Source organism: Pseudochaenichthys georgianus, chromosome 19 (assembly GCF_902827115.2).
Source record: "Pseudochaenichthys georgianus chromosome 19, fPseGeo1.2, whole genome shotgun sequence".
In the NCBI taxonomy this organism is placed as follows: Eukaryota; Metazoa; Chordata; class Actinopteri; order Perciformes; family Channichthyidae; genus Pseudochaenichthys; species Pseudochaenichthys georgianus.
In genome coordinates, this window is record NC_047521.1 from 19,796,610 (window position 1) to 19,924,736 (window position 128,127).

At 40.6% G+C, this 128,127-nt stretch overlaps 9 protein-coding genes across 14 annotated transcripts in view; 3 read left to right on the top strand and 6 right to left on the bottom strand.

Annotated features, from left to right (window-relative positions):
* LOC117464508 (uncharacterized) overlaps positions 1 to 4,773 on the top strand; it is a 4,956-nt gene extending 183 nt beyond the window's left edge. The window contains exons 2-6 of one of the 4 annotated variants that reach the window (XM_034106968.1): positions 636 to 1,208; positions 1,328 to 1,450; positions 2,540 to 2,627; positions 2,900 to 3,158; positions 3,903 to 4,773. In XM_034106968.1, coding sequence (XP_033962859.1) covers positions 636 to 1,208; positions 1,328 to 1,450; positions 2,540 to 2,627; positions 2,900 to 3,158; positions 3,903 to 4,052 — 1,193 coding nt within the window. In that variant the 3' untranslated portion in view covers positions 4,053 to 4,773. The remainder of the gene's footprint in view (positions 1 to 635; positions 1,209 to 1,327; positions 1,451 to 2,539; positions 2,628 to 2,899; positions 3,159 to 3,902) is intronic. The other 3 variants (XM_034106970.1, XM_034106969.1, XM_034106971.1) reach the window with 3 other exon arrangements.
* A 5,364-nt stretch (positions 4,774 to 10,137) lies between these two features.
* On the top strand, positions 10,138 to 56,150 carry lrp2b (low density lipoprotein receptor-related protein 2b). Its single transcript, XM_071206679.1, has 81 exons — positions 10,138 to 10,204; positions 10,919 to 11,029; positions 11,194 to 11,316; positions 11,675 to 11,791; positions 11,945 to 12,055; positions 13,491 to 13,607; positions 13,913 to 14,029; positions 14,365 to 14,508; positions 15,019 to 15,135; positions 15,512 to 15,640; positions 15,835 to 16,004; positions 16,170 to 16,393; positions 16,525 to 16,731; positions 18,137 to 18,339; positions 19,905 to 20,045; positions 20,498 to 20,707; positions 20,806 to 20,998; positions 21,631 to 21,756; positions 21,862 to 21,992; positions 22,450 to 22,587; positions 23,400 to 23,678; positions 24,000 to 24,239; positions 24,367 to 24,489; positions 24,652 to 24,768; positions 25,083 to 25,460; positions 25,899 to 26,147; positions 26,431 to 26,639; positions 26,829 to 27,013; positions 28,369 to 28,597; positions 29,025 to 29,202; positions 29,407 to 29,535; positions 30,254 to 30,420; positions 30,742 to 30,885; positions 31,459 to 31,568; positions 32,102 to 32,279; positions 32,679 to 32,892; positions 33,683 to 33,919; positions 34,013 to 34,204; positions 34,342 to 34,814; positions 35,032 to 35,479; positions 36,082 to 36,247; positions 36,686 to 36,844; positions 36,933 to 37,222; positions 37,603 to 37,806; positions 38,042 to 38,284; positions 38,489 to 38,614; positions 38,749 to 38,868; positions 39,020 to 39,151; positions 39,334 to 39,535; positions 39,619 to 39,914; positions 40,551 to 41,064; positions 41,275 to 41,430; positions 42,008 to 42,178; positions 42,326 to 42,549; positions 42,637 to 42,814; positions 43,194 to 43,390; positions 43,683 to 43,928; positions 44,319 to 44,447; positions 44,929 to 45,048; positions 45,333 to 45,449; positions 45,530 to 45,646; positions 46,272 to 46,409; positions 46,633 to 46,755; positions 47,838 to 47,966; positions 48,781 to 48,912; positions 49,865 to 49,990; positions 50,361 to 50,504; positions 50,598 to 50,763; positions 51,021 to 51,149; positions 51,324 to 51,544; positions 51,631 to 51,813; positions 52,306 to 52,425; positions 52,797 to 52,884; positions 53,232 to 53,296; positions 53,404 to 53,563; positions 53,838 to 53,901; positions 54,337 to 54,456; positions 54,806 to 54,892; positions 55,131 to 55,214; positions 55,441 to 55,497; positions 55,907 to 56,150. Exons 1-81 carry the CDS (start codon positions 10,138 to 10,140, stop codon positions 55,931 to 55,933), a joined length of 13,845 nt encoding a protein of 4,614 aa, XP_071062780.1. The 3' UTR covers positions 55,934 to 56,150.
* A 1,325-nt stretch (positions 56,151 to 57,475) lies between these two features.
* Positions 57,476 to 80,181, top strand: mpp3b (MAGUK p55 scaffold protein 3b). Its single transcript, XM_071206815.1, is given in 20 exon segments — positions 57,476 to 57,644; positions 71,065 to 71,205; positions 71,769 to 71,887; positions 72,188 to 72,265; positions 72,434 to 72,514; positions 72,841 to 72,978; positions 73,461 to 73,520; positions 73,522 to 73,543; positions 73,931 to 74,016; positions 74,090 to 74,164; positions 74,265 to 74,461; positions 74,588 to 74,652; positions 75,172 to 75,189; positions 75,435 to 75,476; positions 76,821 to 76,979; positions 77,344 to 77,424; positions 77,898 to 77,991; positions 78,066 to 78,174; positions 78,586 to 78,704; positions 78,827 to 80,181. Coding segments are annotated over 19 exon segments (1,749 nt in total). The 5' UTR covers positions 57,476 to 57,644; positions 71,065 to 71,180; the 3' UTR covers positions 79,008 to 80,181.
* On the bottom strand, positions 64,758 to 67,281 carry LOC117465128 (uncharacterized). Its single transcript, XM_034108040.2, has 2 exons — positions 66,789 to 67,281; positions 64,758 to 66,306 (listed from the first exon to the last, which is right to left on the bottom strand). Exons 1-2 carry the CDS (start codon positions 67,217 to 67,219, stop codon positions 65,319 to 65,321), a joined length of 1,419 nt encoding a protein of 472 aa, XP_033963931.2. The 5' UTR covers positions 67,220 to 67,281; the 3' UTR covers positions 64,758 to 65,318.
* Positions 80,182 to 80,239: 58 nt separating the features above from the next.
* psmc5 (proteasome 26S subunit, ATPase 5) lies at positions 80,240 to 84,235 on the bottom strand. Its single transcript, XM_034107439.2, has 12 exons — positions 84,131 to 84,235; positions 83,021 to 83,092; positions 82,862 to 82,931; positions 82,677 to 82,774; positions 82,534 to 82,590; positions 82,094 to 82,324; positions 81,856 to 81,982; positions 81,548 to 81,738; positions 81,100 to 81,198; positions 80,905 to 81,015; positions 80,733 to 80,819; positions 80,240 to 80,398 (listed from the first exon to the last, which is right to left on the bottom strand). Exons 1-12 carry the CDS (start codon positions 84,152 to 84,154, stop codon positions 80,345 to 80,347), a joined length of 1,221 nt encoding a protein of 406 aa, XP_033963330.1. The 5' UTR covers positions 84,155 to 84,235; the 3' UTR covers positions 80,240 to 80,344.
* Positions 84,236 to 84,880: 645 nt separating this feature from the next.
* On the bottom strand, positions 84,881 to 94,170 carry smarcd2 (SWI/SNF related BAF chromatin remodeling complex subunit D2). The gene is made up of 13 exons (XM_034107561.1): positions 93,772 to 94,170; positions 92,274 to 92,506; positions 89,927 to 89,969; positions 89,701 to 89,823; positions 89,121 to 89,240; positions 88,346 to 88,441; positions 87,927 to 88,028; positions 87,669 to 87,830; positions 87,081 to 87,178; positions 86,761 to 86,896; positions 86,518 to 86,640; positions 86,177 to 86,278; positions 84,881 to 86,068 (listed from the first exon to the last, which is right to left on the bottom strand). Exons 1-13 carry the CDS (start codon positions 93,922 to 93,924, stop codon positions 86,015 to 86,017), a joined length of 1,545 nt encoding a protein of 514 aa, XP_033963452.1. The 5' UTR covers positions 93,925 to 94,170; the 3' UTR covers positions 84,881 to 86,014.
* A 758-nt stretch (positions 94,171 to 94,928) lies between these two features.
* Positions 94,929 to 99,229, bottom strand: atxn7l3b (ataxin 7 like 3b). 3 transcript variants are annotated; one of them, XM_034107591.2, is made up of 9 exons: positions 99,109 to 99,226; positions 98,534 to 98,580; positions 98,302 to 98,425; positions 98,041 to 98,173; positions 97,424 to 97,595; positions 96,969 to 97,069; positions 96,835 to 96,857; positions 96,656 to 96,701; positions 94,929 to 95,806 (listed from the first exon to the last, which is right to left on the bottom strand). In XM_034107591.2, exons 3-9 carry the CDS (start codon positions 98,350 to 98,352, stop codon positions 95,727 to 95,729), a joined length of 606 nt encoding a protein of 201 aa, XP_033963482.1. In that variant the 5' UTR covers positions 98,353 to 98,425; positions 98,534 to 98,580; positions 99,109 to 99,226; the 3' UTR covers positions 94,929 to 95,726. The 3 variants fall into 3 exon arrangements, with proteins under 3 accessions (XP_033963482.1, XP_033963483.1, XP_033963484.1); XM_034107592.2 differs by having other exon boundaries at positions 99,057 to 99,226; XM_034107593.2 differs by having other exon boundaries at positions 95,740 to 95,826; positions 99,109 to 99,229.
* A 163-nt stretch (positions 99,230 to 99,392) lies between these two features.
* LOC117464866 (nucleolar transcription factor 1-B-like) lies at positions 99,393 to 106,580 on the bottom strand. Its single transcript, XM_034107590.1, has 21 exons — positions 106,249 to 106,580; positions 105,562 to 105,746; positions 105,111 to 105,188; positions 104,804 to 104,959; positions 104,654 to 104,718; positions 104,500 to 104,560; positions 103,469 to 103,527; positions 102,934 to 103,045; positions 102,524 to 102,679; positions 102,374 to 102,438; positions 102,220 to 102,280; positions 101,980 to 102,038; positions 101,404 to 101,539; positions 101,274 to 101,315; positions 101,140 to 101,199; positions 100,929 to 100,990; positions 100,626 to 100,812; positions 100,484 to 100,531; positions 100,339 to 100,395; positions 99,941 to 100,009; positions 99,393 to 99,861 (listed from the first exon to the last, which is right to left on the bottom strand). Exons 1-21 carry the CDS (start codon positions 106,280 to 106,282, stop codon positions 99,808 to 99,810), a joined length of 1,806 nt encoding a protein of 601 aa, XP_033963481.1. The 5' UTR covers positions 106,283 to 106,580; the 3' UTR covers positions 99,393 to 99,807.
* Positions 106,581 to 107,726: 1,146 nt separating this feature from the next.
* On the bottom strand, positions 107,727 to 117,112 carry slc4a1b (solute carrier family 4 member 1b (Diego blood group)). Its single transcript, XM_034107840.1, has 16 exons — positions 116,965 to 117,112; positions 115,723 to 115,858; positions 113,535 to 113,607; positions 113,025 to 113,067; positions 112,725 to 112,909; positions 111,921 to 112,131; positions 111,622 to 111,825; positions 110,804 to 110,952; positions 110,494 to 110,688; positions 110,125 to 110,373; positions 109,929 to 110,018; positions 109,374 to 109,540; positions 109,027 to 109,268; positions 108,417 to 108,586; positions 107,889 to 108,062; positions 107,727 to 107,807 (listed from the first exon to the last, which is right to left on the bottom strand). Exons 1-16 carry the CDS (start codon positions 117,110 to 117,112, stop codon positions 107,727 to 107,729), a joined length of 2,517 nt encoding a protein of 838 aa, XP_033963731.1.
* Between the last annotated feature and the right edge of the window lie 11,015 nt (positions 117,113 to 128,127).

Consider the following 128,127-nt stretch of genomic DNA (forward strand, 5'->3'; position numbering starts at 1 on the left):
AAATGTAATGTATATTTTATAACAGAGGAACATTTAGTTTTTTCTCACAGTCTATTTTTTATGGATATGTAAAAGGTTGTTATCCAGAATAATATAATCATCACAGATCTTGTGTTGAAATGGGTTTTTATAAGAAAGTAGAAGATCCAAAGAAGATATTGCGTGGTTCTAGATCAAGTGATACCCTTTCAGGTAAAATGGAAGTGATGATATAGACTGAGGGCTGAAACAACATTGCTAATGTATGCATCTATTTTCTCAAAAAAAGAATTGATCAGTTTTGTTCAAAATTGAAAAGCCAGGTATACAGCTTGTCAGAAATGAAGGCCCACTTTTCATAATGCCTATAAGATTGGCCTAACAACAATTTGTTTTATGTACGATTGGTTTAAACGCAATTAAATGTAAATATTTAACTACTGTGTTAATTCAGACAATCTGACTTTATCTTATGACCCTTGTTGTCACCTATTTCAATCAAGGAAGTCTATTGGGTTTCCTTATACACCCTCCAGTCTGGTTTTAATAGCTTTGATTGAGCTTTAGACATTGGACCCGTAATTTGTAGGCCTCTTCAATTATGTCTCTTTTTTTGTGTTTTTCTTAAATCTTCCATAAATGTGAAACAACAACAGCAGTGCCTACCACCATAACATCAGTAACTACCACCACAACAACAGCAGTGCCTACCACCACACCAGTAGTACCTGCTACCACAACAACAGCAGTGACTACCACCACACCAGCAGTACCTACTACCACAACAACAGCAGTGCCTACCACCACACCAGTAGTACCTGCTACCACAACAACAGCAGTGACTACCACCACACCAGCAGTACCTACTACCACAACAACAGCAGTGCCTACCACCACACCAGTAGTACCTGCTACCACAACAACAGCAGTGCCTACCACCACACCAGCAGTACCTACTACCACAACAACAGCAGTGCCTACCACCACACCAGTAGTACCTGCTACCACAACAACAGCAGTGCCTACCACCACACCAGCATTACCTACTACCACAACAACAGCAGTGACTACCACCACACCAGCAGTACCTACCACCAGTACCACAGCAGTACCTACCACCAGTACACCAGCAGTACCTACCACCAATACAACAGCAGTGACTACCACCAATACAACAGCAGTGACGACTACCACAACAACAGCAGGACCTACAACGACAATGCTTCCAAGTAATGTCACTTATCAAAAAAACATATTATCTGTTTCCAAGATGTCATTGTTTCAAAAATGATTATCATGTAGGCTAGTGTTCTGTGCATTTTTTTCATCTTCTTTTGACTGGCCTTAGACCCTTGTAATGAAAACTCATGTGGCGCTGGGGCCACCTGTGAACCTCGTGCCAATCAAACCTTTGCATGCTTGTGTTTGACTGGTGATTTCTACAATAATATCAGCAAAACTTGTGACAGTGGTGAGTATTTGTCCTCTATGACGTTGTTCCAGTCCATGCTAAGAATTGGCTAAATGATTTGTAATATTAAAGTGTAGGCCTGTATGTAAGGCCTATCTGTGGAATGAAAAGTATAGTGTTAATCTTTTTTAGTTTTAAGCTAAGATTCATTGAAGTCTAGTAGTATCAGGTTGGTCAACATGATAAGCATCTTTAGGAAAAAAGTGCTACTTACTCATTTCATGAAATACTGAACTTTTACCTGTATATGTTTGCCTGGATACATTACCACCATCTACAGTGAAAGGATATGCATTGGTAAGGGCATTTAGTGTGGTAGAGACATACAGATTGTGTGTGTGTGTGTGTGTGTGTGTGTGTGTGTGTGTGTGTGTGTGTGTGTGTGTGTGTGTGTGTGTGTGTGTGTGTGTGTGTGTGTGTGTGTGTGTGTGTGTGTGTGTGTGTGTGTGTGTGTGTGTGTGTGTGTGTGTGTGTGTGTGTGTGTGTGTGTGTGTGAGACATACTAGCCTTTGTTTAACTAAACGACACTACCTGAACCTTTTCTATCTTTGCAGCATGTCCCAGTGGTCAAACATCTGTTGGATCATCCAATACCTGTGTATTGTAAGGTTGAAATGCCATATCATATTAAAAAAAAAAAATACAACTCATACTAAGGGCTTGGTTTAAAATTAAATTATATATGACTATTTGTTCTTCTCTTTCTGTTGTTCATTTGGTTATTCTGGTTTAAAATGCGGCGATTGTGAGTATACACAATATCTGTTTGACCATTAAGACGAAACGACAGCCACAAAAGAATACATTATCAAAAATATTTATTATGACACAGAAGAAATCAATAACCTATAAAATGTATGCAAAATGGATGACATCTCATTTAATTTTCTTTTTAAAAAGACACATTTATCAGATTTTACAAAAGGCTTTATAACTTTTACATGAGACCTGTGAACAGACCTTGATGTAAAGAAAAGTCGGGGTCCATTATGACTTTGTTGTCCCTTCATTTTAAAACACTTGTATGTCAAAAGTTGTACGAAATGTCAATAGCCTTGTTGTAAATGTCCTTGTCATTGTGTTTGTTAGCATACAAGCTGTCGCTGATAATCGTTGGCTCTGTGCTCGGGGGACTGCTGCTCATCACGCTCATTGTTCTGATTGTAGTGGCAGTCAGGTGAGCCCCACATCTATTCACCTGCCCAGTCATTCATTGTTGACTCTGTCATGTTTTAGCCATGTTTATCTCTCAATCTCCCACCCATCATATTGATTATGAACCTTTTCTATTGTGACAAAGCTGCATTTAACCTGACATTTTCTTAATGCACCACACATTTGGCAACAGATGGAGTTGTAGAATAATCTATCTACTAATACAATGAAGTATATAGTGCAGACAAGACAGATAAAGCTAAAGTTGATTGTAATTGTATGTACTCTTTTTAGATCCACAAAGAAAAAGAGCTGCAAAAAAGCAGACACTGGGAACTCTTATGTTAGCCAACTCCCTGTCAAGGCGCCATTGGGAGCCCACAGCCACGTAGCCCCGGCTAATGGGCTAGGTAACGGCCAGTCAGCCTTTGGCAATGCTGGGGTGCCTAGGATCCCACGGGCCATGACCACCAGCAGCTGGGACAGCAGGACCAACCTGGAGATGACTCAGAGCAACAGCCGGCAGAACCTGATCCCTGCTGGGAGGAACTCGGTGAGCATGACTCTGTGTGATAGACAGAGGACAGAAGTTGGACGGTAGTTTGTAAATAGTTAGGAATATAAAATGGAAACAATGTCCTTAAAGCAAAGAGGTCTGGGAAAGTGTTGAGATCCATTCATTTAAATGATCATGTTTCTTCATAAATAAAAATGTGTTGTTTTTGTTCAGAGGATAAGTTCATATTTTTCATGACAAAATCTTTTTTCTACACTTACTTTACTCAAATAATCAGAATCAGGTTTATTTCCAGGTAGGTTTACACGTACAAGGAATTTGACTTGATGTCCTGGTGCATCCATATAAATGAACATTACAAAATATTAGAAAATAATTCAAAAATATAGTAAAATATTGCAGTACTTATATAGAAATAGAATGGAATAAAATATGGAATAAAATTAGGCGGTAATGAAAAAAAATAAAACAGATCATATGGATGTATAACAGATAATCTGTTAGAACACATGTTTAATATAGTTTCAAAACATGCATTTTTTGTTATTTCAAAAATATTGAGGCTATAGATATAATTGGACATGGGACATATATCCCCCATAGGGTCCCCCATATATTCTATATCTTGTAACATGTCCTTTGTAAAAATAAAAAAAGGAGAACAGACCAACAGAAAAAGAAAAAATGCTGAGCAGAAGAGAAAACATTTATCAGGTTAAGATAAACGTAATATATTGGTTTTTGAAATAATTGAATACAAAAATTCTCTTTCCATTTTAGCAGTTCTACGAGGACAATGAGGACCAGTATGCTCAGTCTCGACAGAGCAGCCTCTACGCTCGCCCGCAGAACACCCCGTATTCCCAGAGTCGACCTCAGAACAACCCGTACGCTCAGAGCCAAGGCCACAGCAGCCCTTACATGCACTAAGACGGTTTGACTAATGAGGAAGCACAAATCCTTCATTGACATTTACCCAGATCAGAAACTGGGTCAGGAACACCTCAACATTCTCCTTTTTTTGTTTTTTCCCCCACAAATAACTTTATTCCTAAACACCACCAGGTCCTGTGCAATAGCTGGAGAAATGTGAAAAAAAGGTGTAAACTCTATTCTTACTAATTATAAGCTGTTATAAATAATGTGTGTATTTCTTTCATCTTTGTCAAAGTTCTGAATATGAGATACAATGGGGGTCTTTTTAAAGGTTTCTCAACATTTTTGTCAATCAATTAGGATATTACTCTTTAACGATTTCACATTTGTAAACCCTCAAACGAGGAGCTGTTCGATATATTATTATAAATAAATGAATATGTTATGTGAGGGTCGTCACATAACATGAATTTACAGGTAATCGTTCTGTATGTGAAATGTGTTGTTTATCATGAGAATTATCATTAACTCAGCTGTTGTGAATGAGACGGGTTTCCTTTGTTCGCATACCATTTAATGAGTTATTCCTAAATTAGGGCATGTCAGATGCCTCCCTATATATTTCAGTATAATTTGGGTAAAATGTTTACTACATTGAAACAGTTTGATGTATTATTTTGTACAGCTGTGAGCATATTTTGTTTTATTTCCAACCAATTTCTTGATACCAAGCTGTATTCAACATGGAAAAATAAAACAACAATACTTATACTTATTCAGTTGTTTTTTTTTCGTCACTCATATTATCCTTAGGAAATGTACCTAATTTCAACAATAAAAAATTGACATTACATTAAACACACACAAAATAATGACATTTACACTACTTATGATATTCACGGTGTATTTAAATAGTTAACGTTAAAGTTAAAGTAAGTTAAAGTAGCTGGGGTCACACGTGGTGGGAAGACGAGTGGGACAGTTCATCTCATCAGAGCCGTCCCCGCAGTCATCCATGCCATCACAGCGCCAACCGGACTGGATACAGTGCTTGTTGTTGCAGGTGAACGCGTTCGCAGAGCAGGTCGCTCCTGGTAATGATTAATCAGAATCAGAAACAGGTTTATTACCAGGTAGGTTGACACGTACGAGGAATTTCACTTAATGTCATGGTGCATACATAACAGTAAAACAAAAATTTAAAAAAACACAGATAGAGAACTATTTTAAGAAAAAACATTAAAAAATATTTGAAAAAGATATATATAAAGTAAAATATAGCAGTATTTACATTGAAATAGAATGGAAAAAAATATGGAATAACAATCGGCAGTAATAAAAAAAGAAAAATGATGGTTTGCACATTATATTATATTATATTACGCAACCTATTATAAGTTTTATAAATATTATTATTATGATGTTTTTTAACGGCTTTTGTGAAATCAAATATGTAGAGGTGGTTGCAGTGTGTATGTGTTTGTACTGCCACTGGAAGGCGCCAAAGTTTAACTAACACAAGCAGTGATGAAGAAGGGGTTAACACTCCATAACAGTCCAAATATATTTTTGACTAATTAAATCACTGAAATGTCCTCAAAGTACACTATTGTGCTTTGCTGATTAACCTTTCCTAGGTTACTATTGTTTGAAACAAATTCACCCTTTAAAAATCCTTGTAGACATACAGTTTTAATGACGTACTGTATGTGCTTGTGTCAGCTTTTGTTATGTTTTGCATGGGGCTTTTGTTGTTTTTGTGTTTAACTTGTTGTATGCTCCTTTTACCCCTCACTACTCTGTCTTTCTGTCTCTGCAGGGCTGGTGTGTGACAGGGGGGCGTGGCTGGTTACTCCTGGCTGCAGATGCAACACATCCTCACTCCCATGTCGGCCTATGTTGACGTTATGTCAAGTCCCCTGCCGGCTTTTTCCAACGCAAGGGGGGGGGCCTTAGCGTCCATTTTCAACGCAAGGGGGGGGCCCTTAGCGTCCATTTTCAGCTTTCCGGGATGTCCATGTGCTTCTATGGACGCTCATGGAAGCATGGCATTCGTTTGTGTCGACTGCCCTTAAAGGCAATGAGAGCGTCCATTCTCATTGGATAGCGGAGAATTGTACACCCGGAAGTAAATATTCCCCTTACTGACGATTGATTTTACAGTGATATCTGCACTACTCATCGACTAAAAAACACCAGATTATCCTTGTTAATTACACAACATTGATTGCTTTAAATTGTGTGCAATGCTTTTGTATTTTTCCCCTTCGATTCGGAGAAACAAATATTTTTTCGGAGTAAAGGATGGCAGAAGACACTACACTACCCAGAATCCCCAGCTATCGTTTGGACTACACCATAAACTCTGTTTGACGTCACGTGATCTTCACATTTCTCCCTGCAGAAAAAGAAAACATGGCCGAACTTCGTTTTATTCTGGGTGTAAAACGCCTATTTTAAAGTTAGTTTGGCCATTAAAATGCGTTTTGATGTCATTTGATGCGAGAAATATGAGTTGTTATTTCAGATGATGTGTGCAGTGGATGTACATGATCTTTAGTTTGCTAGTTATTACGAAGATTACTTCAGGAAATTGCGTCCAACGTTTTCATTGTTACCAAGGTGGTTGCTAGGGACGCTGCTATCGATATTATTTCTGTTATGTTGTGTAACTGTTTAATGGTGTTATCTTTATTGCTACCCCCTTCCCCGTCAATGTATAGTGTTGGTCCACAGCGCAAACATATTAGTTTAACACAATCCGCATCTAAAGATACGTTATTTTCCCCTGTGCAATTCCAGTCTCACATCTCAGAGCACATCGTCATTAACAAATACCGGAAACAGACCGAAAACATTTAAAAAAAATAAAATAATACCTTATTCCGAGTGTGCTTGCTTTTCTCTTTGAAAGTCATCACATAACGGCATTGTAATACACGGTTCGGCTGCATTACATATTACATATCTGCCGTAGTTCTGTATTTATAGCCCTGTTGAGAAGACAAACATGAGGAACTGAAAACGTGACGTGGATCATAAATATATCAGCCATTAAACAACATCTTACATTTCTTTTCACACAATACGTCTCCTTGCCGTATCAACACTAATTCGGCTCACTTTTATATTTGATCCAATTGGTAGATAGGCTGTATTTACACCATAAAGGTGCACAGATGATATAAAGAGACACCTGGTGGTTAAAGCATGTTATTGAATTTCATTATTTTTATTATTAGATATTAATAGGATCCCTATAAAGTATATTCATTACTCGTTATTCTCTACTAATAGTTAATTAAAGACTGTATATAATGACTATTTTGCACATCCCGTTCAAGATTTCAAGATGTTCTAAGGTTTATTGACATATCATATAGGCCTACACAACTGTGGTGTAGTTCTGCACTGAATGAAAAACTTGGGTCGCAGGTTCCTCAACAGTGCATTACAAGACATCTATCAATATGTGTGCATACCTCCAGCAATGTTAACTATGTTGAAGCACTTATTTTAACTGATATTATACATAATGTATTATACTCTTATAAGATGTATGCAGATATTTCATCTCCGGCCTTGTCAGGTATTGAACAATCAATAAATAAAGAACACAGAATTGTTAAATATAAAACACAGAATTTGTGTGATTATACTAAATGATTTACAAATAAACACCACTGCATATTTAACTGTTACACATGCTGATGTAACGCAAATGTTCCAACTTGGGATCAATAAAGTATATCTTATCTTAAGCTGATCGATGGCTACTGCCATATTTGCACAATGTGCCTCTGAACCTTGACAAGTGCATGTTTCAGGCTTATCAATTAATGTAATGTAATGTAATGTTATCAATTAACAACAGGAGGGGTCACAAACATAAGTCCAGCTGTTAAATAAAGCTCTTCTGACCTTAGCTGGCATGTGTGTATATATATTAATGCTGCCCATTATGGGCACGAGCAATTTTCACCCATTTATTAATTATATGTTTTAAATGTGAGTGTTTCCTGTCCCCTAAACCTCCAGGGATGTACACAGTTTAATACTGACAACTTCTTATTATGGGAAATACGAAAACGTCTTTTAAAACTACAACTCCCAGTAGAGACGTGCCATAGAGAACATGTTGCGAAACAGAATAGCCAGCATGTGTAGTTCTGGGGACGGGGTGGGGGAGGGGGGGGACGCGGTGTACCCGTTCAAATCCAGTTTTGAACAGTCTGCCTTGGTTCCATCCCATTTCAAGTGCTGTTCGAGGCTCGGTAACCCTCGGAGCACACTCTCCAATCACAGAGCTTGAGGACTATCACGGGGTTTGTCAAACAGAGCACATGGTGTAGTCCAAACGATAGCTGGGGATTCTGGGTAGTGTAGTGTCTTCATTGCCTTTAAGGGCAGTCGACACAAACGAATGCCGTGCTTCCATGAGCGTCCATAGAAGCACATGGACATCGCGGAAAGCGGAAAATGGACGCTAAGGGCCCCCCCCTTGCGTTGAAAATGGACGCTAAGGCCCCCCCCCCCTTGCGTTGGAAAAAGCCGGCAGGGGACTTGACATAACGTCAACATAGGCCGACCTGGGAGTGAGGATGTGTTGGCAGATGAGGCACACCTGTCCCCACTCACTTGATTACCTGATCTTTAAGAGCCTGGCCCTCACCTCACTTCTCTGCCAGAGTATTTTTCATGCTGTCCCACGGTCCGGAGTGCCTTTCTGCAGCCTGGAGTCTGTTGTAGTTGGTTAAGGAGTTCTTTTTGAGTTTTGGTCGGAAACGTTTTCCCGCAGCTTTGTTTTTGGTTTACTACGGCCAGCCAAGCTCCCTGTCGTCAGTACCTGCCTTGGATTACTTTGTTTATTAAACTTTTTGAAACTTTATTTTTTGTCAGTCTCTGCTTTGGGGTCCCAGTAGTATCTAAACGTCACAGCTTTAAAAGCATTGTAATAAATGTAGTTAAACATGAGGCGAAAAATGTCTACAAGCACAGCAGGTGTATCAATCAGAAAAAACACATGATATCCAATTCACAATGGTACACTTGTTTGTAAGGGATACATCATTCATGTTAACATCTGATCCGTTCATTTGTTGGTATAACACTTCCAGCCAGAACAATATTATTTAGCTCTGAGTGTAGCTTTATTACCGTTTTTGTCTCATACTACTGAAGAGGATAAATGCAACAGGGACAAACAATCCAATTCCACTAGTAGATATTAAACTGTTCTTGTTTCTGTCACAAAGTAATGTTCCTTTCTGCTTCAAACCAATAAAGCACATGTACTGTGACATGGTTACAGTAGAAGCCACGATCATTTCTCGATAATGGGACAATTCTTTTATATTAATGCAACACACGAAATGTTAATGATAATACGTTTTATTGTTTCCCAGCAGGGTGGAATTCAAAGACCTCTGCATAAATTAATGTAAGAAGTAAGAAGTAGTAGTCATTTCATAAGCACTGCTATTGAACACCATGAACCCCTTTCACTGTAGACAATAACTTTGGTTTACCAACAATATGTATTGCAGGAAGGAACGTTGTGGTTGCAATGCCTTAAACATGTGTCACAGATTCAAGATTCAAACGTTTATTGTCATAATACAAAACTACGGTGTAATTATGTAATGCACGAAAAACTTAGATCGCAGGTTCTTCAACAGTGCAATTTTGAAGACGTTAAAAAAAAGATGCACATCATAGCATGCTTTCAACCAAAAAACATACAAAAGCATATCGTGTTCTTAAAGGTCCTTTTTTAGATCTTAAAAAACGGATGAAAGGCACTCGTGATAACTGTACTCAGGAACTATATGGTCTGTATTAACTCTGATTTTATCCCCAGAGATTGTTACTTCCTGCCGCAGTGTTATAGAAAAATGAGTGGTTGCTTTTTCTTGCTGATATAGACAACATAGCAACAGGTAAAAGTTAATCTTAGATGAAGTTTATGTAAAGTAGCGAGCCATAAAAAGCTGTATTACTCCGTGTCACAGTATTGGTCTGCTGGTTGCTCAGGGTCATACATCTCAGTGTCAAAGGCAGTATCTTCACCAGGCTTATAAACAGAGTCAGATGTAGCATGAGTGTACACACTTTATCAAACTAACAGCAATATTAAATCATGGACCTAAAAGGTCTTCATCTTCTGTTTCTCCTACTGCTGTCCCAAGGAATTCATCTTGCTCAAGGTAAGTGTATAATCTTGATTTTTCGAAAAATATGTTTTCTAATAATCACAAATATGTAAAAGATAAGTAATTAGATGGATAGAAAAGCATTGAGTTTGAAGGGATTTCCTCTTGCTTTAATAAAATGAGAGTAGTTTAACACCCTAAGAAATGATTGCATGTATAAAATTGGTGAGAATTATAGCTGCTTAAAATAATTAAAACATACACATGATGATAACATGTCACCCTTCAACCCTAACCCTAAAATAATAAAAGGTAATGTATTCATACGAAGCTTTAGGAGTTCTTTATTTTTCCAATACAAATACAATTTCTTGAGTTTTTGTCACCTTATTCTACATTTCATAAAATACTGAACAGTTGTGAATGCTGAAGTTATACAATGCACACTTCTCTGTGCTAATTCAGACATCATTTATCCATTTACTCCGGGGTCATGTGATCTGCTGTTCATTCATGGTGAAGAATTGACCATCCTTTAATTGTAGAATCACATGTTTTAAGGTTCAAAAGTTGCATACAGAGTGTGGTACAGCTGTCATAAACACGGTAACTCATTTGTCACTGGAACAGTATATAAACTGTATTAAATGTGTAAATGACCTCTTTAACTCGAATCATGAAGGTCAAGCCCACACCATAATCATAAAAAGATGACTGGTGGCTGATGTTTTAACTTCATAGATCTGTCTTTGTATATGTTCTCTGCAGGAAGTTGTGGCAGTGGAGAGTTTCAATGCACTTCTGGACAATGCATCAACAAAGCTTGGAGGTGTGATGGGACTAAAGACTGTGCAGATGACTCAGATGAGCTGAACTGTCGTGAGTTTCAGTGATTTATAATAATCTGTTAACTGGGTAAATAAAGTTTTCCAGAAAAAAAAGAATGAGAAAGAAAAGGAGCTGGACATAAACTTAAAACTATGATTGAAAACAGCCCTATTCTTTAAGTTTAAACTCTTCAATGTTTTTCTTCTTTGTGGCAGCACCTCCATCATGCACCTCGCAGGAGTTTAAGTGTGTAACAAGCGGCGAATGCATCTCTTCGGGATTTGTCTGCGACGGAGAGGAAGATTGTATTGATGGAACAGATGAACAAAGAACTTGTGGTATGCAGAGTGATTGTTGATGTACCGTTATTAAGAATGAGAAACTGACACAATAAAAAAACAAATCACAAAATACAGCATCTAATCATTTATATAATTCAAATGAAGAAAGAGAAACACATTGTCCCAAAATTCCTATTAGTAGTTTGGTAATAAACAAATGTATGTTTCTGATTTCATTTTTCCAATATTTGTGTTCATTGCTCTCCATGTCAGTGACACAGATATTCTGGACAAACAAAAAATACCTTTAATTACATTCTATCCTAAGCATGTTGTCATTCTATAAATTGCGAGTAGTAATTTCCCTGTTACAAAGTATTTAGCAACCAAACCATCTCAAATGCTCTGGGTTCAGGTGGGCGGACCTGCAGCCCGGACCAGTTCACCTGCCAGGAGGGCCAGTGTGTCCCCAGCAAATACAGATGTGACCACGTAAAGGACTGCGTGGACAACTCTGATGAGAACAACTGCAGTAAGACTTTCCACACTGTACATTAATATCATATCAGATATTTGCAGGTACCTTTATATGTTTTTAATACTTTGATAGGAATCATTTTATTTGCAGGATTGAGCGAATTTAAAATCGCTTTTATGAAAATAATAAAACAAGTTTTTTTTGCAGACTATCCCCCTTGTACTGAGAAGACGTGTGCCAATGGGGCCTGTTACAACAACACTCAGCACTGCAATGGGCTGCAGGACTGTAGAGATGGCTCTGATGAATTCAACTGCAGTGAGTAGCTGAGACGTATCGCAAAACCGAACTTTTAAATGATAAGATATATGTTCTGTTTTGTAGGCTTACCACTAAAAAATTTTGTTGGGCATTAAATTACATTTAAAAAGAAAAGGGCTTGTATTTATATCAAAGTATTTGCTTTAGATGATATGTTAAACATTGTGGAGAGATGTTGTAGCCTAATGTTATTGTTTAATAGGATAACAAAAATATGCCTGCTTCAAAATAAATGACCAGCCGGACCATAGAACCTGTGGGAATCAATCATAGTGTTATTAATAGAGTTAAACTGGTTATAATGTGGACCACAGCCAAACACAGATTTTTCACTTGCTCATAAAAAAGATGCTGTTAAAAATTAAAATATTTGTTATGATACTGTATACCTATATTTATCTTATTTTCTACCATAATTAATGTAACAATTGATTCACAATTGTCTTGTGGAGTGTACTGTAGTGTAGGCTACATTACAGGAAGTAGGCAGTAACTTCCGGCCGCCATCTTTGTTTTGATTGAGCTAGCTAATATGTCACAATAAATGAAAGGTTCAAATAGCTCTTAATTATTAAGCAGCAAAGTAATTTAATATCCCAGCTGAATACAAAAGGAATATTAAAAATCCGGGAATACATCTAAGACTGCCGTAAGTGTTGTCAAACGATTTTTTTCAAACATTAGCTCTATGAACTTGCGTTGGAATATGCTATATCTCAATGTAACATTATGTTAAACTGTTCAATGTGAAATGCTTTCATCTAATGCTTATTATTTTTCTAAAATTGAACAATTATGTAGCTATTACTCTCGTCTTCATCTACGTTAACTTACGTTACAGGTGACGTTGCTGACGTTTATTTGCTCTAGTAAAGCTAAACTTGTTCAACCTTTGATTAGCTTTTAGGTTTCCCTTTAGTCAGTTGTGGGAAATGTCACCAAGTACATTTACTCAAGTAATGTACTTAAGTACTATTTTGACATATTTGTACTTCAGTAATTTTATTTTATGCTACCTAGACTTCTACTCCATCACCTCCTGGAGGCAAATATTGTACTATTTTTAACTCCACTACAATCCTTTAACACTCATAGTTACTTGTAACACGTAAAATCATATGATATGTGATACGATACAGTACTGTACTATACATATATTTATTTATTTAATAAGATAAATGGTGAGTGAATTGGCTCCACAATAAACAATATAAAAATGCTCCTATATGTATTGATTACTTAGTTTTAAAAACAACCTAATAGCCTATAGTGTTGTAGAATAACATAATTCTGGAAAAAGAGCAATTATTTATTCTGCATACTTTACATTCTGAGTACTTCTTCCACCTCTGCCTTAAGTTTAGGTAGAGATGTTTGACTTCAATTGCTTGACCACTCACTTCTAAAATCAGTGTATTTGTTTAATTTCCAGCGACACAGCACTGTCCCATCCACCAGTATGAGTGTGCAAACGGCTACTGTATCCCTCGTCCGTTTGTCTGTGACCACTGGGATGACTGCGGGGACAACAGCGATGAGCAAGGCTGTGGTAAGGAAGGAAGTGTCTCCACAGGATTTTAGTGTCACCTTAAATTGTAATACGTTGTAATGGTGTGTAGTTGCTGTTCAAAGACCATCCTTTTCGTTTAACTAAAAAGGGAGGAATTTAACTGAACTAAATTCAGTATTTGCTTACTGGTCTAATGCTAATCAGCATTTTGATATGCATTGTAGAGCTATACAACATATAAGATATAATTGTGAAATTAAAGTATGATAGGCCCCTGTTTTGAGTTGTTTTAGGTATGTAAAGATGAGTTAAAGATCTGTTATTTTTCTCTATGTTTTATTAAGCGTACCAGAGCTGTAGTGGCGGTGAGTTCACATGTTCGAGTGGCCGCTGTATTCCTCAGCGCTGGGTGTGTGACGAGTTCAACGACTGTGGGGACTTCAGTGATGAGAGAGGATGTGGTAAGAACCAATTTCTTTTTTCGTACAGATGGACTAAGAGTATGAACTAGAAATTCAGTTAATAACCATATATAGGTATTGCTGAGGAGTGTCATTCAAAATGAATAAAACACTATCAGAAAGAAAGGACAAATGATTACTTGAACTGAATACTGGAAGATTACATTTAAAAAAACATGTTATGAGAAGACTTAAAACATGACAAGACTAGCCTATTCATGGTAAGTTCAAATGTATCGAATAGAAAATTGCTTTTAACATTAAAAAAAAAGCTTGATAAAGAAGGAAAAACATTTACAGTTCATATTTTAATCACATCTGTTTCTGTTTTTTAGATAGTAACTCTCGATCCTGTTATCCTGGCGAGTGGGGATGCCCGGGCTCGACATTATGTATACCAGTGGGCAAAGTGTGTGACGAAAAACCTGACTGTCCTGGAGGAACCGATGAGACCAACTCCACAGCACAGAAAACCTGCAGTAAGTCATTCATGATTAACATGTGTTTAACATAACAACCTTAACATCCCACAGTAAACCTCAGAAAGCTTGCTTTGTTTGCCTATTTGTACTTGTCTTTATGAGTAACAGTGAAAAAACCCTGACCAAAATTACTCTGAATGACTGTTTAGTCAATGGCAAACATCTAGTCACATGTAAAACATCCAACATTTGCAACACTTTAATACATATTTAAGTTAAGGTGCAAGGGTTTTAGGCTTCATACTCATAAATGATTCTCAGAAGTCAGCTGATAGGATGCTTTAGCCTTCCTTATCGCTGCCTTCACACTCACCTGGTTTAAGATTAACTTTTTTGCAGGTCATTTGGGCCTCCAGACTCAGTTAATGATGGAGGCTATAATGCTCGTCACAAAACTGATAATGATGCTCTTGAAGATAACGCTGCATAGATCAGCATCCCAAATAAAAACTTCATTTGCAACCTAGATTCAACCGTTATGTTGATTTGTATGTATTTTGCTTACAGGCCTGGACCAATGCTCTGCCTTGAGTTGTGAGTACCTGTGCCACCCGTCTCCTCAGGGGGGGGGCTGCTACTGCCCGGATGGTTTCACTGTAGCCAATGACAGCCGTTCCTGTGTAGGTGAGTGCCATATATCATTTTTCTTTTTGTAAAAACAAATGATATATTCATTAAACATATTGTACTGTAGTTAGGCAACAGAAGAAAGCATGAACTGTAACAATAGAGCACTTGAGGTGATTGATGGAGATGGATTTGTTTTGGTTAATTCCTCAGATCTCCTCACATTGTTGCATATCATATTCTGTTATATGTTTTTATTTTAGTTTACGACATATACTACACCTAATTGTAAAATGTCAGCTTGTGTTGATGAACTTAGAACAGAGCTTTCGTAATTTTAACCTTAGAGATGTCTAATTTAACGATACTCAGGTTGCAGATTTCTGGTATATATCTCACCCTAATTCCTAAAATGGTTGTTTTACTACCCCAGACTATAATGACTGTCAAATCTGGGGGATCTGTGACCAGCTGTGTGAAGATCGTCCTGGGACACACCACTGTAGCTGTGCTGATGGATACTTCTTGGAGCAGGGTCACGTGTGCAAAGCCAATGTGTCAGGTACAGAGAGTCAAAGAGTTGCTTCATACGATGTGTGTCTGCTGGAACGTAATCTGTGGGCTGTTTTAAAGATCCATATGACATAGTTGAGGAGACAATACTTAAATGTATATTTTGTAAAATCATATCAAATATCTAAGAGGACTTGATGAAAACGAAATAGCTGCTGAGGTATTCTTTGCATTTTTCTTCAGCTGGATTGCCACAGCTCATTTTCACCAACGGGGGTGATGTGATGATGGCGGATATACATGGACGCTTTGTCAGAACTCTGGTGCCGTCCCAGGGCAAAGGTTATGCTGTAGGTGTGGCATATCACTGGCACAGCGACACAGTCTTCTGGAGTGATACAAACACCAAAAAGGTCTGTCAATCGGGATTATTGTCTGTCAGTGCATTTCCCCCTCAATTTCTTCACACCTTCTTTTGTATGATTGCAAAACAGCTACACTGCAAAGCTCTGGGGGCCCAGAATGATTTTCATGTCAACAAAAGTCCCTCATCCTAAAACCTATCATTCTTTTGCCAGGTGTACTCTGTGAACTACAATGGGGGGAACATTAAGGAGGTTCTGACTGCTGCAGTCCAGAATGTGCAGAACCTCGCTGTGGACTGGATCAACTTCAAACTCTACGTCCTAGAGGCCATGATGGAGCGTATCGACATGTGCGACTTTGATGGAGGGAATCGGGTCACACTGGTGGCTGAAAACCTGCAGACTCCTCACGGCCTGGTCCTGGACCCCACAGTGGGGTGTGTTTAAGGGCTTTAGTATTTAAAAGCTGTTTGAGAACGGCATGCATGGCAAACCATATCAGACATGATTTCATGAGCTGAATGTTGATTTACTTGATTTATATTTCTTTATTCCTTTTTGTTTGCAGCTACATGTTCTTCACAGACATGGGCGTTTCCAGTGAGCAGATGAAGCTCGAACGCGCCTTCATGGACGGCAGCAATCGTATTGAGCTGGTGAAGAAGGGACTGGGCATGCCAACAGGAATCACCTTAGATATCGTGACTCAGAGGGTCTACTGGTCCGACAGCCACTTTGACACGGTGGAGACCGTCACCTACAGCGGTCTGGACAGGTAAAGGTTGCACAGAAAATGTTGTCAGTCACCACCTTGAACTTGGGACATTTCCCAAAATCATAAGTGCATATTGTTCCTGTTTCCCGTAGTGCTTTTTATCAATCTAGATTGCTTAGTGAGTTGCACAGTATTAGAGATGGCTCAGAGAAGAGCACTTCTCCTTTGCCGAGATAATCCATCCCACCTCACAGGTGTGGCATATCAAGATGCTGATTAGACAGCATGATTATTGCACAGGTGTGCCTTAGAATGGCCACAATAAAAGGCCACTCTGAAACGTGCATTTTTGCTTTATTGGGGGGGTCTGGGGGGGTCCGAAAACCAGTCAGTATCTGGTGTGAGGGGTAGGGTTAGGGTTAGGGTAATGTTGTGAATCGAGTGGCCCATGGTGGTGGTGGGGTTATGGTATGGGCAGGCGTATGTTATGGACGACGAACACAGGCCACTCGATTCACAACATTACCCTAACCCTAATCCTACCCCTCACACCAGATACTGACTGGTTTTCGGACCCCCCCAGACCCCCCCAATAAAGCAAAAATGCACGTTTCAGAGTGGACTTTTATTGTGGCTAGCCTAAGGCACACCTGTGCAATAATCATGCTGTCTAATCAGCATCTTGATATGCCACACCTGTGAGGTGGGATGGATTATCTCGGCAAAGGAGAAGTGCTCACTATCACAGATTTTTTTCAGATTTGTGAACAATATTTGAGAGAAATGGTTATTTTGTGTTTATAGAAAATGTTTTAGATCTTTGAGTTCATCTCATGAAAAATGGGAGCAAAAACAAAAGTGTTGCATTTATATTTTTGTTCAGTGTACATTGTACTTTGCTTGTGGTGCTGAATTCACCAAAAAACATTTGAAAAACTCACAGAAATGTCCCTTATTGAGAAATGACGACCCAGTTACTCTAGAGAATCCACAGACCTTGTTGTGCAGTTTCATGTAAGAACTATTTTCTTTCTTCTGAACTATACCCGCCAATGAATAAACATGAGCTTCTCGTCTATAAGTAAAGCTTCCTTCTGCTCTGTTCAATGCTGAGTGGACGTATTTCTGTGAAACGGCTTACAACAAGGTCCGTTGATTATCTTGAGTAACCAAGTCTTGATTACATCCACTTGTAGACGCAGACATATCTTAGGCGAATAGCTCCAACATTCACCCCGAAACAATCTAGATTGAAAAATAGCTCTGCAGGTAAAAGAAAAATATGTATTTTTGATTTTGGGATAAACTGCCCCTGTTTAGTTACAAAATAAAACACTGAGACCATGTTGAGACAGACATTATGTTGTGATGTTTTTTGTTTTGATGGCACCCTTGAAAGGGAGAAGAATTTATTTATCTCATTGTACATAATGACATTCTATCTATTCTTGATGTTGTTTCCCAGGAAAATGGTACTAAATGGTGCAACCCAGGCTCCACATCCATTTGGAATTGCTGTGTTTGAAAACAACGTGTTCTTCACGGACTGGACCAAGATGGGTGTGGTGAGAGCCAACCGGTTCAACGGCAGCAACCCAGCTCTCCTCTATCGCACCGCTAAGCGCCCCGGCCATGTTGTAGTGTCACACCCTGCCCTGCAACCCGTTGGTAATGCACGCAACCTATAACGAGAATTCCTACTTAACAATTCAAACTATTATTTTAAAGGTCCCCTATTACACTGTTTTTCATCAATATATTCTCAGATATATACAAATCATGTCTCTGAAGTGTTTGGCTCCAAATACCAAACAGATCATTGTAGTAGGGCTGTGCAATTAATCGTATTTTAATCGCGATTACGATTATGGCTTGCGACGATTATGAAAACAGCATAATTGACAAAATACGATTATTTTGCTGGGTGCGCTTTCGCCCCTCCCTAAAAGCCCACTCGGCCACGTGGGAGTGACATGTGTTGTGAGTATTCAGTGCGAGCGAAGATGTCAGAACAAGAGCAGCAACTCGTTAAAAAGAAGGGTAAAACTATTTCCACTAAGTACTTTGTCATTACATTTCACATCACTAAAGATATGTGCCCAGTTAGCACTGTTAGCAACCAGGGCTTTAAGCAACTTGTCAACACGTTAGACAAGCGTTACGCGGTGCCGTCTCGGTATTATTTCAGCAGGTCTGCGCTGCCTGCACTATATGACAAATGCCGTGGGGAAGTTGAGAGAGATGGGGCTTCAGCTGACTACTTTGCGACCACAACGGACCTATGGTCTAGCCGAGGGGTGCCCAACCAGTCGATGACGGTTGGCCAGCCTTCAACGTTTAACGGAGTGGAATATGTTGAATATGTTTTACCAACATGTCGGCTATATGTTAAGGAGTTTTCAGTCGGTTGTGACAGTGCACTGCATCATATTTGATTTAATTTATTTTGGTCTAATTTATTTTTATTTATCATATTAATAATGTCTGTTTAGTATGGTTTTGGAAGTGCGCTCCAACATATTTGTTGATCTTGTTTATTGGTAAAATATTATTTGTTTTAAAGTTCAATAAATGGTCAATGAATAATCGTCAAAATAATCGTGATATCAATTATTGACCCAAATAATCGTGATTATGATTTTTGCCATAATCGCACAGCCCTACATTGTAGCATTACACATAATCCCCTCTGTTTCAGCCCTGTTTCCAAAGTGCTGATTCTCTGTCTGTTACTTTAGATGAAAATAAGGAGCCCCTCCCCACGCCCCTCTGAGAGATATTTGGTTAAAAAGAACTCAATGGTGCTCTAGGAGGAGACTCAGGTGATAAGGTGTGGGGGGGGGGGGGGTTACCTTGGTTGGTGATTGGCTAATGGTTACACGAGCCAAAAAAATCGTTATGACATCATAAAGTGGCCAAAATCTGATCAGCTCATTTTCAGACAGGTTTTTATATAAATGGATCAGAACTAATAGAGCGAATATCTTTTCTTGAAACTTTCCGAATCTCTTTACACAGAGGGGACATATGTTTAGGTATATAAGACATGAAAAAGTGGATTTTGCATAATAGGGGACCTTTAAAATAAACCAGAATGTGCAACTCTCTATTTCCTTTTGTTCAACACAAGATTCAATGTTATTTGTTATCTTTATGTATTAATATAATACTACATAATTATAAAAAAACAACAACATTGCTGCTCTCATAAAACTACCACATCTGTCCTTCAGTGATGAACCCCTGCGGCCGACACAACGGAGGCTGTCAGCAGATTTGTGTGTTGAGTCACCGCTCCGACAATGACGGTCTGGGCTTTCGCTGCAAGTGTAGCCATGGTTACGACCTGCATTCAGACCGCCGGACCTGCTATAGTGAGTTAACCTTGATTTCACGGCCAAATGTCTTTATTACAGTCTGTTACTCGATTCATATCATTGCTTATGTTCTGCCTTCGGATGTCATTTATAAGTAATGCACATACAATTGACGAGATCTACACACATTTTATAAATTGAAATATTTTTGTATTATTATTTTTGATTTATTTAGGTAGCAATTTCAAAAGGTTTGCCTATCAAGGTGATGCTCTGCTGACTTTGGCGTACACAATTGATCCATCAATAGGAATTATTATCAAAAATAATCTCAAAAGTGTTGGTTCGAATCAAATTTAAGGCACAATATGGATGATCATTTCACATTTTTCCATGTCAAATATGTTGTATCTAAACGATCTTCTTAAAACAAACAGTTAAAAAAAAGGAAACATGTTTAGAAAGCATTTTTTCCTGCTAGTAATCGCTGCCACCTGCTCTTTAAACAGAAGTGAAGGACTTCCTGTTGTTGGCCACCTCTCTGGGGGTGCGGGGGATCCCACTGAACTTGTCCCTGCAGGAGGACATCACCCTGCCCCTCTCTGGGCTCGGGACGTCTTTCTCTGGCTCAGCTGTGGAGTTTGACGGCAAAGAGGAAGCCATTTTCTACAACGACAGGTCCAGAGGCCTCGTCTATAAATCCAACCTCAATGGCACTGGTGGGTTACTTTTTCAGATGTATTATAATGCTCTGTTACGACAGCACTGTGTGCAATGAGGATTGAGTTTACAATTTATTTTCCTTTTGCATTCTCAGTCCAACAGATCTTAACGGGCTACAGAGTGGGAATAATTGACGCCATGGCTTACGACTGGACCTCTAAGGTCTTGTTTTGGACCACGAGCACTTACAAGTCGGTGGTGGCCTTCAGAGTCGCAGACAAGTCGAGACGAGACGTTGTGACGGGATTAAGGAACCCAAAAGGAATCGCAGTGCATCCCAGTGCTGGGTGAGTGCTTAAACGTATCCGGTGTAAATACTGGAGAGAGATTGGTTGGCTCTGAGGAGAATTTCACGTTGCAGGGATATCAATGGAATAAAGTACAGTATACATAACGGCCCCTTAATATACCCACCATATGCATTTTGTTCACTATGATGAACTGAATTATTCAAGTTCAGAAATTAAAATGGATTGTCTTGCCTCTGAAAAATACAGAAAAATAACTACTTTAGGCAACAAAGTTCAGGTATTATCCATAGTAAGACATCAAAGGTAAGTGATTTCTTAAGCTGAAACCATTTATCGACAAATATATTAGACGTTTGACAAAAACAATAACCAACGTTATTGCGAAATTGGCAAATCATTCTGTTTTCAGACTCTCCAATATGGAAATGTCTAGCTTTCCATATTTGTATTTTATATCAAACTGAATATCTTTGTTTTTTTGGATTGACAAAACAAGACATTTAAGACATCATTTGTTGACCACTAGTATGGTTATTATTTTATGATCCAATTGATTATTCTAGAAAATAGATTATAGGACATTCAGGACTGATTTTATTATGTATTTTCTTTTGATTTACTATAAACTGATTTGTCCTCTGTGTGTCTAATAAAACGTTGATCCACAGCTACTTGTTCTGGTCTGACTGGTACCGTCCCGCGGTCATCATGAAAGGCTTCACAGACGGCAGCAACGCAGTTCCTCTGGTCAACACAACGCTGGGATGGCCGTATGGACTTTCTGTTGACTATGTGTAAGCACAGTAATGACCTTTAGTAAACTATTCTCAGGCATTTTATTTTATTTATCAGTATTCCTCCTATTTGCTGGTTGATTCCTTGTGATTGGGCTTCAACAGGATGGACCGGCTGTACTGGGTGGATTACCAGTTGGAACAGATTGGTCACATTGGCATCGAAGGATACGACAGACAAACATTTACCAATATCGGCCAGATCACACAACCCTACTCTCTAACTATCTATTCAGGTGAGTCTCTCCTCATACCTCCCATTTAATCTAATATTACACATGCACAATATTATTCAAATTAAATATGTAATTATTCAGGTTTATCTTCAGCTTTGATACAATAAAACCAAAGGTCTTATATAATATAAACTTCTAAATATTGCTGAACTGACCTAGACTGTGGTGAACAGAGGGTAACAAAAATTAATTTTCAATACTATAAGAAAAATAAAATGTCTTCATATTTCCATTGTGCCATAAGGGATGTGTGTGTGTAATACCTTTGTTCTTATACTGACTTGGACATTATGTTATTAGAATAGGGTAAATCATGCTTTGGGGAAAATTATAATACCACTTATTTGAGCTCATAAGTCACTCATTATTTGTGTTCTTACATTTCATTTGTTGTGAATGTAAAAACATTTTGAGTACCTTTACTGGTTTCAATTCCTGAACCATATATATGTTGCAGACTATCTGTATGTAGCTGATATAAGGACCAGAGGAGTATTCGAGATGAGGAAGAGGGATGGAGGAGGAAACATCATGATCAGACAAGGAGTCACCGGCATCATGAACGTCAAGGCCTACACAGCTGACCTGCACAGCGGTAAGCTCTCACAGCATTGGAGTCTGGGGATAGTTAGACAGGTCAGGCCTGCACTAACTGAAGCAGGATGGTTAAGAAAATCATATATAAAAAATGAAGACTGGACCTCAGTGGTGCACACACACACACACACACACACACACACACACACACACACACACACACACACACACACACACACACACACACACACACACACACACACACACACACACACACACACACACACACACACACACACACACACACACACACCACACACACACACACACACACACACACACACACACACACACACACACACACACACACACACACACACACACACACACACACACACACACACACACACACACACACACACACACACACACACACACACACACACACACACCATGCTTTCATGCCAGTTAAATTGATTATAGTGGAAGCCTAGTGTTAACAATCTATATGCCAGCCATCTTGATGATGTTATCTTTACATAACCTGCCTTTCAATTGTTGTTTTAAATATTATATTTAACTGGAACTTCTCCTTTTTGTCCGGGACATTGAAATCTTCCAGGACACATTAACCGGCACCAGAACTTCACGGAAACCTTGGTTTATTTAACTGTGTGTATGGACAGGACTAAAAGCTAGTTAGTAAGCAAGAAGGGCAGTGACAAAGCAACAATAGAACATTTGATATATATCACTATCTCAAATCAGAATACTAAGTGCCTGCATGGATAGAGTGATAGCTGTGCCGTGACCAAACCAGATATAATATCCAGAGACCTGCTGACTCTTTCTTCATCCTGCTCCTGACAGCTATCACCAGCCGCTGCAATGTGGCGGCCAACGGGCTCTGCAGCCACTTCTGTTTCCCGACCCCCTCCTACAGCCGAGTGTGTGGCTGTCCATATGGCATGAAACTTCAGGCCAATCAGAGGGACTGCATCAAAGACGATTCTGTCCCCCCACCTGATAACAACTGTGGAGACCTCGCCTTTGAGTGTGATGAAGGACGCTGCAGGCCCAACTCCTACCGCTGTGATGGAATAAGTGATTGTGTTGATAAGTCTGATGAGGCCAACTGCACCGATACAGGTGAATGTATAATATTTAAAAAGTGTGTGTGCAAAATGAATGTGCAAACCATAATTTTTCTTTTTTTATTAATGCCGAATGTTATTCCATATTTTTTTCCATTCTATTTCAATGTAAATACTGCTATATTTTACTATATATATATATTTTTTTTCAAATATTTTTTAATGTTATTATATTTTTCTTAAAATAGTTCTCTATCTGTGTTTTTTAATTTTTGTTTTACTTTTATGTATGCACCATGACATTAAGTCAAATTCCTCGTACGTGTCAACCTACCTGGTAAAAAACCTGTTTCTGATTCTGATGAATCATTACCAGGAGCGACCTGCTCTCCGAACGCGTTCACCTGCAACAACAAGCACTGTATCCAGTCCGGTTGGCGCTGTGATGGCATGGATGACTGCGGGGACGGCTCTGATGAGACGAACTGTCCCACTCGTCTTCCCACCACGTGTGACCCCAGCTACTTTACCTGTGATAACAACAGGTGTATCTCTCAAATGTGGTTGTGTGACGGTGACAACGACTGCGGCGACGGCTCGGATGAACACAACTGCAGTAAGTATTTGGGGACTGTCAGTCACTGTAATGTAACATGATATTACTCCATATGATACTGAGCAAACCAAACACTTGTTGTACATTTCGTGCAACAAAAGTCTAATAAAAGAGCTTTGATTGACAGATTCGACCATCACTACATGCTCTCCAAACTACTTCCTGTGTCCCGACCACCGCTGCATTTTCAACTCCTACGTGTGTGATGGAGACCAGGATTGTCTTGATGGCTCTGATGAGAAAAACTGTGGTATGGATCTTTATAACTTAAATCTTTATTGTTTTGTTATGTTGATAGTAAATGCACCTTAATGAGCCACATGTTGTGAAATACCCATTCATGTTTTTTGCTTTAAAAATTGTTTTAGTTAACTAATATTTAACCTACTATTTTTCTACTTTCCACCATAAGAGTACGCCTGTGCCTCCCATGAGTTTGTCTGTGCCAGTGGGGACCAGTGCGTCAGTTCCAGATATCAGTGTGACGGAGTGTTTGACTGCAGGGACCATTCTGACGAGCGAGACTGTCGTAAGCAAACAAACATAATAATTGTTGTAATAAGCGATGTGATTATGGCTGATTGCAACACTTTTATTCTGTTAGATATATGGTATCATAGAATGCGTGTATTATTGAATCTGTTCCTGGTCGAATGTACTTATTGTAAGTCGCTTTCGATAAAAGCGTCAGCTAAATGCAATGTAGTGTAATGTAATGATAGAAAATAATAATTTACCTGAATACATTAAAATGCTAACCATTACAATTTAAACATCTCGCTCTGTCTTTAAGTTACTCTAAGCGAGAGTACTTTCATTTTTAAAGTAATGTTGCTCCCCCAGCCACCCGAGGTCCAGGCCTCTGCCACGATGAGGAGTTCCAGTGCCAGACGGATGGTTTCTGCATCCCAAAGGAGTGGGAGTGTGACGGCCATCCAGATTGCGAGGACGCGTCTGACGAACACAACTCCTGCGCCCCTATCACCTGCAAGCCCAACTATTTCCAGTGTACCAACAAGATATGCATCCCAGCAAGCTGGTTGTGTGACGGCGACAACGACTGCCGGGACATGAGTGATGAGCAGAACTGCCCCACCCCTCCATTCAGCTGCCCCTCTGGACAGTGGCAGTGCCCCACGGAGCTGCTGTGCATCGACCTGGACAAGGTGTGCAACGGCCAGAGGGACTGCCCCAATGGAGCCGATGAGTCGCCTATTTGCAGTGAGTTATTGAAGTATCTTACATTGTATATGAGGGCTCAACAACTTATTGAAATAATTTGCGATATACAAATGGCAGGAAGAACAACATTTGTAAAGGCTAAATATATGTTAAAGTATTCATTTGAATGTATTGTGGAACTGCAGAGATATCATGACCTACAAATTGTGTTTTACAAACTTAACTAAATATATTTGTTTGGTCCAGATCCACTTACAAATAATACCATGATAATATATAAATATGTATTGAAGATAGATGACAGTAAAAGACTAAAATGATCAATCCCCCCACATATTTGCAATATTAGTCAAAACAATCGCAATTTGTTATTTTTTCCAAATCGTGCAACCCTATTAGATATCACATTTAGCCTCAGGAAAGAGTCACCCTACACAAACAAGATGCATTTGATATTGTGTTTGTCGTTTCATGTAGACCAAGACGACTGTGCGCTGAACAACGGGGGCTGCAGTAACGGCTGTGTCCAAGGACCGTTTGGGTCTCAGTGCACCTGTCCGTCAGGATTTCAGCTTCTCAACGACTCCAAGACCTGCGAAGACATCGACGAGTGTCTGATCCCAGGTTTCTGCAGCCAGCAGTGCTTCAACGAGAGAGGAAGCTTCCGGTGCTACTGCTCAGAGGGTTACATCCTAGAGCCTGATGGGCGCACCTGTAAAGCTGCAGGTAAACAACACACAGTAGCATCACAAATAAATACATGTCTGATATCAAGAATATTTGATATTCTGAGATTCTGGGTGTGTATTAATAGGCCACATCAGTTTGAAATGAAGACAATAAATTAAAAAAGCCCATAATGTATAATTTACAGCCACCTAAAACATAGTAAGATACTAACAAATCAAAACACCACATTTAAACTAAGCAGAAGATTATTCATTGAGTATATTATTGATATTTGAAATCATTCAGATTTGTAGGAAACAAGATATTTGTCTGCCCTTAGACCCAGGAGCAGCTACACTTCTGGTGGCCAAGCGAAGCCAGATCATCGCCAATCGGATCAACATGAGACCCCCCCTGTTGCGTCCAGTTGTCAGCGGTTCAAGCATCGTGACTGTGGACTTTGATCGTGTAACTTCCAGAATATACTGGGCAGATGCCTCGCAGAAGAAGATATGGAGTGCCTTCCAGAACGGCACCGACAGACGGGAAGTAAGAGAAATGATTGTACAGATGTGTTAAAAGAGATTTCAACCGGTGGTCACACATTTTCTCTGAAAGGAAAACATACACGTCAAAATGTAGAATATATGAATAGAATTTGAACATAGCTGCTGAAGGGCAACACAAAGACGGGCTTAAACTAAATCAAACTGTGTTCGATGTGTCCCTGTTGTTTAGGTGTTCTCCAGCGGTCTGATGGTACCAGAGAGTATAGCTGTGGACTGGGTGGGGCGGAACCTTTATTGGACCGACTCTGTGATGGAGAACATTGAGGTCTCAACTCTGGACGGTCACTTTAGGAAAGTCCTTCTTACCAAGAATGTTACCAGCCCCCGGGGACTGGTTTTAGACCCCCGTAACTAGTAAGTAAAGACTGTTAAGCAGAAACTGACATGGGTATTTAGATGGTTTTTAATTTGATGTTACATCACATTTGAGCTACGGCAGCTATGGAAGTAAGAAGAGATAGTGATCCAAATTATGTAAATTGTTTTGTTCTCCTGTGTTTATGACTTAAAGTGCACCTATCATGCTATTTTTAGGCAATAGCATAGGTCTCAGATATATACAAATATATAAAAAACATGTCTATGAAGTGTTTTGCTCAAAATACCAAACAGATCACCCATTCTAGCCATGCCTCATACCCCTCTATTTCACTTCCTGTTTCAAAAGTGCTGATTTTGGGTATAAAGCTTTAAAAAAAAAAGTAAATTGATAATAAGCTGAGCTCATGCGGGAGATTCTACCGGCAGCTACTGTCTAAACTAAATGCTGCCGTGATGAAACGCCATATCATGGATTATCAAGGATTATTTCTGAAACAGTTTGGAGCTCAAAGGCTTTCTCTCTTGCCGGTTATACCACAAGGTGAGTTCCTTTTTATTTCCTGCTTCTTCACACACATGCTCTCCAATACAGGTTAGCTCTGAGTGTTAGCGATGCTAATGTCAACATGCACCGACCATATTACGTCCAAAACAGTCGGGCATTGTTTCGCAACGTTTCTGATAGGGCCGAGGGTGTAAAGCCAGCCTACTATATTACGTCATATCGGACGCACATCTGGATCAGCTCCGTTGTAGCCCCGTTTTTAGAGATTTGGGTACGGAGGAAAAGAGAGAGGGTTTTATTTTCTGACGCTGCGTGATTTCCCTGACACACCGGGGACACATATTTATGTAGAAAAGACATAAAAAAGTGCATTTTGCATGATAGGTTCCTTTTAAATAAAACACATGTTTTTTTTTATAAGGATAATCTTTGTAGGTTCTCTATCTTTTTATATATATGAAACTAGTGGGAATAAAATCCCCTTTAGTGTAGTAGTGGTACACTTCAGCCTCTTGTGGCCGAAATGAGTATTACAACAACAAACACCTGAGATGTTTCTACCTGTAATAACTTAATTCTCTTTTCAAGGCATTTTTTATTATTATCCTGGCACAATCTTTTTTTAAAGTTTTAACACAGAAGAGAACAATATTTAAATCAGACTTGGATCCCTAGAATTTCTTTCTTTCTCACTTCCACTGTTGCACTGTTAGAGCCTGTCACTTAAGTTTGTCATTGCCATATCTACACTGTAATAACTCCTTGTGCACATGATAGTAAAGCCTTGAATCTGGAATCTTCCCTTCAGGGTTACCGTACTTACAGCAAGCGATAACACATTCATATAATAAAAAAACTCATCACACTGTCATTCCTCCTCCAGCACCAACCTGATGTTCTGGTCCGACTGGGGTCAGAACCCCAGGATCGAGCGGGCCGACATGGATGGAGCCATGAGAACTGTCATCGTCAGCACCAAACTCTACTGGCCCAACGGCCTCGCCCTGGACTATACCACCCGCAGGGTCTACTTTGCTGACGCCTACCTCAAATATATTGACTATTGTGACTATGATGGCAATAACCGCTATCAGGTTATGGCGAGTGACATGGTAGGTTCAGTTTCATTCAGTTGTTAGGTGTTAGAAAAAACAAAGGGGACATTTGACTTATGGCACGACAAGACAATAACAAAATCAAGACAGTCATTTACTTTATAGCTTGTTTTTGTTCGTTAATAGAAATCAAAATTGTTTTCCATTTTATAAATTATAATTCATTTGAGGCCATATTGAAATTGCAATACACAAAAAACTATGACTATTTTTATCTTTTGAGAATAAGTGTGATCAATTCTTGCTAATATATTTTTCACTGACATTGACAAACTTAATTAAGTCGTATACAAGAAGGTAGTCTTAACCGTTAACACATCTAACAAATCAGGGAGAGTGTAACACTACCTTACTTTTAGATGTGACTCATGGTAAAATAGAGAGTTCCTTCGATTAATAAACAACATAATTCCCCTTCATCCAGGTTCTCCAGCACCCTCATGGTATGACCATCTTTGAGGACAACATCTACTGGTCGGAGCGCTACACCAGCAAAGTGATGAGGACGAACAAGTTCCACGGTGGCAACATCACCACTCTGATGACCAATGTCTACCAGCCAATGGGCATCGTAATGGACCATCCCATCAAACAGCCCACAGGTAACTTCCAATCAAACTGTAAGGTCTACTTTTTGTTGTGCTGCATCTTCCTAATGTTATGCTAACCACATAACTGCTGCAGTGTTGAAGTAATACAAGTGCACAGCAAATAGCTCTAGTAGCAGCAGAGATAGCTGAAAGTAATAAATGCTGTCAAATGTCATACAAATGTCTAATTGGAGTTGACTCTGTTTTTGTGTGTAGCCATCAACCCATGCAGAGAGCACCTGTGCACTCAGCTGTGTCTGCTGGCAGGCCTCAGACCCCGGTACTACACCTGCCACTGTCAGTCTGGCTGGAAGCTCGATGCCGGCAAACGCACCTGTGTCAAAGGTACGTTTATTTTACAGTATATCGGATAAAACATCTCTGTACACATAAACCATATGACTGATTCATTTGAAGATGAAGCTAGATGTATGTTCTCTCTTAGAGCTTCACACCCCCTTGTTTAGTTTAATTTATTTGTTTATAGTGTCATGGACAGTCCCATCGATCAACTGTCACAAAATACAGTAAATGGGGCAGCTTTAGCAAACATTGCTAATTTCCAGCTGTTGTCCCCGGCCAGATGATAATGGACACCCTTAAATTCACAATACATCAACAGCATTAGTTATACAAAAAGGACGAAAGACAAGTAGATACAGGCCAAAGGATACAAGAGAACAATAAAATGCACACGTTACTACACGCATGTCACATATAGCACATCACAATCACATAACAGAAACGAGGGGCAACATCCATGATCACAACATGTAGCACACACGCCACATCCAACACAGACCAGTGTGTGCAGATGTAGTTCTCAGTGAACCATGTTTTTGAGTGAGCTGTGAAGGTGGTATATGTATGTATGTATGTCTTTGATTTGAGTGGGTAGGGATTTCCAGTTTTGTATTGCTGTGACCGAGAATGATAACTCACCAAAAGTACTCTTCCTGAATGGGACTGATAGGTCGGCACACGTGGAGCTTCTAGTGGTCAGTCTGGTGTTGTTACGTTAGAGAATTATGTTCACCTAATCCATAATTTTATTCTTTTCTAGATGACACTCCCTTCTTGATGGTGGTGAGAGATTCTGTGATTGTTGGCATTCCCCTGGACCCCGCTGACCCTTCCAACAATGCAATGGCCCCAGTGTCCGGCATCAGCCAGGGGCGGGACATCGACTTCGATGACCAGCTGCAGTTAATCTATTGGGTCCAAAGCACGGTGAGTGGAGTTCCTAAACTGAACCATGTAGAAATGTTTTATGATATAGAATGAATTTACTGTGATGCAATGACAGCTTTTGATTACAATTCAAATATATTAAAGACCACTGTTCATTGTCTTATACTTTTGTATTGCTTAAGATGAGAAGATAAATGTTAGACTTTGCAGAATGCCTTGCTTGAGTTGATGATTTTTATGATATAATAGATAGATATTTCCCCCCGTTTTTGGTTATTTTTTGACACATTTAATGATTATATTTTTAGTTTCTCAAATGCTTGTTTTAATGCAGGGTCTTTGATTTTGCTCCTATATCAGGGTTCTATATGGCAAGTGAAGACGAGCGGTACCAACAGGTCTGAGTTTGCTCCAGCTGCTTTCATGGGCTCGCCGTCTGGTCTGGCTTTTGATTGGATAGGCCGGATTATGTATTACACCAATCCCACTGTGAAGACCATAGAGGTAAGAACAATGTGAAATAAAACCAGACATTAGATCAATCAATCAACAACTTTATTAATCCCGCAAGGGGCAATTGGTTATGAACAGCGTATGTCATGCACACAGGCAGGAACATACAGGAAGAAAGCACACACCCGGGAGCCTGGATGTGGATCATTCCAATGTACACGATAAATAGTTCATAACATCACAATAAGTAAATACATAATCAAGTAAAACAGTTCATTAAAAAAACCTATCAAGCATTTAAAAGTTTGAGTTACTTGAAAACAAATGACTAAACATGTAGGAATGATAAGGGAAAAAAAACACATGGGAAAAATGTAATAGATTACTAGGGGATGCTGTAGTGTTAATTTATATAACCTTTTACAATACATGTGTCTTGGATGTCTTCTTGGTCGGATTATTTTGGTTTAATGAATTAATTTACTATACATTATTTTGTTTTCTGTAATCTACAATTCATAGTATTTGCTGTGGATTTGTTGGTGACATATATCAGTGTTTTAACACCTCATTTATGTTTTTACATCATTATTGAGCCAGTACCTATCTTTCCACCTCCCTTAGGTTATCCGTGTGGATGGAGTCCAGCACTACAGGAAGACCCTCATCACCTGCACTGGTAAACCTGAGGGAGCAGGAGAGCCCATTGGAATAGCCCTGGATCCAGCCCGAGGGTAAGGCATCTGTTCAACATATTGTATATCTGCTATATTAATTCAACTCAGTGACATGGGGAAATAACTATGGAAGGAACAAATCATCAAGTGTCAATATCTGAGGGTAAGATGTGTGTTTCTGAAGGCGAGAGCATTACCTATTGATTTGTAAGTACGTGCTTGCTGGCACTAGAGAGACTGAACCAACAGACCAGGACGTGATTAATTGGACAGCATTAAACAAGCAGACAATGGCAGCCTGACAAGGATGAAGCAGTCTTATTTTTTGAAGGGCCATCACATAATTGGAAATGAAGAGGATTTATTTCTCCAGCAACAACCTCTCAATCCGAGTCATGTCCTTTGTAATATAAATAACCCACCCAAAACTAAACAGGCGACACAGTTTTGATATTCTAACATTTTAATACAGTAGTTGTAAATAAGCACGTTCTCCATATATAAATGTTTTAAGAAAAGATGAGGTTCACATAGCTCAATAGAAAAACTTTGATAAACATTATTCTCACATTTACACTTTCCCTTCACAGGAAATTGTTTTGGACAGATAAGGGGTCAGACAATGGAGTTCCCCCAAAGGTTGGCAGTGCTGATATGGACGGGGGGAACCCCAGGAACCTCTACACAGAGAACCTGGCCAACATAGGATATATCGCTGCTGACATCTCCACCAGGAAACTCTACTGGGGTGTTTCGGGCTCAGGGGTGGTATGTTCAGTATACATGTTCGAAATATAGTCCCAGAAAAACCGATAAAATGTTGTCCGTTTCTTAAAATGTCCTTGCAGACTGCACTTTTGAGATGTTGGTGTGAGTTAATTAACCTGAACTGAGTATACTTACCTCTTTAGTTGTTGTTTTATACATATGTTTAACAGACTGTTCTGTATATCCCAACCTAACTGGTTTTGTACTTGTTCTCTTAGAAATGTTGAATTTTACACTATACACCATGTCATTTCCACCCAAATAATTCTATATGTTCAAACAAATCTTATGTTTTTTAATCAGGTTCTCTTATGTTACCTCTTGTGCTAATGTCTTAGTCATCTTCATCCCGGTCCTGATTAAGCTACATTCACTCACCTCTTTGCTCTCCTTGCCCAGATTGAGAGTGGTACCATGGATGGAGTCACCCGGATGGCGGTGGTGAACGGCCTGTCCCACCCATGGGGGCTGACGATCCACCAGAACCATCTCTACTACACCGACCTGGACTACGAGGTCATCGAGAGGGTGGACAAGGACAACGGGGCCAACATGGTGGTGATGAGGAGCGGCATGTCTGGCCTGCGCGCCCTAAAAGTGCACGCCAGAGACAGTAAGTGGATTCACTGGTTTCTAGATTGTATTATGAGTTGTCTGTCCTTGAGCCTTTTTAGTGTTTTCAGTCAGACTGACTGTTATATTATGCAACAATTAATTACTGCGGATGAGAGAGCGAGTAGGAGTTCAGTGTCCTCCTCAAGGACAGCGCAGAGCCGGATTTAGCACCACTTGTGTTTCATCCTTTCAATAGCTTTTGTGTTCATAAGGCCTTTGCCTTCCTTCACCCTCATAGTTAGTGTTGTAATGCCTCTGCATCGACGACTCATGTTTTCAGGTGGTCTGTATATCTATCCGTCCCATGCTTGTAAATGTGATGTTTCTGAAAGGCTTAGACGGAATTTCTATATATTTGGGACAAACATTAAAATGGTCTCCAAGATGAACTGATTACATTTTGGTGGTTTAAAGTCAAGGTCATGGGGACCTCATGTCTATATTATTCTTGAGGTATCGCAGGAGGGGATTTTGTGGAAGCAGGAATTTCCACGTGGCCTCAAGGCAGTACACATTTTTATTTGATGGTTAAAAGCCAATATCACAGTGACCTTGCGAACCCTTTTTACAGCCATAACTCAAGAATTAATTCTTATTTTGACATATATGAAAAATTGGCAAAATGAGGACAGTTTGGACAGACATGGGTATAGACTACAACTTGCATTACATTTATTTTTAATCACTTTCATAACACACCATTTTTGTTAATGCATTTTTGAATGCTCTTAATAACTACTTGGCACTATTGAGCATACTATCAAGTCAAATGTTTTCTTCCCCGTCAGATTCAGCAGGGACCACCAACGCCTGCAGCTCCAACAACGGGGGCTGTCTCCACCTCTGTCTTCCAACACCAGACAATAAGAAGACCTGTGCCTGCACTACAGGATTCAACCCTTCTCCAGACGGCTCCCGCTGTGAACAATATGAGTCGTTTGCAATTGTCTCCACATCGAAGTACATCCGTGGCTTCCACATAAACAGCCCCGACCACTCTGAGGCTATGGTGCCTGTCGGGGGACGTATGTTGGCTTTATATTGTTATGCATTATTGTTGTTGGCTATAAATACAAAAATTATCAGTTGATTCAAGCAGCACGTTTTTCTTTTTCCAGCTTCCTACTCCGTTAAAGGCAAGTTGGACCTCCATATTGAATCTGGCTTTGTGTACTGGAGTGACAACAGCACCTCCACCTCATACAGGGGCATCTTCAGGGCCAAGACAGACGGAGGAAGATACAGCACTGTCCTCAACTCTGGCATTGGAAAAGGAGGCATTCAGGGCTTCGCTGTAGACTGGATTGCAGGTACAAAGCCACTCAACCATTCCTGTATTTATCTATAATCTTACCATTGAGGCTCTAGGATCACCCACACACTGATAATTCATTGTATTATTGCATGCAGATCAAAACCCCTTATGTCTCTCCATTAACTTTCTCAGGTAACCTATACTTCACCAATGCCTTCGAAGGCGAGACATTCCTGGAGGTGCTTGCCATCAACACCACGTACCGGATGATTCTGCTCAAGTCTTCGCAGGACCAGCCTCGTGACGTGGCTGTTAGCCCTAAACTCCGCTACCTCTTCTGGACTGACGGTGGCCAAACACCCAAAATCGAGCGAGCCTCGCTGGACGGCACAAACCGCACTGTGTTGGCTTCAGAAAGCTTAGCGTCCCCTCGTGGCCTGACCATTGATTACACCAATGATTTCCTCTACTGGACAGATGACGTCCTTGATATGATCTCCAGAATGGCCGTAGACGGCACACAGAGACAGATTGTTCGGTACGGGAGCCGGTATCCATCTCCAACAGGGATGGCTATATTTGGAAACTACATGCTGTGGGTGGATAAAAAGCTAGGGAAGCTCCTACAGGCCAGTAAGGACCCGGCCAATACCGACCAGCCAGAGGTGAGAGTCAAATCCAATGTGGTGACGTTTTCTTTTTAATGACCTTTACATGAGAAAACTAAATTCTTTATATAATTTGTGCAATTTGATGGGGATACGCACCATGTGGGCTCAAAGCAACATTTATTATACAGACACTTAAATGTAAATAACTTTGGTTGTGAATGTTCAATGCTCATTCCTGTAAATAACTAATTCTTACCTTCAATGGTACCAGGTTATTTTGGACAATCTTGACGGGCTGATGGATGTCTCTATCTTTGATGCTCATGTCCAGCCGACATCTGCCAACCAGGTGGGCTTCAACCCGTGTCAGGAAGATAACGGACGCTGCCAGCAGCTCTGCTTCGCCCTGCCAGGCCAGGAGGCTCCGAGGTGTGGCTGTGCTCATGGGTCACTCCTTAATAACGGAGTAGCATGCGGTTACGGACAGGATGAGTTTCTAGTTTTCACCACAGACTCCACGCTGAATAGCATGAGGTTAGATCCTGCAGATCACAGCACCCCCTATCCAACCGTGACTTTAGGCTACAACTTGATGGCTTTGGATTATGACTTCAAAGAGAAGAGAATTTTCTTCACCCAGAGTATGGGAATTGGTCGGAGCAGAATTGGCTACGTCACCACAACATCCATCACCACCCCGCCTGTCATTCTGGCTACAAGTGAGTTTGTTTTTACTATGTTACTATAGGGCTGTACCAAATATCATATAATAATATAATAATATATAATAATTCTTCGATTGGGGATTTTGAAAGAAGTGTTGAATTGGTGTTTTCGTATTTTATGACGTCATTACCCGAAAAATACGTTATTATGGTTATTATGGCACCAAGGATTACTGTTGCAGTGAAAATAATGTTTGTATTAGGCTAAATGCCCACAAATATCTATTCAAACCGAATAATAAATTAAATAAAAACATGTTGTGAATTTTGGAAATTATTACATTTATGATTTGTAATACATTTTTAATGAAATCACGCCACGCAGCCTCCAATGAAATGTTATTCCACAAATAGTATAATAATTTTCTCAAATTAAATTAATTTAGCCTGATCTTTTCTGTAGAAGTATATACGCATTATTTTTTTACTACAGAAAATTCTAACTATGTGGCCCATTTGTTTTGTCTCCATCTTGAAAACGTTTTATCTCCCCGTTTTGTTTTTCTCCCACATCACTTTTTCTGTTTCCCTTCATGATCGTATCCTTGTGTTTTTCTCTTTATTTATCATCCTCTGCTCTCTGATACTCTGCTCAGATTTGGATGACCCAGAGGGATTGGCGTATGATTGGGTCAACAAGCGTCTCTACTTCACTGACTACTACAGCCGCACTGTCCAATCTATGGGGGTAGATGGGACGAACCGCTCAATCATTGCCCATGCAAACCGTCCCAGAGGCATCATTGTTGACCCCTGCTACGGGTAAGAGCCACAGTCCATTACTTTACTACTAAAGGTCTACACATTAGACCAGTATTTCTCAAACTTTTTCATACCAAGGACCACTTAACCAATAAAAAAACACTCGCGGACCACCTAACTCCACAAATATCAAAAAATACATCGTTTTTCTAGAACAGATTGCAAATTGCCTGAAAATGGTACAAACAAGTGGCAACATGTGTGATGAAGGTGTTGCGCTGGGCTATATCATGCAACCAAAGGTGAAGCTTAACCTCGCTCCATTGCGGAGATATTCCCGCGAGAGTGCAGAAAACTTAAATGTATTTATTTATTTCAAATGTGAAATGTTACTAAAATACTCACGGACCACTAGGGGGCGCTCACGGACCACCAGTGGTCCGCGGACCACACTTTGAAGCTCCCCTCCTCCCTTCTCACGCTGCTCTTTCTGCCCAGCTACCTGTACTGGACTGACTGGGGCTATCCAGCTAAGATTGAGAGGGCCACACTGGGGGGAAACTTCCAGACCTCTATCATCAACACCAGCCTGTCCACGCCCAACGGCCTGTCTCTGGATTACGAGGAGAGGATGCTCTACTGGGCTGACTCCTCATTGTAAGTCCAGTTTTGTTTACATTTACTGTTGCAGCAGATCCTATACTGCTCATAATGTTTGACAACGCTATACTCCCTTTTGCTACAGAGACAAAATTGAGAGGGCCACTCTGACTGGGGAGAATCGACAAGTGATCGTGCAGGGGGCCCAGTACCCGTACGCCATGACCGTCTTCAAACAGGATATCTTCTGGACCGACTGGACTGAGAGAGCCGTCTTTAGGGCAGGGAAAGACGATGGCTCTGATTTTGCAGTGCTGGCCCAGGACATGCAGTACCGACCAAACGACATCCATGTTTATTCCGCGTCGACGCAGGAGAGCTGCAACAGCTCCTGTCAGCAGTTCAACGGAGGCTGCAGCAATATCTGTGTTTCTGGTAAGAGCAGACTACTAAACAAGGCACCAAAGCCCGTCCAATACTGTAGTTTCATATCCTGCTGGGGACAGTTATTGTATCCATTGGACTCATCGTTTTTTTGCTGCCTGTAATTCAGGCTAACAAAACTGAATACATTTTAACAGTAACATCTTCCAAAAAAACATAGATCTGTTACCATGATTGACACCACTCAGATAAGTGTTTTGTTTTGTTTTTAAAGTGAACTTTAACAATTAAAGCTGAAAGCAAGTAGAGAAAGTTCTGAAAAAACCTCTTTGTACTGACAGTACGTTAATTAAAAAGACAGATTATCTCTGTGTTCCCTTCCTTTCCTCCACATTATCAAATTCCCTCACCTCCCATAATCTCTCCTGCAGGTCCGCTGGGCCCTGAGTGCCAGTGTCCTCATGAGGGGAAGTGGTACCTGGCCAACAACGGCAAAGACTGTATCAAAGACACGGGGAAACGCTGCGAGCCAGAGCAGTTCACCTGTCTCAGCGGTGACTGCATCTCAGCGCGCTGGAAGTGTGACGGCTACAACGACTGCTACGATAACTCAGATGAGCTGGAGAGAGTGTGTGGTGAGAGAAGAGGTTTAATCTGACTGAAAAATATAATGGTTCCAATCCAAACCAAATAAGCATGCAGACTGAAAAACATGTTAGTTAGACACTGATGATTTGTGTCCGTTTAACCCCCTATAAGGTATAAAATGTGCCACACAATGTCAACTTGGGAAAAGGGACACACACATTATGTTGTTGTTATAAAACACACATACATTTGAGACTGTTTTCTGTTGCTCCTCCTGCTCAGCCTTCCACACCTGCTCCGCCATGGACTTCACCTGTGACAATGGCCGCTGCGTGCCCATGAGCTACGCCTGTGACTACACGGACGACTGTGGGGACAACAGTGACGAACGAGGGTGCCCCTTCCCCACGTGTAACCCCTCCACAGAGTTCACCTGCACCAACGGGCGCTGCATCAGTGCAGCCTTTGTCTGTGATGGACACAACGACTGCCGAGACAACACCACCTCCGACGAGATCAACTGCCGTGAGTGATGATTCGGCTCATAATTCATAACGGTGGAAAATAGGACATTCAAAGATTGGAAAATGTTTATGAAATTGTTCTTCTAATGTCATTTGTTCCGCTGCACGAGCAATATTCTCCTTCCAGGTGGGATTCTGTGCTGCTAAAGAAGTAATAATGTGTTTTTGATCCTGTGGTCGATGTTTTGATCTTTTCTCTCTCCAGCTGACAGGACGTGTCCTGCAGGGCAGATCAAGTGTGAACGCAACAACATCTGCATCTACCCTGTGAACCTGTGTGATGGCTACAACAACTGTGGAGACAACAGCGATGAGAATCCTCTCTTCTGCGGTAAGTTCAATTCTGCTGCTGGGTGAGAGGGCGTAAGAAACATGCTGGAAAGAATAGTATCACTCACAGACATGTTTCACCTATGGGAATAAAACTCATGGGTATTTGTCCGAATCTGTGTTCCTGTTCTTCAGCGGGTCGCACATGCTCTCCGGATCAGTTCAGCTGCGATGGAGGGAAGTGTATCCCCGACTTTTGGGTGTGTGATTCCGTCCGAGACTGCAATGACGGGACAGATGAACCTCTTTCCTGCAGTGAGTTCTCTGCATTTACATTTTAAATGTTGGCCTTTAAGACGTTGTAGTTCAAATCATAAAGTTCAGCTTTTTTTGCTGATAACTGGTCTGTAGTTGTAGTCTCCAAATGCATCTTAAAAAGATGTTTTATTTTTCCGATGCAATACAGAGGATCAAATCAAAACATGCGGCCCAAGCCAGTTCACCTGTACAAATGGAAACTGCATCCCCCAGTTATTGGTCTGCGATGGCAACAACGACTGCTGGGACGACAGTGACGAGGCTCCAGAGCTACAGTGCGGTGAGTCATTTATTCATTTCACTGTGTGAGGATTAAAGTGGGAATCTGGGTTAAAAGCTAGAAAATATTTCAGCAAAATAAATGCCTCCTCGACACATTTGTAATGTCTAAATGTGTGACTTTTTTGGTATTACTTAGTTCTTCTTTTCCCTGTTGACCCCTCTCATCCTCACCCACTCCAGGCCAACGCACCTGCAGTTCGGACCAGTTCACCTGTCTGACCTGGTTCCCCGGCTACCCGCGCTGTGTGCCGTTAAGCTTTGTGTGTGATGGGGACAAAGACTGCGCCAACGCGGCCGATGAGCTCCAGAACTGCCCCAACCGCACCTGCCACATGAATGAGTTTGCCTGTTCCAACGGGCTCTGCATCTTCCTCCCCTACCAGTAAGTATGAAGTGTGTGAGTGAATACAAATAGACATTCGTTGACCGGTCCGAAATCTAATTCCCTCCTCATCTCCTCCCCAGCTGCGACCGTGTGAATGACTGCGGGGACGGCAGTGATGAGTTGGGCTGTAGCTATGACACCTGCAGCAGCAGCGAGTTCACCTGCAGTAACGGCGCCTGCACCCCCGCCTCCTTCGCCTGCGACGGGGAGAGCGACTGCATGGACGGCTCGGATGAGGCCGACAGCTTGTGCGTCACGACCCAGCCCACCTGTGCTCCCACGCAGTACATGTGCAAGTCAGGCGAGTGTATCGAAACCAACAAGGTGTGCGACGGACAGAAGGACTGCCAGGACAACAGCGACGAGAAAGGATGCGGTGAGAGAAATGTGGCGTCATGTGACAAAAGGGATGTGAAGTGATGAAAGAGGAAAAACAGCATTTCTCTCCCACAACGAGACGGTGTATTCGGTTTAAAGAAAATCCCTCGCCACCGTAGAGTTGTATAAATGTTTTTATTTCAGTGGAGACAAAAAAAGGTTATGCACAATCCTGAAATCTTTGTAAACATTGCCTCTCTTTTACAGAAATCACCATATTTTACGAAAAGTGTGCTTGAACTAAGTTGAATCAATAGAAGAAATATCCCATTTCCAATATTATATGAATATACACAAGAACTTAAATGGGACATAATGTGCACATTTTCAGGTTAACACCATATACAATTTATAGCACATTGGGTTTCTGCTTGAACACGTTTGTATAGATAAGAGTACATATTCCAGCAAAGATAAAACAGGAAATATTTATTTATGAATAACATAAAAGTTCCACATTTCCACATTTGTATATAATTTTTTGTGAATCCATTCATTGATTTATTGTTATATTCATCTGTGAAAAATCCTTGTTACTCATTTGAAATTACATTGAGGTCTTTGAACTCGAAATCTGTGTTACGTTGTTTTCCTGTCTTTCCTCCAAATCACCCTTATTCCTCGTTCTGTTCAGGAATCAATGAGTGCCGTAGCCCGTCAGTCCACAAGTGTGCGCAGCTGTGCACCGACACCCTCACCGGGTTCTACTGCTCCTGCAACGCCGGCTACCGACTCATGCCCGATGGCAAAGCGTGCGAGGACCTCGATGAGTGTACCAGCACACCCGCCGTCTGCAGCCAGATCTGCGAGAACACTGTCGGGTCGTACCACTGCAAATGTGCCCCGGGGTACCTCCGTGAACCGGACGGACGCACCTGTCGTCAGAACAGTGGCATTGCGCCCTACCTGTTGTACAGCAACCGCTACTACATCCGAAATATAACCACCGATGGGTCACATCTGAGTATCGTCCTCCAGGGGCTCTCCAATGTAGTGGCTTTAGATTTTGACGACCAAGAGAAGAGGCTTTATTGGGTGGACGCGGGGACGGGGAAGATTGAGAGGATGCGTTTCGACGGGACTGACAGGGAGACGGTGAAAGACGACGCAAGAGGAGTTGAAGGCCTGGCACTGGACTGGGTGGGCAGGTGTGTGAAATGGATGGAATATCATTCATTAAGCTGACTTTTTAAATCACTGTTTGGATACTTTATTAAGAAATAACCAATTTGATTTAAAAAAACATCTTCATATCTGCAGGAGCATTTTTGCTCATTTTCTTCTTCTTTTAATATCTAACACTGTTTTTAGTATTGAATCTGTCTGGTTGATCAGTAAAAGCGTTTTGTATGTTGCAGGAAGTTGTACTGGGTGGACGGTTATTACGGATCGGTTCATGTGATGGAGCTGGATGGGCGCTACCAGAAGAGACTGCTGTCCGGAGAATTCACAGAAGGAAATACGACTTATCTCATCAGCCGACCTCGTGCTGTGGCTGTTAACCCGAAATATGGGTACTAACACACACACACACACACACACACACACACACACACACACACACACACACACACACACACACACACACACACACACACACACACACACACACACACACACACACACACACACACACACACACACACACACACACACACACACACACACACACACACACACACACACACACACACACACACACACACACACACACACAAACACACACACACACTCAGTTGATATGTAATATCGCAAAACAAATGGAAAAACCTTGGCGTGTTACACACTATACGATTCCATTCAGTCCGTGTTTTTGTGTATTTATTGTTTAGCTTTTATAGAATAATCACTAAGAACATTAAACAACTGTAACTTTACTTTTTAGACTAACAGTGCCACCATTTAAGACTTTTTAAACCCCTAGAAAGATCTAAAGGCATTTAGTGCACATTGTCTATCTCATCTTATACCGTCAACGATGATAGGAAAGGTAATAAAACGCCTCATCATATTAGATAACACGAGCTGATTGCTTTTTACTGAAGATTTATAATAGCGACATTCCCCCAACAATTTCCCCTTTTTTCCCAGATGGCTGTACTGGACTGACTGGGGTGACACAGCATATATCGGCAGAGTCGGCATGGATGGAAGCAACATCAGTGCCATCATCACAACCAAGCTGGAGTGGCCCAACGCTCTGACCATCGATTACACCACCAACAAGATCTTCTTCGCTGATTCCCACCTGAACTTTCTGGAGTGAGTGTCGAAGTTCAGACACAAGATTATTATGAGTTTCCATCAGATATGCTTAAATGGGGATCTGAAATAGTTCCCGAAGTGTTTCCTGTATAATAGTATCTGCTCTTTCATCGTGTATTAACCCTCCACTGTGTCCACCTTCAGTTTTGCCGACATGGACGGCAAGAACCGCCACCGGGCCATTGCTGGTACACTTCCTCATGTCTTTGCTGCTTCCCTGTTTGAGGACTGGGTCTACTGGACGGACTGGAACACACACACAGTGGAGAAGGCTCACAAGTACACAGGAGAGCAGCGCACCATCATGGGCAACAACACGCATCGGCCCTATGACATCCGCGTCTCCCACCCCTACAGGCAGCCTCGCAGTACGTACATTTGAACAGCAGGTTGTATTCCTATTGTCTCCATAGACTGCCGAAATGACAAATAAGTTTAATCAACCTATTTCCCAGGTGAAAACCCCTGCTCCTCCCATTACCTGACCTGCAGTCACCTGTGTCTGGTTGCCCCCGGCGGGGAGAGAGCTACCTGCCAGTGTCCAGATCACTTCATCGGCCTCGCTGTGGGCTTCAAGATCCAGTGTGTCGCCGACTGCTCAAGCACGCAGTTCAGATGCGGGGACAACGAGAAGTCAGTCAGATAAATAATCAGCTGATACTTCACAGTCATCAGAACGCCATTCATCTAGCCAGTCTTTGAAAAGGGATGAAAGTGATCATTTGCCGAGCTTTAAAGTTTGGAGAATTGTACAAATGATGAATATTGTAGAACATTTTCAATTCAATCCTTTAAAGCGCTGTATTATTTTCATCACTCTCTTGTGTTTATGCAGTATTACTTAAATATATATAGATACATTAAAAAATAAGAGCTGAAAAACTAGAAAACTGTATCATATGAACAAAGCAGATAAGGTACAAAAAAAAGAGTAAAAGGCTGTAGAAGAGATTAGATAATTTTACACTTATATTCTGTGAGGTAACCAGTGTGTGCTCTCTCTGGTCCCTAGGTGTGTTTCTATATGGTGGAAGTGTGACGGCCAGTCAGATTGTGGTGACGGCTCAGATGAACCTCAGACCTGCCCGCCTCGAATCTGCCCCATCGGCCAGTTCCAGTGTCAGGATGGAAACTGCACCTACCCCGGCTTCCTCTGCGACGGCCACTCCGACTGCCCTGACAGCTCAGATGAGGATGCAGCTCTCTGCAGTACGTAAACAATCATAAAAATAGGGATAATAATAATAGCAACTGTAATCAACTGCACCATTGTGGGAAACCATAGTTTAATTTGAAGGTCTTTTACGCTGACATTTTAGGTCAACTTCACTGGATTTAGATAAGGTGACATTTTGGCTCAAATTCTGAAAAACAACATTTACTAGTTAAAGAAATCACTTAAAATAAAACATCGCCACTAAGACTTAGCTAAGGCAATTTGTTCATTTTGGATTTACCTTAACATTTCAAACATGAGTCAAGCTGCTTTCTATCCTCTCAGGTGACCACCGATGCCAGGAAAACCAGTTCCAGTGTAAGAACAAGAAGTGCATCCCAGTCTCCTGGCACTGCGACGGAGTGAATGACTGTGGAGACGGCAGCGACGAAGACGCAGACATGTGCTCCCAGAGGACCTGCACACCGGGACAGTTCCAGTGTGCTAACGGACGCTGTCTGCCGTCCAGCTACGTGTGCGACGCCCAGGACGACTGTGGGGACGGATCTGATGAGCCGTATGAAACCTGCAGTAAGTGGGACATCAGGAGATGGTGGTGTTGGTGAATCAGGGTTCATTTTATCAGCTATTATTATGTTATCTACTTCAAAAGTCATTGTTAGTTTTATTTGATGTAGTCAACCTCCATAGTATAGTTTAAGTCAATTAAACTTGTTTTTTTGTCATCAGATTATATTGAACATTTCAGTGAATCTACTTTGTTTTCTTCTCCCACACCATGTTGTATCATTATTAACTTTCATATAATAAATAAGTTACTCAGAGCTTTCCCTTTTAATCCTTCTTCTCTCGCTGTCTTGCTCACAACTTCTCATCTCTTACGTTCTTGTTACTTACTAATATTTTGTTTAATTACAATTTCTCAATTTCTCATCTCTCTTTTTGTCTTTCTCCCCCCAGTGGGTCCGGACTACAAGTGTGATGCGGACACTGAGTTCTCCTGTAAGACAAACTACCGCTGTGTCCCTCAGTGGGCTCGCTGCGACGGCACCAACGACTGCATCGACAACAGCGACGAGCAGGGCTGCGGTCAGTGTGGCAGCAGAGGGTTTATGTCATGTCGTAGAGCTGTAACGAAGTCCAGTTGAAGAAAATCACATTTTGCAATACAGTACCGTTTATTACTTTATACGTTTTATGTTTACATTTGATGTCTATAGTCCTTATAGAGTTTCTTGAGGATGAACAGAAATGTGGAAAAGCTATTCACTGTGCTGTTAGAAAAAGCAAACAGGAAACAACATAATGTTTCCACAGCTGCATTTAATAAACAAGGTACAAAAAACATTGGATATTGCTTTAGGTTATAGTTAAAGCTAAAGGCAAGAGTCTATTGGAGACGACCACAAGCTGTAGGTGATGGAGGATCTTAACATACCACTTTGCACAGATCAGATTGTACGTGTGTTGCAACAGCATATCTTGAGTTTTAAACATGGGCTCTTTAGTTTTTTCTTATTGACTACATAGAATAATCAGTCGTTCTGTGTCTGACTTTGTTTGCCAACAGAGGAGGTGACCTGTGATCCTCTGGGAGATTTCCGATGTGAAAACCACCGCTGTGTCCCCATCCGCTGGCAGTGTGACGGCAGCGACGACTGTGGGGACGGCTCAGATGAAAGGAACTGCCGTGAGTCGTGTCATACGCTATAGCCAAATCCATCCCAACCAGCAAGAATCCTGTTTCCCTCAGGGGTTTTATTTCCCTCTTTAGCTCAGTCATGTATTTGTGGGGTGTGAAACAATCTGGCAGTTGCAAACTTGTACTGATAAACGTTTCCTTAATGATGACTTAACCTCCCTCCTTAAAAAACTTGCTTCAGTATCAGCCTGTGTAGATTACGCATGAGTAGGACTCTACTCTGATTTCATACTAACAATACGTGTCTCTGTTATTGTGATTCTGGTCCATAGAGCCGAGGCCTTGCTCTGAGAGTGAGCATCGATGTGACGACGGACAGTGCATTCCTGGAAACTGGGTCTGTGACCATGACAACGACTGTGGGGACAACTCGGATGAACGGGACTGTGGTGAGCAGGCGTTGCACGCAAAAGAAATGAAATATTCTCTGTCATAAACAACACTCGTCACCATCCTGGCTCTCCTCCAGAGTTGCAGACGTGTCGCCCAGGATCCTTCCAGTGTGACTCGGGTCACTGTGTCCCCGCCGCTCTGCAGTGTGACGGCCGGCCCGACTGCCAGGACCTGTCGGACGAGACCAGCTGCCGTGAGTGGAAACAAGAAGAGTAGAGTGCCTGGCTCCTGCAGCGTTTGAGTGCATGTGTGTTGTGTTGTTGTTTTGAGTGGGTGTGTATGAGGTATCTGCATACCAATTAACATTTCTAAAATATGCAGAAATATACAGTAGAAAAAACATAACAAACAAATAGGCGACAAGCAGTTTAACAGTTCTATCTAAATTTGAATTTGATAGTGAACAACACCAACAAAGTACATTATAAGCACCCATCAGACTTGGTCTGGGGATGATTTATCGAACATCAATAACAATGTTCCTAAGTTTGGCAAGGAGCCTTTGTCACTCCAATTTCCTTTCTCCATCTTGATTCTTGTCATATTTTTAGTTTCCACAATCTAATAAAGTCAAACAGATTCCCAAAAAAAAGGCGTACATTCACATCTTTCTGTAGAAACTGTGGCTTGGCGCGGAGTGTCACAACCCGGAGTCAAATGTTACCATAACCAAGACTCTGGTTGTACTCCGCAGCTGTTGGGTGTGACTGTTTGAACGAGAGCAATGAGGGGCGTAGCAAAAACAGAAAAAGAGATTACCAATGGTGTCATTTGTAGATTGTTAATCTGTTCATTTATAATTTGTCCCTTCTCCAAAGCTACTCGTTACCCAGGAGGCCGTTGGTGTCCTCAGAGTGAGTTCCAGTGTGCGAACCGTCTGTGTGTGAGCCAGAGCTGGGTGTGTGACGGAGTAGATGACTGCGGGGACCGCTCCGACGAACAGCTCACTTTATGCTGTGAGAAATCTTTCCTTCATTTTATTTATTTATATATATATATATATATATAAGCCCTGTGAAAAAGTATTTTCTCTGTATTTCTTGTTGTTTGATCAACAAAGATATCAAGACAAGACAGCTGCAGAATTCAAAAGTAAACATGATTCCAAATAGTTGTGTGTTTTAATAATATGTTCTGGCAGAGGTTGGTCTTAACTCATACTTGTGTTGTATATGTTAGTGAACGTCACCTGCGAGCTGCCGTTCAGGTTCCGCTGTGCAAACGGCTACTGCCTCTACTCCGGTTTGATGTGCAACCAGAAGGACGACTGTGGGGACGGCAGCGACGAGAAGGAAGAACTCTGTATGACCCACGCACATCACATACAATCACATACAAGCATACAGAGTTCATCAGGGCCGTTTGGAATGGAAACATTGCCATTAACCAATTGTGATTGCTTTTTTGTTGTTTCCACTTTAAATGTGGCAGAACTCAAATGTAATCAAACAAAAGCACTAAAGATGGAGTCTTCAAATGTTGTCATTTCACAAAATTACACACAGTTTCAAGAATGATTATTGTACCTTATTACATTTAAAAAATATCATACATATAATAACATTTGATAAGATAAAACATATCCCTAGGGAACAGGTAGCTATTATATACAGGCAAGAGATGCACAACAAAGTATTCATGTAGACATTTGGTGGTTACTATTACATTTAATGTTCGAAGTTTAAGGCAAAGAGATGTCAAAACACAGTAACAAGCAGAACCTAAAATGTGCACACACACTGAGCACACTGTGCAGGTTTTACAGCTGTCATTGTTATTATTCTTTATTTTTTTAACATAGCCATAACCAGATTTGTAATAAATTCAGGTCGAGCAAGTGCACCAATAATCATGAGTTTCTGGGAGCCCCGCGGATTAGTGAGGACATCACTAATGCCCCCTGAACCTCGCTCCTTTATGCCAATGAAATGGGAAATCCCAAAATGACATCAGTGTGTATGCACGGCACACACAGCCTGAAACATGCGAGGGACAAGGAACAAGTCTGTATTATGGAATTGTTGCACAATCAGCTTAAACATCATCACAGCAAATTATCTTGAGAGGGGATTAAATAGTTGTGCTCGGAGTGCAGGTGGACAACAAGCGAGCTCGTCTAAAGCCATTTGTTGTTTCGCAGTAGGAGCTGTAAACAAGCCTTAAATTGAATAGTGAAAATATAGTATGTGGGAGTCCAATTTTCACACACTTCCATCTTCCATCCTCTTTTGGCTATACAGTATACACAGTTGAAGAGTATAGAAAAAGCTCTGAATTAAATGTAAAACTAGTGGAGGTGGACGTGTTTCTACAGATGGTTTAGTACCCACTCAACCTTCCTGCGTACTTGTGTTGATGACTCATTCTAACTGTGTCCTTCGCAGGCCGCGAGCCCACGCTGCCGCCCTGCACTTTGGAAGAGTTTAAATGCACCAACGGACACTGTGTGGCCCTGCCGTACGTCTGTGACCACAACGACAACTGTGGGGACCGCACCGATGAATTAGGCTGCAGTGAGTAGCACGACAACACACCCACTATAAATATCCTCTTTTTCAATAGCGGTTATTACACGATGCTATCAAGTGGGACCTTGCCGTGATTTCATAATGTTTGCAAGTTACAGATATCTGCATCTAGCATGTTTTATTCAATATTTAAAAACACAAGAATAGCTACATTATGTGCACAGATAATAGCAGATCACATTATATATAGAATTATATACTTACAAGAAAAAGATGACGCACATGTTGTATAAATATGAGATATTTTTCTTGATATTATTCAATGATTTGGACATGCAATCTTTTAAGTTAGCGCATTGAATTCTCCAAGTAAAATGTTGTTTTCTTATAATAATAACTTTATTTTTGGTTTAATGTTGACTAATGCATCAAATAATGAGGAGATAAGATAAGATTCTTGTTATTAAGAACCCTTTCTTATTATTCGAAAAATAAGAAAAATGTTCTTATAATGAAGATGAATGGAAATGGAATGCGTAACTATAGGATAATTGTCTCTTTTCTTTAACCTGTTAGATGTCAGCTTCTTAGAAATAAACATAATTTAAGACAGAAAATCACAGTTAAAGCAAAACTCTGACACTCTGACATGGCAGTCAGACCACCAGAGGACGTAAATATCCTTTGAGATCATTTATTGAAGTATACATGATGGTGCAGGGAATAATTGAGACCTGGAGTCTAGGCAGTAATCTGATTATGTTAACAAAGCCATTGTTGTATTTCATCAAAGTAAGCGTCTCCTACATTAGAGACCACATGTGTCTGAGTTTCTCCGCTCTGTGTTGTTTGGCTGCAGATTTTGGCCACGATCGCAACTGTGATGAGAAGCTGTGCCAGCACGAGTGCACCAACCTGAACGGCACCGGCTTCATCTGCTCCTGCCGGCCCGGATACACCGTGGACCCAGTCAGCACCTACACCTGCATGGGTACACACACACACACACACACACACACACACACACACACACACACACACACACACACACACACACACACACACACACACACACACACACACACACACACACACACACTGCTCCAGAGCCACTATTTCAAGCATACTACGTCATCGAGTGCCGCCGAAGGACTGTTCTGATGTCCATCATACTACCGAGCCCGACGTACTTCGTAGCGAGAAATTTCGAGGCTACACATGTGTAGACTCCGCGTCTTAAAATCCCCACAATGCTTTGCGCACAGACCAATTTCCCAAAATCTGTGGCGGAAAATGTAAGGCGGGGCCTCTCATATGACGCACACTTGCTCGCCTGTTCCACTCTTTGTTTTCCGAATGCCAGGAAGGATTCTTGCAGCGGTCAGACTATATAACCACCATGGCCCCTAGTAGACCCCCCCCCCACACACACACACACACACACACACACACACACACACACACACACACACACACACACATACATACATACATACATACATACATACATACATACATACACAACAACACAGACTATAACACCCCTTGTTGTTAAATACCAACCAACTATGTGCAATACGTGCAATATATATATATGTGCCGTTTATAACTGCAATATATACCTGGCTGCCAAATCCTCAGAACTGTTAAAGGATGTGTATTTTGTAAATTGTGTAACCTTTTTTTTTATTCTAATTTTAATCTTTAATACTTTTGTATGCATGCTTCTTAGGTAACATTAAGCTTAGGCTCTTTTCTGCTGTAACGATGTAAATGTGCCCTCTGTGCGACTACTAATCTGATTCTGACTGCACACAGAGGATTCTGCCGTCATAACTCATACACATATGAATGTTTAATAAAGTTTCATCATTCCAGTTAAAAACCATATGTGCCAAACAGTGAAACACTTGAACTCTCACAATCCCTTCTCTCTGCTGCAGACATCGATGAGTGTGAGGTGTTCGGCACCTGCCCTCAGGTCTGTAAGAACACCAAGGGCGGCTACGACTGTGAGTGTTCCCAAGGCTACCGGAAAGTGGGCAACGGAAACATGTGCGAGGCTGAGGGTGAGCAAGACATTTTTATTTATGTTTCTATTTCTAATTTGTCACAGTACAAAGAAGTGATACATTTGACCAATAACGATGGAATGAAATATACAGACATTAACACAAGTAAGACATAGGAAACGTCTTTAGCCATGCTAGATTTATCAGTGGTTAGTGGGTGTATTGTAAGTGTTTTTATGCATGTGTGTAAGTGTGTTGTGTAAGTGTGTCAAACTGTGACCAGATGGAAATGTGGGAAGAGGTGGATTAGTGGAGAGAAATAAATAGATGGGTAAATATAAAGAAAAATACAAGTTGTTTCTGCTCCCACTTTTTCATAAATTAATTAATGTAATAATGATTAAATGTAAATGTCTGTGTGCCTCAGGAACGACCCCCCTGCTGCTTCTTCCGGAGAACATTCGTATCCGGAGGTTCAACCTGCAGACGGAGGCCTACCACGACTTCCTCCGAGAAGAGGAGCACATCATGGCTCTGGACTACGACTGGGACCACGACGACACCGGACTCAGTGGGTTACACACAGATTAAAACTGCATAAAACGCACAAAAAACATTAATGACAAATCTTAAATTGTTTGATGGTGACCTTTTGTCTCTGCAGGTATGGTGTACTTCACTGTAGCCGGTAAGGACTCTGCAGCGGGGGCCATTAAGAGAGCGTACATCCCCTCAGTGGACGATGGCAGCAACAACATCGGTGCTGCTGTCGACCTCGGCATCAAATACATCACCACACCAGACGGCATCGCTGTGGACTGGGTGGGCAGGTGCGTCTGAATTGATCTGATCACAGTCCTTCAGTCTGATGGCTTGCGCTTGATCATTTCAATTATTTATTTATTTTATTTACACGAATGTGATACATAAAAACCTTCAATCAAATCAACAAATTAAGCTTTTTTAAGTTTAGGTGATGTCAAAAATACTCATACCCAGTGATAGAGGTCCTTGTTTTCATAAAGAAAGACCACTCTTGATAAAAAGACATATGTTGTGAGTAGTTTTGTTATTTTTCTGCCGGTAGGAACCTCTACTGGGCAGACTCCAGGGTGAAGAGGTTAGAGGTGGCCATGTTGGACGGACGCTACAGAAAACAGCTAGTCAAGACTGATCTGGGACATCCGTCTGCTGTGGCCGTCAACCCACGACTGGGGTGGGACTTTAGTTTGCTAAAGGTCACCTGTCCCAGACAAACTGAAATGTCTGGATGGTTCATAATGCAGCAGAAGATCAGAAATGTATTTTGCACTTTTTCCATGAAGGAAGACACACCTTAATGCACCTTAACTCAGAGCGCAGATATCTAACCTCTGCTCTGTTTCTGCAGGATGTTGTACTGGGCAGACCGTGGGGAAGCTGCCAAGATCGAGTGCTCCTGGCTGGATGGGCAGGAGAGGAAAGTCCTGGTGAGCGACGGCCTGGGTTGGCCGACTGGTCTGTCAATCGACTTCACCAACGGCGACAGAGTCTACTGGTCTGACTCCAAGGAGAGCCGCATAGAGTCTGTCCTGCCCTCAGGAGACGGACGCAGAACTGCCGTCTACATCGGTGAGGATGAGGATGAGGAAGGAAGCGGACATGAGAGGTTGTGTGTGAGACTGTAAGGTTTACACATTTTCTTTCTCCTCCTCTAGATGTGAGGAACCCCTTCAGTGTGAGTGTGTTCGAGGATCACGTTTATTGGAGCACTCAGGAGAAAGGCGAGGTGTTTCGGCAGGACAAATTTGGCCGCGGATCAAAAACCAAGCTTCTGACCGCGGGGCCGTGGCTGACCCAGGTCTCTGTGTTCCAGCAGCAGAGATACAACTCTCTGGATAGTAAGCTACACTCACATGTTCACACACAGTAGCACACACCGTGCTGTATTACAGACTATAATGTGCATATGTTGTTTAGTTTGCCGGACATACCTGAAAGGATCATGTTTGTATTTTTGTATCTATAAAACTAATAATTGTTTATTTTTACGTTTGTATTGACTAATATATTATGTTTGTATTCTGTTAGACATTATGATGGGGCTGTACCAAATAGTTTTGAGCTTTATTAATGATTCATATTCATGACGTGTACATTTGTGCATGTTTTTTAAACCTGGTATTTCTACACAGTTCAAGATGAAGATTAGGAAGAAAGTCAACTATGATTAACAGAAAAAAGTGAAGAAATCCTCGCAGTAATGACAACATTCGTGAAGGAAGGAGAAAGCAGAATCCTGCTCACTGCATTGATATCATACCTATCATGTCTTTTTCTGATTACTATTCAAAAACATGTGAGTCAAACCCCCCCCCCCCCTGTCTCTGCAGTGAAGAGTCCGTGTAAGGGAACCTGCAGCCACCTGTGTCTGCTCCGGCCGGGGGGGTACACCTGCGCCTGCCCCCAGGGGACCGGCTTCATCCCCGGCAGCCACACCGAGTGTGATGCAGGTCATTAAAGACTCATGATTACAGTCATGTGTTGAAGTTGCAGGAATGAATCTCATACCTCAATTGCAGTGATATTGAAACAACTTGAATCATTTTCTCTTTGAATTATTTTTCCTGCAACTATAATTTCAATATCAAAAAAATAAGTCAGGAAAGCTAATGAAGGGGGGGGGATTCAATAACGTTTCACATGTCATGTAGGAGTTCATCTAAAGCAATATAACAATAATAAATACTTTGGCAAATCTGTAGCATATTAATCTCAGTCACGTTCCTTACGACATTCAAATGATATATATATGATGTATTTTGTTTCCCCATTGGGGTATTAACAGTGGTTTGATGGTTTTTAATATATATTATTATTTCAGGTTTTGATCCCCCGCCCACCATGCCCCCACAGTGTCAGTGTCAAAATGGAGGCACCTGTTACTTTGATGACAACAAGGCTCTCTGCAAGTAAGGAATGCGTTAGTCTTCAATGTGGACGCCAAAACGGATTGAATGAAAATTATAATGCAAATTTTAAAGGTCAAATCTTTACACTTTCAAATTCTAAGAGTCATTTTATTCCGACTGAAATATTGCTCCAACAAATTGAAATGAAGTTATTTTGCATTTTCAATGTCAAATTTGAGATAACATATGAATATTGTCCACTGTAGAGCAGTTAAAGTGTACAACATATATAAATGTGAAACAGCTATTCCATACTAATGAATTTACAATACTAATAATAAGTCTTGTATATTACCGCAGTGTATTAAAATGTTATAACTCTAATGTTTGTTTTTGTTTTTTCGCAGATGTCCTTCAGAGTGGACGGGAGATTACTGCCAGAAAAACAAATATGACGCGGTCACATCCTCAAGTATATTTGATTTAAAAGCCAGAAATGTAACCTTACAACATTAAAAACTTTAACTTTATTTCAATTTTAATAATCTGCCTTTTGCTCTTTCCTCTGTCTGATCTCAGTTGGCATAGCGATCGGGGTGACAGTATTGATCGTGGTTCTGCTGTTCGCTCTGGTCTATGCTGCCAGGAAGAAGTCCAGCCTGTTGAGCCATCTGCCCTCCATGCCCTCAATGCCCTCAATGCCCTCGATGCCGTCCATGCCCAACCTGCCAAGCTTCAGGTGAGATGAAGCCAGATTGTAAAAGATGCAATAGGTTAATTCTGTCAGAAACCTAATAAATCTAAAATATTTGTTTCCTTACATGTCCACAGTTTTCTTCTAACTCTACTAGTTTAATGATATGCTTTCAATACAGAATGTTTTGAATCTCCTATTTACTCTTAAGTTCTCTTTTACAAGTGTCTCCTTCACTTTCAAGGTGTGTTTGTATGCAATGTACCGCACAGCATTGTTTCAGCTGAATAGACGGTGTGTTTTAAATTCTTTTTTATAGAAATAGTGCGTCTCCAAATGCATCGAGAACAGAGGAGAGTGAAGCGGGGCTGAATTGTGAAGCGGTAAGTAGCGGAGCAGTCAATCATGAAAAAGGGTTGATAAATACATTCTGAACAGGTTTTTTTATGTATTCGTGTTTTAAAGCAGCAACAAAAGCAGCCTGAAGCTATGTCAACTCAGAGTATCTCCCTGGAAAACTGATCTGATACCTAAATACAATAAATGATATTCGAGACATTTAAACACTGCGTGAAACATTTATGAAGGACAAAATCATCCCCTATTCTCTCATTATTCCTCCTGTCCTCTGATATCCTCTCTCTCATGATAATGTGGGTAATAAAGGTCTGCCATCAGAGCCTGAAAGCCCTCTCAATCATTTAAACCTGCTTCCTATTCAGACCCAGGTTTCAGGAGGCAACCAAGGACTATCAACTCTTCATATAAACAAAGTGCTTAGTACTATCGACTTGTTGTGTCTACCTGTTTGTTATCAGGTTCCCTGTATGTCGGTGTCCATGTTGGAAACAGACGGGAAGAGTTTTGAGAACCCGGCATATCAAGTTGAAGAACAACCTCCTTCCACGAGCGCAGTGGCGGCTACCTCTGCAAACGAGGTAGATGAACAGAAATCACTCATTCATTGATTCTGCCAATGCCCCCTCTTGCTTGCTGGCTGCATATCATGCTACATGGCAGTAGTTTGAGAGCATATGCCAAAGGGCTGTAGTATCAAGAACAGACTGTTTCGTTATGATTCTTTCCCACTGCTGCGATGTTATATTTTTAATATTAACTTGCTGTATTTCTTGTATCTGCTGTTTTCATGTTTGCTCTACTGCTCAGAAATTAAAGTGATTTTTACCGAGAAACGTTCAGCATTACTTTGTGCTCCGATGCAGCGAATCACTTCTGGTTTTGGAGTTTAATCATTTGAAATATGATATACTGTGTGTCCGTCCTCAGGAGAACATGATGATCCCTTTGTATGTGGAGGAAGTTAAAGTTGTGGACGAGCCCTCGAAAAGTGCAAACACACCCACTGTCAACATGGTCTGTTTCACATTCATTACTAATTTAATTGCACAACCAATTAGATACATATAATAACACGAGGGTTTCAAGTAAAAATACAACACCAAACAAAGGCAAATCAGAGAGAGAGAGACAGATATATTATACAATACATCTCTAATCCCTTTGACTAGGTTTTAAGTTCCAACTAACTAAATCCCAGAGAGTTTTATTTAGTTGTCCTTTAAACCCTTTTAACTTTCCCTTACTGTTTTAGGAGCCTTTTGAGAACCCGGCATGCGGCTCAGACGTGGAAGATATCGACGTCACTTCTACCCAACAACCTGCTTCCAGCATACAGGTAACCATGGAGACGCATGTTAAACTGTTTCCTAAAACAGCTCAGTTTCTGAAAACATGGATAATTACATGCTTTGAATGTTTTAATGCAGGCAAAAGTGTTAAAATAAATTAGCTATATTACTGTTTTGTCAACTGTAGAAGGGAAGGCAGTGAAATGTTTATATGTGAATGTGTGCTTGTTTATGTTTTGAGTTATTGAAGCTTTTTATTTCTCTTTTCTCCAGCTGTTGGAACCCATTGATGATGAGAGTTTTGGGTCTTTCCAAAACCCCACATACGCTGTGAGTCCAGAATAACAGATGTTAAACAGACGGCATTAAGTGTCTCTAACACTGTTCAACTCTTTAATTGAAAAGCTCCATAGTGACAGTCTTAGTAGCAGTTCACAGTTTACATTTTCCTGTCAAATGATTATGTAACATGACTTTAGTGAGATGATTTCATTTGATATGTGTTGGAAGCCGATTATGACCATTGTAGGTAAAATAAATAATAATTGCTTTGCCATGAGTTTGATCCATCCTCTCAAAGCCATGGGACGCGTTTGCTTGAGAATTGAGCATTTTTTCTCAGAAATGTATGAATTTAATCACTACACTACAATCGCCCTTTTATGACCTTATGAATGCAATGTGTGACATACACCAGGACACAATATATCTAATTGCATTGCATTGCATGTTTAAACAGGAGCAAAGACCAGATTCTGACATTTGACTCGACCTCGTCATCAGGGATTAAACTGGATGGCGTTCAGGACTGAAAACTGGTCATTTCCTTTGGAGGGAGGACGCAGAACAAATCAACCAAAACATTTTGTAAAAAAAAGAAAATTAATGAAATGATTTTATGTGAGATTCATTCAATAAATGAATATAAACTTGTAATGTCTGTATTTATGATTTGTTTTTATTATATCATGTTGTACATTTTGATTTTGAGAAGGTTGAATAAAAAAACTGCTTTTATCATCACTCTGTATCACTTCGTTTTTTTAAACCCTTTAGATATAATCCCTAATTATAACAATATCTCCCTTTTACTCTGTGCGACAGTGAGACTTTCATTAGGACAATGCTGAGCTCTGATCCTGTATCTGACCCACTGAGCTAAGATGAAATGCATTCTCATCATCCCTTTAACCCAGAGAGCCAATATGTGATCGTGTGATCACGGGGAAACTGCAGTGACTCTGCTCATCTCCCACTGTCACAAATGTCTGAACACATCAAGGTCTCTTTGAGCTGCAACAACTAGGCCAACCAGATGAGAGAAGGGTCCAAAGAAAAGTGAAAAATACAAGATAGAGGTACTGAAAGAAAGTGAAAACACAAAAGAGAGATATATAAAGGGAGTTGTGAATTATGCGTTTCTATGTTGAGGTCCATTTTTCATTCAACATCTCTGACCATCAGCCAAAGCATGTACTGTACCACTCACTGGGAGACATGGAGGGAGGGGATGAATAGCAATGGATGGATTTGAAAGAGGCGGACCAAAAAGGCGTGCAGTTTGCAGCATATGTGCACATTGTGTTGCCTTCAGGAACTGCCAGAAAGTACAAAAACTCAGTTCTCCGAATGATCCAACAATGACATTGTCATGATTCCTGAATGGTGAGAACGTGTTTTATTTTGTATCAGTGTGAATACAAGGGTCAGGGCAGAAAGAGTTTTATTTTGTATACAACGAAGGATAGAAGTGCAACCATAGACTGTAATGCAACATGTACAGTAACAAGGCTGAATCCTTACTGTGTATATGTACATTTTCTAATCCATTTCAGCATACCTAAGATTTACGGTGATTGGTTTTCCATCATTTCCTTGTTTTATATGGGAGCCAGGAACATTTGAAAATGCAGTCAAAATTATGACTTTGCATAAAATCTACAACTCCCTATTTTAACATGTGGTTCAGTCCTCAGTTGTAGCGTGTTTTAAAACCAGTAACAAACCTTTTTTATTTTCATAATATCCAACAATTGAAACCAGTATAACCAAAATAATAAGTGGCAAAAAGTAGCCCCTACGTACCTCACATAAATACAATTATTCAAAGATTTACACAGCAATATAAATTATATTGTACGTTAGTGTTTCGGACTTCCTTATCAAACGCACATTTTCTCCTAATTTTCCCCTTCAGCAACAAGCAGTGTTAGTGTATTTCCATCAGGGAACCTTGGGTGTTAGAGATTACGAGGAGCTCCTGAATGCAGCAGACCCACAGCCTGACTGAGGGAGGGAAGGGGCGGCACATTGAGAGACACACTGGATGGAGCCGAGAAAGAAAACCACTCAGCTGAAGGCGCACTAAACAGAAATACACAGAGAAATAAAGAAACTAAAGAAAACACGCTCGGGATATAAACAGAGACGGCGTGGGGTTAAAAACGCACGCGCAATTTGAGAGGAGCCTCAGCAAGGTAAGGATGCTTTTACGTGCAATGATTGAACTTCATGTGTTTCTGACAAAGAGAAATTAACAGCTCCAGAGACAGTCACAGGTAGCACTAATTAGCACAGAAAATGCCAAAACCTCTATTCTGTTATTTCTTCACTAAGGGTTTCTTTTTTTTACATTCCCGAGTAAAACCATGTGGCCTGTCTGTGCTGCTTGTTAATGAGGGCTGAGCATCACCTGTGATTGATTGCAGAGACTCCATATATGGCGTAGAAGAGGCCATTGTGGTCATGACATGCACCAAGACATACTGCAATATCCAAGTAAAGTACATTTAAATGTGACGTTTGAGCTAATTAAATGACAACAAATGACCTTACTAGCCCCTTTTTAATTGATCTCCTGATACATGTATCTGGCCACGCTTTGTTGCTGGATTGTGTTCAATGGTTATGGCTCCTTTTGGTGTGCTGAGGAGCAGAGAAATACAATGAAGGTCAGGGTTTATACACAGGTTTTTTAAACAGTTTAAGTGGATAGTAAGGGAATAGGAACTTATATTTTGTTTATGGTTATTTATTTCCCCATACAGTATGGTGTTTTTAATGCGAGTAAATCGGATTCATTGATTATAACGAGGACTTTTTTGCAGTCATGTGTCACACCCAGTACATTTACACATGTCATTATAGGCTTAGTGGGAGTTAACATCAGCTATCAGTCAAAAAGCCTCTGAAGTCTGGCCCCCGTCCAATCCAGATTGGCATTTTATAAACGAGCATGTCAAGGCCCTCCCCCTCCACCTAAAAACCTATTTGGCTGTTGAAATCTTGAAATGAGACACTGAATTTTCCCTCAGGCTGAGAGCCAAATTCAATCTCTAGAAGGGATTCTTTTTTTTATCCAGCTGTGAGTGGGCGAGTTGAAGGTGTACTGAAGAGATGTGTTTCTTATAAGCTTCTATAAAGCTGCTCTTGACCTCCTCTGCAATATTATATTTTATTTCTAGCACAATTAAAAAGTAAATCTCTCTCTCTGGCTAGCATTAGATAAACTTACTTTTTGTGACCCTACACAGTTACAGCTGTTAACGGACAGACTTTAGGATTAAGCAATTGGTGGATTTCAAGGGAAAATAGGCAACTTATTTGAAACATACCAAATAAGATCCAGGCTTTGCTTTGGGTCTTTTTTAATATATCCTTAAAACTTAATATATTTTAGTTTTTGTTGAACTCAAACAAGAAATGTAAGTAGGATTGTAAGGATAGATTGATTTGTGAAATTCCCATGGCACGTCTCCATAACAACCACAACTTAATCAAATCAAAGTCCTATTGTTGCAGGCTTTGTGATATCAGAAAGTATTGTATTGGGGTCCAAAGAAACATTATGATATGATATTCTGACGATACTTTATTTAACGTTATTTAAACACCCAAGATTGACGATATCACCTTGAGCTCTGAGACGTATTCTCTAACATTTCATATTCGTATAATACTTAAACTGTTCCATTTTTCAAAGAGCACAGGGAACATTATGTTTGTATGGCTGTACCGCTTTTGGGTAGTTGCTATAGATTACAGTAATACACTTATGAGTGTACAGCTTTTCCTAAATGGATATTGGAATGAAATCTGTCATATCCAGATATGTCGAATCAGACATGTGGGTGGCATCAAAGGTGAAGGATGGACACACACACACACACACACACACACACACACACACACACACACACACACACACACACACACACACACACACACACACACACACACACACACACACACACACACACACACACACACACACACACACACACACACACAGAGGGGATGGGCAGATGGCATCAGCAGAGTGCCGATGACCCCGCCCCTCTCTGGCTCCCTCTCGGGACGTCCAACAGAAAACAAGTCTGGCAAACAGGTGGCGTTCATGTTTGTGTGCGAGTAGAGAGAGGACAGTGTCATAAGGTTAAGCTCTGCAAAAACAATGCCTGTTAAATAAAGTACTACGCAGACGTGATTGTAGATTGTGCCAGTGCCTAGTTCAGTTGTAGGATTTGTTTGGATAAAATAACTACGAGGCAGACAGAGAGAAAAAGTTCAAAACTCAGACAGAGCATTAAAGGAACAATCAGTGAGGATTTACTGTCAGTCATAAGAGGAGACATCTGAATATGAAGCGCTGTTATAATCCGGCACCAGCAGGGGAAAACCCAGGAGGAAAAACATGAAATAATATTAAATAACTAAACGAGAACACACAGCTCTACTTTATCACAATGCTGGTGAGGCATTAGGATGTGTAGTGGTACATCAAATCAACATTTATTATAGCCCCAAATCACAAAAAAGGCCTCAAAGGGCTGTACAAAGCGAACAAAAGCAAAGACAAAAACTAAATACAAACGGCATAGCATGAAAATTATAAAAACATTATACAACAACATAAATATTGCCATGTGATGAAAGCATGTGACTGAAGTGATGCTAATAGGTGATGGAAATTAGTTGACAAGGAAAACAGATTTTGGGTTAGCTTTTAACGGAGTCAATCACCTACGGATGGTTTTTTAATGTGATCGTGGGAGCCTGGTAGATATTCGTGGGGTAATTAATGATGATGGCTAGTCCATGTAAGATTTTAAAGGTTAACAATAACATATTGAAGTCTGATCTTATTTGAATCAGGAGCCAATGAAATGAGAACAGGGGTGATATGATGAAATGTTCTGGTTCTGGTTAATATCCTGGCAGCTGTGTTTTGAACCAGTTGTAGTTTGGCGGTTGTTAATTTTGGTAGCCCGGAGAAAAGTGAATTGCAGTAGTCCAACCGAGATGAAACGAAAGCATGGACTAAAGTTTCAGCATCGGCTAGGGAAAGCATGGGACGAATCTTTGAAATGTTCCGAAGGTAAACAAGATCATGAGGTGAGAAAGAAGGAAATGGTTTAGGATGCATCAGGCCGTTTCTCAATCTCGAGGATGCTGGCTTGGTAGTCGCGTACTTCCAAGTAACTTCCTTCAGAAACAAAGCAAGTATGCTTCCAAGCCACGGCTTCGGAAAACGAAGAAGAATGGAACAGGCTAACAAGTGTGCCACTCTCTCTAACCGTTTCAACATAAACTGTACCGAAAAAAAATACCTCACGATGTCTATCTAATTATGAACTTGCTTTACTTTCACGGAACACATTTTTGGTGATAACAAACAAATGTAACATATTTACCAACACATGTTCTACGCCACTACATACTTACATTTAAATGTGTGCTGCGTCGGTTCAGCCATTCTCCGCAAGGGTTTTTGAAATTGGTCCGTGCGCAAAGCATTGTGGGGATTTTAAGGACAATGTGCAGCATCGAAATTTCCCCCTAACCAAGGACGCGGCCTCGGTGGAATTCTAAGTATGCTGGAGATTTGAACAGTACTTCGGCGGCACTCGATGACGTAGCATCCTTGAAATATTGGCTTGGAAGCCAGTGTCCTCGAGATTGAGAAACGGCCACAGCCTGCTTGTTGACGTCTCCTTGAGCAGCTCCCTCTCCCCTACGGACGTTACTGAGATGGTTAAAAAGATCAACTTGACAATTGGAATCAACAAATCATGAATAATTCATTTTGTATACAATCTTTATGCAAATGATGTAAAAGACAGGCTAACAAATAATGAACTAGAAGGACAGGGTGTTTCTCAATGTCGAGGAAGGCTGCTCCAGAGCCACCATTTCAAGCATACTACGTCATCGAGTGCCGCCGAAGGACTGTTCCAATGTCCAGCATACTTGGAATTCTACCGAGGCCGGTGTACTTCGTAGTGAGAAATTTCGAGGCTGCACATGTGTAGACTCCGCGTCTTAAAATCCTGCGTGCTTTGCGCACGGACCAATTTCCCAAAATCTGTGACGGAAAATGTAAGGCGGGGCACGCACACTTGCACACTTGCTAGCCTGATCCACTCTTCGTTTTCCGAATGCCAGGAAGGATTCTTGCCTCGCTTCTGAAGCAAGTGACTCGGAAGACATATGCTACCAAGTAAGCGTACTCGACATTGAGAAACACCCTCTGTGTGCATGACCTCCACCAAAGACGTGCCCATTCTTGTAATGTTAACAAAAGTGAGAAGTTATTTGTCTGTATGCACAAATATGTACTTGTTCCTTTTTTGACAAAGTTGAATAAAAATCAGGCTAATAATTTTCCTTTAACGATTCTTCCAAACAAATCAAAATATTGTACTCCTTTTCAAATCAAGATGAAAGCATGTCTTACAGCAAGGACAACACTGACTTGTCTTTTTATAAATGTTACAGAAGAGTCCTTATTTATAACTGTAACAGAATTGAGCTCAACAAAAAGGAAAACATACATAATGAACAAATGTCTCTAAAAGATAGATTTTCTGTCAATTACCAAATCAATTATTTGAATGATTGCTTCATTTTCATTTGCTGACGAGTTATTCTTGCTATAAAGTACTTTTTTAAATTATTTTCTTTCTGTTTATAAAAGCGAAGGTAAATGCTTTTCAGTCCTTGCTGCTTTTCAGTTTCTCTGCTGATCTTTCTTTCTAATCTGCTTCATTGTGTTCACTGAAATCCTCAGCGATGCACACACCCGCCAGCTTTGCTGTCTTAATTCAAGGAGAGGATAGATAATACCACCATATGGCTGGTGGTAACCTTAAGTATGTTAGACTCAGTGAGTGACATAAAAAAAACAGAGCGATGCCGGCCTTAAGCTCTTCTCAGCCTCTCGTAATTAGAGAGAGAGAGAGAGGCGGATGGAGGGAGGAAAAGGCATGGAGAAAGAAGGTCAGGAACGCTGGCCAAGTGTGTAGAGAGGGAGGCTCACCAGGAGCAGCGAGGGATTTACCAGCTTTGTTGTGAAGACCATTCTCTCAATGGAGAGAGGGAGTTCGAGCAATGGCCGACAAATGGCAAAAAACAGCTTTCCTTTTTAAAGGTCCCAGATATATATATATATATATATATATATACAAAACATGTCTCTGAAGTAGGGATGCACGATATTGGTTTTTTGAAACCGATACCTATAACTTCCTGCTTCTCAAGAACGATACCGATAACCGATAATAAAAAAAAAAATTACGCCACTAATTATTTTAACGCATGTGTATTTTTTTCCCTCGGCCGCCCCGTAGTTTCAGAGCGCATTGAGTTTAAAATACCCTATAGCCCTGTTTCAAAAGTGCTATTTCTCTGTCTGTTACTTCAGATGAAAATAAAGAGCCCCTCCTCCCCACGCCCCTCTGAGAGATAATTGGTTAAAAAGAACTCAATGGTGCTCTAGGAGGAGATTCAGGTGATAAGGTGGGCGGGTGTTACCTTGGTTGGTGATTGGCTAATGGTTACTGTGAAGCTGACAATTGAGCGGCCCAGACCAAGCAAGGAGGCAGAGGCAGCACGTCCCAAATATAACCCGGTGTGGGCATTTATTACAGCATGAACACAATACACACAGCCTCAATCCTGCTGCTGCTGTTCACGTGGGCACAGCCTGCAGCCGCCAGGATCGCACACACACTACCAGCCTCAAAACAGACAGGGCAACAGACCCTAAATACACACACTAATCACTCAGCAATTCGACACAGGTGGGGGGGGGAGGAGACAACACAGGGCACCAGGTGCACACAATCAACAGCCACAGACATGTTGGAAGGGGAACACTTTTAACATGAAACAGAGACGGACAAACTTACATAAATTACATATATTCCCCTGCTTCCTGTGCAATGTTTTTAGTGCTATATTACCCGTAACGGAGGCCGAGATCTATGGGCCCAGAGATCACCGCCGTTACAGTTACACAAGCCAAAACATCGTTATGACATAAAGTGGCTCAAATCTGATCAGCTCACTTTCAGACAGGTTTTTATATAAATGGATCAGGACGAAAAGAGAGTGAATCTTTGTTCCTGAGTCACTTTACGCAGAGGGGAAACATGTTGATGTATAAAAGACATGAACAAGTGTATGTTGCATAATAGGTGACCTTTAAGGCAGGGGAAATAAGTCCAATTCAAACATAATCATAATTTGTTTGAAGTCATGTTGTTGGTGTTTGTCGACACCGCCGAACGAAAGGCAAACATACAATTTATGACCCGTTCATCTTCCAGTAAGTCGTATGGAAGGTAATTTTGATCTCGCATGTCTGCTATGGTGCTATCAATATCAACACGCTGCGGATGGACTGCAGTAACAGTCGATTACAATGTGTAATGGCCTCGAAGCAGCTTACAATTATTATTTTCATAACCACTCATCGATCTAATGCACAATTGAATGATTGTTTTACTTGTCACTGTGTATTGTAATTGCCACTTTGGAAGAATGCCATCCTGCCCCTCAAGCCACTTTTATTTTTCAAATCAGAAAAACGCTTGGCAGCTTTTTCTGTTGTTACCAGCCCATCAGGGGACATTTTGATCATAGAAAATAGCATGTAATTACCGTAAGACAGTTGTGAATCACTTTTTGGATACATTTGGCAAAGATGTTGACACAGGATTACTGAAAATAAGAAAAGTAGTAGTGTTTTTTATTTTTTTTAAACTGCTGTGGTGTATTCATAGACAAACCTCTACAGCAAAAAACAATCACCGTCTGATCTACAATAAGAAACTCACCGGGCTGATATGTTCACTCGTCTGTCTTGAGCAGTAAATACATTTGACAGATTGTTACATTGACAACTTCTGGCCTGTGGTGATTGTAGATGTCAAACCTGAGCCAGAACACGCTGCTGAATTGTTTTCTTATTTCAATCTCAGAGTAAATGTCGCTTTCTGTTTGTTTCACACAGACCACCATGCGGACCGTAGGTGGCAAACAGACTTTATTTTACAAAAGTAATATTCACGTTTTGAAAGAGCGCTGGAAAAAAAGGAAATGTGGAGACATAGATTGTATGTCTGTAGGTGTTACGTCCCCACTAAGGTCTAGGGGACCTGGAGACAATAACGTACAACCAATAATTATGAGAGAGTCAGAGTAAAGGTTGACAAAAGGTTTATTCCTTGTAACCTATCATATAATACAATTAAACAGAAACTCTGTTTGTGAGGAGGAGGAGTCAAAGGATTGTGCCAAACAAAAGAAACAAGCATAACAAAACCAGGCCTATCTCTACAACTATCCTTTGAAACCAAACTCAAACAAAAACCCTCACTAACTACAAAGAATTTGACAAAACAATATACAGGGGTGGCAACAATCCGCTTACCTAGTGTGTCTAAACAATAGTTAGCTCGGTGGTGAGAAATGTACAGGGTACCCCAGACTTACCTAACTCCTCCACCTCTAAACACACACACATTAACAAAGTTCAGATTATTCAAATAGCTTTAGTTGCTAAACACAGCCGTGTTCCTTCCTCAGCAACAGGCCCAGAGTGAGAGAGAGAAGACTTCCTGGGTGCCTCCTTTATGGTCGGCCCTGGTTGCTGATAGGCCAGCTGAGGGTGAGAGGATCCAATCAGCCATCAGACTCAGGTGCACAGGCAGATACTGATCAGCTGCTGATTAGCTGTGCAGAAGACAGGGAGAAGAGAGAAACACAGGAGGGAAGGAAAACCACACATGTACAGCCTGCCTGGCACGTAACACCCCCACACATATAAATCCAAACAGTATGTTTGGCCCTTACAATGAACCTTCCATTTACATAGCACGAGATAGTGCATCGGCAAGAACATTATCGGACCCCTTTTTATGGCTTATGTCAAGGTTGTAGTTCTGGACAATCAACGACCAACGCATAAGGCGTTGATTGTGGTTGTACATCCTTGAAAGAAAAACCAGCGGATTGTGATCAGTGTATACCTTAATAGGTTTTACACTGGCGCCAAGATACACCTCAAAGTGCTGCAAGGCAAACAATAGAGCTAAAGCTTCTTTCTCAATAGTAGAGTACTTCAACTGATGTTTGTTGAACTTTCGGGAGAAGTAGCTCACGGGGTGATCGATAGCCTGTGCATCTTCTTGTAGAAGAACAGCCCCTGTCCCAACTCCACTGGCATCGACCTCGAGCTTGAATGGCTTCGAAAAGTCTGGTGCAGAAAGAACAGGAGTACAACACAGAATACCTTTTAGGCTCTCAAATGACTGCTGACACTCACCGGACCAAACGAAAGACTTTGAGGGACTGGTCAACGTAGTGAGTGGGGCCGCCACCGATGAGAAGTTTCTGCAGAAACGGCGATAGTACCCTGGGATACTGCAAACTGTTTTCGTGGGCATGATCAAATGCTCTTTAAGAACCCTTAAAGGACCTCTGACCTCATGTCCAAACACTAGCTCAGCAGGACTAAAACCTAGAGACTCCTGAACAGCTTCACGGGCAGCAAATAACACTAAAGGAACACCGTCATCCCAATCTTTATGAGACTCATGGCAATGTTTTCTTAACATGCATTTCATAGTCTGGTGAAACCTCTCTAATGCCCCCTGACTTTCAGGATGATATGGGCTGGATGTCACATGCTTGATACCTAAGGTGTCAAGTACCCGGGCAAACACTTTAGACATGAAGTTGGTACCTTGGTCTGTTTGAACTACCTTCGGTAGACCAAACATGGAGAAAAACTTCAGAAGTGCCTTGGTGATGACCGGGGCAGTAATTTTCCGTAGTGGGATGGCTTCTGGGAACCTAGTGGAAGCACACATGACAGTTAAGAGAAACTGGTTTCCAGTTTTAGTTTTAGGTAAGGGTCCCACACAATCCCCCTTTCAAATGGCTCTCCCATTACCGGAATAGGAATGAGAGGAGCAGGGTGAATCACCTGATTCGGTTTACCAACAACTTGGCACACATGACATGTTCGACAATAAAGAACTACATCAGACTTAAGTCCTGGCCAAAAGAAGTGTTTTAAAACTCTTTGATATATTTTTGTTACCCCCATGTGACCTGACCATGGATGATCATGAGCCAAGGACATCACCTGAGAACGATAGGTTGTTGGCACGACAACTTGATAAATTGCTAAGGAGTCTGACTCCTCACAGGCATCACTAATCCAGCGACGCATTAATAGGTGATCTTCCATAATGTAGGCCATCTTCTTTGACTTGGCCTCTTCCTGACTGATAACAGAAGAGAGACATTTAGAAAGTGTTTCATCACTTAACTGGGCTGCCATGAATTCTTCCCGAGTGGCAGGCAGTTGTACAAGCTCTGAGCTGTTACTGGGTGATCCAGCACCAGCAGACCGGGCCTCCTCTGGCAGTCGGTCCGACACTGTCATGTCTTCAAGAAACTGCCCTGTAGCAAGAAAAGAATCAGACAAGTCCTCTCCGTATTTCTTTGACTGTGCCCTTGTAACAACACAAGCAGGAAAGATTTCGGGAGGTACTTCAGCTGATTTCTCTGCATCTAAACTTAGATCAGGAGAATCAATGACCTCAGGTACTGGCTTAACTTTGCCCCCAGCCAAGTCATTACTGAGGATGAAATCAACACCTTTGATGGGCAAGGCAGGGAGGACAGCTACTTTAAAGAATCCTTTGACAAGAGATGAGTGAATATAAACATTGTGCAAAGGAGCCGCAACTAGTGTCATGCCTACCCCTTGAACAACAGCACTTGATCCACATGATGATCTGGAGGTTAAAGGTAAGATGCCTTCCCTAATAATGGACTGAGAACCTCCTGTGTCCCTAAGTACCTGTACTGGCAGCTGGTCTTTAGGATCCCCTGTTAAAGAAACAAAGCCCTTGGAAATAAAGGGTTTGAAACAGGGATCAGGTACATCATCTTCCTGGGACATTTCTATGTCTGATAGGGAAACTCCTTTAATGAGTCCCATGCCTTTTGGCGTTTGAAAGCGTTGCGAAAATTGTTGTTTACGCTTTAAGAAATGACACCCTGAAATAAGGTGTCCTGTTTTATGGCAGTAGTTACACTCACGGGGCCCCCGTGGAGGTGATGGTGGTCCTCTAGACCTTTCAAAAGTTGTTGGGCCAAGATCAGGTCTTCCGGTTTGTGATATTGAAACTCTATCTGGGCGCAAGGGTGAAGAAAACACAGTCTTATGAGTGAGCATAAATTCATCTGCTAAAACAGCTGCCTTAGCCAGTGAAGTAACCTTCTGTTCATTTAAGAATATCACCATCCTTTCAGGCAAAGAATTCTTAAAATCTTCCAAGAGAAGTAACTGACGAAGACTCTCAAAATGATCCTTCACTTCATTAGCCGCACACCATTTATCAAAGAGAATGCCCTTCTCTCGCGCAAACTCAACAAATGTCTGCGTAGCAGACTTTTTATGGTTTCTGAACTTTTGTCTGTAGGCCTCCGGCACAAGCTCATAAGCACGCAATATCGACTCTTTAAGCACTTCGTACTGCAAGCTTTCTTCCAAAGAAAGTGAAGATACCACTTCCTGAGCCTTACCTACTAATTTGCACTGAAGTAGGATTGGCCACATGTCTTTAGGCCAGACCAGTGCGGTAGCAATTCTCTCAAAAGCACAAAAATATGAGTCAACCTCTGACTCTCTAAAAGTTGGCACTAAAGCAATATTTTTACTAACATCAAAACTCTTTGTATGAGAGACTGTATGTGAAGGTCTTGACCTCTCAAATGTCTGCTCTGAAGAGATTCTCAGGGCATCAACTTCAAGCCGCTTTAACGTGATTTCTTTCTCAGCTTCTATCTCTAACTTGCGAATCTGCAGCCTGTGTTCATAGTCCGCTCTACGCTCCTTTTCCTGGCCCTCCATCTGAAGACGGACAAGACGAACTTTTAGTTTGGCATCACTACTTGCACCTAAGCTACCCGGAGAGAAAGCCTCAAACCTAGGAAGCGTTGCAGGAGGAGCTTGAGGACTAAACTTGTCAACTCTAGGTGTAGCTAATACTCTTTCCCTATCATCTTCAATAGACACCTCAGCCCTAGGCTGAGTTGACATGCTTGGGATTTCAAGAATCTTTAACTCCTCTAGTTTTTGCAGGATTTTCTCTCTTATCTCTTTTTTTACTTTATACTTGTCTACTGTAATGTTAAAGTGAGCTGCAATACATAACATGTCATCTTTGCGACAGGAATACAACGTATCAACACTTGGACTTTCAATAAAGTCCTGTAAGTCAAAGCCCATTTTTCAGCCAATGTACAACACCTACAATGACTTCTCAATTATTGGTTGTTTTTATTTCAGGAAAATAGATATCCCGGACGAGCCCCCATTTGTTACGTCCCCACTAAGGTCTAGGGGACCTGGAGACAATAACGTACAACCAATAATTATGAGAGAGTCAGAGTAAAGGTTGACAAAAGGTTTATTCCTTGTAACCTATCATATAATACAATTAAACAGAAACTCTGTTTGTGAGGAGGAGGAGGAGTCAAAGGATTGTGCCAAACAAAAGAAACAAGCATAACAAAACCAGGCCTATCTCTACAACTATCCTTTGAAACCAAACTCAAACAAAAACCCTCACTAACTAACTACAAAGAATTTGACAAAACAATATACAGGGGTGGCAACAATCCGCTTACCTAGTGTGTCTAAACAATAGTTAGCTCGGTGGTGAGAAATGTACAGGGTACCCCAGACTTACCTAACTCCTCCACCTCTAAACACACACACATTAACAAAGTTCAGATTATTCAAATAGCTTTAGTTGCTAAACACAGCCGTGTTCCTTCCTCAGCAACAGGCCCAGAGTGAGAGAGAGAAGACTTCCTGGGTGCCTCCTTTATGGTCGGCCCTGGTTGCTGATAGGCCAGCTGAGGGTGAGAGGATCCAATCAGCCATCAGACTCAGGTGCACAGGCAGATACTGATCAGCTGCTGATTAGCTGTGCAGAAGACAGGGAGAAGAGAGAAACACAGGAGGGAAGGAAAACCACACATGTACAGCCTGCCTGGCACGTAACAGTAGGAATAAGAACTCAACATCACTAGAGCAGAAAGTCAGACACTAGATGGTAAAGACATGATTTATAGTCTTATTACTGCGCCAGAATAAGTTCAAGGGTTGGAGCAGGTGAAGAATAAATTGCCGTTTCACATGATTAACTCCGCGCACTGTTCATTAAAATCTAGATCAGTCTTCACCCTGCCAGCTGCGGTGGAACATGTGCAGCGTTCAAAGAAAGGCAACCTTTTCACTTTAATCTGTCAAATATTAGCTACCTTTTGATTGGTTAATGTCATTACACCTGCAAAAAGCAGCTACCTCTCAGGGGAATTATGCTTTCAAATAAAATGATGTTAAAACTGTTCAAGTAATTGAAATAAAGGACCGTTCCTACAAGACTGATTTAAAAAAAGCTAGCAAAGTCATACTTCTTATACAGTTATATATTTTTTAATTAGAGCACAATTTTCTGGAAGATAACAACTTCACATTATTTGTTTTGTCTGGCAAAATATATTTAATATACAATGATAACCATAAGGGAGGCTGTAGCTCAGTGGATAGAGTGCTGGACTTTGAATCAGGGGATAGCAAGATCGAGTCCCACTGCAGTCAGCATGTGGTTGTGTCCCTGGGCGAGACACTTCACCCCAAATGGCTCCTGTGGGGATTGCCCACAGTACTGAGGTTAGTCGCTTACATGTAATGTTAATGTAATAAGAAAGCTCGTCAAATCTCCAAATGTAAAAGCTAAAATCAGAAGGTACTATGTTTACATAAACATCAAGGTGCCAATATATCTTTACTGAATAATGTTATGTACTTTTGTTAAATTAAATAATAATGTATGCACATGGATTGGAGTTACAGGCCCTTTCCCTTCACAGATCAATATATCTTCTCTTATCTAAAACAACTGATCTCAGAAATCTAAGATCCTAATGGAAATGTTAAATTGATGTCAGATCGAAGCGACATGCTTCACCGCACACAATACCAACCCACTGAAGTGTATAATGGGACCCAATCATTTAATTGATCTATTCAGGGAGGCTATTAAAATGTGAAAACAGTGAGTCATCAGCATTTGGCACTACAGGATTGCCATGGTGATAAACGAGGTGAAGCATCCTATTGGACAAAAGGGTTGAGTGTAATATAACCTCACTTTCTTCAGTTTAAAATGAATGTGCCATGGCTCGGTAATGAAAGCAGCAAATCATTATATTGAAACTTCATTATTGTAATGGACGGCTCACGGCTGGCCGGCTTCCCTTTCAAGATGTGTTTTACATAAGTAAGTCATTCTTAATGAGAAAATATATGCTTTACAAGTGAGCTATATTTGAATAGCCTCATGTGTTCTCCATCGGCATCACCAGAGGTCTGTCTTCAAATATTTGTTTTGACAAAAATACTCAACCTTGTGTAGTTTTAGATTATTATTATTTGAAAAACAAAAAAAGGTCCTAAATGTTGAGAAATCTTAAATGAATCCACTTTTAAAAAATCATTTTCTGTGTCTATTTCTCTATTTCCAGCTGTGATTTTTCACATTAGCCGTACGTGGAGGACAGAGGAGTGGAGAGCGTGCCCCGGCTTTAGTCCCCCCCCCCTGCTCCCTCTCTGCACCCTCCGGCCTCCTCTGGATGAAGCCATGCCCATCATGTCTGCAAACACAGGCACGTTCAGACTCGTGATCAAGTTGTTTTCATTCTTACTAATTTCATTTTATATACAGTTTATGCTTCTAAATAATGCAAGTGCTAAAATATCTAGCTTTTTTTCCAGGGGGGTTAAACAGACAATATATTAAGAATGCTTTTATTAGAAACTTCATCAGCACCAAACAGAAGTTTTAATAAAAAACCTTTCTGTGAGTTTTACACATCTTTTAGATTTACACAATCGACTTCCAACAACATTCCATACATCAAAGTTAGATGTAGTTTCTCTCAAATCTGTGGCTATCGTGTGGGAAATAAGTAAAAAACGAAAGTGTTGGAGAAATAAACAAAAGAGGAAATGTTTTGAATGTCAGGAAGTCTTCGTGTCACGAGGACTTGGATGTGTCTATCCACGCAGCATTTGTTTTTCGGCTGTTAGCAAAAGAAGATTTGAAAATATGAACAATTACTCATTGCTTTTCTAATGATATAAAAGCTTGTCTTTTCAGCAGCTCTTGTCTGAGAATGGGTTTTTGAATGTCGGATTAATAAATAACTTTCCGTTTTGTATGACTCAGGGCTGCATGAGACCCTGGCCCTGCTCACCTCTCAGCTCCACCCTGACGCCAACCACAAAGAGGACCTGGTCTTCCTCAGAAATGTCTTCAGTGAGAAGAGCCTCAGTTACCTCATGAAGGTACAGCAGATATGAGATACTGTGTTGGAAAAAGGGACATCTAGTCAGGTCTAGCATTAAAACCTAAACACCTTTTAAAAAAAATACAAATTCATCTGAATGTGTGTCTAGTATCTTCCAGACTTGACCTGTCACAGATATACTGTATATAGTTTTAGACTATTATACCAGAAGCTACATGCTTACATTCTCCAGCATAGTACTTGTGTCTCTTCACATGTATAATGGTAGAAAATCCAGGCTTTGTTTTAACCTAAAATATGTGTATCTGATTATATCTTCGTGTGTTGCACGTCCCAGATTCATGACAAACTGAAGCAGTATGAGAAACAGAGCCCGACTCCAGTTCTCCACAGCGCCACCTGTCTGGCCGAGGATGTAAGTGCAATCTTTCATCACCAAGTGAAAGTAAACATTCACAATCCATCTCAGCACATGTACATTTCTTAAGTAGATGTGTTTAATGAAAAGATTTGGCACAACACTTATAAATATTATTTATATATTAAATATTTCAAGCAATGTTTTTCTCATTCGTGTCCTCAGCTGGCAGAAGAGCTTCAGAACGGTCCACTCGAGGGCGATGAGAAAGAGTTGCTCCTCCTGCTGAGCACGCCTCACCTCAAGGTACACTCTCACACACGTTAGTTTTCTTCCTCACACTTACACAAAGTACTGTACGCTCGACGCTGTCTCCCTTTTGATATCATCTCAGTGTGCTGGTTGTCTGAGCTTTCAGCCGGAGCTGCTCTGATTTGACTCTAAATTGATCGTCTTTTACATAACAGCAGACTCTGCGCTGCCTAGTTACACGTATCAAATGATTATTTACAAGGTATTGGCTTTATGAGAATAGGAAAGAGATGACCTCTGTGAAACCAGAAGCAATCCAGCTAGTGTAGGATATGTTTCAGGCTCTAAGGTTGTACCTTCTGTGCATTTGTCTTCATAAGGCGGTGCTCTCAGCCCACGACACTGTGGCCCAAAAGAACTTCGACCCGGTGCTGCCGCCACTGCCGGAGGACGTGGACGACGACCTGGAGGAAGAGTCGGTCAAGATCGTGCGTCTGGTGAAGAACAAAGAGCCGCTGGTGAGGGCCTGCTCACACGATCGGAGGATATTTCTAAATAAGAGCCCTTCCTTCGATTGTTGTTGTTGTTGTTGTGCCCTGAAGTGTGGCTCTAACAGCTGAATGTAATGGGGCCGCTTTAAGGCTTTAAAACCCCATGGTGTGGCTCCGTGTAACGCTATACAACATACACCAATCCTCACAGCAATACATTTCGGAAACATCTGCTATTTTCCCTTATTTGGTGGTTTTAAGAATGCAACAGGAACCCTCTTTTGTGAATGCAGCCACAGAAATCAAGCACAGACACGGAGGTGATCTAGATATCTAAAACTTTCAGTGACACTGTTTTGGCATTTAGTCCAACAGGTTATTGATCATTCCTGCCAAAGCCAACAATGTGCACTTGAGGAGTGTCTTCCACCGAGTACCAGAGGATTGTATCGCCTCAGTGAACTGGGGATGCAGCCGAGCCTGATTAATCGTTTCGTCTTTCCCATCAGGGAGCGACCATCCGCAGAGACGAGGCGACAGGAGCTGTGATCGTGGCCAGAATCATGAGGGGGGGGGGCAGCCGACCGCAGTGGTGAGTCAAACGGTGTTAACGTCGTACGTTTTTTATTTCTCTTAAAACTTCTACTCAACAGAACTTCCTTATCTCTGCGGACGCTGACCGAGAAGTGAGAAGATTAAGTGGTGCAACCCCCTATGAGCTGTCGACAGAGAACAAATCCTTGAGATTAGTGCCACGCGATTGCATATTTCCAGATTACAAATGAGGGTTGCTTGGGCTGTAGCCATGGAGATGTTATCAACTTCATGCCAACAGACGACTGTGTGATGTGTGGTTCCTATCTGAGCCTCAAACTCTAAAAGCACTTTTACTCCACATACTGGGATTATGTTTGCTGCATTTTGATTGGCTGGAAGGCTTTTTTTCAGCGGACTTGTTTTTGTGTGTTTGTGTTTCCAGGGCTGGTGCACATCGGGGATGAGCTGCGAGAGGTCAACGGGAACCTGATCACCAACAAACAGCCAGAGGAAATTAGTCAGATTCTGGTAATGGGAAAAGATGTGGGTCACATCATCATACTCTTTACAATTATTCACTGATGTTTTTGTTTTTGCTCAGTCCCAGTCACAAGGCTCCATCACACTGAAAATCATCCCAGCTGTTGCCGAAGAAGACAAGCTGAAGGAGAGCAGGGTGGGGACTCGTTATCTGACACATTCATCCCAAGTCTATATTCCCCATACCATCCAAATGTGTATTTATTAAAGTTACAGAATATTCCCGCTCCCAAAAGGTCTACCTTCGGGCGTTGTTTGACTACACGCCCTATGAGGACAAGGCCACGCCGTGCCAGGAGGCGGGACTTCCTTTCAAGAGGGGGGACGTCCTCCAGGTTGTGAGCCAGGAGGACGCCACCTGGTGGCAGGCCAAGAGGATGGGCGACTGTAACCTGCGCGCTGCTCTCATCCCCTCCAAACAGTTTCAGGAGAAGTAGTCACCTCTGCTGTCAAATGAATAACTGATAAAGACTTTATGTCAAGGATCTGAAATATATCTGACAAGGTGGCGGTTTTTTTTATGAGAAATTGATCTTTTTTTCTGTTTCCTTCCTTCCAGGCGCCTGCGGTACAGGATGAAAATAGGCTCTTTTCCAGCCCCAATGTCCCCCAAAGCTCCGGCATGTAAGCCCGTTTCTCTTCTGCAGATCACACAGAACCTGCAGTGTGACCGTACATGTACAAGAGGCTTAGATCCACAGATACAGTGTATGTTGCTTGTTGAATGTAATTTAGCCAAAGAGATGCAGAAAGAGAGATTAAAAAAAGAGAACCGACGTTAATCTCTAAAAGAAATACATAATCCGCCGTTTCATTTCCTGATCCCGTTTAAAAGTCAATGAATCAAAGTAGTCTGAAAAACAACGGCTGCTTGCAAAATCACTTCTTTCTTGTTTGTTCTCTAAAAATATGTCGTATTGATGTAACGGTGTGATGTGATACTCTTTGAACTGAATGTAACAATATGCAAAGGAAATAGAAGCAGATCGAGAAAGCAGATGTGTTGAGTGTTTCTTAGCTCGGATACAGTTTAGATAAGACACTTACAAGACAAAAGAAGCATCCATTTAGATCACAGTAGAGCACTTGTAATCTTCTGTCACTCTCTATATGCTTTGTTATTCCTTGCATTGCTAACCTCAGATGATCAGACTGAGCGAGGTACGTGGACAAAACTTCATGTTAGAAAATAGCACTCATCCCTGTATGGAACACATCTAAATCAAATGCTATCATCACCCCACCCGAGTCCCCAAAACACACAATGATGCTGCATTTCCCATGTGTTACCTTTACAGTTGCCCCAAAGTATTATTAGCGTGGTCACTTCACTTGAACCTGCTTTGTTTTGAGTGTAAAGCCCCCTCCACATGAACCTCCTCTGACCCCGTCTTCTCGTCCTGCAGAAGACGGTGACAGTGAGGGCACTCTGAATGGAAAGGACGTAGGTGAGGAGCCATGATTTACGAGTGCACACTAATCACTGCTCCATCACATTTCTGCTCAGTCTGTGTGCAAATCCATATCTTTCTTCAGGACGGGGGCTCTCAGGGTTTCATGAGTGCCATTCTTGCTTCCACAATAAATGCCTTGGTTGTCAACCGAATTCGCCAACTGTACTGTCCCAGGAATTTGTGTTAGCATACTCTGAAGTGTTATAGGACATTGCGTTGTCCTACTTAGATTGAGTGGGTAGGACAGATGTAAGCCTTTAGTCTGAATGCTTTGAACTGAACGCCAGATGTAACGTCTCTTGACAGATGTGTGTTCCCCTCACCTTACCTGATCTACTGATGTCTTCAGCGCTCCGTTAGCTTTTCTGTCCGTCTGGGCGTGGCTTAATGTGGGTGCGTTGGGCCTGAAAGCATCGCCACACCTTGGACCTTATTTTCACATCTGAATGATGACTGTAACCACAATCATATACACAGCTTCACTCCAGATTCTTCGAACTGATTACTTATTTGTTTATCAGCTTTGTTGAGCAAGTATATATGTTACTCATTGGTGTAAGCTCAAATCACTATTGTGCCTTAGTATGGCCACACACTGCTGCATTACTTTATTGGTAAAAAATAGGAAGCACACCTTTACAGGGAAACGACTGTGATGATTTTGATTGGACAAAGATGTGAAAACTGTAGATGCAAAGGGAAACATTGCTGGCCTTCTGCTTTAGTCGTCACTGATCTTTCTGCATAAACATGTCGGGATGATGAGTGATGCCTGTGTGTTGTCGGTGTGTCTTCATGCCCTCGCTCAGCAGTTTCTGTGTGGCTTTTTGTGCAGGACCCGACAGCCTCTTCAGTATCTCTAGCATCTCATGCCAGCTCCTATATCGCCGTGCTTCTCAAATGGCTTTCTCATGCTACATGCTAAAGTGCTTTGTTGGTTTCTGGTAGACGCAGCATGCATGGCTTCAAAGCTTCTTCTCTGTTGGTGAGATTTAAGCTGGGTGAATAAATGGTCTAATATGAGCTGTAGTTTCTCCCAAGAGTAAGGCAGCGCCTGCCTTCTGTGGCCATGCTCTCTCATGGGATTTTTACTCAGGTACTCTTCCTGATTCCTAACGGTGTTGTTCTGCGTGTCTGTGGCATTTTTAATCAGTGAGAAATACTTTGTTACAAACTACTGAAATGTGTGTTAAAATGGATGGAATTTACAGTCTGCTGTTTGTTAAACTAGCAACATATGTTTCTTTGTATCAAAATGTTAAAGTAGCTGTGTGGTTTGCAATAACATGTGGTGTATGTATCTCCGTTCAGCTTACATGTGTATTTCTTTGACTGCAGCTAGCCTGCGCAGAAGTTTCCGCCTCAGGAAAGATCGCCAAGCTTCACCAGGAGAACCTCAAACTCCAGACACCAATCGCAAAGAGTTCCTGATCTATGAAGAAGTGACACAGTATCTGCCTCGCCCCGGGGAGAGGCCTCGCCTCATTGTGCTGATCGGTAGGTTCACTGCCAGCTTTGGTGAGACTCTGGTGTGCTGGTCTTTACACCAAGATATATTGTGTTTCACAAATATATATATATATATATAAATGGCAATTAAAACTAATAGGAAAATACGATTCACATTCTTTACAACGAAATACAATAAAACTATATCAGATAAGAGAGAATACAAATAAATGTAGCAACACACAGCAGTTTCAAAATCGCTAAGCAAATTCTCCTGCCCTCCGTCTGATTATGTCAGTCAGTCTCCCCAATACAAGACACCCATGGACCTTGCTCTCAGATGTTTTCTTCAGCACCTTATTGTGTTGAATAATTGTCCATTAATTTATTTGATATGTTAATCTGTTCACAGGTTCCTTGGGAGCTCGGATAACGGAACTCAAACAGAAAGTGATCGCTGGAAATCCTCGACGATTTGGTGTGGCTGTGCCTCGTGAGTCTGATTGCCTTTTTTTTTTTTAATCAAAACTTGATAAAACAAACAACTACACCAATGTGTACATTGCACTTGGGTCACCTGATATTTGTAATCAGATAAGATTAAATGAAATAACTCTAAAAGGACGCAAAAAGTGCAAAAACCGCGTATGTCATATAATGTCAGAAAAAACCCTCGGGGTATAATGTCCAAAAAAAGTTATATTGCAACAATATCCGTAAGAAAGCGTATAATACATCAAAAGCGACATAGTATGTTGTCGTCCTGAACAAAGCAAAAATGAAAAGGTAATTTCTGGAGTTTCATAAGTGTTGACTGACAATCAAAAACACCTTCCTTTGGTCTAAATGCTTCGTGTCAGGTCAAATGTCATCATTGTGATTTATGCATTTTATTAACACGTTTTTTATATTAAGAGAAAATACAAAAGTTCAGTTCTTATCCTGCTTTTGAACATGTGACCAAAGACACCACTCGAGCCAGGAAGTCTCAGGAGAAGGAAGGAGTGGAGTACCACTTCATCCCCAAAGCAGCGTTCGAGGCCGACATTCAGAGTGGCAAGTGAGTATTGGACACTAATATGTTTGAGTGCATGAAGTGTTGATGATGATGATGATGCTGCTGTGTTTCTGCAGATTCATTGAATACGGGGACTATAAAGACAATCTGTACGGCACCAGTTTGGAGTCCATTAACAGAAATCTGGATCAAAACAAGGTCTGTCTGGTGGATGTGCAACCAGAGGTTAGTATAAAGTGTCACGCAGCACCAACATGTTTCTGATATCTGTAATATTAAATGGGCAAGGGCTTTTACAGGCGTACGTGCTCCTGTCCAGATTGTCACAAACGTTTAATTTGTTCACAGAATTGATTGCCTTTATCTGCCTCAATGATGCAGTGTTGGCACGTCTGACAGTCAAAGCATGAATTGGTGCAGTTTGCTGTGAACTAAAGGGTTCTTTCACTCGAGTTTAATTTGATTTTCTGCACCGTTTTTTTTTTCTTTAGTATTTAATGTTATCGAATGGCAGACTCACCTTGGTTTTACAGCGCATTCAGTCTGTTAATTAAGTTCTACCTTATATGCTGACAGTTTGTTTGAATATACCTACATTGCAAACACTGTTTTAAAGTACAATATGATTTGTTTCAGGCACTGAAGACTCTCCGTACTGCTGAGTTCAAACCCTATGTCATCTATGTAACGCCTCGCATCCATCACAGCATCAGGAAAACACACGGCTCCTGTTCCTCACTCAGCTCAGGGATCACGGGGAGTTACATTAAATTCCCTTTTCTTTTGGATACATTATAGGGGAGCTTTGTTCACTGTTTTGAGGAGTGTATAATGATCAAAAGGCTGAATCAACGTGTGCCCTTCCTTATGACAAACAGGAGTGCGACCTACAGGACATGAAACACTCAGCGGAGAGGATGGACGAGAGCTACGGGGCTTGGGTGGACTACGTCCTGGTGAAGGAGGACCCGGTCGGTGCCTTAGCGGAGCTGCAGGTGGTCCTGGAGAGGGTCCAGGTGGAGCGGCAGTGGGTGCCTGTGTCCTGGGTGAGGGGCTAGTCTTCTCAAGCTGACTGTTTGGAGGACAGGTTATACCGCCGGAAGCCTCCTGAGGTCCTCAGATCTGGGTTGCGGTCCAATAGTCCATTTAGCTTAGGAACTTCCTAACCGAGTGAAATGACCCGGAAGTACGTCAGTGGCAGCCATGATAAGTGCTGTTCCAATTCTCTAGATGAAAGGAAAGGAGGTTTCAAACTTCCTCTATAACCTCCTTTAGCTTAGGAACCACTGGACCTGCCCCACAATGCCTTGCAGCCGCAGCATTTGCCATCACGGAAACAACCGATTATGACCGAGAAATGATATCATGAAAGTTACGGTGCTTATTAAGCATGTGGTAAGTTGCCAAAGTGCTTTGTTTTGAACGTTCATCAGTATTATAATCAAAGAGAGAAATATGAACGTTAGTTTTCACTGAAATGATCAAATAAAGTCAACATTTCAGTCTTTACTGAGCTGTGTGAGTTTGTTCAACTTTTAAAAGATGTTTGGTGATATACACAGTGATGTTAAGGACTAACGTTTATAATAAATACATTTTCGAAAAACTCTTGGGTTCTCCACAAGTCACTCAAATCAGCGTTAAAAAAGCGGGAGGCGCCGAAAAGCGACTAATTAGCATCACTGTTTATACATCCATGTTGTAGTCCGCTGTATAGAAAACTGTAGTTTCCCCACAGCAGCACATTTATGATGTCCGCTGGCGCATCATAAACACGTCGGATAGTGAAAGTGCATTTTGATTCTCTAAAGTCCTTTTGAATTCTCCTGTCCACTATCCCTTAACGTTTCACACAGAGGTCAAGGGTTAGATGTTAGGAGCTGATCTTTGGACCGCAACCCAGGAGTCAGCCAGTGTTACTGCCATTTAACTATTCCACACACAGGTCCGCGGTGGCAGTAGAAAACCTCTCAGAAGCATGTAGGAACTAGATCGCCAAACAATGCCAGACTTCTACTGTAATATAAGCTATATTGTGGAGTGCCATATCAAGTTTTACAAAATATATAATTGTAAAAGGAAATTCTAATGTGACCTAACATGGCTTTGACACAAATCTGTATTAAAAGAAACATGTGGCGTTCGGATCAGCGTGTCCCTGAGACACTTCACCCCAAAAATTGCTCCTGTGGGGATTGTCCAGTGTTGAGTATGTAAGTCGCTTTGGATAAAAGTGACATGTAATGTAATATTTGGTGATAATGGAGAAATAAAAACCATGGACCATCTGTTATTTGGGGAAACCATTTACTCTAGAATGACAATTATAAACCAAAGCATAAACAAAAGGAAAATATACATATGTTTGCATTGTGCGCATGAATACACAAGGCCTTTACTTCCACAGCTTCTTGATGGACATGTTCTTCTCGCTGTCTTTCTGCATCACCTGGAGGGGGAGGGGGACAGACTTAGTAGTAGAAACAAGTGTACAGTTCATGTGATTAAGGTTTTCCAGCATGTCCAAAAGAAAAGCCTCCTTGTAACATAGACTTGGATATTAACAGCTTTTGTGATAAACACAAACATGGTAAATGCAGTTGAAGAAATGACATATGTTGGCAACATCAGTAAAAACGTTATTATCCGGCTGCATGTTACCAGGAATTTAGGTGGAATATCACTTTGTGCACGTTAACATGGTCACTAGAGTAAGCAGATACAGGGCAAGTGGTAAGGTGTATGAAAGATCAAGATGCGTGACAACACTTTTTTACACAAACCTTTGCCACGGCCATCTCAAAGTCCTCCTGGTTGACGTGAACTCTCCTCTCTCTCAGAGCGTACATCCCTGCCTCTGTGCACACACCCTAGAAAATAAAGACAAGAACATTCAATTAAAAAAAGGTATTAATTAACCAACCAACTGCTAGCATCTAGTGGGGTTCCTCTCACCTTAACCTCGGCACCAGAGGCTCCAGGCATCAGCTCTGCGATCTTCCTCAGATTAATGCCACGTGTCAGGTTCATCTTCCTGGAGTGGATCTTCAGGATGTCCAGACGGGCCTAACGACGCACAATAAGGAGATGCTGAAAAACAAACCCACAGCAGGTCTACATGTGTGTTCACTGTGTTGTGAAAGTGCCTACCTCCTCATTGGGAGGGGGGAACTCAATCTTCCTGTCGATCCTGCCGGGCCTGAGCAGAGCCGAGTCCAGGATGTCGATACGGTTGGTGGCCATGATGACCTGAGAGAGAGAAACAATTTAAATAAGTATTTGTGTGAAAGACTTTTATAAAAATCAGTATATCAACTTTAATGTAGGTTTAAGCAGATATAAGGTATTCTAAGTGTTAATGGATATATTTGTAAAAAAGTTACATAAAAACAGTACGTAAAAATCCTTATATCTGCTCTAACAAAATGATAATGTACTTTATTTGTATACACCCTTAAATGGTAATACAGGGGAGTTAAAGTTCAATAAAAGGTTTAGTGAAGGGCTAAACTATGGACACTATAAAGCCACATTTACATATTCATAATAACGCTCATATTCATGCAATAAAAAAAACAAAAATAATTGTGTGTGTTACCTTGATGTTTTTGGTGGCCTCAAAGCCGTCCAGCTGGTTGAGGAGCTCCAGCATGGTCCTCTGAACCTCACTGTCTCCCCCCGAGCCGCCCTCCAGACGAGACGAGCCGATGGAGTCGATCTCGTCCATGAAGATGATGGAGGGAGCATGTTCTCTGGCCATGACGAAGAGCTCACGCACCATACGGGCACCTGGCACGAGAGAGGGAGAAATAACGGTCATACAACCAAATAGTTTACAATCAAATAAACAGGGAGGTCTTCAGCCTTAAAATGGTCTGTTAATAAAATGATTAAAAGGAAGCTTACCCTCTCCAATGAACTTCTGGACTAACTCGGAGCCAGACACCCTGATGAAGGTGCAGTCAGTGTGGTGGGCCACAGCTCGGGCCAGCAGGGTCTTCCCTGTACCGGGGGGGCCGTACAGCAGCACTCCCTGCACACATTCAAAGCAAACAGAACCATCTTTACACTGCCAGAGGAAGATAACATCTGAGGAAACGTCCCCTTTAAGAACCCGCACAGAAACATAGAATAAGTCGCTCACCTTAGGCTGTGCAATGCCCAGAGCCTCAAACAGCTCTGGGTGCTTGACAGGCAGCTCAATCACTTCCTTGATCTCTTTGATCTGCTTATCCAGGCCACCAATCATTTCATAGGTGGAGTCCGGCACCTTCTCCACCATCATGAGGGACACCAGCGGGTCCACCTTGTTGGGCAGGATCTTGTGCAGGGTGTAGCTGTCGTTACGCAGAGCCACGCGGCAATTAGGAGTCACCTGATGTGGGAGGGACAGAGGTGTTATTGGATACTGCAGGTTTTATGTTTTCATAAACTTACAGGTGAGCAAATATGACTTGAATTATTTACCATTTAGTTTTATGCTATCAACACAACAAGTGAAAGGCCATAATGTTTGTTTTGCAAAACAGAATGTTAAACTATTCAAATGCCAACCATTGACGGGATTGTGAATTCAAAACTTACATCATTGATGTCAATGTTCTTGTCCACATCAACGACAAACTTTCCTTCTGGGTGTACCTGAAAATAATGGGGACATTTTCATTTCAGCTGTCAACTAGGACTCAAAATGACAGTGTGGTACAAAGCACAATAACACAGCCTACCTTGACCAGCACTTTCTTTTTGTCCATGACCCTCACCACCTCCCCTACGTAGGAGCCCTGCTCCTGTAGTAACTGCAGCTCCTCACGAAGGAGACGCACTGGGAGATAAAACATAAAAGTTCATATGACTTTATGTGATCAAATTAAATGATATGTCAAATACACAGAGGTACAGAACAGTTTACCTTTGGCATTGAGCTCATTTCTCTGTGCCTGCAGACGTCTGAGATTCTGGCTCTTGTCATTTACTGTCAACTTAAGAAGAAAGCAACGTTTAGAAATTGAAGTTCTGCAATCAAAGTCACATTAACGACTAAACATTTGCAGAGATCATGATTTCTTACCTGTAACTCTTCTATCTTGGACAAGTAGTACTGTCGGAGCCCTGAGCCACCTTTGCTGTCCCCCATCTCCATCTGTCAAACAAATATCAAACTTATTTATCTGTTGATCGTTATGTCAGCAAAAAGTCACTCGAAATATTGTCTAAGAACAGCAGAAACTTTACATATATCCGATTTACAATCGTTTACATTTATAAGCTATACCCAATATGTCATACTCTATTTTGCCAAATAAAAGAACATTTGAACAATTATCAATTTATCTTAAATCATAAGATGTTCGACTATTTCTTTATTTGCAGAAAAGCTAAATGTTTCCAAAAAGATAGTAATTGTAATTAACCAGACAAATGTAATACACATCTTTGAGCGATTTCAATCCGTCTCGATTAGCTGTCAAAGTGTTTACTCAATTATACAAAATTAAAGAAAGTTACATTTCGTTATGGTTCGTGAAATAAATAAATCCATAATGTTAGCTATAAGTATCTGTTATATGCCTCTATGTAATGATCGAGTTAGTTTATTCTGCTGACTAGTTCACTGCTCCTAGTACTAGACTCCTGGTACTAGGATGGGTTAAATGCAGAGAACAAATGTCACTGTGTGCTCTGCCGCGTGACCATTAAAGAGGGTTTCATCACTCCCAATTATAATTATTCTAACAAGAAGTTATGCTAGCAGCTAACGTTAGCCAACTCGACTCGGCATAGTGTTTAGGTGAGGTAGCTTAGCCAGCGCTTTGTGATGCTCAAACATTTATTTAACCTAAATTGAATGTACCATCGGTTGTTTATTTGATAGTTTACAACAAAGAAGACCCTAACTGCAAGTAATTCAGATTTTCTTAAAATAGCTATACGTCAACAGACAGTGAGCCTATGCTAGCACGTTAGCACAGTTAGCTACAATGAGACAGCAAACCGGCAGAATACTACACACATTTATTGTTCCCAAAGAAGTGATGTCACTATTTACAGCTGAGTCACACAGCCGGTACTTCTTACAGCCGATGAAGGTTAAACTATTCGACTCAAAGCATAATTATAACGTTCCTTTAGTCATTTATTACCAATAAATCAAACAAAACGGAAGAAAAAATACACCTACATGATCAGGTCCGTCCACCTCCATCTTGGAATTTTCTGTTTCCGCTGGAGGAGAGAGGTATTTCCGGAAGACTTCTTCTTCGTGCTTTTTTAAATAACTCCGCACATCGCCACCTACAGCCTTTCCCGAGTCCGATGCAAAGACACACTGACAGTGAAAGTTAGAAAGAAGAGAGTGTGTGTGTGTGTGTGTGTGTGTGTGTGTGTGTGTGTGTGTGTGTGTGTGTGTGTGTGTGTGTGTGTGTGTGTGTGTGTGTGTGCGCGTGCGTGTTATACATAGCCTTACATATGCTTTCTTTATTATTTATTTCATTAAAGCCTATTTCTTTTGATCTGCTTTTATCACCTTCAGCGATTGCCCTAACAACATTATCTTATTGTTGTTATAGTTTTTTAGTTCAAAGCTGAATTGACTCCCCATTTATTGATAAATGTAATTCTATGCAAACCTTTAGTCAGTTATTTGCTTTGCAAGATGAGACGCAGATCTGCAAAGAGTGCAGGATGTTTTTGGGTTGGCCGTTATTTGAGGAGAGGGAAATCTCTTTAGGCGCTAACATACAGGTAAAACCAGCCAGACCCGTTGAGACTTCTTCAGAGACACCTGAGACCAGCCCTGACATGCACACTCATGGCCTGAGCCTAGCTTGTATCACACAGTTGAGACTGCAGGGTAAAAGATAGGAATATAAGACGATATCATTAATAATATTTAGAATAACGCCATGGTCATTAACACTGTAACACAAAACATTGGTAGGAACATTTATTGTAAAAAATGTATAAAAGATAAAGGTTTTTGATTGATAGAAAACATGCAAAGATTTGACAAAAGAGGCATTACAAACACATATTAGTACACAAAATGTGATTAAGTGTGTTCTTCACAAAACAAATGGCACAGCGATACTGTCAACATGGAATGTTTAAAGAAACCCTCATACAAAACCTTAACAAAATGGCATTTCAATTAAAAGTTACCTCCAGAAACTAGAAACTATACACACAAATCTGATGCATTGTTTAGTTGGCACACTATAACTGCATTCCTATTTTATTAATACCAGCTAACCTTTTGGATCTGACAGAAGAAACACTTCAATCCAAAGAGAAGGCAATTTCCTGGCATTAAAACAATAACCCCAACAACCCCAATAATAAACAAGAACAGCATGTAAACATCCAAAAAGTACAAAAAGAGCTGAGGAATTACAGCTGGACAGAGAGGACTCAAATTAGCTCACATTTCCCCATGTAGAGCTGTCCTCAAAATCATGCTTTTTTTACAAAGCAAATACACGTTTCATTTCAAATTAAATATCCATCGATATAAAGAAAACAGCTCTTCAAATTATTATTATTATTGTTGGCAAAAAAAGTTACTATTCAAGTCATGAAACATCTTAAAAAATACGTAGGATTTTTGAAGGGAAACTATCAATGTTTTCTAAATACATCTTTGAAATATGTACATACATCTCTGGTGAAAAACAGTTCAGTATGGATTATTTTTGCATTGTTCCTCACTTAAGGTTATGGCTTTTAAATGGAAAACAGACACCCTTTCTAAAACACCGACACAGCACCAATGCCAACAGTGTTTCAAGCATAATGTACCATAAACAAAACATTTAGCAAAACAAGGCAAGATTATTTGAACAGGCTCAAAACGACACAAAATACAAAGTAATCATAGAATTAAGGAAATGTTAATCACTTTGGTCCAATATACTTGTTGATTTAAAACTACAATCCTATGTTTCCCATATACCATGTCAGTGAGGATGGCTTTGTTAACATTTAAGCTGCAACATGAGCCTATTTATTTCCAAGCAAATTCCAATTTTGATTAAGTCAAGTATATATTGTATACTGTAATATGTCTTTAGGCGAGACGGATTCCCAACACCTGCTCCAAGTCTTGTCTTCTCTGCTGCACCTGAAAGAAAAAAAGAAATGTCTTTGTGCATGTTGAAACTAGAATAACTTACAGTAAACCATCCGGTGTTCACTGTGAAGCACCACATAAGGCTGTGTGATTCTTTACCTTGGAGTAGACGTATCTGCCCACAGCCTCTGGTACCCAGGGCCCTTCGTAGAACTCAGTCCTCCTCTCCTCCTCTGGGTTTCCTGTCACATCAGTCATCAACTGCCAAAAAAAGAAAACATTGAACATGAGGAACTATCATTTTATGAAAACAGATAAATGTTTCATCTAAAATACCAAAATAAGGTCAACAATTGTCAATTTTGGGAGTCAAGGCATTAAAGTCCCTTCATTTGAGAAAACTAATCTGCAAATGACTGCAACGCAAGGAGAGGTGCTATGTGTAACGACTCTCGTCCTATTAACACATACAGTAATCAGCGTTGTGAGAACGTGTTCACCTTCAGATCTCTGCACTGAGACTTGAGCCAGTCTTGGATGAAGTCCTGAGGTTTATTGCTGAAGCTCAGCATGAAGTCTCTCTCAGTCTTCAGCTGGTTGATGTACTCAATCGTCTCGTGAATCTGCAGTATACAAAAGCAGTGCAGTAATACATAAGTAAACCAAACATATTACAATGTTACTCCAATTATCTGAAAAGCCAGGGAGATGAGGGCCCGTTGTGATTGGCCGACAGGCCTTACCTTAATTTCCAGCGCAGCAATTTCCTGTTGGTTTGTTGTAGAGGACAGGAAACTGTTCATTTGGCCCTTCAGAGGGTCATCCACCTCCACATCAATGTCATAGCACGCCGTCTTCTTCTGATCGTTGGGGTCCACACTGTGCAGAGGAGATGCAAGTCAAGAGTGATGTTAAAATGAACAACATGTCATATGGTGGTTAAAAAGTATGAGCTCAAACTTCTCTAAAGTCTCTGGAAGATTCTGTATAATTAATGAGATCCTGACAATATTAGTGCACATGCACAAATACAGAAAGATGACAATGATCCACACACTCCTACCTAATCATGTGATTGACGATGATGGGGTCAGGGTGCTGCAGCAGGCCTGCCAGTTTCATGGGAATCTCAGAGAACTTCATGCGAGGACAGCCGAAGATCTGAACAGCATTCGGTTAGAAAACAGAGCAAACTTTATATACTTATATATATATATATATATATATAAAAGTAACGTCTCTCCCTATAAGCATTCATATACATGCTATTAGTTGCACAATGTAGTATGTACTTTGGGGGATTTAAGCTAACCTGTTTTTTGTGGATCTTTAAGAAATGAAAGCTACAAGTAAAAAATAATTATAAATGTTACCTTATTAACAATTACATTTGGGTACAAATAAGGTAATTGTATGCATAAATGTATTGTTTAAATGAATACATCATGGCATCAGATAACAAACCATGACACTAATTCTAAATCTGGTATGAATGATGGTAATTGTCTGTATGAAAAAACCTCAACATCTGCTGAGTTCTGCACATTTATCAATACATTACACAACCAATGTGAAAGCATATCAGAGCCACACTTGGCAAAGTTGATGTAGCTTTGTGCTGCTTGGCAAAGCCTCCACATGTTTCCATTACTTGTCTGAAGTAGCGGTTGCAGTTGATGAACTCCTTCTCATGACAGTCCTGCAGCTTGTTGTTCTTGATGTAGAGCCAAAGGGCCTGCATGATGCTGGCTCGCGTCTGTGTGTGAACACCGAGCAGACGAGCCAACCGGGGGTCCAGTTTGTACTGAGGGGGCTGAGAAATGGAAAAGTAGCAGAGAAATTGGTGGTTTGAAAATAGGAGACAAGCCATACCATGCAAACATGTTTTCATTGAGAAAATAGGTGATACCTGGTGGTCGAGCATGAGCAGCAGGGTGCATTTCACATTCACATCACCGGGCCTTTTGACCTGGAAACCATCCGTCTCCTGAGTGGTGGGCATTCTGTGCCACTGGAAAAACAGATGTTCTTTTATTAAAGCTTGAACTTTATTTAGTTACCATAATACTTCGAACAAAACATAAACATGTTGGGATTTAATGTTTCCAGATTCAATAACTCTTATAAAAAGGGACTTAATCTAAAAGTTGACAATTCGTGTTAATAATAATAATAATAAAGCATTTTATTTATGGGCGCCTTTCAAAACTCTCAAGGACACCTTAGAGAGTGTTGGGGCTCGTGAACCAATAATAGCCTCAGAATATGATGGTGTCCCCTGGAGTTTATGACATTGTTGCAGCAAATGCCTGTTAAATGACGCCATACCTCTACTAGGTGGTTGTCGGGTCCATAGAGCTCCTTATCAAGCTCAATCACCAGGCTTTTGAAGAAAGATGAGAACTTCCTCTTCTGCTTGCCAGGCTAGAAAACAAAAAGTGCACAAAGGAAAGAGTGTGAACAGACAGGGCAGCAGGATTGTGATCTATCTCATATTGTGCTGTGTGCAGCTGCATTGTTTAGCTCTGACCACATTGGGGGTGTTGAAGCACAAAGCTGCAGACAACCAGAAAAAGCTGTTTTTCCCCAGGCCTCTCCAAAGTGCTGTTTGCACAACTCCTTCCCTCGCATCCCTTTTCTGTTACTCCATGCTCTACTCCTCCGCATGCCTAAACCAAATGAGCCAGCGGAGAGAAATTAACTGAAAAAACAAGCCTCCTTCATGTGGCCCCAGATGACACAATGTGCTGGAATTGAGGAGGGGAGGCATGTCAGCTCATGGTATGCAACGGCCAGTGGTTTCAATTCCTCGCTTCAAAAGGGGAACATGATTCTGTGTGTGTGTGTGTGTGTGTGTGTGTGTGTGTGTGTGTGTGTGTGTGTGTGTGTGTGTGTGTGTGTGTGTGTGTGTGTGTGTGTGTCGTGGGGTGAAGTGGGGAGAGCTGTAAACACACATCTGGTTGTGTGGTCTGAGCCAAGGACACAGGCCAACCAGAGCTGGGAGACTTTTCAGAAACAGACTGAAGTACTTAGGAGTCAGAACACAGTGGGACGATGGCGAAACAGAGCGAGGAGGTTAAAATGAAGAGACTTTCTCACGTACTTCCTCCAGAAGTTTTCCCTCCACTCTCAGTTCCCAGGAGGACACCTTCTCTGCCTCCTCGCCCTCCGGCTTGCTGGGGGTGTACGTGTTGGAAATGTAGATCCTGAGCTTGCGTTTTTGCTGTGTCACAGAGAAGCAGATGAATCAGAAACTCCAGTAAAAACGGTTGTTCAAACATAAATGAACCATGATGGATGCTTATGGATATAGATTTTAACAACACGTTATTGTTAAAGACAGATCTTTGACAAAACAGGAAGTCATAGATTAGTTAATCAAGACAGTTTAAGGTTATCATTTTTAGATAGATATTCATGAAACTCATACGGTTTAAAGGCCACATTTTTTCCAACAGTCATTTGTTGTATTTATTTTTTCCCTCCGTTATATTTCCACACCTGATTCAGATTGCCTGCTTTCCCGAGAAGAGGGATCCACAGGAAGTGATGCACGTAGTCGAGCTTTTGTTCTTTTTAACGCAAAATGTGTGAATAGGCAGCACTTCGTAAGGCCTCAAAATTATATCAAATATATCCTTCATTTGGTTAAAAGCTAAGAAAGCAGTCTAGTGATGAGGTACCATGATGGGCTTCTTGATGGCTTCCTGGATCTCCATACGCTTTCGAGCGATGGTCTGGTCCAGTTTCCTCTCAAAGGCCAAGAGGTCCATGTAGGCCTGGGACTCTGGGACCAGGTCTCTGATCTGAAGAGCCGACAGCAGGGCGTTAATACTAAGGGAATTCAGCCGACTGTGAATAAACTGAATCCAGTTACATTTGTTTCAGTGGGGGTCCAAACTTTCTTACCCTCTGTGGGAGAACCTTGTCGGCCATCTTTCGTCTCTTTGGCCTAAAGGTCACAAAGAAATTGAAATAAATAAGAGGTTTGGTGTTATTTAGGAATAACCCCCTTGAGATTCAGCATCAAATCATCATTAACAATTATTATAATGATAATAATAATAATATTCATAAGAAGAAAAACAAATACAAGAAGTAGAAGAATAAGAAATATAACAAATAAATATGAAAAAAACAAAAAACGTGATTTATTCCAAGCAGAACTTTCAAATGGATAGTTAATTTAACGACTATAGTAAAGTCATAATTATTCATCAAGTTATTAAACATAACGAGAGACGTTATTAAGATGATTTCCAGAATACTATTATGTGCACAAATGAATTGACCATGATGCTTTCTTGAAACAGTCGAGCATCCTGAGGCTAAACAAGGACATACTGTACTATGTTGCCTATTCTGGATCATCACTTAGCATTTGATCTTTTTAAAGTATGACCTCCATTAACCAATTTACAAGGAACTAACAACACACTGACATACACAAGATGAACAGAAAGACCTCATTGACTTCATTGGATTATCAATTATTTGTGAAAGCTTCATCGTGCACTAACAAAAGGCTCTCTCTTCATCGACTCCCCCTCACCCAGGGCTCTGACTCCTCATCCTCGCTACTGACTTCATAAAAGCACTGTTGTTTTCTTTAATTAAATTACACAGTTCCCTTCATTAGGATGTCATTCCCAGGCTCTTTGATGAGAGTTTAGATTGTTGCTTCTGGCACACCAAGCCCCGCATACTGAGAATTTGGTTAATAGATCAAGCTTTACAGATAGGTAGGTTGTTGTGCTCCCTATCTCTGTTTCTTATGCTATATCTAATAGAACTGCTCGGGTCTTGATAGATTGAGTGGGGAAGTTCATGAGATCTTTCTAGAGGGTTATCAAGAATAACTTTGATCCAATGACCTTTTCCCTCTCTGTCTGTGTATTCTCTTGTTCCGATTAACCCAGCCACATCTTTTTTCTTGTTGTGTATCTATATCTAAGCCGGGATCCGGAGTCGAGGCTGATCCTCTTGCTGTAGTCCTGTGTCCTGGATCCTCTATCCTGAGTTCTGGATTAAGTCGTGGACTTCGGGTCGTGGCTGAACCTGTCTCTGCGGTCCTGCCTTGGGTCTCGTCATGCGGCCTCCCTGATGGCTTCCACAGGATTGTAGCTGACATCCTCGTGGATTCATCTTCTTATTACAGACACATGCATTTCCTAACATTCGGTCTATGCTGTAAAATGTATCATCTCTTCGGTTTACACACGGCATCTATTGCACGTCTGTCCGTCCTGGGAGAGGGATCCCTCCTCTGTTGCTCTCCCTCAGGTTTCTCCCATTTTCCCTTTAAACTGTGGGTTTTCTCTGGAAGTTTTTCCTTGTACGATGTGAGGGTCTAAGGACAGAGGGTGTCGTTTTTCTCATACTGATATTCTGAACAATCTGTGCTGTTGTATTTGCTGTAAAGTGTCTCTACTGTAGGCTATTTTTATTATATGTACAGCACTTTGGCTCCACCAAAAATCGTTTATAAATGTGCTATATAAATAAAACTTGATTTGATTTACAGACAAGAGATTCATTGTGGATGTAAATGCCGCCTCACATCATGGACCACAACGTTTATCAGCGTGGCATCACGGAGCAGTTTCAAGTCAAACATACCGACTTGTGTCTGCGGCTCTCAAAGCAAAGGCCAGTCATGAGATACTCTCCCCTCGTGTCTGTGCTATCTGAGCTGTGTTCGCAGCACAGTAACTTCACAAGCAGAGAAAAACACATCCTGAATGAATAGTGGTGTTGTTATTTTGTTAATGAGCCATGACAGGAAACATCAGCAGTCTTTATGACCACATGGCTTCTATTGTGTAAAGTATGTAATTATAAGACTTTTTGATTTATCATGAACTCTAACTTTAATAACTTCTCCCACTGGGTGTAATAATGTTTCATTCTACTGCAACATCACATTTAAGAACCTCAAAGAAATACATTCTGCAGGAAATGTGGTGTGCAATTTTCATTAAATAATTGTTGAGGCGATTCATTGATTGGGAACAATGTTAATAGCGGATCATTTAAGTGGTTTAATAAGTAGAAATGTTAGGATATTGCTTCTCCAATATGAGGACTTGCTACTTTTTCACGTCAAATCGAATGTATTGATTTTGTACAACGATGAGTTGCACCAGTTTTAAGTCCCAGGCTGTCCAGTCCCTGATTTGGCCCCTGGATGTCTTGATCAATTGGCATTATTATTCTCCCGCTCTCACACAAACACTCTCACTTCTCCGCAGTTTACCCTCGTCTCAGGCCTCCCAGCGCCTCTTGCTGCTGCTGCTGCTGCTGCTGCTGCTGCTGCTGCTGCTGCTGCTGTTGATGCATATGAAGAAAGCGTTTTCTGGAAGCGTCCATGCCTGGAGGCCCCATGCCTTGCCTCATGGACATGTTCCCACTGCCGTAAGAAGGGCCAGGCAGCTGACCCCCCATTGATCCCATTGGGCCCCCAACTCGGTTAGATGGCATCCCTGGGCGCTAAAGATAAAAGGGAAAGCGGAAATTATTATTTGTGGTTCATAAGAATTTTCTATATTCTTTCTCCAGAATATTCTCTTACTCACTAATTTACTTTTAAATACAAGGGTGGCGACTAAAAAAAGCATTTGTGAAGATGATTCAGATGATTATATTTTCTACCTGCAGTACTGGTTTACAAAGAATATGTGTATGCTTTCAATAGGATGCTACTTTTGATTTCACCATTAAAAGCAGAAAAGATTTTCATGCCAGACGTAGTATAAAAATGTGTATTTTCAATACGGTACACAGAACATGCGTTCAACAACGTTTAGTACTAATGAATAAGTAGATACAAAAAAATCTAAAAGAAGAAAATCCTGTGTAAATGAACGAAGCTTAGATAGATAAAAGCAATTTTAGTAAATCCTACAAAAAGCTATGTTTTTAATTCAGATGTTTTATTTGGAATATTATGTAATGTATGTATACTTGCTTTATGGCTTTTCAATTGATGTTCCAATAGTTATTGGATAACATATTGTGTTATGATTCAGTTCTAGTCTGACATAAACCACATTGAATGAATAACCAACAATGGATGAGAATGCTCTCTCAACGCGGCTGCTTATTGTGTTTGGACACTCCCTTTAACAGACAAACACATATCTGAACCCATATGGCTTCAACTAACAAACATGACACAATTGTAATAATGCGTATTAACTAAATACCACATGCAGATGGTGGGAAAACTGGTATACCACCATATGCACGCTCCGCTCTGACAGATGGAGATGATAAAATTACTTTTGTTTCACGCTAACTGTCAGGAGGCTGAGGGCAGCCACGTGATTCTCTCTTTAACAAATGCACAAAAACTGTAATGCTAATTATTTAAAAACATTAAAATACTTTAGAGTAGAAAATAATCAATCACTATAAAACATTTTAAATATGCAACACTCAGTTGTGTTGGTGGCAAGTAATTACATTGATTTTTACAATGCGGAAGTAGTGCGAGTCCACACCATAGGTCCACACCTTGATATTTAAGGATAAAGACATTTAGGGTTATTATATTTAATCTGTGTGATGACTGTCAGAAGATAATTGTTTTGTAATCCAAATGTAGGAGTGTGTACAATCAAATCAGGCATGGTAACATAAACTTTACAAAAACCATAGTGAAATGAACTTTCATTACACTTAACTTAAGCTCAGTAAGTTATCAAGTTTCCCTCTTTTTAAAAAGTAATAATACAAGCAAAGAGAAAACTCACCTGTGGGTACTGGGGAGCGTTGTTCATGCCCCGGGAGTATCCCCCCGGAGGTTGGGGCATACCTGGCATCCTCATGCCCGCAGCATGCCCCACATTCATGGGGCTCAGACCCATCGGGGTGAACCCTCCTCCTCCTCCTCCTCTCGATGCCATCTTCTGGATCCACAAGTGGTTTTAAAAGTGACGAAAACTTTAGCCAAACTTCGGTCAATAAACAAGACTAGCAAGCTGCTAAATACACGTCGCTGGTACAAGTCGGGACGAAGCGTTAGCTGACTGCAGTTTCTTTAAATGAGGTCAAGCTGTGGTTTGACAGCCAGCAAAACAAAAAGCTGGCTAACGTTAGCTCGTTTCTAACGGCATCTACTTCCGGGATCTGCTTCTGCCTGCAACGGCTTGTTTTCTGGACAGCAAGTGGAGGCTGTTGGGTAGTTTGTCAACTCCTCCTCTTGTTCTTAAGACTTAACATGGCTAACTCGAAAAAAAAGTACTAATAAGAGACATACTTTGTAAATTAAGTATGAAAAGTATGTAGGCTACCATGTGAGCACAATGTAAACTAAATACTCAAAGTAGGGATAAAAGAAATGACCATAAAATAAATAATGCTAAAGTTTGAGATATTGAAAATAATTTACATCTTTAGTCTCTGGTTACGTCACACAAAGAGGTTCAAGGATTGGGTGTCGTTTTCAAGTTAATACTTCAAAAAAATAAGTTGTATAAAACTGTATGTATCATCTTAAATGCATGATTTAACCTGTATCCTATGATTTACCGCCCACAATTAGCCTTCATTAACGATCCCCAATGAATCACAACTCATGTCCGAGTTAAGAACTTGAAGGCATCATTCTGGGAACTCAAGGCAATAGGACTACACTGAAGTTCTTACTTTTTCCACTGTGTGAAATCATTATTTACTACATCTCAATTTCCTAAGAATAAGTTGTACAGAAGCACATCACTAAGAAAACATGTTATGTATTTATGGTAGGTGTACAAAAATAACCAAACAAACATCTCTAAACCTCATCATTTGAGCAACAGCATCCCCTGTTGGTAATTTTTGTTTTCAATGTAAGTACTTGAGCAGGGTGACGTTTACACCCCCATTTAGTGCCTGCCAACAATTCCAAGTTAACACCAGACATAAAGACAGGTAACAAATCATTTATTATGCTAGACAGATGAAACAAACTGAGCCATGATAGCAGCAATTCAACTATTGGAATATTTACACTATCACATCAAACCAAAGATATAACCCTTTACAATGTAAACACATGATACAAAGACATTTTTGAATGCTAGAAAACAAGCCGACCTAGCCACAAAATGAAACAAAATAAACTAAATCTGCTTGTGGTTGATTTACTGAACACCAGTTTCCACAGGTGAATGGCAAACCGAGTCACTGTATCGTGATTCAGCTGAAAACAAAAGACAAACTATTAGAAATTATTGTCTTTAACATTATTATTCAAAGAATGAGATTTAAAAAGTTGAGGAAATAGAAGTACACCTAATAATTTCTGTATACGAAAACAAAACAACATACTGTATGTGCACACGATCACTCTTCACACAGCCGCCTCTGCTTGGCCGCTGCATGAACTACACCAGAATCTACCTCTGTGCAGTGAAACCGTATACGGTCAAATTCATTATTTTGGACTCCAGCTAGAACTTCTTAAACAAAAGAAACTAAAACAAAAGAAAAAATGAGTGTTGGTACAATGATTTGTGAAAAACTATGAAAATCTGTCAAGTATACAGTGAGAGGTCTGGACTGCTTGTTCAGAGCAGCAAACGCCATGAGTGTCACCTATAACATGGACGTCCATTGATTCACAACATAAAGAACCAAAGTGTTACTGGTCTTCCCGTACGTGCGTTTATGTGTGTATGTGCACACACTATGGTAAGAGAATGTGTGTTTGTGACTGAGTGTGTTATTGAGGGAATGCCTCGTCTTTCATCAGCATGCGTGGGCTCTCCTGGTTGTCCATTCGACGCCTAGGACCCATCATGCCTATGGGAATAAACAACAGGCTGAATTTCATTAATTCACTCATGCAATATACAGATTACAATGATTTAATTATGAACTTTAACCCTTGAGCATCTCCAGGAGCATGTCTTTGCTATTTTTCTTGGTTTCCTGCACTAAAAAATGCATCAAAATATGTGTCTCGCCCGCTCTCTCTTTTCTGGCAGACCTCCTTCCTGAGAGCAGCTACCCATTTGAGTAATTTGTTTGGCATCGTCTTTGGGTTTGGCATACAACAGTTTGCCCTACATTATGCTCACTCATCCACAGCTACACGACTGATACTGCTGACATACACACTTCATATTGGTAGCTTTCCTTTAGTTTGGTTTATTTTAATAAAACCACTTACTTTACCCGTACCTCGTGTCTTTAAAATCATTATTTTGTCATGGCCAAGAGACAGACCATGACACATTGACATACATACATTTTATAAATGTATTAAAGAACAGTTGTACATTTCCCTGATGCTGACTAATAAAGACATTCTGATGTAAACAGACTTTAAACAAAGGGAACTTTTTCAAAGTGAGACACAAGGGTTAATTCCCTGATACGTCTGATTAATGCAAGTCATCATAGATGCATAGCTAAGAGACAGATATTCAAAACTATTTTGAGAGGTTAGAACTAAGCAATCATCTAAGGAGGAAGCTTTTGGACACAAAGCGGTCAAATAATGAAACTACAATGCTGCACTCGATAGCATTCATAAGAAATATGTTAAAAATAACTAGCCTACAAATGGAGAAGTAATGAGTATTTGGATACACAAGTACACATAGTACAAACAACAGAAGAAGTTTACAGGCATTCATTTTCACTTACTGTTCTTATGCTTGAATGATTTTGATCTTCTGGGTGAGTTTGGATTCTGAGGTGGAAAAAGATAAATGTCAATTATGCGTTGACAAATCAGAAAACCTCTCCATGTGTTTTTATAAATTAAATAGGGATTAGGATGATAAAACAATGTAATACTTATTGTTAGAAGAAAGTAAAAGTACCTTATCAGATTTCCTTTTCTTGGCTGTAAAAGAAACACATTACATTTTAGATAAAAAAAACAGGGTCATTTAATTTGGGAATTATATTGGCAATCAATTTAAAAAGGAAGTCAAACATAACGGCACTACATCACCTTTCTTTTCTGCACCGTAAGACCAGTCGTTATCATTAACATCATCATTGTCTTCTTGGTCGCTCTCTGACTTGTTGTTGGTGTTGTTACCGGTGACTATTCTGTAAAATAGGGAAGAATTAGACACAACACACACAATGACTCAGCATTACTCGCTGCAAATAACAGTTTTATTAGAATAAAAATACATTATAACCTGAAACCAACTTTAATGTTTTCTATCCTTCTATTTAAGGAAATATACTCAAAGGTGGTGCGGCATCTCCAGTATACATAGATTACACGTTTGATAACTCAAATATGGTACATGATGAGCACTATTGAATACCTTGCCTATTATCATTTTCACATAGTAGTAGGGTGGGTTTTGTTTAGCTTAATGGACAAATGTGTACATGTTTCTTTGATTTTAATTTCTCCATTTTACTGTGGTTACCTGTTTATCTCTCTCATACCTGCGGTTGGCTATGCGGCTGCTGTTGCGTCCCATCCCCAGGCATTTCTCCAGATGTGGAGCGAAGCGGGAGGCAGCAATGCTTCGGCTGCAGTTGGGACACACACACTCTTTGTTTTTCCACTGGTTGTACACCTGGCCGAACACATCCAATCCCGGCTGGTCCACAATTTCTGGAATGAGAGATGGCATGAGAGATGTTATTGTCTGAATGCATTGTTATTGACTTTTGTCTTTTTTTTAATGTTATGTTATTTAAGTGTGACCAAGTCATTGATTTGCAACCTGTAAGGACGCTGACGGATTGGTTCAACAAAATGGATTTGGGGAATTAAGTGTCAAATTGATGGAAAGTGGAATGGAAAGTGGTAACCTCACTCGATTCAGGAAATGAAGGCAAATACATTCATTTGTGTTACTCTTTTTAATTATTAGGCTTTTCAAGTCATAAGGCTCAGATCTGAGTAAAGTCATGAGTCATTGGTGTTGAAGTCAGATTTGAATCTTTTTAGATTTTATCATCAAATGTGTGACAGAGAAAAAGCTATACATTTCCTCTGTTGTTCACAAACATTATTTATGTCGCCTTTATTTCACTATAGTAGACTTTGTGCTCACCAAAGTCCCTCATGCTTTCTTGGTCCGTGTCATCCAGGAAGAAATAGCCCTGCTTGACGGCCCGGTGGACCTCGAAGCAAAGACCCAGGCAGGCATCCTCCACCAGGTCAGACAGGATGTCCTGAGCTAGGCCCTGCAGGAAGGGTCGGGAGAAACAGAGGCACAAGTCAGACTGTCTGTTTCCTGCCGTGTTTTCAGATGTAATGGGCATTTCCAAGGCTGATTAAACCACCGTCACACAGTGGCTCTGCTCTACTGTACCTCCAGCTTGCTGTTGTCCAGGCTGGACATTGAAACCTCCTCCATTTTCATTTGCCAGAACTACCAGATGAACCGACACTGCTGTGGTCATGCTGTAGCGCAGCACACATTGGCCAGAACAGGGCTGCAGCAGGAGGGAAACACACAGTTAGCAACACAGCGGCGTTACCCAATGCATGTGAATGAGCGCATGGTCAACATATGATGCCTTAAATGTGATGCAGCTACTTACAACTGCACGTTGAACACTACCAGGGACTCACTTCCCTCGTTTACAACCTGCGAATAACAGAAACCCGAAAATAACTTGGTGTTGTAGCACTGCAATGTCGCAATAAACACACTAATAAATAAATAGCTCAAATTACAAACGCTGCCGGTGCGAGCATTGCTGTCTAACGAAGGTAGCTTAGCCAAAGTCTTGCTGGGGAAAACAAAGAGCGTGGCTATGAATAGGCTGGAGGAATTGAAGCATGCCAAGAGGTTACAAGACGCTGTATCCTCCAGGTAAACGACAGCTACATCTACAAACTAAACACATCAAATGTATCAAACCTGGCTGAGTATTTAGAAACAATATAACACATTTGTAAGTGGTTGAATGGTTTCTGCTGTTGAAGAATTACATTTGACCACAGCGAGGCTTGTCCCCGAACACAACACCGCTACTGCACTGCGGCTGTTCCCCTCTCAACTCCAATAATATGAGACCAAAACGATCCTACGATTGTATCCCATAATACAAAATTACTTACGAGGACAAATAGCAACCACAGCAACGGGAATTTGCTAATTGTGTTTATTTACCCATTTCGGCAGGCATCCATCTTTATATCACAGAGATCAGACAGTAGCAATCGATCGCTACACGTTCCACCGAGGGCTTCCTTTGCAGCAGTGCTTCTTCTCTGCGTCAGCTCTGATGTTTGTTTCATCCAGTGCGACATGTGACTGAGTTACCCCCCCTGACATTTAGGGGTTAAATAAGCCTTTTGTTCGGCTCTGTATTAGTAATTATAAACCTTTTCCCCCCTGCACTGGTCGTTTGTGCATTTTTACTTCAACTTAACAAAGGATAATCGAAAAATGAATCACATTTTATTCAACATGTTTATTGGAAAAATCTTATTTCTGGGATTCACAAACATCTAAAAAGGGTTTGTATTAATAAAAAACAATGCTTGAAAAAGAAGTTTTGTTTTTACAATCAATAAAAATACAATTCCCAACATCAAATGTAAAATGAGGCAATATGAGAACTGATGTAAAATTCCCATGTCGTGTTTTCTCCCTAAACTATTTTTGATGCATGTATGCAGTCATTTAACAGTAAAAACAGCATGTGAACACAACACAGGATTAAATTGCATTGATCCCAAAGCATCTTGTTTGCAAAGGGACCCTATTGTCCTCAATACAGTACAATGTGGCTTTAAAGTCAGTCACTTAATCCAGAATTTGGCTCTGAACTTCACAAGCTCTGTTCTGTTCCCATCCCATCACCATCTAAAACATTTCAAATGTGATGTTTTCGTCATCTTCTTCTTCCTCCTCTTCGTCCTATAAAACAACATTAAATATGAATTAAACATCTATGATACAAAAAGTTCAAATAATGTGTTTTTTAATGTGTTCGAACCTCTTCCAAGTCAAACATCTTCCATTCTTGCTCGCTGTTGCAGTCTTCAAAGATTTCATCTTCTGAATCCTGTGTGACAGAATAATAAATGCGGACTGAATATAGAGCTTGTTTTAAACCAAAATGCAGATAGAATTGAATGAATCCTATGAATTACATCATATAATATAGATATCTAAATTATTATTTCTTCTTAAATGATCCAGTTAACCCAAAGATAAGAATTTCCTAACTGTGTACCATTCATTGTCCACAAACTTATCAGCATACTTCTGGTAAAAGTAAGTGACATTTCAGATAAAGCACATTAAAACTGAGAGACAGTCAGAGGGCTTTGCATTGGTGCGGTAAATAATTAATTATAACGTAACGTCTTTTGTTTCAACACTTAAACTTACCGATGTTCTGTCGGCAAATGGTTCTTTAGTGCAATTTTCAGCAAGGTATTTCAATTTCTGAAAAAGAATCATGTTAACAATCGTGAAGAAATATTGAATAGTGTGTAAAGAAAGAAACTAGTGCTTGAATACGGTAAGTTCTTACGGAGGGGTTACTTTTCCGATAAGACTCCTGCTGTGCTCTTGACAATGTCTAAAGAATGGAAAATGTAACACATTTTAAAGGACGTTCCAGTATAAAGGTTAAATGTCTAAGACTGAAACAATCAGAACAGGATTCTTCATACCTTAAACCACTTCTGCAGCTCCATCGAGTAGCCTTTCATGTTTTCATTTACCTCCTGTATGACGCAATTCTTGTCTTCATAGGAGAGTTTTCTCCACATTTGATTGGCCTTGGCGAATCGCTCCCTTGAGTTTGGAAATGTCTCCTTGAAAAGTACCATCTGCTTTTTGCAGAATATTATATTAGCACTGTGAGTAAGGAAAACATCTCAAATTAGTTTTCCTGCAGGTAGATATTGCAAGTTGTAGAGTTTTAAATATTCTGGGAATCTTATAAGGAACAAATGTATGACGATCGTGCTTACTTAGAAGGTTTTTTGGGCTCGCCAGGAATCTTCTTTGGAACTTTTTTTGTTTTAACATGGCGCTGCACATAAATGACACATTTTAACATTAGTCAACCAAGTGTTCAGACGTTTACTCCTCTAATTAAACAGAATACATGGCACATCTACAGGTACTTGGCCTTTGTTCTAACCACAAGAACTGTTCATGAACCAAAAAATAACTTCTCACCTTTGGAGTTTTAATGCCATTCGCTTTCAGGATCTTCTTCTGCTCCTCCTGGTCAAAAGTCTGAGCAACAGAAACACCATCGTCACACAAAGTCTGACAGCAGTAGATCAACTGTAGTCTAGTAAAGGACTCACATTTAAATATTCATTCAGCTTAACCGCGTACTCCCTCTTCACCTGAAAGAAAAGTATTTATTTCACATTCAAGTGATTTTTAACCAGGATGCTAATGTTTTGTAACACTTTTGTCTGTGTTCCTCCTTACCTGTCTGCAGCGGAATCTGTATTTTTCCCTCTCTCCGTCAGTCAAGTTACTCCAGCGTTGGGCCCACACACTGGTGTAGGCAGTGTTTGGTAAACCCGTCATGGGTTGCTCTTTGCAGAAAATATTATAGCCATTGCTAATGAAACACAAACACACAAACACACATGTGACAGTGAACAAGCTGCTTGTTATCTTGTTTAATTTACCAAAAGATAAGACATATAGCAAAGTTAAATACATTTGCTGGTGCTCCACTGAACTTCTTCAACTATCATCACAGGCAGGAAACATTGAGCATGCTTTTAACAGAACTAAGTGTAGGTAACAAAAGCTTAAGAAGCCCTGGTTTAAATCAAACGGTAAATGTACTGTTTCTGCCAACACTTAAAAAATAACTTAAAGTTAACCACTACATCTTCACTGCCTGCTGCCAATTAGTAACCCTGTGTGTGTGTGTGTGTGTGTGTGTGTGTGTGTGTGTGTGTGTGTGTGTGTGTGTGTGTGTGTGTGTGTGTGTGTGTGTGTGTGTGTGTGTGTGTGTGTGTGTGTGTGTGTGTGTGTGTGTGTGTGGCTTACAATGGAGGTTTGGGAGGTATGCAGATGGCATCTTCAGTCTGCTCTTCTTCCTGCATTTGCTGGATTCAATTAATTTTAAGTCAATTAATTAATAATAACAACCTTTTCAGCAGTGTTATATGTGACCTTCATAATAACTGTTGTCATAGAAACAGTTATTATATGATTATGGTATTCAGTCAGGACACTAACGTTTGTGAACATTAGGTGTGGCTGTTAGGGTTAGTGACCATCACTTACATCTGTGCTGTCGTCTGAGAGCTTTTTCCTCTTCTTATTGGGTCTCGATTCATATTGTTTTCTGAAATATAAAGAATTAGTTTGACACTGTGTTTAAGCAGGCAGCCTATACTTAATGTGATACATGTATTTGGTAAGTGTATTAATGAATTACTTGAACTCCTTCTTCTTTTTCTTGTATTCCACTGCTGCGAGATTAAACTTCTCCTCATATTGAGCCTGGAAAATGTCAGAAATTCATCATTTAAAAGTGAGACCTCAGATAACACAGAATGAAAGGAAATGTTGTTTATGTTGCCTGTACCTTCTCTTCATCAGGGAGCGCTTGGTACTTATTGGCTAGACGCCTGAATAGCTTTCGTTGACTGATATCTGGGTGCTTATTATGATAACTGACCCAGTTCTCCTCGCAAAAGATGGCATTTGGAGGTGTGGGTCTCTTCGGGTGATCTGGGTGAATCTGCAGAAAAAATAATAGCTTACTGTTAACTCGCAGAATGAAACATGTAGGGTTACTGGGCTCGCCAGGAATCTTCTTTGGAACTTTTGTTGTTTTAACATGGCGCTGCACATAAATGACACATTTTAACATTAGTCAACCAAGTGTTCAGACGTTTACTCCTCTAATTAAACAGAATACATGGCACATCTACAGGTACTTGGCCTTTGTTCTAACCACAACAACTGTTCATGAACCAAAAAATAACTTCTCACCTTTGGAGTTTTGATGCCATTCGCTTTCAGGATCTTCTGCCACACACTGGTGTTGACGTTGTTTGGTGAACCCGTCATGGGTTGCTCTTTGCAGAAAATATTATCGCCATTGCTAATGAAACACAAACACACATACACACATGTGACAGTGAACAAGCTGCTTGTTATCTTGTTTAATTTACCAAAAGATAAGACATATAGCAAAGTTAAATACATTTGCTGGTGCTCCACTGAACTTCTTCAACTATCATCACAGGCAGGAAACATTTTTTACAGAACTAAGTGTAGGTAACAAAAGCTTAAGAAGCCCTGGTTTAAATCAAACGGTAAATGTACTGTTTCTGCCAACACTTAAAAAATAACTTAAAGTTAACCACTACATCTTCACTGCCTGCTGCCAATTAGTAACCCTGTGTGTGTGTGTGTGTGTGTGTGTGTGTGTGTGTGTGTGTGTGTGTGTGTGTGTGTGTGTGTGTGTGTGTGTGTGTGTGTGTGTGTGAGTGTGTGTGTGCGTGTGTGTGTGTGTGTGGCTTACAATGGAGGTTTGGGAGGCATGCAGATGGCATCTTCAGTCTGCTCTTCTTCCTGCATTTGCTGGATTCAATTCATTTTAAGTCAATTAATTAATAATAACAACCTTTTCAGCAGTGTTATATGTGACCTTCATAATAACTGTTGTCATAGAAACAGTTATTATATGATTATGGTATTCAGTCAGGACACTAACGTTTGTGAACATTAGGTGTGGCTGTTAGGTTTCCACTGCAGCGGGTAGCTCGCTTTAAGCGTGCCGAGCCGTGCGGGGCCCGTTTTTGGTTGCGTTTCCACTTGTCCTAGTTTTGGCCCGGGGCTACTTTTTCCTGGCCCGACTAAATCGTAGTTCTAGGGCCCGGAACAACCAGGCTGAGTCGGGCTGAGTATGCTTAACTAGAGAGAGAATCGCTGGCAAGGGGGCTACAACTACAACAAGATGAACATATTTGACCGTGATTTCATTGTAATACACGTTTCAAAATGATGCCGAAGTAACAACATACTGATACCGGTTAGTAAAAACCATGAATTAATGCTTTGACAAGTCTGCAGACAGACGGCAGGCGAAAAACCCTTTAAAATGCGTGTTTTCTAAATGGAGCTTGGCTAAGCTAACGTTATATATGCTCCGACCGTCGACACTCACAACAACGGCCTATACAGACATAAATAAAGCAGCGACTGTATTCGCCATGACACAGGCAGTCTGTGGTTTGTACTTGTTTGACTTTTGTCTAGTTTCTGAACAGATATGAGGAGCTGTGAGCTCTGAGTGCTAAGAGCTAACGGCTGTGTTGTTTTTCTGGGGCTCTCATTGAAGATGACGTCACGGCTCCGCCTACACTGCGTTACTATAGTAACTGCCCCAGTTCCTAAACTGTAATGGAAGCGCAGCATTAAAGTGAGCCGGGCATAATAAGGCCTAACCAAACCGAGCGAGGCCTGCAGTGGAAACGCGAGCCGGGCCTAATCAGGCCTAACCAAACCGAGCGAGGCCTGCAGTGGAAACGCGCCATAGTGACCATCACTTACATCTGTGCTGTCGTCTGAGAGCTTTTTCCTCTTCTTATTGGGTCTCGATTCATATTGTTTTCTGAAATATAAAGAATTAGTTTGACACTGTGTTTAAGCAGGCAGCCTATACTTAATGTGATACATGTATTTGGTAAGTGTATTAATGAATTACTTGAACTCCTTCTTCTTTTTCTTGTATTCCACTGCTGCGAGATTAAACTTCTCCTCATATTGAGCCTGGAAAATGTCAGAAATTCATCATTTAAAAGTGAGACCTCAGATAACACAGAATTAAAGGAAATGTTGTTTATGTTGCCTGTACCTTCTCTTCATCAGGGAGCGCTTGGTACTTATTGGCTAGACGCCTGAATAGCGTTGTTCGACCGATATCTGGGTGCTTATTATGATAACTGACCCAGTTCTCCTCGCAAAAGATGGCATTTGGAGGTGTGGGTCTCTTCGGGTGATCTGGGTGAATCTGCAGAAAAAATAATAGCTTACTGTTAACTCAGAGAATGAAACATGTAGGGTTACTGGACTTTTAATGTGTATTTCAGAAATAACACTGAACAAGGAGAGGTGGTATTTACAACCAGAAGCTCTCTAAATTTAGATTGTGCAGGGTTTACCTTTGTGTTTATCAAAGGATTGGAAATGACATCTTCAGCTTCAACAAGGATCTCCGCGAGAGTCCGAAGCTTCTGCAACTGCGCAAGAAAAACAAAGATATTACTAAAAACATTCATAAGAGTGTATTTGTTTTAGTTTGATATTTTGAAACACTAAATAGTCAGTTGTGCAGATGACCAACTCCATATGAGTCCAATAAAAATACAATTGAAAAACAATAGTGTCTTTTTTATATGCACACATTTTAATTCGATATATATATATAAATATATATAATGTGTATAAAACCCCCCTTCAATTAATCTGAACTATCCATTTAAGATTTGAGAGTCAGCTGGGCGACTCCATCGGCTGAAGTACATTGTATAATATAATTAAAAGTCTTGAAACAGCTACTATGTGATGACACTGTTTTGTCAAGTTAAACTTTAGGATTGAACTGCGACTCACCTTCTGCAAAATATCTCCCCATTTCTTTTTGCATTCTTCAGGAGTGAAAGGATCGAAAGACACTTCTTTCCAGTCCACATGTTTCAGTGCTTTTAAATATGTGCCCTTTCGGTATTTCTGTCTTGCTGCAATGGTTTTCATTGCAGCAAGAAGCTTCTGGGTGTCTTCCTGTATCCACTCTGTATCTGTAGCACAGGGACAAAACAAAGTTGAACCATTAGAATTATTAAGATAAGGAAGAATAAGGTGAAGGATAAAGGGAAATAAATCAATGTGCCTACACTTCCGTATCTTACCTAGGTTCCTGTCTCTTGTGATTCATATGTATTTTGTGTAACTCTTCATAGTATATACATATACATTTCGATTATTTACCTTTCTCTCTTTTTTAATATGCTTATTTCTGATATTGTTCCAATCTAAAAATACAATCATATCCATTATATCTGTGAATGTAGGCTACTTTAATTTCACATTATAGTTATTCAATATAAATGGGAATGAGCATTGACAACAATATACTCCATGTAATTATTTATTTGACTCACAATACATATTTGAAATAATAATCTTTAAAAGCTTTGACAAGCAGTTCATCAAGCAAAGTAAACGTCTGTTACTTATTCAGTGCTTAGTGCAATCTAAGTTGAGTCATGTGAAATAAAATATCTATTTAATTATACCCACCAGATTCTTCAGGCACAGTTGTCGTCCCACTCATCTTTCCAATAAAAAGTATTTCCAATTCTTTACGTCACTTGATGCAAAGCCTTAGGTCGGTCCAAGTGACTGTGGGAAACTCTACAACACAGGCTAGTTAGCAAACACAATTCGGTTCGTTAAAAAACCTACAAAGAGGTAGCGTTATTGGCCCTAAATCTATATATATTATTTTGTCGTTGCGTTTTTCAGCAGGAAAAAAACACCTCCCATGGAGCTAAAAAGAAACACATTCACAATTTGTGTTTTTTCAACAAAAGCATGTTTGAAGCGGGCCAAACATCCTCAAAGAACAGCCAATGAGCTTACTAGGTTTCTTCTTCGTTGTGTTTATAACCGGAAGTGTTCAAGCAGCGTTGATTGAACACATCGCCACCTATTGTGTCGAAGGGGGATTGCGTTTTGGTGCAAAATAATAATACAAGAAATATAACGGATATTTGTTTACCAGCTGAACTTTTATCGTTATATCTTGCCTTAACTCCGCTCCCTCTCTTAAAATCTCCATTTTAATTGATCTTCTACCACCAAGGGCAGAACTCTAAATCCTCACCAACTGTGCATATAGGGGCATGCAGGTACATGTATTTATTGCTTGTAGGTAAAGTATAGTATTTCATTGTATTGCAAAGCCATGCATGCCATCAAGTACCCAATTTTTTTTCTGCTGTCAAAGGCATGTTGTTTCTTTGCTATAGCTTCAGGTTTTCAAAGTAATATAGTATCATCAGAGCATTTAATTGGTCTCATGTTAGATCAAGAAAGAAGCCACACCAAATGAAACTAAGTCGATAGGTCTTTTGGGAGGTAGTCTTTATTATTTATAGAGAGATGACAATAAGACAGCAACATGACACACAATATAAACTTAACAAACACAAATTTACCATCTTATCTCTCCCTATACTGTGACACAGTGTGTTACCAGCTTGATCCTTCTGGCTAAAGTATCTACATTTTGCTTGCAATGTTACTTCATAAATCATATATTACTTACTTCAAATTCTGATTTTACAAGTATGAAGAAAGTGAGTATAACAATAAGTGGCACATGTTACAACATTACATGCAATGTGCGACTGCTTGAAGAACATAATTATTGGCTTTTAATACTACAATATTTTTCACTTTGCGTCCAATATGTAAATTGTTGGGTCCCTTTAATATGATTTCAGCTTCAGTAGTATGCAAAGCACAAGCTTATAGAAACAAAACAACATAATGCAAATAAAGTACCTGAGCGACTCTTCAGGAATTTTTTACAAAGAAATGTTTTTATACAATATCAATGTTCATAAAGATAGATTCTATATCTGCATTTTTCATTAGAAAAAACTAGTTTGAGCTCATAAGTAGATGAAATATGTGAGCCACATAAAAAATAAATATATATTTTTGTTAAAATAAAATGATTGCTGGCATGCTATAGCTGTCATGGAAGACATCTACAATGGCATCTGAGATTCACAGTACACATCCCGCCCCGGCACCTCCTCAAAGGTCACTTTGGCGTCTTCAGCATCCAACTAAAAACAACAGAAACGTTAGTGCTTGATTCTGTGTATATCTGCATAAATGTATTCAAATGACAGGAGTTTTCCACTTACACATTTCATCTCCAGTTCAGTGAAGAGGCGGCCGGTCATAAACATGCGCAAAGGGATGGTGAGGATGAGCATGAAGGGAAGTGCGAGGGATACTGGACTGGATTTAACAATCCACAAAAGTGCAAGGCACACGATCTGGATGGCTGTAAAGAAGTGCATTCGTCCTGTGCTCACCTGTAGCCAAAATGTAAAAATATTAATCAGTTAGAAGAGTCTGCATCCACAAATACTTTTTGTCTTCTGGTATAATTCAGCAGCTCTTATAGTGAGTTGATATGACTACATGAGTTCTGCTAATCTGAACACCATTCAACGCGGTGCCAAAAGTAATAATTTAGTTGATGTCCTCTTCTGAAAATATGGCTAATTTTCCTAATATTTGGGACAGAAATTGGTTTAAAAATACGTGTTAGTTGTTAGTCATATGTTTAAATGTAAAATATATTAAAATGGGATATTAACTCTAAATACTAAATGTAAATGTTGAACATAAATCTACATCTAGGCTAATATTTTAGAAAGTATTACTCTGGTGGCGTAGGGTTCGTCAGGGTGATATTTCTTGGGGATGAGTAGAAGCAGCATACGGTCCCACAGCTGGATGCCATTGAGTGATGTGACTCCCATGTAGAGAAAGATCCCGAACAAGGCCGACATGGGAATCATCTTTAGGATCGGCTCCATCAGAATGGACAGACCTAGACAAAAATAGATAAAGGATATTTCACTGTGTTTTTTGATGATTACAATTAAAACATCATTTTGTTAACAGTATTAACTAAGTAAAGTATTAACATTGAATAAGATAAACAAGTAACCAACAAAAAAACAACTACCTAATGGAATGAAACAAAATAAGGAAGAAGTATAAGATAATAAATGAAAGGTTGTGGTTGGTACGATGCCTTTCGAGTCTTACAAAATTAACATTTTACGCCAAGTACATACTGTTACATACTGTATACATGCAGGTTATTTGAAATCTGAATTTCAAAAGGGCATCCAGAGCTTTGCAGTTCATAATGCAACCTCCTCTTTGCATTAAGTTAATTAGATCATTGTGTAACTGTTCTTTTAATGACAGGGGTTGGATTTTAGGAGAATTGAAAAAAAATGACATGGATGATTGGACACCTACCAATAAGCAGCGCCACCAGAATGCCGCTGACCCTCTGCTCATTCACTCTCTCAATAACAGGTTTTGTCCCTTTGCTCATGACCGTGAGGGCGTTGGCGTGGGTGACAGAGCGAACCGTGGCAGCGCTGAGCCACGGCACACCAAAAATTGCAGCGAGTCCTCCCATGCCGACTATAACCAGCAAGTCAAAGTGGAACCCGGAGCCTTTCACCATCTTCCTCTCAGGCTGACTCACAATCAGACTGTCAACAGATGCATTTTGAAGTTTAGTTTAAAACAGGACATGATATGTTTTCTCAGGTTGATAATTCAGTGGGTGATATTTTTGTGGACAAGCGATGACTCACGTTGTGATCTGAGACTCCAAGAAGATCAGAATGAAGACGAGTAAGGCCGGGACGCAGCATGCAAACATCAACCACACGGGGAAGGCCTGGTGCTCTCCGAAGGGGTTGATAAGCCAGCCTCTTTTGGACGGGTTGGACACCATGAGACCTTTGGGAACCACTAGTTTCTGTTAAGAAAAACAGTTTCTGATTAAATCGTCCATGTTTTAAGATATATTTTCACAATTTGTCTATGTTTTGCAAATATAAATGTGCAGTGAAACCTGTTCACCTTAATCAAGACATGGGTTATACTGTATTAGCCTAGATACATTTTTGCTTAGAGAGAGAACGATGGATTTTTTACAACACTTAAATTGACATAACATTATGATTGTATCTTTTGATGCGCAACTATGGACAGGAAGAATGATTACAGCAGCAAAATCAATTTATTTGTGTACCTAACTAATGTTTTAGTGGTTAGTGTGAAGCTATAATATACTACATTTAAGCTGAATGACGCAGGTTTTCAGTACATCAACTGGCTTTGGAAACTTAGACTGATGGACCAACCTTAGTGTAGGTATCATCAATGTTGTAGTCCAGGAGAACCATGAGGAAAATGGCAATGGGCACACCAAAGTCACCAAGCAAACGTCTGACCTGTTTGAAGAGTTAAACAATTTAATTGAATAGCCAATCAAATACACGATTTGTTCATTCAACTGTAAATTAATTAGTAAAATACTAGCCTGTGGACAAGACGTACCTTTCCAGGCAGAAAAGTGCCATTCTTGAACTGGCGTAGGAAGTAAGCGATGAAGAAGCAGCCTAACATGAGGCACATGGAGAGTAGGGCTGTGTTGGGGTAAGACGGCTTAATAATGTTGACAACAATAGTCGTGTTCCCGGTAGCGTTGTCATACATGGCCATCTCCTCCACCTTTGGGTGCCAGGGATTTACTACAGTTGTATTCACATGATCGTAATTCAGAGTGAGGGGATGAGCCTTAAAGGTCTGAAGAGAGGTCAAGAGAGAGCAGATTATAATCTAAAACAAATGTATAATGACAGAAAGGAAATGTATTAAATTCCATTTGGACAGATGAAATGTGTGACATGGATGATAATGGTTTACCCTTCCTAGCTTGGAAAATGTTTCATAGATGAAGATGAGGGATATGAGGATGGAGAAGATTTCCTGGGTGAAGCGGGAGATGAAACACACCAGGAAGCTGCCCTCAAAGGCCACGATGACCACCACGATGATGACCAACCACAGGCCAACCCACACTCTCCCCACAATGTACTCAATGTCCTGAGACTTGCAGAACTGAAAGAAGGGGCAATGGGAACCAGTTGAACTTAAACAAACATCAATCACGGGAAGTGGTATTCAAAAATGTATGTTCAGTGGGATCATCACAAGATTCAGTGGTATAGCTTACAACAAAGAAGGCCTCCTCAAACACTAGCAGAGGACCAGAGAACCCGATGACCAGGACGGGCTGAGCAGCAACGAAGCAGAAGATGATCCCCTGAATGCTGGTGGAGATGAGGAGCTCTGAAACGCCCATCATGTTGTCCACCTTATCAGCTGTAGTCGCAAAGATGACAACATAGTATTAATATAGCTTTAAATGTTAAATACACACAAGGATAAACAGGTAGCACACACACAGTTCTTCAGGGAAAAATACTCAGTATATTTTCACAATGTTTGTCTGGCCTTGTCAAACAAACATGCTAATGTTTTGGCCCACTGGCCTTGATCAGAGCATGAAGGAGAATGGAAGTCATGTATTTTGTATAAAGGAGATGGCAGGTGATTAGTTTAAAGGGTCACATGGTTGTTAACACCCTCAGGTCCCATTTACACCTTTTTTGACAATATAACAATGAATAAAAGCAGGTCAAATGGCAAATATGACATCATTTAAGAAGTCTAACATGAGGGCAATGTTACTTGGCTGTGGTTTCCTTATGACACACAATGCTCTGTTCAAGGAACCCAGACCAAAATGTTGCCATGTTTAGATGACACGAGCATTATAAATTGGTGAAATGGAATTAGTAAATTTTTTCCAGATTATCTGTATGTGTGTGTCTTTTTTACCATTAGATATAAAACATTGGATTTCTATGAACCACACACAATTACTTGAAAGGCGTATCTTATGAAAGAAAAAAAACATATCATATACATCTTGAACCATGCAATAGAAACACGAGGTCTCGTACAAATGCAATTACTATCCACACATACCCAGAAGTCCTCCGAAGGTAATGGCAGGAGACAACGCAGCAAAGTAAATGAAGATGACTGCAGCAAGGACCTGGACGTTAAATGCATCTGTGATGTCACTCTTGTAGTATTGGTAGCGCCTCTTCATGTCTCGTATCATCCCTCCAAATGGGCGACCAGTACGGGACAGTGGGTCTTCAGGTGGGGTACCAGCACAAAAAGAAACTGTAGGGAAAAAATAATGTTGATGTTGTGTACATGTGTTGTATATCTAGATTTTTGCGACTGATATTGGAGTTATGGGTTTGTGTTGAACACACCCTTGCGAGGTTTGGACTCCAGGTCGGTGTTTGGATCAGAGCATTGGAACCTGTCCTGAAGTAGCTTCTTCTGAAAGCTGATAATGGAGCTGAGCATCGCTTCGTTCTGGATCTCTGTGGGCGGGATGACGATGCTGCAGTCCATGAAGTCGGATACGGCGTCTGTCAGTGCACGGGGGCTTTTCGCCTGAAACGCTGCCTGGTTGAAAACCTGGATGTGGAGGAGATAGTCGAGGAGATGTTAAGACTGCCCCAATTTCATACAATCAATACCTTTGGTGCAGAGTGGTAGTACACTTCCTTCATCTAAACATTCCTTTAATCAGCACAATTTGTATTGTTTGGAGTTTATATTCTTCTGGCATTATTAGAACAATCTAAATTAGGATTTAAGTGTATGTTACTACCTACTACTAGCTACTACTACTACTCTGCATTTGTAGCTTAAGATGTCTTTCAACCATCTGTTCTGTTAAAGGAATACTTCACCTCATACAATTTTAAACAACAGAAAAACAGTCACACTAATTGTAGACAAAACCTCATACAGAATTAATTTTAGGGCTCATTTATAAGTCATACATGCCCATTACTTCCCAAACACAGGCACTTTCACTGAATTTTACTATTTAAAACACTTGCTTGGGAAAGAATGCTGCAAATCATTGTGAGTACTGTTGATGTGGAATTAAAGAGGGTGAATGTATATATACAAATGAGCATTTTAGGGGGAAATTATTCCTTAAATGAGTCACTGCTCACACAATTTAGGTCAGAAAGTACAGAAGGTATCAGCTAACTCACCTTGTCCGCCATTAGTGCTGCCATAGTACGGCCAGTCTCGCGGTAGTCCATGTCAGTCTCAGTGGGGCCAACTAGAGCAAAGACGAAGCGTACGGGCACCGGGGCCTCCAGGGCCGGGTCGAGCACGGCGGCTTCCTTCAGACGCACAAACACCACGGTAGGCTTTTCCAGAATGTCCAAAGCTCCTGTTAAGGAAATAAAAAGATAAAAATAGAATTGTATTGTATGCAATCACTACTGAAACAAACATACAAACTGCATATCCTAAATGAAACATGAACAATGCAAACACTGGCTTACCTACTAGCACCATGGAAGCCTCAACGCTGTCAGACTCATCTTTCTGAAGGAACACAGAGTATAGAATTTCTCTCTAGTAAAGCTTGACTTAATAATCTGTGATGTTTGAAAATGAAAGCAGCAGTTTTCAGAGGAGATCCCAATTTAAGAAATGTCTGCTGTGCTCAAATACTTACTTTTAAATAGTAAACATGTCAAGACTTGTTTCGGCCCTTAAAACTGATTAAGATCCACTTAGCACATAAATAAAAATGTAAATGTAATTTAATCAACAACTAAAAACTGAGGTTTTGTGTACCAGAACAAAACAATTATATTGTCCCAAAAAAAAGCAACAGACTCCTCTAAACTCTGACTTCTCTCAAGGACTTTCTAAATGATCTGATGCCAGAAGTCATTTCTCCTTTAAATCCACTGCCACCGTCTCACCATTGTTGATGATGATATCAGTTCAAGTTATCATCAAAGACTTTCATTCATGTAGATAATTTCATCAGGGGAAGATCTTACCCTGTCCTTGACTGAAAACTTCTGTAGATCCACCCCATCAGTCAGGGCTTGTTTCTCCGGGTCATCTGATTGGCTGGAGGAAGGAAACGACACGTGTCATTGGCTGTTTAGGTGTCAGACTGAGGAAAGACAATCAAATGGTTTCTTTAGCATAAGAAAGTAGTCTGCTCTGCGCACACATTCAGGATGGTAAGCAGCCATTCAACAGCATACTTGATAAGGTTTAGTGGGCAGATTTGATCAAAGAGATAGCTGTAATCCCCAGTTTCATTATTTATGCTAAGCTAATCTTACTAGCTGCTGGCTGCTGCTTCATATTTACTGTATACCGTTCTGTATTTATGTACAGCCATGAGATCAAGAAAGCTTATCATATTTTCCAGGAGGTCAAACTATCCCTTTAAAGGTTGATTCTGATATATTTGTGTGTAAATATATTAACATCTAACTGAGTTTAGGAATAAAAACGAAATCATTATTTATAAAATGATTTTTTAATGAATTCCTGTTATATTCTGAACAAAGGATCCCATATCTAACAGCGTAGATCAAATATTTAGACAAGGTTGTCACAATATCAGATTATCTCTAAATGATTATTCTAGAATGTCGGCATATTTATTTCACTCAAAAGACAAGTGAAGGGAGGTGGACAGAGAGTCTCTAACCATAACTGGCCCAGACATTAGGGTTTTTTAAATCAACACTTAAAACTCACTTCTTCTCTCTGGCCTTCTAGCCTTTTCTTATCAAGCTCCACTTTTGTGGAATCAGCTTCCAGTTTGTGTTCAGGCGGCTGACAGCCTATCCGTTTTAAGAGTACGCTTAAGACCTTCCTTTTGATAAAGCTTATAGTGATAAAATAACCTAATGAGTGCTTTGACGCAGATACGCTGTGCCTCTTCACCTACATTTTGGTTCTTGCTCTTTCACTTAAATCCTAAAAACTTGGATCTTATATCTAAAACTAAGATTATTACTACTCATTCTATTTTCTCTTTATCCAAAACCTTTTCCCTCCATGACCTCACAAGGTTTTATTGGAGGGGCCTATTTCCAGCCGGGGAGTGTTATGCCGTAGCCACAGCGTACCTCCTTACCTCTCACCAATTCCAACTGGCGCCAGCGGGGACCTTGCTGCCTGCAGGTGCCTATCTGTGTCTGTGTATTTGCATGTTCCGATTAACCCAGCCTCCCCCAAATGTTCTTTTTCTTTTGTATCTATATCTACGCCGGGATCCGGAGTCGAGGCTGATCCTCTTGCTGTAGTCCTGTGTCTTGGATCCTCTATCCTGAGTTCTGGATTAAGTCGTGGACTTCGGGTCGTGGCTGAACCTGTCTCTGCGGTCCTGCCTGGGTCTCGTCATGCTGCTTCCCTGATGGCTTCCACAGGATTGTAGCTGACATCCTCGTGGATTCATCTTCTTATTACAGACACATGCATTTCCAAACATTCGGTCTACCTACGCTGTAAAATGTATTATCTCTTTGATTTACACACGGCATCTATTGCACGTCTGTCCGTCCTGGGAGAGGGATCCCTCCTCTGTTGCTCTCCCTGAGGTTTCTCCCATGTCCCCTTTAAACTGTGGGTTTTCTCTGGAAGTTTTTCCTTGTACGATGTGAGGGTCTGAGGACAGAGGGTGTCGTATTCTCATACTGATATTCTGCATAAACTGTGCTGTTGTATTTGCTGTATAGTGTCCTTACTGTAAGGTAATTATTATATGTACAGCACTTTGGCTCGACCAAAAATCGTTTTAAAAAGGTGCTATATAAATAAAACTTGATTTAATTTGATAACTGAAGTTGGAAATTATTCAAGAGGCGCTGGACTATATGAATCAAATCATCTTATGTGTACTACAAACATGATGTGAGTATTTTCTTTCCTAAATATTATGGGTATTCAATCAATACCCATATCAATATCGACACACTTTTAGAGTGACCTTTAAAGGTGCGAGGTAACTTCAGTTCACATCGGTCACCTTGAAAAGAGACTTAAGCAGACAGGCACTGTGGTTTGGTTTTCAGAGACATAATTACAGGTTTGATTTCCACAGGAGCTCCGTGTTGTGTTAACTTTCTCTGAGCACGATGCTGGACCTCACATGCAGCTTTGAGAACAGCATCATACACGTGGGTCATTTGTGTTTGAGTCACAGTTAGGTAATTGAAAGGATACCTGTGGTTTTGAAGCAGAGACTTCAGCACTCCCTCCTTGGATTCAGGTTTGATCTCCTTCTTGTTAACCATCTCGTTGACCATCTTCTCCGCGATGCTGGCAAATGTCTGCTCTTCGCAGTCGAAAATGGTCACACCTTGGAAATAGGAACATGTTGGAAAATGATCAGAAGTGACCATGAGACGAGGGCAGTGTTGTGGTTTAAGAACAACAGGTTTAAACAAGGAAGAGTGTAGGATTTGAAGGGGTTAACTTTGGCTCTTCAACGGTGAAACATTAGAGTGCCCCCATTAATACTGATTAATGATATCACTATACATGTCAAAGAAATTAAATGTAGTAGTTTGTCAATGTTTAGACAATCTAGACAGGAGTGTCAAACTTAATTTCAACTCGGGCCATATTAGCATCATGGTTGCACTCAAAGGGCCAGTTTTATATATAAGACTATATAAGAATAAATATATAAATATTTTATATATATAAAATAATGTATTCAATTACATTATTGCCTCTGCATTGGATTATTATCGGATAGGGTAATAACTTCATAATTAACTCTGAAAGCAGAAGTCTAGGGCAAACAATTGCAAGTCTCTTCAGTGCACATGTCACAAAATGATTTAAAAAGAAAAGCCAAATTCCGGAAAAAGTAAAACAAATAAGTGACATTTAAAAAAAAAAATAACATTTTGAAAAAAAAGGCAAATTCCGAGAAAAAAGTCGAATTTGAGATGCATTGTGAGACATGTAGTTTATGGGCAATGTGCTTCTGTAAAGCGGCATGTAACCGTATAATAAACATATTATAACATATATTCTTTGCAAGCTCTTGTGGGGCCACATGAAATGAAGTCGCGGGCCGGATTTGGCCCCCGGGCCTTGAGTTTGAAACCCCTGATCTAGACTCTTTGTCAAAAGATGGGTATTAAAAGCATGGTACCATATCACATCATAAACATATCATGTGTTTGTATGTGTAAAAAGTAGCTCGTAACTATGAGAGTGAAATAAATAAAGTGCAATATTCGGCCCAAAAATGTAAAGTAGTTCTTAAGTACAGTACTCGAGTAAATGTATTTGGTCAAATTCCTCCACAGAGTATAGAGTAGCATAACTTGGAGTTACTCAAATGGAATAACAGTCATTGAGTAAACATACTTTACTTTGCACCACAGAATACAATAGCTTGGTTTATGTTTATGTAGAAACTCTGTATGTTTGCATTGATTTAGCTCTGACCTGTGTTCATGGTGCGTCTGAGCTGGATGAGGCTCTTGAAGGTGAGGTAGGAGATGCTGGACACCCCGGCCTGAGGGTCGAAGCTCTCCTCGCACCCCGCCCATCGGCCCGTCTCCTGCCAGCAGGTCTGCTGCTTCTGGTCCTTCATTGGCTCCTTCAGCTCCATGCACTGCTGAAGGCACGGAGAGAAACACAAACACCCGCTGATGAGGACCTGAACGTGGGACACAAACCATGCTTGTGTCTGTGAGACGGAGAGGGGAAATCTGCACGGTGCAGGTGGATGAAATGAACGTGCACCTCCCACAATTACAGCTTTTCCACATGTGGTTTCACTGACCCCTTCCTGCTGTAAGGTCAGCCTCTATGTAAGCTGAAAATAGACATTTGAGTACAAAAAGCTTTATTATCAGATGTTAATAGATTTTAGGTTAGGTTGACATTACTTCAAGGCCATCTTCAAGCAACAACCACATTCAAATATGAGCCGTAAAAGGATATTTGGTTGCTGCAATTGTACCTCTTATCTTACCAAAGCTGCAGTATGTTTGTAGCAAATAGTTTTAGTCTTTGTCTTGTTGTCCCTCTAATGCAGGATATGATGTTAGGCTACTATTTAGGATAAGATAAGGTAGAACTTTATTATCCCTGAAGGACTTTTGATTTATAAAAAATGACAATAACAAATGTGAGAATGAAAATAAAATACGATAAAGTAGTAAAAATAAAGGAGTAATACCAGTGCTTAATAGAATAACAATAAAGGATAGGTTTATGTAAACTCAATATAAAAGTAACGATGAAACAAAGTGAATTATATTAAAAGACTTAAGTAGATATTATTAAAGCATGAAGTAGGTATTTGCATTTTCATTTCATTTGGTTTCATTCTTATCAGGAGTAACTTGCACTTAGCATAGCACTAGAGAAAGAAAATGCACCTTTCTGTTTGTACTTAACTTTTCCAGACAAACCTTTATTTTCATGAGGATATTGGCTCCAACTAAAGGTTATGTGTGGGGGAAAAGAGCACCAGATATATAATCCTGCATACCCAAAGAGAGAAGCACTCTCTGCAGACCAGGATCAGATAACACCATGTGCATGCTTCACTACATTACAGAAACACGGATGATATTTTGGGTGTTAAGTGTCACAAAAAGACAACATCATTCCCTCTTATAATCCTCTGTTCAGCACCAGTGGGGGATTTGGAGCAGGTTAGTGTCATGTGTGGACTGTCAATACATGTCGTGTGCCTTGTTACAGTGTGTGTGTGTGCGTGTGTGTGTGCGTGCGTGCGTGCGTGTATGTGTCCCTTACCTGACACTATGCACTGGGGTTGGAGTTGGTTTTCCAGGCAGCTGTAAAAGACACAATGAACTTTGTTAAAACCCACTCTTACAATGACACAGTGAATAATATAAAATTAGATTAAGTTCCCTTTATAATCTTTAAATTCACTTTTTTTTACCATTTTTGGGGTTTAAATAAAATGGTGTGTTAGGAGATACTAAAATAAAGTGGGTGAACGAACGAACGAACGAATGTCTACATTTGCAATAATCTGTGTGAGAAATATTGCTTTGGGTTGTTGAGTTTCAGTGTTATGCAGGAGATCATCCACAGTGTCCATATTATCTCAGATTGGACCAAAGCGCTGAAGTTGACTATCACAACAGGACGATTATTTCCAAAACACAGCTGAGCAGAGGGGTGGAAGATTTGGATTAGGCGGACTAGACGCTCTGTGTGTTTGTTTGTTTGTTTGTGTGTGTGTGTGTGTGTGTGTGTGTACAAATTGCCATATTCTTAAGTTTACAGTTCATAAAAATGAACTTTGTTACATGAGTAGGTGTAAATGCTGTGTGAAATGTTCTCAAATGGCATCAGGATGACGGTACAATCATAACTCGGTTCATGTTGCAGGGGAAATATGCATCACACCCAAAAAACACATTTAATGGTTGTTTCAAAATGTAAAACTAATGTCAAATTAAAACATGCATGTTTCTGTTTTTTGTCCTTTTTATTTCAACATGTGTCCACTGCAAAAAATACTACTTTATGTTGATTTGATTTGGTTTGATTTGATTTGTCAATATGCATGTGAGAAGATAATTCATACTTTAAGAAAATGTTACTGCACACCCAACATTCCCCTTTGCATAACTAATCAATTAAGCACAAGCCTTCATTAAAATCAAGTAATTTAAGGCATCAAAGTTGAGCAACACGTACTGTAAATCAAACTGCAGCTGTGAAGATGTTTTGACTCTCAAGATGAACGCCTTATGTTTCACGTAATGACTAAGATTATTGAGGGACTTGGTTGTATTACAAAGCACTTGGTAATGAATGTCAAATGTTCTCCTCAGGTGTGTTACAATATTAAGTATGAATGCCTTCAGCGTCTAACTTTCTTCAGAGTAGTACTTTGCAGTTCAAGAATATTTTAAGAAAAATAAAACTGAAAATGTCTGTACTAATATTTGCAGCTGTCAGTCTTTGCAACCAAAAGACAATAACAGCAACAGTTAAGTTTACAAGTGTTCCTCTAGTTGTTATGCTTTAAAGCTGCAGCTGTACTTCACAAATACCACTCTGGCAGAAAAGGTGACACTTACCTCATGCAGGCACTCAGCAGCACAAAAGACAGCAGGAAATGCACGACTTTATAAACACCACCTCTTTAAAGCCGCCTGTATTTGTTTGTGTTGGTGCACACACAGACACACAGACACAGACACACACACAGACACACACACGGGCGCGCACACACACACACACACACACACACACACGGACGTGGACACTCTAATTATCTCTGAACCACACATCCATCAGAGCGATGTGTTCTTGTCCAACCCATAATATTGATAGTAAATACAGCGACATTATGTGGAAAAAAAACAGTAGCACTGTGTCACTATCCAACCAGCATCTTAACATATTTCATGTCTGTGTTTGTGAGGACAACAAAGGCTTGGATTACACTGCCGGGTCTGCACACTCACCTTCAACATCACCGAGGTGGGGGGTTTGCCTTTCATCTTCTTCCCGTCCTCTCCCTTAAGACTGTCAACGTCTCGGATCTGTCCATCCTTGATAGACTGAAGCCTGAAAGTTAAAACACATTATTAGTCGCCTTTGCACTGTGTTACCAGATTGTACCTGAGATTTCCCCCCCCCCACCACTCACACAAACATGCTGTATATGCATTTATACATGCATGGCTGCACACATGCACAGATATGCAATTTATATGAACCATGTGCATTCTTACAGATATCTGATTAAAACTATGAAACAATCTGGCTTCAGATCAAACAATAACGTTTTTGGATTAACACATATTTGACCAAAACGTTCAATAATCATATATAACATAATAATGCTTCACACAGTAGACATCTTTGATATCATCAAAATTGATATCACATAGAATACAATTACCAGCAAAATACAAACAAACTTAAAATAGTATAATAATAACATATTCAAAATAAATGTAGATCAACAGGTATGACGATAAAACTGTGCATTCAAAGGAGGATAGTGCAAATACAACACAAAATCAGGTGACAGGTGAGAAAGTGCAGCAGAGAGCAGGAGTTAGCTTCCTAAAAGGCTACATTGTACAAATAATGTTTTTTGCTTTTTTCCCAGACTTCCACCGAGCAGGCTTCCCTCATAGGTATTTTGTTCCATAGCTTTGGGGCATAATTAATGAAAGCTGTATCACCAATCTTCTTTTTGTTGATCATGTATCTTTGAGATATATGGACATTGAGTAAATGAAACCTTTGCATTATTAAAAAAACTTAAAAGAAAACTGTGTTTGTGAGCTCTTTAAACGTTTTGTAGAAATCTTAATTTGTAAAGTTACTAAAGCTGTTGGTGCAGTAAAAAAAGTAGAAAGGAGTCATAGTGTGTTTCATAATGAGAATACTCAAATAAGTTCCTCTCATTTGTATCTCTTTATTTAATCTGTGGATACATATTTTAAATGAGTTTTGCCATAACAAAATGTTATTTAACCCATTACAGTGTCAAAGAGGCAAAATTAGAGGTATTTCCGTGCCAATATAAAGCGTGTATTACAACAGATGAAGCAGGCTAATTGCTCTTCACTGTTTAGTATACATGTGAGAGATGGTGCTAACTGTAAATAGAGGGAACCAGCATCGATTTATCAGTTGATGCAACATTATAATCTAGTGTTATATAAGTCATAGATAATAAGTAGTTGCATTATTTTAATGTATAATCATCTTCTTACAGTTTTTCTCGATCGCTAACACACTAACATTCTACATAAAGCACAATTATTTTAACTGACACTCAAAGAGCAAAACATCAGCTCAAATCTCCAAAACTCTAAACACGTTTTCAGCTTTTCACACAATTTGTAAATCAACATGACACTTTTTGCAAACCACTGCACACGTTTCTCCACGTAAGACACAGGAATCTGACATGAAGTCACGTGTGAGCAGGTTTAAAACACTGATGTTCAAAATGCCTCACACATGGACCAATGATCAAGAAACACGTTCCACCTGACCAAACACCTGATAGCATCATTGTTGGCTCATCAATCAGGATGTTGGCACTATGAAAAGACCACAGGTGAGTACTTTCTTACAGCAACAATGGAAGCCAACATGGAAGCAAGAGGAAGAGGAGAGGAGGAAGAGTACTCTCTAATGAAATGAAATGTTATCAACCATGGTTTGACGATGAGAGAGGCTGGACGGAGGGTTCAGCCTAATCTAAGCCGATTTGTGGTATACTTACTTTTATGCAACACAGACACTGACCACCCACTATATCTTTGTTGTTTATCTGAAGGACTGAGAAACAAAGAGGTGGAAGGCTAAGGATTTCCAATGAGGCAGGAAGCAGCAGTTACAAACTGGGTTTTGGCAAACAATGCCATCACACTTAGAGAGATCCGAAGCATTGTAACGATGTGCTGAGATGTTATCTTTGAATAAAATGTGATTTTGTTCAACAACTCATTTGTATTTCTTTCTTTACTGTATTTCTGTAAACTCAAGCAATCTTTCTCTGCAGAAACCTCTATGTACAGAGCACAGCCCATAACAGATGAAAGTGCTTTAGATTATGCTCAGCAGTGTGGAGTTGGGTGGTCAAACCATCTAGTACAGGGGTGGGGAACCTTTTTCCTCTCAAGGGCCATTTCAATTTTTTCAACATCTTCCGAGGGCCGTACAAATGATTGACCTCTGATTAAAAATTACAGCCCATTCATTTGACCTTTCTTTCATGCTGTGCAAAGAAAAAGCAACCTCTTAATCCAGATATTTTACCATGACTCGCGCATGCATGCACATGCACGGTTGTGGCATGACCAACACAACAGAAAGATATGGACACAAGATGTGTGGAAATGTATTTACTTTCCTATCCATGTGGACATGATTGAAGTGGGGGGGTACCTAACCTCCTCTAGGGGGGTCCGGGGGGTATGCTCCCCCGGGAAGATTTTTTTTTAAATGTTGAAGTTAAAAGCATCAATCTGGTGCACTTTGAGAGCAACTTTAGGAGATCTATGGAAACATCTCTCAACACTCATATGAAACAGAACTGTAAGCAGATTTATTTTTCTTTCTGGACAAATCACTCCCCTTTCAAACTGTATTCTTGTTTATTAATAACAACTTTTTACCGTAATATAGTATTTTATACCTGTTTACTTTATTCTCTTGTTTTTTTATAACTATAATGATCATATAAAGATGTGCCTTTACCTCACTGTTGGAGAAAAAGCTTCTTATATTCGTTAGCATAGCTAGCTAACCAGATGCTAATAACAACAAAGTTATTGCCTGTATGATCAGTATGACAGATGAACAGATCGCCACTGGGCTTTCAACTAAAGACACAGCCACGCAAAAACTGCGGCATGTGTACGGCTCCTTATCTGAAGTGCCGAGCCACGTTCTGGTGCTCTCCGTCAGAACTGAACCCGTCAGACGAGACATATACCACGTGATGACACGACGTTATGCCCGTGTTGTGTTCAAGGACCCTGACCTTGGCCAGGAAAAACAGGCACTCGCTTGTTTAATTTTTTTGCGGTCTAGATTTCTTTCATTTTTTTCTTTTTTGCGTGTGTTTTTATAAATTACCTCGAGGGCCGTACCAAATGGTCTCGCGGGCCGTATACGGACGGGGGCCGGAGGTTCCCCACCCCTGATCTAGTATTATGAATGAAGTGTGTTATATTTGGTGCTAAAGTTTGCATTTGGTAAATGTTTATGTAGTTTTGAGTGCAGTTCTTCACTTATCAGGAGAAATTAGGTGTTTTGCACTTTGGGTGTGTGGTTTTGTGAATTGCGTTTAGTGTTCTGAGAAACTGAGCAATTTCAAAAAAAAAGTGTGTTAGCAACAGGTTAGCAATCGAGAAAAACTGTAATGAATAGTCCATGTGACCACATGTTGAGACCTTACAGTTTTTCTCGATTGCTAACACACTTTTTTTTTTTAATTGCTCAGTTTCTCAGAACACTAAAGATTTAAGCACTGATATATCATGAATTATGCAGAGCTAAAAACTGGTAACTAACCTGTTTTCAAGTCTAAGTGTCCGGATTGCAGAGGTTTAGTAAATTAGTAAATCGGTTTGGATTAGGCTGAACCCTCCGTCCAGCCTCTCTCATCGTCAAACCATGGTTGATAACATTTCATTTCATTAGAGAGTATTCTTCTTTGTCCACGTCCTTTCCCTCCAGTCCAGCTCTACCTCTACCTCTCATTCTTCCTCCTCTCACTCTCACCCCACCTCTTGTCTTCCTTTGGGCATATTTTATTTATATTTCAAATTTAGAAATTAATGAATTTAATAAAAGGGAGAAAACTCAACAACTCATCTTAGAAAAAATAATAAGTAGTAAAATGAGTACAGTACACAGTACAGGAAATGGAAAGCAGAACTGTCAAACAATATAACTTCTGGATTAACGTGTCTCAGTGAGATTCAATCCCGTTTATGTGATTAATCCAAATCAGGGAGACATTCTCAGTTTGATGTAGAGGTATAAATACACAATGGAATGAAGGCAAATGTCGGTAATGTTGCAAACTAAATAAAATCATTCAACAATGTAAGTACAGTGAAGGAGATTAAACACTGAGGTTTGTTGAGTGTGTTTAATCTAATTTAATGTGTAATTGAGTGGTTAAAATCCAACATTTAACAAACTAAACACATATAATATATAATTTGCTGTTTTACAATATTCTAACAGTAAATATGCATGGCTGCTGTTCCCCTTCACATTACTGATGTCTGCTGCTCAGCAGGGGGCAGCACTGTCTTAGTTTACGGCAGCAGCATCATCATCATCGGTGAGAGTGGAAACGGAAATGTTCAGGTTTTCATGCAAGGCCCATTTTTTATTGATCATGAGTAAGAGTCTTCCCTAGAAACATATCACAGTTCATCTGCTGAATTTGAAGCCTGAATAGATTAACTGTACCAATTCCATGTTGTACCACAGTCTTTTTTTCCCCTTTATATTTTCTGAAATGTAAAATATGAGAAATGAATCCGAAATAAACTCTCAAAAAACAACTTAAACCAGGTCACCTAAAAAGAAGACGTGGTTTTTAGGCTAATATTGAATTAAATGGTTCAGTTTGACCGTATAGAGACAGAGGAGTTCTGCACACCTTTGGGCTTTACATTAATATTTTATTTCTTTTTTTCTCATTCAAAGAAAAATGTTCAATCTCAAAGATCTTCCTCAGGAGTGAGAAAAAGAAACAGGCATTTCTCATTGAGGCAATAATTAACTCAAATTACTCCTGGATGGGTATCTCTTCAATTTGTTACTGCAATATTCTCAGATTTGTTGTTTTGCATCCTTTAAAAACACGTCACAAGACAAGATAATCTACCAAACAGATCCTTAGTTTTCCTTGGTCAGCTTTCAAACAGATACAGTAAAACATGTCCTCTTGTACCTCTGTGATTCAGCAGGTTACTCTTGTGTCTGTGGGAGCATGTGTGCTTCATATCAGCCAAATCTGTGTGTCTGACCTGAATGCATAATGGGCTGCATTGACTGTCAACAGCCTGAGGCCCGGTTTTACCCTGGTGTGTGTGTGTGTGTGTGTGTGTGTGTGTGTGTGTGTGTGTGTGTGTGTGTGTGTGTGTGTGTGTGTGTGTGTGTGTGTGTGTGTGTGTGTGTGTGTGTGTGTGTGTGTGTGTGTGATGAATCCAACTGTCGGCCCAAATCTGATCAATACAAAGGCCTGTTCACCCCCACAAAAAAGCCCCTTCAATATCAGCAACATAGACACAAATAACTTTGAAATCAATCCTTTTATTTATCGATTCAGTGAAAACATCAAAGGAAAAAGGCACAAATGCATGGACATCATGCTGGGTGAAGGTGCAAACATGACTGTGTACACATCGTAGGCACACGGTTCAAGGTTCTTTATTTGTCAAACGAACATACATGTAGTTATGACGATGAAAATCTTGTGTCACAGGCTTCTCCAACAGTGAAACACAAAACAGAACAGAAAAATATAGTTCAAGTAAATAGTACATTTGGAAAAGTTGGAGAGGAGCCAAAACTGTCCTAAACATGACACCCACAGTGTGCGTTGTCTCTGGGTTGAGGCCAGGTCCCAGTTGAACGGTCACACGTTCTCAATCTCAACAGAGGAGCCTCGTTCATTCATTCATTGAGAGTTCTCATTCATAACACTCCGTTCGATGTCTCACTATGGGATGCGCCTCATCGCGGAGCAAACAGAAGCATCAATCTCATTACGCCAATCCTGATTGGCTGGTGATCTTGACGTCAGCGTCAGGGGAATTCACCCCCTATAAGTAGCTTGCGCCACAACGCATGCGTCATTCAAACACCTCTTCTCGCTTCAGAGCACATCTCACAGTAGCCGGGCAAGCTTCACTGTCCACAGACTGAACCCAAATACCCATTTCGGTCGACGGGCGCTCGCCGGCTACTCCTTCTGCTTCGCAGGAAGACGGTAGTACTAACGCCGTTAGTATTTAAAATCGACCTCGCCCTTCTTTACGAGAAAGTAAGGTAGGTCCGATTTTTTCAAGCTAGCAGCACACCTGTTGCTAGCTCGCTCCCTCTCTACCGACACCACGGTAGCGAGGAAGTTTTCTTTTTCTCCCCCCCACGGAGGGGAAAAGGATTAAAAAAGGAGCATACTGCCACACCAGTCAGTATTCTCCGGGAATAAAAGACCCACACCGTCCTTTTTTCTCCGGATTAAGGATAAGGTGCTACCTTTTTTCCCGTCCCACCTGTCGAGAGCGGGCCCTCTCCGCGCCACGAGGCGACAAAGATGGACGCCCCTCTCCCTCATACCAGAGGAGTCAGGGACTCGGTGACTCAACTCCGTTGATTGATTCCTCTGTCATAAAACATTTGCCGCTGACGCATCCAGGCTTCAGGCCGAGGGCGCAGCTCCAAAAAAAAAAAAAAAGAAATTAAAAGAAAATCAATAAAACCAATAAACAGCCCGCCAATTTTTCCCCTTTTGAGAGCAGCTACAGCATCTCTCAAAAGGCGGATTATTGACGGGTCTGTGAAGGCACCACCGCCACGCGCAGTGCCGGCTGGGGCTTTAAGGGCACCACCGTCACGCGCATGCGCAGTGCCGGCTGGGGTCGTGAAGGCTCGAGAAGGGTCTGTCACTACCCGATCGGGTAGTGACAGGGTCTAGCTGCGGCCGCGGCCAGTACACGGCGGTACACGATGGTACACGACACGCCCACCTGACACGACACTACGGTGGCTGAGAAGGGTCTAGCTGCGGCCGCGAACAGTGGAGCCCCCAGGAGTGCGCCGGAGTCTTGTGGCCAAACGGCGGTACTACACTTCCTTTGTGGTCTCTAACTCGTTGGATAATTTTTTTTAAACTAAATAAACTACCCAGTATGAACGTTCCCGGGTAGCAGTTCTCTTCCCTCCCTTCAATCTAACCCTTCCCTTCCCCCCATCCTAACTCTTACCTTAAAGAACTCATTATACCCTACTGTCCTACTAGGGCATTGCGTTCCAAGAATGCAGGGTTGTTGGTTGTTCCTAGAATCTCTAAAAGTACAATGGGAGCCAGAGCCTTTTCTTATCAAGCTCCACATTTGTGGAATCAGCTTCCAGTTTGTGTTCGGGCGGCAGACACCCTATCCGTTTTTAAGAGTGCGCTTAAGACCTTCCTTTTTGATAAAGCTTATAGTTAGGGCTGATTAGATTCAGCCCCTAGTTTTGCTGATATAGGCTTAGTTTGTCGGGGGTCATCTTACTTCTTCCTTCTCTCTGTCTATACCTGTGTACTCTCATGTTCCGATTAACCCAGCTTCCCCACATGTCTTTCTTTTGGTGTCTATATACGCTGGGATCCGGAGTCATGGATGATCCTGCGGTCCTGTGTCCTGGATCGCGAGCGCTGGATCCTGAGTCGTGGCTGTGGTCCTGGATCATAGGTCCTGGATGGCTATCCTCGTGGATTCATCTTCCTATTATACACACATGCATTTCCAAACATCCGGACTACCTATGTTGCAAATGTATTATCTTTTCAATTTACACACGGCATCTATTGCACGTCTGTCCGTCCTGGGAGAGGGATCCCTCCTCTGTGGCTCTCCCTGAGGTTTCTCCCATTTTTCCCTTTAAACTGGGTTTTCTTTGGAAGTTTTTCCTTGTACGATGTGAGGGTCTAAGAACAGAGGGTGTCGTATTGTCATACTGATATTCTGTACACACTGTGAAGACCACTGAGACAAATGTAACATTTGTGATATTGGGCTATATAAATAAACATTGATTGATTGAACCCTAACCACTCCCTACCTTTTTACCTAATCCTAATCTTCCTTCCTCCCTCCTAAACCTAAACCCCAAAACCTCTCCTACTGTAAGAAATTTCATTTCATTTCATTTCAAACCTTTATTTAACCAGATTGGTCCCATTGAGATCATAGATCTCTTTTTCAAGGGAGACCTGCAGCATATAGGTTCCACATGAAACATAAAACAATAAAGGACATTATACATTATATAAATTAAAATCAATGTTTATACTACATGGGCTGTATGATGTAAATCTCGTCAATTCGCTTTTAACGGTGGTGCCTCTCA

Bases quoted from the DNA above. Each gene is read 5' to 3' on its own strand.
- lrp2b (XM_071206679.1), top strand. From the start codon at position 10,138: ATGGACCTAAAAGGTCTTCATCTTCTGTTTCTCCTACTGCTGTCCCAA. The intron at 36,845-36,932 runs GTAAGTCCAGTT...CTTTTGCTACAG, and splicing joins TACTGGGCTGACTCCTCATT to AGACAAAATTGAGAGGGCCA. The intron at 39,152-39,333 runs GTGAGTCATTTA...CACCCACTCCAG, and splicing joins GGCTCCAGAGCTACAGTGCG to GCCAACGCACCTGCAGTTCG.
- LOC117465128 (XM_034108040.2), bottom strand. From the start codon at position 67,219: ATGACACTAGTTGCGGCTCCTTTGCACAATGTTTATATTCACTCATCT. The intron at 66,307-66,788 runs GTTAAGTGATGA...TGCTTCCACTAG, and splicing joins GAAGAATTCATGGCAGCCCA to GTTCCCAGAAGCCATCCCAC.
- psmc5 (XM_034107439.2), bottom strand. From the start codon at position 84,154: ATGGAGGTGGACGGACCTGATCAT. The intron at 83,093-84,130 runs GTAGGTGTATTT...TTTGTTTGACAG, and splicing joins AGGTGGACGGACCTGATCAT to ATGGAGATGGGGGACAGCAA. The intron at 82,775-82,861 runs GTAAACTGTTCT...TTTATCTCCCAG, and splicing joins AAATGAGCTCAATGCCAAAG to TGCGTCTCCTTCGTGAGGAG.
- smarcd2 (XM_034107561.1), bottom strand. From the start codon at position 93,924: ATGGCATCGAGAGGAGGAGGAGGAGGAGGGTTCACCCCGATGGGTCTG. The intron at 88,029-88,345 runs GTATGGCGTCAT...CTGTTTTTCCAG, and splicing joins CCGACAACCACCTAGTAGAG to TGGCACAGAATGCCCACCAC. The intron at 86,279-86,517 runs GTGAACACGTTC...TTTTTTTGGCAG, and splicing joins CTCAGTGCAGAGATCTGAAG to TTGATGACTGATGTGACAGG.
- atxn7l3b (XM_034107591.2), bottom strand. From the start codon at position 98,352: ATGAAAATGGAGGAGGTTTCAATGTCCAGCCTGGACAACAGCAAGCTG. The intron at 97,070-97,423 runs GTATGAGAGAGA...CCTATTTTACAG, and splicing joins AGCCGCATAGCCAACCGCAG to AATAGTCACCGGTAACAACA. The intron at 96,702-96,834 runs GTACTTTTACTT...TTTCCACCTCAG, and splicing joins AGAAAAGGAAATCTGATAAG to AATCCAAACTCACCCAGAAG.
- LOC117464866 (XM_034107590.1), bottom strand. From the start codon at position 106,282: ATGAGTGGGACGACAACTGTGCCTGAAGAATCTG. The intron at 102,039-102,219 runs GTAAGTGATGGT...AATTGAATCCAG, and splicing joins TCTCAGACGACAGCACAGAT to CAAATGCAGGAAGAAGAGCA. The intron at 100,396-100,483 runs GTAAGAACTTAC...ATTCTTTTTCAG, and splicing joins ATCGGAAAAGTAACCCCTCC to AAATTGAAATACCTTGCTGA.
- slc4a1b (XM_034107840.1), bottom strand. From the start codon at position 117,112: ATGAAGGACCAGAAGCAGCAGACCTGCTGGCAGGAGACGGGCCGATGG. The intron at 112,910-113,024 runs GTAAGCCAGTGT...TTTCCTTAACAG, and splicing joins GGCTTCCATGGTGCTAGTAG to GAGCTTTGGACATTCTGGAA. The intron at 112,132-112,724 runs GTGAGTTAGCTG...CTCCACATCCAG, and splicing joins CAGCACTAATGGCGGACAAG to GTTTTCAACCAGGCAGCGTT.